At 39.8% G+C, this 144,179-nt stretch overlaps 1 protein-coding gene across 1 annotated transcript; it reads right to left on the bottom strand.

Moving 5' to 3' along the window:
- Positions 1–3,185: 3,185 nt before the first annotated feature.
- On the bottom strand, positions 3,186–61,937 carry LOC136874632 (uncharacterized). Its single transcript, XM_067148259.2, has 6 exons — positions 61,527–61,937; positions 61,116–61,319; positions 45,224–45,313; positions 38,426–38,521; positions 35,441–35,514; positions 3,186–4,155 (listed from the first exon to the last, which is right to left on the bottom strand). Exons 1-6 carry the CDS (start codon positions 61,935–61,937, stop codon positions 3,186–3,188), a joined length of 1,845 nt encoding a protein of 614 aa, XP_067004360.2.
- Positions 61,938–144,179: the final 82,242 nt, after the last annotated feature.

A 144,179-nucleotide genomic window follows, 5' to 3' on the forward strand; every position in this document is an offset into this window, starting at 1 on the left:
CACTCCACAGACTAGAGAGAACACTAGCAACAACATAACTAACACAACTATTTACATGGAAATACATCACAACACCCTAGGTTGGTGAGTGGTTTCATGTAACTTTCAAAATAACATTCAACAAAATAGAAATAATAGAGGGTTTGGGAAATGTGCATCTCACTGAACAGGCATAAGCTAATCTAAGAGCTCCTACCACAACACAACAAGATTTCCTGAGAAAAATTACAAATTATATATGGGAAAGTCGATTGTCAACATTCATCTTCAAAGTAATGTAGTATGTTTGATGCTGACATGGTTTGGGGAAATGCCAACAAGATTTCCACCCTAGCCCGAGGCTAATTTAAATATACTCTCAGTAGTGACAACTGATGTACTTCCGTTAATACTTATTCATGAACACACAAAACCTGCCCTGGGACTTTTATCCTGTAAGGACATACTGATCATCATCACTGACACCTAAGAACAATTTTATAAAACTCACATGTTGCACTATACATTCATCATCATTACTAACCTCAACAAGGTTCACTACATCATCGCTCGCGAATTCACATTATTATCCTCACATCAAGAACTCACTAACATCATCGCAGATACGTATTACTAACCATATATTAAAGACTCACTAACATAATTAATTTTCACTGATACAGTTTACGATGAGCAGACATCGGATTACCATCAAATGCCGATATGTAGTGGTCCAAAACCTGCAAGGAAGTACGTTTGAAGGCTATCTTCGACCAATTATTGAGTTTAATAATGCATGTGCATATACATTGGAACATATTCGAGATTAGTGCGTACATTTCAAATTTCGGACTTATTGTGCATGTTTTCGAATTTTATTTTAAATATTTTAAGCTGTTCTACAAGCATTATTCAAGAAAGTTTAAGTAATTAATGTGTGAAGACTTTCCGCAATGACACAGTTGAAAGGTCACTGATATCTATCAAGACACTTCGAAAACACACCGGGATCAGTCAAGAAGCTAGAAATACGTGGATTGCGTCTTGGGGGACGTGAAGTGTGAACTGAATGGTTTTCCCAAAAATCCTTCGGATCATGACTATCTACCAGAATGTTTATCACCCACATTCGCTCCCGAACTCAAGTACTCGCCTGTCCGATCCGTAGATGCAGAGAGATCATTCTCCACACAGAAGCTAGTTTTAACAAACGCCACAGAATTTAAATAGAAGACTTGCAGAAAACTTCGTGCACAGCAAAGCAAATAATACGGACATCGATATAATCATGCAAATTAGGAAAGTTATCATATGTTAATAATTGTGGCAACAGAAAATAAGGAGCCTACTACATCCATACATCGCACTTATTCCTAATAAATACACGGTGATGTAAATGTGAACATTTTAACATAAAAATGAGAACGACTCCAGCAGCGTTAAACTGACGTCGTAGATAAAATTTCTATCTCTTGAGGGGAATTCCTCAAGGCAGTATTATGGGACCTTTATGTTTTATATATATATATAAATGATATGAGTAAAGGAGTGGAATCGGAGGTAAGGTTTTTGCGGATGATGTTATTCTGTATAGAGTTATAAATAAGTTACAAGATTGTGAGCAACTGCAACGTGACCTCGAAAATGTTGTGAGATGGACAGCAGGCAATGTTATGTTGATAAACGGGGTTAAAAGTCAGGTTGTGAGTTTCGCAAATAGGAAAAGTACTCTCAGTTTTAATTACTGCGTTGATGGGGTGAAAGTACCTTTCGGGGATCATTGTAAGTATCTAGGTGTTAATATAAGGAAAGATCTTCATTGGAGTAATCACATAAATGGGATTGTAAATAAAGGGTACATATCTCTGCACATGGTTATGAGGGTGTTTAGGGGTTGTAGTAAGGATGTAAAGGAGAGTGCATATAAGCCTCTGGTAAGACCCCAACTAGCGTATGGTTCCAGTGTATCCGACCCTCACCGGATTACCTGATTCAAGAACTGGAAAAATCCAAAGACAAGGAGCTCGATTTGTTCTGGGTGATTTCCGACAAAAGAGTAGCGTTACAAAAATGTTGCAAAGTTTGGGTTGGAAGATTTGAGAGAAAGAAGAAGATCTGCTCGATTAAGTGGTATGTTCCGAGCTGTCAGTGGAGAGATGGCGTGGGAGGATATCAGTAGACGAATAAGTTTGAGTGGCGTTTATAAAAGTAGGAAAGATCACAATATGAAGATAAAGTTGGAATTCAAGAGGACAAACTGGGTAAAATATTCATTTATAGGAAGGGGAGTAGGGATTGGTATAACTTACCAAGGAAGACGTTCGATAAATTTCCAATTTCTTTGAAATAAGTTAGGAAAAGGCTAGGAAAACAACACATAGGGAATCTGCCACCTGGGCGACTGCCCTAAATGCAGATCAGTATTGATTGATTGATTTGACTCTCTGATGTCCATACTGTAGCGTAATATATATCACAAGCGAATAATTATGTTCGGTACTTCACAGATGTTATTTCTATTAGGTGAAACGAAATTAAACGCAACTTAAATACACCTAAAACAACTCTAGATGTAAATACAAACACATTTCTAAATACAATATATTTATTTTTTCGGTCCAATTTTGATACAAGCTACTTAAAAGTAAAATGTGCGTCATCATCAGCTCATATAAAGGGAACATCCTTCAAGTGAAATATGTGGCTAAGTTCTTTATCCCTTACTGAAATGATGACTATTTTTGTGTCTCATTTTCTATTTTATTTTGTATATTAGTATTCACCACGGCGGTCGTTAGAAATTTCATGTTATTATTATTTGAACATTTTTCAAATGTTTTAGTCTTAGAAATTAAGACTGTGTATATTTCATACATTCCGCAAGCAGAGGTATGGTTAGTTATTTCTTTATCATTATTATCGACAACATGGTATTTCAATTGAATGGTGTGCCAAGAAACATACAATAGTTAGGCTTATCGCCACTATGGGCACTTTAAAGTTCCACGGTTGGCTATCTTATAACAGTAGTCAGAATTATTTTTCCATAGAGAACGCATGCGATCTAACATGTTCCTACAGCATGCGTTTCAGAATGAAAGTCTTGCTCAGCAATTTGGCTTTTAACCTGTAGGTTTCCGGATAGAGGCCTTAAAAACATAATGCATCTGCACGCCTAAACACCTGTATGCAACCGCAATGTTCAGTTAACTGGGAATCGAGGTGATGGGCTTCGCCGCACATATTGCACGAGTACGACTTGTGCCATTATGTGTCAGAATGTGATTGGTTAGATGAGCTTTCTGGCTAAAGGACTTGCTACATATATTGCAGTTGTATGGCTTAAACCCTGTATGACTCTGCAAATGTTTGGGTAAATATGCCTTTAAGCTAAATGCCTTCCCACATACATTGCAAAAGTAAGGCTTCAATTGCGAATGCGTTGGCATGTGCTTCGCCAGATTGGTTTCATTCCTAAAGGCCTTGCCACAGGTATTACAGCAGAATGGCTTCTCGTCAGTATGTATCCGTAAGTGTCGAGAGAGAATTGTTTTCAGTGAAAAGGACTTTCCACATATATTGCAAAAATGCGGCTTCTCCCCTGTATGAGTGCGTAAGTGTTTGGTTAGATCGCCTTTTCGGTTAGAGGCCTTGCCACACATATTGCATTTAAACGGCATTTCACCTGTGTGTATCAGCATGTGCGAGGTTAGGTGCCCTTTCTGGTTAAAAGACTTGCCACAGGTAGTGCACCAATACGGCCTCTCACCTCTATGTGTCCGCAGGTGTGTGGCTAGACGGTATTTCCGAGTAAAGACCTTAAAACACATATTGCATTTGTACCGCTTCCCACTCATATGAGTCCGCATATGGAAATTCAAATGTGACGAACTTCTAAACATTGTCTGGCATACTGAGCACTGAAATCTCGTTACATCCGTGTGCAATCCCATGTGCACGGTCAGGTTGCTCATCTTTGTGAAGGTTTTCTGGCAAATTCTGCACTCGTGGAGCGCCTGTTCCATGTGGATCAAGACATGTTCAGACAGGCTGTTTTCGCTACTGAAAAGCTTTCCGCAGTAATCGCATATTAAGGGACGATCCTCTTCCGTTCTCTTGAGATGTCGTCCGCCATCCGGAGGTGGATGATCTGCGCAGCTCACTTCTGGGCCCAATCTGTAGTGACAAATTGAAACTATGTGATCAATAGTTCAACAGGCTACTCCACTACAAGTCTCACACAGAGGAAAGGCTACTGAACATTTCGCGGACTGATATCCCATGCAGGGAGCTCGTTACTAATGACCATAACATTCCTGAGTGTCCACCTCATCCCAAGTCAAATTCTGTGTGCAGTCGTGAATTTAAAAAGCAATGCTTCTTACGAGGAGGTGTTGCGTCTTTTTTCTCGAATGCCTAATGTCACAATATAAAGGTCAATAATCTTCTGACAATTTAGTAATGTACGAGCTCATAGACTACCTCAATTAAAGAATGAAAGAGGAGACGTGGTCTAGCCGAAAGGAGAATCTCTTACATCCGGCAAACATTTATCTACTGAAATTAGTAAAACTGCTCTCCTAAATAAGGAACGGCATATTCTTGGTTTGTGGCATGTGTGCAATTAATTTTTGTAACAGCCCATGTTGTCACTTGAGAGAATCTTAGTGTTATAAGTATTAATAAAGCTGAGAACGTTCTTTGCCGACAGTCATTAAGATCTACCAAAACATGGCAAATAGTTTATAAACATTATGTACTGTATCACAAACATACTATAACACTCTCAGCTGGACCAGAAAAAAGTTGACTATCACTATGCAAAAATGTACGAAGAGACAGAATGTGCGGCGGAAATGAGAATAATCATTTATCGTTTCTTTTGAATGTCATGCTGCATGTCAGGGAGGGATATTTATGTACTTATCAATGAACAATGTTTTGGGAATTGTTGTATCTTATTTTGATTAAAATTATTAGTATTAGCGTGAATGTGCGTGTAGAATTTTCTGCATGTCGCGCCGTCGCAGAGAGGCCTTATGGCGACAAAGCAATAGGAAAAGCCTAGGAGTTAGCAGAAACCACCCTTGGCCTTAAATAATGTAGAGCCCCAGCATTAGCATGGTGTGAAAAGGGGAAACAACGAAAAACTATCTTCAAGGCTGTTGACAGTGGGTCTCGAACCCACTAACTCCCGAATGCAAGCTCACAGACGCGCGCCCCTACCCGCAAGGCCAACTCGCCCTGTGTACAGTTTTCTTGCTAGAATTGTAATAGATTTATAAGATATTTATACGGAAGGGAATTTGACGTACGTTACCGGTACCACGAATTTAATAACTGGCGTCAAAAGTGCGAGAGTCCTTGGAAACTCGTGACCGTTAAATGACAGTAGGATATAAGGAATATAATACAAGGAATAATGACTTTGATGAAAGTGAGTTTGAACGATTCAAAAATTGCCGATCTGAAGTACGATCTGGAAGAACGTGATGAGCATATTTTCGAAATCAAGGCCGTGTTATTATCACGACTTCCAGCAGCAACAGAAGCAGAAGGTAAGGATACAGATAAAGGCAACTTCGAAATAGCAGGTGATACTATGAGATCATCCACAAATGTTAGAAGATCGTAGAAGGTTCTAAAAAGATTAGCCAAAAATTTTGGTTAATTTGAGTAAAAGCTAGCGAAATATTTTCGGAAAATAGCTGTAAATTATAGATTGTTAGAATCTAAAATAATTGAAATTGATAAAGGACTAAAACAAATAGATACGGATGTAGAGCGTAAAACAACGAATAGCGAGGACCGATTTGCATCACCAGAAAAGGAGTCCGGCGAAAGAAGACACCTACCGCTGAATACAGAACAAAATAAGGGAATTTTGCAGAGACGGTGCTTGTGAAACCACCACCTTACGTTCGTAAAACTCCATGGAAATCTTATCGAAGGCAATTTTAAGCCGCAGCCCACACCGATGGTTTGACTACAGAAGAAAAAGGCACTGCCTTGGAAGTTGTGCTGCAAGTTGATACACTGGATATATTCCGAGCGATTCCAGGCAGTGACCAATGTAATTTCAATATCTTGGTGGCCAGATTACAAATGAGATTCGATGATAAAACTCAACAAATTTACCATAGTCAACTTACCAGACGCCAGAAACGTAGCGGGAGACTAAAGAATTTGAGGCAGACATCGCGCGTCTTGCTTGTATGACTTATCATTCAGCTACAAACGATTTCATAAAACAGATAAATTTATGTAGAGTCTCTTGTGATGGATATATCCGACCCAGAAATGCAAAGAGCTCTTCGTCTGGCGCACCCGAATAGGTTAGATAATGCGTTGGCTCGTGCATTTTAATCTGAAGCTGCTACAATGATCGCAAATCTACAGCAGCTTCAACGGCTGGATGAAGAGGAGCCTCTAGACGGAAAGGTAGAGATGATTGCTTTGATAACACAGTCCAACGAGGATGGAAGACTTTGAAGGCGGGTGATTCGCTATTGGAGTTATGGTGTGCTTGGATATGTCAGCAGGCGCCACCATAAAGACTCAAAGTATCAGGAAAACTAAAGAGGGCGGTGCAAAGGGGCGAGATAGACGTTTCAGCCCTTCTGCCCCGAGAAAGGTGGTATATTATCATTTCACTCTGCGTCGTTCAGACAGTATTTCTGTCGACGGATCAGTGAATGGTTTTGCTCGTACTTTGCTTCTGGACATCGGGGCTCCACCAACGTTGTCAAGAAAACCTTAAAAGGAGACCTGAGACCTACAACATTTTATTGAAAACCGCAACCGAAGAGCCATTGAACATGTACGGCGAGACATAATTGAACATCGGCCTGCGGAGCAAGTTGATAGAACATCGAGTAAAAGTAGCTGATGTCACAGAAGGTGTTATTCTTGGCATGGATGTAATGACTAAATTTGAGCACACTTTGGATCTGAAACGGGGATGCTTGAAATTCGCAAACGAACAAGACATTCATCGCGGATGAATCAGTACAACCATTCAAAATGTTTTAAGTACAGACGAGGTACTTAATCCCAGAAGCAATTATGTGATCGTGGGTCAGATGGATAACATAGACCGATAAGTGACGGGAATTGTCGAGCCCGTTGCAGAAGAGGAAGTCTGCCCAGGTAGTATTAGAGCGAAGATGTTTTGTAAATGCTAAGGGGCCTACTCCAATCAGAATGATGAACCTAAAGATTTCCCAGTATCACTGAAGAGAGGCACTCAGGTGGCCTGTTGTAATCCGGTATGATCCCTTGTTCGTGGGGAGACCACGAAGGATACCCAGGATGTCCAAAATTAACAGAGAACTCAAGACATACTAAGCTGACGCAGGATCAAAGGGCCAAAGTCGAAGAAATGTTCTTCAAATATCAAGATGTCTTCGCAACCGAGAACTGTCCGTACGGCAGGACGAGTACCATGAAATATAAACACCAGAAATATACAACCGATAGGACAGCACCCACGAAGCTCCCCACTATCGAGAAGGAAGGAGGCGGAGAGAACTGTTTTGACATATATAAGCAGGGTGTTACAGAACCGTCAAGTAGTCCCTGGACGTCACCGGTGGTTTTAGTGAAGAAAAAGGACGGGTCGACCAACCAGACTGTATGTGGACTAGCGACAATAAAAGACATCCATTATCCAGGAGAGACGACTCTCTAGACACACTGTCCGGACCTCAAGTGTCCTCCACACTGGATTAGGAAAGTGGATATTGGCGAGTAGAAATAGAGGCCGAAGATAGAAGACAGTGTTCTCAATTGGAACGGGACTTTGGCACTTCACGGTTATGACTTTTGGACTTCGCAATACACCAGCTACGTTTGAAAGACTGATGGAAACAGTACTCCGAGGTCTGTAGTAGGGAACCTGCCTCGTTTACTTGGATGAGACATAGCAATAGGTAAGACTTTCCATGAACACCTACTGAACCTGGAGGAAGTCTTTAGGCGACTGCAGGAAGCCAACCTGAATATGAATCCAAAGAAAAGGAGAAATGTCCGTTATTTTGGATATGGTGTAGTTGTAGATCCAGAGAAGATACGTGCCTTACAAGAATGGCCTGTCTCCAGAGATACACATGAACTCGGGAGTTTCTTATGGCTATGCTCCTAATACCCATGTTTCGTGCCCAAATATCCCAACATAGCTAAACGGATGAACAGGACGATTGGAAAACAGCTTTCTAAAGTTGTGACTGACAACCAACTTGACTGGGATGAACACTTGCCTTTATTTTAATGGCATATCGGTCTCCGGTCCATGAAACGACGTTCCCTTCAGAAGGGAGATGCGTTTTCCCTCCGATCTGAAGTTCGGCAGTAGACCCGGCGAGCACCAGATGGCTGGGGACGAGTACATGAGGTGTTTGAGAGAAAGAGTGGGGTCAGATTAACGCCCTCGATCGAAGAAGCTCAGAAGCTGCTGGTGGCCTAATAAAACATGCCTACGAAGCGCGGGCTGAAGAAGGTGGATTCGAAGCCAAGGATTTGGTGTGGCTACTTAATACACGAAGGCGGCGATGTCTGCCACCCAAACTCCAATGTTCATGGGACGGACCGTACGAGGTGTTAAAGTCTTTATATACCGTATTCCCAGACCTTCCAAGGGAATGCCAAATGTGGTGCATTTCAATCGGTTAGCACCATACGAAGGAGCAAATTCCTTGACTAACGGGTAATCGAAGACTGGTTGCGAACTGATCCAGGACGTAACAGTCTTGAGGAGGGGCAGTATTACGAGTGAAGGAGTAGTAATAACTCCTTCAGCTGGACTGAGAGACAAGTGATGAGCGCTAAGCGAAAAAGCAAACAGAGACAGAAGTGAGAATAATCTTTCGTTTGTTGTTGAATGTCATGCTGTATGCCAGGGCAAGGAAATTTATGTACTCGTTAATGAAAGACGATTTGGAAATCGTTCTGTTATTTTGATTAAAATTATTACGATTGGCGTGAATGTGTGTACAATTCACTTTATAACCTGGTAATGAGATTTACAAGATATGGTGCCATAGGGATTCCTACAGAAAAGAAATTGACGTACGTTACCGGTACTCATGAATGTAACAATAAGTACTTTACTTGTACACTGTTATCATACCAGTGTATCATTCTATTGTGTCACAATATGGTCATAACTAATCTCACAGCTTTCATGTGCAATCAAACAGAGCCTCCTTAAATATAGTACAATAGGATTATACACATTAGTTCACACTGACTACCATGTATTACGTCAGTCTATGTATTAACTGCTTTCTTTAACAAAGGCCATATGCAACATGGAAATCACTAATCCTGATGAAATTTTGGAGAAGCTTAAAGTTAACAACCAGATGACGGCTCTCTCCCTAACTTTTGACGCTTACACATTATCTTTAGATAATGCTGTCCTAGACGTTACGATGGCGACAAAAATATAACTTAGGTTGTAGTGTTTTATTAAAGTGTTCTGGTATCCTGAAATACTTGAATCCAAATGCTAGCTATCATGTCCATGAATTATTTTCTTAAAAGTGTTAAATTGATACTACAGCTAAAAGGACCATGAAAATCAAAGCTTAAACCACAATTCGGTACAACAGGACATTGAAATGCACCGCAATGTCACACAGAAAATATCGAAATATGCATACCAAGCAAATTACAGCTGCTATGGACAAGAAACTTAGGAGCTACGAGTACACATAAAGACGGGAATCTCCGTGCATATTAGTGGTTGCTGCAAATGAACCCACGGTACGATAAATCGTCTTTGCTCCCTTAATGGCAAAAGTTCTCCCAGAATGCAACCCTTCACAAAATCTTTACTGATCTGCATTAATTATCTGCTCTGGTGTAAACTTATACTCAATAATGAAACGCCTTACTTCCTTAACAAACTCACCAGTCTTCTCTTCTATATCAGAAAATCGAATGGATGAATATTAATTTAAAACAATCACTGTATCCGACCCGCAATACCTCACCTTCCCAGAAACTATATGACTGACCAAGCTCTGCTTCCAAAGCGCAATCCTCAATCGATGATGCTTGTTGTCTAAAGGGGTTCAATATAAGGTCAAAGGTCTCTAATAATGGCATTTTTTGCTAGTGAATTAGAACCAAGGTATTCCTCAAGTTGCGGTACTAATCAAAGTTAACGAAAACTCATGGTGTTCCAAACATTATGGTGCTACTAACAAGTATTGTACGTCGTACAGGTAACGCACACCTATGGTACTTCTCACATAATGGTGACACTCGTCGCAGCACAAACCCGTTGTGCACCTCACATAAGTGTACTAATCACAGGGACTTCTACTATCGCAACGTGTTCCTCACATTGTGGGTACAGATCACAGGTAACTTTTTTGCTAGTTTCTTTACGTCGCACTGACACAGATAGGTCTTATGGCGACGATGGGACAGGGAAGGGCTAGGAGTGGGAAGGAACTGGCCGTGGCCTTAATTAACGTACAGCCCCAGCATTTGCCTGGTGTGAAATCACAGGTACCGCAGACCAACAGTGTCGCTCATATAGTGGTATGAATCACAGGGGCTCATACTATCCCAAGGTGTTCCTCACATAGTGGGTTCCAATCAAAGGCAACGCCCAGCCCAGTGCTGTTTCTGACTTAATGGTACAAATCACAGGCAATGTAAGCCCATGATGTTCCGCATATAGTGGTACTAATCACAGGTACTGGAAACCCACAGTGAACCACTCTCTGCCGTTACTCATCACAAACCTATTGTGTACCTAACATAGTGGTACTACTCACAAGTACAGGCGACTGATGGCTTTCCCTGCATGCTGGTTACAAATCACAAGTAGTTTCATGGTTCTAATTCAGTCATTCCCTGGTTGCCCCTTCCAGTCGCCTCTTACAACAGGCAGGGGATACCATGGGTGTAATGCCCGTCTGTGTCCCCACGCACAAAGGATAGAGAGGGAAATGAAAAATAAGGGATCGTGTGTGCAGAAACAAGGTACCGAGGAGGGTGAGGGAAATGTACTATAGGAGAGTCAGTTGTATGAATGTTGGAGGAGAGAGAACCAACCGCTTCCAGCAAAAATATACATTAAGACAAGGAAGTGCTCTTCATTGTAGTAATGGACAGGCTAGTGACAAAAGTGGCAAGGAAAACTGAGGTGGATCAATATGGAATGAAATTTAATGCCAAACAATAGTGAGATAGTGATCACAGCTAGAAAGAATGGGACACCTGCAAGAAGGTTAATGCTTGAAGGGGAAGAGCTTGGTAAGGCAGAGAGTTTTGAAGTACTTGGCAAGTACCATACAGAAATGTGGAAGAAATTATAAGGAAATAAACAAGCAAGGAAAACTAGCAGGAGCGTACCTCAAAATCATTATGATAAGCCAGCTGGTCCAAATAATGTTGGTTTATTTTTTGAGATGAACAATCCATGCACTAATGATGTCAACCTAAGTAATGAGAGGCTATTTAAACCTTAAGTGTAGGTTCACTAGGGATAATAAAAATTGGAAAAATTTAGTTGGAGGCAAAAATTTGCATAGCAATGTGAAACCAAACTTTTGACCACATATTTGCTATTGCTGAATTGTGTTCCCAGTAAATCATGGGTTAGAGTTCTCTAGATATGTTACTGTGTTGTGAATCCACATGCAAAATTATTAATAATGCAATTAAGTCATCAGGCTTAAGCATAAAGAATGTCCTTTCTTGGTTACTGAGAACAAATTTTTTGGTTGTGCCTGAAGTTACCTATAAATGCTAGGTTCTTCTGGCTTGAAACACTAATTTCTGATCAAATAAAATTTACAATATGGATGAAAACAGAACCTTTAACAACAGACTATACCCGAAGAAGAATGACATGTTTTATTCTTGAATGACTTCATCAGATTAAAAGCAAAACACTCTTTTTAAAATTATGAATATAATAGGAAGTGTAAAACCATTCATGGTAAACTATTGTCCACTCCTTTAATAATTGTTGAATTGTTGTTTTTTATTTTACACATTGCTTTATGTCGCATGAACACATTTATTTATTTATTTATTTATTTATTTATTTATTTATTTATTTATTTATTTATGTCTTTCTGTACATGGTGGGGCTCAGGCTATGAAGCCTGCTATTATGCCAAACCATATAATTGTACACCTCCATAAACATAATATATTGAACATTACAACTACAGTACTTAAAATTAGAAATAAGTTTATTATAATTTAAAATTAACATGAGATGTAATTTAGCTGAAATGTAAAGTATCATAAAAATGTTTTTAACATTTTAAAATGAATTTATAGTATTTTCTGTTACTAAAACTATACCTCAAATATTGTCAACTATAATGTTACTAGTCTTACATTTACATTTTATTCATTTGACTTAATCTAACATTCGAGGGAGCTTCTTAGAGTAAATTATTCTGAATTGAGGTAAAATTTCCAGCACATTCTTCTGAATAACTTCAGGTTGCTTACGTCTCTAATTTCATCTGGGAGAGAATTCCAGGAATGTATGGCCCTGATACAAATGAGTTGTTATACATACTAGTGTGGTGGGTGGGGATGGACAGCAGGGATCATATTGATGACTTGAGGCTGTTTTACCTGAGGGAGGGAGGTAGCTGAAATCTATTCTCAGGTAATATGGTTTACCTGTTCGCAGTATTTTGTGCAGAAGGGAAACACCATGGTACTTACATCTATCACAGAATCTTAACCAGGACAACTGATGGAGGAATGGACTGATGTGGAAATGGAGCGGAACATTTAGAATGAATCAAATGCAGGCATTATGCACCCGCTGAAGTTTAGAACCAAGTGAACAACTTATGTTATTACAGACTATGTGACCACAATCAAATATTGGTAGTTTTAGTCATTGAACAAGCAGTTTCCTGGTTTTGACAGGTAGAAAGTCCCTCAGTTTGTATGGCGAGTATAATGAACTGAATACACGTTGACAAATTTTTGAAGTCTCTGACCAACTTAAATACTTATTAAAAATTATTCCAAGGTTCTTAACGGAGTCTTTTGGTGTTATAGGTGTTTCATTGATCTTAATAACCGGTATATTGATACTTTCTAACTTGGCATGCACATTTTTAGATCCTATTATGATGGCCTGTGATTTTAATGGGTTTACCTTCAGGAGTGGCTACTAGGCCATTTGTTAATGTTAAATAGGCCTTCGTTTAATTTCATGGTTGCTTCTTGTATGTCTTTGGGCCTGGTATGAATATACAAATGGATGTCATCTGTGTATAAGTGATATTTACAGTCTGTCAGTTGTTCCGATAGGTCATTCCTGTATAGGGAGAATAAAAGCGGTAATAACACCGCACCCTGTGCTACCCCCATCTCAGTATTTAGCCATCTAGACATATTGTCTCCCACTGACACACACTGTTTACGTCCACTGAGATAGGAATGTACCCAGCGTTATAAATTATTACAAAATTTCATAATTTCTAATTCGGCTAGTAAAATGTCTTGTCTACGCAGTCAAATGCCTTTGTAAAGTCGAGAAGAATTAGAATTGTTATTTGTCCATTATCCATTGCTAGCTGAATGTCATTAGTTACTTTTACTAATGCTGTGTTGGTACTGCAATTTGATCTAAACCCTGATTGATATCTGTCGAGTAAGTTATGATGTAAGAGATAGTCTGTAATTTGTTTGTGTTCTAGTTTTTCCAGTACTTTTCCTAGTACAGGGAGGATACTGACAGGGCGGTAATCGTCAAGGGGTATAGGGGTAATATTTAAGACAAGGGTCTGATGATGGCATTTTTCCAGTTCTCAGGAAAGATTCCCATCATAAGAGAGGTGTTAATAATGTGCGTTATGGTAGGAAGAATGGTGTTTAGAATTTTTCATCAAAGGGCAGGTTTATTGCGTTGTGTCCAGTAGACCTGATTTTATGTCATTGAGGGCACTCTTTACATCACCTAGAGTCACATCAGGGAAGTAGAATATTTCTCCACCATGCTTTCTCTATGAAGGTATTCTATCAATAGTGGCTCTCTTGGTATTTCCGTTCGTCTGGACATTTCTTGAGCTAAAATAATCATTCAGATCATCCAAAGGTGCATTACAGTTACTATCCTTTGTCTTTGTTTTATTTATACCCATATTGCAGAGAGTTTTTCATACAACAGCAGAGTTACATGCATTTAAAACTTCGTATGAGTGACGTATTTTAGTGTTTCTTACCATCTGCGTTGTTTTATTTTGGAGTTTTTATATTTCTCAAAATTGTCCTGTGCTGGATGTTTCACACAGTAACCATAGACTGTGTCTCTATCTTTCATTTGATCATGAATTTCTTCATTGAGCCAAGGATTAGAGGGTTGCTTTACTCTAGCAGTATGTAAAGGGGCATGTCTGTCATATAATGTTAAGAGAAGTTCATTAAAATGAGATATTTTTTCATCAATGTCCTTTATATACTGAACTGTGTGCCATGGTGTGCTCAGAGCATCCTCAATGAGGGCTTCTTCGCTCAAATTTTTGAAGTCTCTCTATGTGATTTTCTTAGGCTCGTATTTAGGACACTTCAAAGAGTATGCAGTGTAAATCATACCATGGCAGGAAAAGCCTGGCACAGGCATCTGTCCATGTGACAATATACAGTCTTCATTTTTTACAACGATTAGGTCAAGGAGTCTGTGCAAATTTGCAACATGGTGTGTGGGTTGTAAGGGCAGACTTGTAATATTAATGTACTCAAACATGCATGTTAGTTGCCTAGTTTCAGTAGTTTCATTTTTCAGGTCAGTGTTAAAATCTCCCATTAAAAACATATGTTATTATTATTATTATCATACGGCATTTACAAGCATAATCTGTAAAAGTATACAATTAACATAATTAAAACATAGAGGTAATAAAACTAGAATGTTCAGCTTTGACAACCAGTCCACTGCACTTGGTGTCAATTCATGCAGAGTCCGTAAACCGTCCTTAAATGCTGACAGTGGACAGCTCTCGACAACATGAAGCAATGTCTGCTTCTCAGCACCACACTCACACGCAGCACTTTCACAATATCCCCACTTTTTCATCATATATCGGCACCTGCCGTGGTCTGTTCTGAAATGGTTGAGTTTTGACCACTTATGTCGAGGAAGATCGAAACCTAGCACTTTCTTTGTTGGGTCTTTAATCAGAAAGGCGTTGGTGGGTGGACGTTGTTCCCATCGCTGTCTCCATTCTGCTGTTACACTGAATTTTTCATAGGAGTGTAGATCAGTCCAGAGTGGCTTCCTGGATTTTAACCTCATCACAGGTGGATCTCGTAAGGCATTGAACAAAAGTGAGTTCCTGTGTGCAAAGGTCTTCTTGAGCAACTGTACTTTTGCTGCTTTTCTCCTCAGATCTGGAGGAGCAATGTTTGCTAAAACAGGCAGCCACTGAGTAGGAGTGGACCTCACTGTACCAGTAACAACTCTCATGGTTTCATTGAGCTGTACGTCAATCTTGCTTGAATGTACGCTGTTTTCCCACACAGGCGCGCAGTACTCACCAGCCGAATATACAAGAGAAAGTGAAGCAGTGCAAAGAGTGTTTGCATCTGCACCGCAGTTGCTGCCCACTAGTTTATGCAGTAGATTTACTCTTGTACTCAGCTTCTTTGACAGATTCGAGCAATGCTGTTTGAACGACAAAGACCGATCCAGTGTGACACCCAGATATTTTGGGAAGAAGTTGTGGGAGACTTCTGTTCCGTTAAAAAGCACATGTAGCTTCCGATTAGCTTCCATGTTATGCAAGTGGAATGCTGTTACTTCCGTTTTACTAGGATTTGGTTGAAGTCTCCATTTGTGAAAACAGTCGCACATGGTAGCTAGGTCCTCTGTAAGTACATCCTCACAATGTGCCAAATCCGTACTCTCTGCTTGTTGCTGTGTAAAACATATGTTCATACCTGGATATTAAATCCTGTAGGGTTTCCTCTAGATTCGCTGCGTTTCCAAACTTCGATGGGCGATACACTACACCGAGTAAACACTTCATACCATGAATTTTAATTTCTACGAACAAGTACTCCGGTCTGTGAGAGGATTCACTTTGCTATTTAAATATTAGTTTGTATTTCAACTCGTCACATCTGAATATTCCGACTACGCCTGCAGCCTTTCCATCTCTATCGTTCCTAATTAAAGTGTATCCATGCATTTTAACTGGTGCTGAAAGGATAGAGTGAAGCAGCCATTACTCGGAAATCATTATAGCACACAAATTACAGGTGGAAAATATTTCGGAGAATTCTGAGAAATGTGGGACAATGTTGTGTACTGACATGTGCTATTTGTAGGCAAGTAGAGTAGGCTGCAAGAATGTCTTTGAGACGGTAAGCGGTATTCTTCCAGGGGGCTGGCATGACAGGGTAATGACCTGCCTGGGACAGTGGTGAAAGGAGGCTGAAAGTAGAGACATTTGTTTTCTGGTTGTTTAATGCTGTCAACTTGAAAGTTAAATTATGGCAACTGATACTAAGAAGTACCTACTAGACCTACAACTATAAGATTAGCACATAAATCACAACTACAACTATGTGGAAAATTAAGTGAACTAAAATAACTATGGTGGTCCTTATATAGCTGAGAATCTGCTCATGACTAGTGGATACTGTTCAAATCTGAACAATTAGTTATGGCTATTTTATGGTTCCCTTGTTTTACATATATGATCCCATCTCTAGACCATACGTTCTGGATGGTAAATTTTGCAACTGGGTCCTGAAGAAGTCGGAGTCTTGCTGGAGTAAGGTAATCACGGATAGTTTTATTCGAGCCATTAAGTTTCTTTATGTTGGTGAACATAATGTTTCTTTTAGAGTATGATACAAACTTGACAATTATAGGTCGCGGATGCCCGTTCTGGTTTTTCCCAACCCTGTGAGACCTATCAATGTCATCCACAGAAAGACTGACCCCGATTTCCTCCGCAATGTCAAGTACTAAGTTGTCAGTGTTCTCATCCGCAGTTTCCGGTATACCGAACACACTTTGATACTGTTCCAAACAGTCAGTTTTATCCTGCAGTTCAATTTTTAAATCCCTGATTGTTTTGTCCCTCTCCTCCAGAGCCCTCCTACGTTCCTCAATTATACTCGTATTAAAATTAATAGTCTCTTATTGTTCAAAAAGTGACTTTGTTACCTGGGTAAGGTTGGCAAGCATGCAATATGTCTCCTTGCAGCTCAGCGCTTCCTGTACAGCCTGCTTAACTATGGCCTCCATTGGCACTTGCTTCACCTCGCGTGGCATTATTAATTTCTTGAATTTTTGCTTTTTGCTTTCACCAATCACTTCACTCACACTCATTCAGAACCGCTGCACTGGTAGAGATAATGTAATACACTCTGAGCTCCCACACTATGAAAATTCACCTGTTAAATTCACATCTATGCACTGTCTGCCATTAACGACGATGGCGACAACGGGACAGGAAAGGGCTAGAAGTGCGAAGGATGAGGCCCGGGCCTTATTTAAGGTACAGCACCAGCATCTGCCTGGTGTGAAAATGGATAACCATGGTAAACCATCTTCAGGGCTGCCAACAGTGGGGCTTGAACCCACTATCTTCTGAATACTGGGTCTACTGTGTTGGGAGGATAGTTATATTCTACCATGATTTCATTTCCCCTTTGCATATTTTGTTAAAATCTCTTTTGATCACTGGTACAATCACAGAGCTGTGTATCATTGTGTTCAGTTCTGCTAATCTGTATGTGGTCAGGTGATTGGAAACGTCATCTGTTGTGTTTCATATTTCATGTATATCTTCTCGAACAATTTATCTTCAATTCTACTGATTATGATGTAGAAAAAGTTGATCCCCTCATTTCTTTCTGATTCCATTGTGAACTTCATTAACTCTGTATAGAGTTAAGTACAGGGTGTCCCAAAAATCCGTTAACATTTGACCAGGCAATACTTCAGAAAATATTGGAGATGAAGAGGCAATAACTAACACACATGACTCAGGTTTTATGAACACAAGACTTTTGTACTCATCTTAACCGGTGAGATCTTGAAGATATTATTCTATCATCCTGGTCCTTGGAACATTGTCTTCCTTCATATTACCACATTTTCTAGGCCCGCAGAAACTCCATCCTAGTTTAGGCTTGCATTATTACATTGACAGGTATTTCAACACAACAATTCTCCATCTGATCCATCATAGAGTAAACTGCATGATGCCATACTCGACTTGTATGTCTTTCTTTAAGGGACTATAGTTTCTACTTTTAAGATTTACTTTACTTATTGGCATATGATTATCAGATAAATTCGACTGTACTACAGTTAGACATCTTGTCATTCATGACAAGCGATGATCATTCTCATTTTTCCTTATAACCAAACCCAACCCCATGGCACTACAGCCCTTGAAGGGCCTTGGCCTACCAAGCGACCGCTGCTCAGCCCGAAGGCCTGCAGATTACGTGGTGTTGTGTGGTGAGCACGACGAATCCCCTCGGCCATTATTCTTGGTTTCCTAGATCAGGGCCGCTATCTCACCGTCAGATAGCTCCTCAATTCTAATCACGTAGGCTGAGTGTACCTCAAACCAGCCCTCAGGTCCAGGTAAAAATGCTTGACCTGGCCGGGAATCCAACCCGGGGCCTCCGGGTAAGAGGCAAGCACGCTACCCCTACACTACGGGGCCGGCCATTTTTCCTTATACTGTTCTCATATTAAATCATTACTGCAATAATATAGCTGTGTGCATTTTTCTGACTGAGAATAATCTTAGCAACATTACCCCCTTTAATAGTACTTGCAAGAATCAAGGAACATTCTCTTTGACATAACTTATCTCACAAGCGGGAATGCTCAATTAACAATGGAATGCGCTCAATAATTCATATCGTTATTTCTCCAATTCAGTTCGAACCGACAGCTTCCTAGAGAACTCTCAATCATTTGTGGATGTTCACAGCAAACAGATACTGCACAACTAATGCAAGTGAAGGTAAATCGAACATGTATATTTCATAAGATTTTCTAGTCCATGACCTGCATTGTATAAACTGTCATCGAAGTGAAACGTTGTGCATTAGTAATCAATTTACTCTCCCATCCAGTACAGTCCTCTTCACTCAACAATAGCTGACTACTTTAAAATCAAACTTCCGGACACAAATTTATTAAGTACCACTGGGTTCTGAACTTGTCAATTTTCACAAAATGAATATTTACTTTAAGTTATCACTCAGTTAAGTGAGTTACTTTGAATTATTGCTATATCTAACCATAAACTGACAGGTCATATGTTTTTCTCAAGATTTCAACTTACTTCAATGTTATAATGAACTTTAAAAAGTTCTTCATGTTTGTCCGGAATCAGCTGAAAGGTTGAAACATATATATATATATATTCCTTTTGCAGCACTGCACAACTAAAGGTTTTCTCAATGATATATAGGTATAATTATAGAGTATATATGTATATGTGTGCAGGCATGGAGGTTTAGGAACAGAAGAGGTGCCTTATCAATTTATTAATTACATTATTTAGTAGAGGAACTTTGAAATCTGAATGGAATATTGAGAAATCCAAGTTGTGTGGTTCTTAACTAGCATACTGAAAGCACAGCAGATTCTTACCAATGGGGAGTTTTAGTGAATTAGTACATTAAATAATATATGTTAAATTATTTTTTTAACTACACAAGATAAAATGAATTCTGATAAGCAAATCTCCACAGTCTATATGCTCACTACTAGACCAGACCCATGGCTAGTCCTATGACTTCATTGATCTTACCATGAAATATTTTGATTTACGCACTGTTTATCTAAGTTTTTAAAGTTTATTCTATTCTGTACCTATGTTTTATTTAGTTCTGAACCAGTGATTATATAGACAAAGTGAGCTACGTTAATGTCTGAAATTTAACATTATAAACACGTGACTTGAAATGAACAGTCTGATATAAAAGTTTTGTGTCCTTTATATTTATTTACAAGGAAAACATATATGGTTTCCTATAACAGAATTTTATCATGATGTGAATATCAAACTTTCATGGCATCATTGTTGTCTAGTCTACCATTTAAACATTTCTCCAGAATTTTGAACTCTAGGGTCTTAGATTATTTTGCTGTAGATTATCTATTAGTGATCAGTAACACAGTTATGTATGAATTATTGTTTATGTTTGTTATTGGCTTTACATCACACCGACACAGACAGGTCTTATGGTGACGATGTGATAGAAAAGGGCTAGGAGTGGAAAGGAAGTGTCCATGGTCTTAATAAAGGTACAGTGCCAGCATTTGCCTTGTGTGAAAATGGGAAACCACAGAAAACCATCTTCAGAGCTGCTGACAGTGGGATTTGAACCCACTATCTGCTGGACACAAGCTCACAACTGCTCGCCCCTAACCGCAAAGCCAACAAGGATTAGTGAAAAATATATTTCTATTGTACTCATCATATGATGAAATATGAGCATTTCTTTGATACAGAACAATGTCAATAATGAATTGTATTAAATACTCACAAAATAAAAATTGAAAATGGACATGCAGCTTCAAAAGTAAAACAATGGGCTGACTCATTATCTGAAACAAAACTCTTGTTAGTTATCTAAATCTAAGCAAGGAACCACTACTTATTGAGAAAAAATTGTTGCTGAGGTACTTTATGGTGCAAATAAGGATCATTATATAATAGCTATCAAACTGCATAAACTACTCCCAAATACACGGAAAATAATCGACTGAATGTGAGATGGGAGGAGAAGGTCCGTGTAACACAGAGGTGGTAATGGAAGTGAGGTTATTGAACCTGGATACATCTTTCCAAATTGAAGACTAAGGCCCGGTTTCACAGTATACGCTTAAGCCTTGGATTGGGCTTAAGCGGGAGCTTAAACTCTGAACGAGTTTCACAGTGGGGAGTGCAAGTGGTAAGCCGAGCTTATCTGTGACTGGCTTAAGCTGTATGAAACTGAGGTTTAAGCTAAGGATTCAGTTCAGATGGTAGAGCGCTGGCCTTCTTATAGCCCAACTTGGCAGGTTCGAACCTGTCCCAGTCCTGTGCTGAAGGTGCTCAAATTCACAGTTAGTGGGACGTAAAACCAATAACATTAACATTAAATAACTTATATTTCTGAATATATTTCGAGGCTCGTGAAATAATACAGTTTCCGTGTTCCGATATACAGTAAAAGAGACAAAAATGTCGGTGGGTCACTTGCTTTCCTGGCTTACACTGCGTGAACCATCAACGATAGACCCCAAGTGTAAGCGTGCGAATTGTAGAGCATAGAAACCTCTACAAAAAAGCCCGCGATGGTATGTACCTATTTCCAACCGTTTGCCCTCTAGAAGCGATTTTATGCTATACTCAGCGGTAAAAAAATATAACTCCTTAACATTAAATAAATATTTCGATATTATCCTCGAATTCCTCATCGAAATAAATTGTTTGACCTCTTCCAGTATTTTATAAGGATTTCAATAACCTTTTCAGGACATTATTTGCATGAATGGTTCAGAAGTTATGGCCATTTTAGACTGTAATGGTAATACGTGTCAGCAGGACGGGCGAGTGACCTTTTTTAAACTTTATTTTTGTTACTATTATTGGAATCACATTTTCCGTTCATTTTTTTAAATTATCTTGGCTGATAAACGATGTATAACCTACAAGTCAATCAATCATAGGCTACGGATGTAAACAAAGATGAGAACTGAATCATTGCGCATGCGCAAGCATTACCAACTTCGGAGATGTTCAGCTTAGTAAAGCTGCACATGGTCCCCCTACTGTGAAACTCGTAGTGTTTAAGCCAAAGAGTAAGCCTTGCTTAAGCGGCGTGCATGGCTTACTAAAGCTTCGGCTTAAACTCAAACTGTGAAACCGGGCCTAAGAGACAGAAGAATTAGCAGCCACAATCAATAACAAATATAAGAGCTTTAATAATAATAATGCTATATGTTTTACGTCCCACTAATTACTTTTTAAGGTCTTCGGAGACGCCGAGGTGCCGGAATTTAGTCACGCAGGAGATCTTTTACGTGCCAGTAAATCTACTGACATAGGGCTGTCGTATTTGAGCACCTTCAAATACCACCGGACTGAGCCAGGATCGAACCTGCCAAGTTGGGGTTAGAAGGCCAGTGCCTTAACCGTCTGAGCCACTCAGCCCGGCGATATATAAGAGCTTTAGTGAGTTTAGTAACCATAGTACTTCATTCTTGTTTACATAAGTGTCTCTATTGCAATCAGTAGTTAAGCAATCTCCTCAGCTCTAAATCATCACTGAAAAATCAATAAATATAACAGTGAACTGAAGCTACATTGTTTTGAGCTTGAAAAAACTTTACACTGTCAGATGACAAGGAATTGCCATTTCATAAGGAAACTGTCGTAGGCATATGAGAATAATTTCCTATGCCAACAATTAGGTGTTTGGATTGTTTTCTGCAAATATGTATAACCACTTAACAAAGAAAGAGTAGCAGCAGCAGTTGCAAGATTTTGAGAATAAAGTTTATAGAAAAATATTTGGCTCATGGTATAATCCTATCTCTAAAAGCTGGCTGAAAAATCTAAATCTGTGTGTTGTAATAAGCTCCAAAATAGGAATGAAGTTGTGTTGTTGTTTGAGTCATCAGTCCATAGACTGGTTTGATGAAGCTCTCCATGCCAACCTATCCTGTGCTAACCTTTTCATTTCTACGTAACTATTGCATCCTAAATCTGCTCTGATCCGTTTGTCATATTCATACCTCGGTCTACCCCTACCGTTCTTACCACCTACACTTCCTTCTAAAACCAACTGAACAAGTCCTGGGTGTCTTAAGATGTGTCCTATCATTCTATCTCTTCTTCTCGTCAAATTTAGCCAAATCGATCTCCTCTCACCAATTCGATTCAGTATCTCTTCATCCGTGATTCGATCTATCCATCTCACCTTCAGCATTCTTCTGTAACACCACATTTCAAAAGCTTCTATTCTCTTTCTTTCTGAGCTAGTTATCATCCATGTTTCACTTCCATACAATGCCACGCTCCACACGAAAGTCTTCAAAAACATCTTTCTAATTCCAATATCAATGTTTGAAGTGAGCAAATTTCTTTTCTTAAGAAAGCTCTTCATTGCTTGTGCTAGTCTGCATTTTATCTCCTCCTTACTTCTGCCATCGTTAGTTATTTTACTACCCAAGTAACAATATTCATCTACTTCCTTTAAGACTTCATTTCCTAATCTAATATTTCCTTCATCACCTGCCTTCATTCGACTGCACTCCATTACTTTTGTTTTCCACTTATTTATTTTCATCTTGTAGTCCTTACCCAAGACTTCATCCATACCATTCAGCAACTTCTCGAGATCTTCTGCAGTCTCAGATAAAATAACAATATCATCGGCAAATCTCAAGGTTTTGATTTCCTCCCCATGGACTGTGATTCCCTTTCCAAATTTCTCTTTGATTTCCTTTACTGACTGTTCTATGTAAACACTGAAAAGGAGAGGGGACAAACTGCAGCCTTGCCTCACTCCTTTCTGGATTGCTGCTTCTTTTTCAAAGCCCTCGATTTTTATCACTGCAGACTGATTTTTATACAGGTTGTAGATAATTCTTCGTTCTCGGTATCTGATCCCTATCATCTTCAGAATCATAAATAGCTTGTTCCAATCAACATTATCGAATGCCTTTTTTAGATCTACGAATGCCATGTACGTGGGCTTGACCTTCTTGATTCGATCCTCTAAGATCAGACGTAAAGTCAGGATTGCTTCACGTGTTCCTACATTTCTTCTGAAGCCAAATTGATCTTCTCCCAACTCAGCTTCAACTTGTTTTTCCATTCTTCTGTAAATAATACGTGTTAAAGTTTTGCAGGCATGAGATACTAAACTAATGGTGCAGTAGTTTTCACACCTGTCAGCACTGGCTTTCTTGGGAATAGGTATAACAACATTCTGCCGAAAATCGGATGGGACTTCTCCTGTCTCATACATCCTGTACACTAAATGAAATAACCTTACCATGCTGGTTTCTCCTAAGGCAGTCAGTAATTCAGAGGGAATATCATCAATTCCAGGTGCCTTGTTCCTATTTAGGTCACTCACAGCTCTGTCAAACTCTGACCTCAAAATTGGGTCTCCCATTTCATCAGCATCAACAACCTCTTCATGTTCCAGAACCAAATTATCTACATCGTTACCTTGATACAACTGTTGGATATGCTCCTGCCATCTTTCTGCTTTGTCTTCTTTCCCTAGAAGTGGCTTTCCATCTGAGCTCTTAATATTCATGCACCTAGATTTCCTTTCTCCAAAGGTTTCCTTGATTTTCCTGTATGCAGCATCTACCTTTCCCAGGACCATACAGCCTTCGACATCCTTGCACTTCTCCTTCAGCCATTCTTCCTTAGCTATCTTGCACTTTCTATCCACTTCATTCTTTAATCGCCTGTATTCTTTTCTGTCTTCTTCATTTCTAGCATTCTTGTATTTTCGTCGTTCATCAAGCAGGTCTAGTATCTCCTGAGTTATCCACTGATTCTTAGTTGATCTTTTCTTCCTTCCTAACATTTCTTCAGCAGCCCTACTGGCTTCATTTTTCATGACTCTCCACTCTTCCTCTATTGTGTTTCCTTCAGCCTTTTCATTTAGTCCTTGTGCAACATGTTCCTTAAACAATCCCTCACACTCTTTTCTTTCAACTTGTCTAGATCCCATCTTTTTGCATTCTTTCCTTTCTTCAAGTTCTTTAACTTTAAATGGCATTTCATGACCAACAAGTTGTGGTCAGAGTCCACGTCTCCTCCTGGGAAAGTTTTGCAATCCAACACCTGGTTTCTGAATTTCTGCCTAATCATAATGAAGTCTATTTGATACCTTCCAGTGTCTCCAGGTCTCGTCCACGTATACAGCCGTCGTTTGTGGTGTTTGAACCAAATATTGGCAAGGACTAAATTATGATCAGTGCTGAATTCAACCAGCCGACTTCCTCTTTCGTTCCTTTGTCCCAATCCAAATTCTCCTAATGTACTACCTTCTCCTCCTTGGCCTACCACTGCATTCCAGTCTCCCATCACAATTAGATTCTCGTCACCTTTTACATATTGTATTAAATCTTCTATCTCCTCATATATTCTTTTAATTTCTTCATCATCCGCTGAACTAGGAATGAAGTTAAGAGGTGAATAATGACTGTTAATTACCAAGTTAGGAGATCTTAATGGTTGGGTAATTCCACATTTAGAAAACTACACAATTTTTATTCCTTCGTCTATTTAAAAAGGCACATGTCTCTTCTCTCTCATATGAGACATATTCAGCCTTGATACAATTATAATTAAAAACGCATAATATTCCTGATAACAATCTAAACAATGACTTACATAAATCTAGGAATCAAATCATGCATAAAATAAGTGTAAGCGGTTCATTCTGTTAAAATATCTTGTGATGAAAACATTATGCCATGAAGGTGGACTGGTGACTTACAATAAGTAGTTAGGAAAATGGAATCTTGTTTGTTGGACTATTTAATGGTCAAGTTCCTTACATCTTATTTTGAATGATCATAACAAATCATGGCAACATTCAGAATACCAATGCAACCTGCAGGGTAGAGGACAGGTACCAATACATTTTTTGTTGAACCTTCAAGAGATATCGTCTACAATAAAATAATTTAGTTACCACTTAAAATGCAGATGACTGTCAAATAAACTAACTGAAAATTAAATACAAAAACCAAGGAGGAGTTAAGTCAGATAAACAAAATTCAGCCAACATGTTTGCACACCTGAAAGATGAGACTTATTCAGATTTCTGCACTACTCAACGAAAAGGAGTACTAGTAGTGTACACAGTGTTTGGTGTTGAAGTGAGGTAGGTGTGAGTCAAACATGCCTTTAAGGAGACAACAAAGTTAGTATCAGCAGCTTGCTGAAATTTAATAAGGCTGTACAGTAGGGCTATGAGTAATTGGAAGGTTTTCCCCAAAATACTGAATGAATCAGCATGGATGTATCCACAGTGTATTGGTGTTGGTAAAAATGATAGAAAGAATGCGCTCTTTCAAGAAGACCAGGGTCTGGCCACACACAGGCCACTACAGAGAGGGAACACCGCCATATTCACTGCATGGCTGTAGCGGATCGTACTGCATCTGCAGAAGCCAATAGAGCTTCAGAGCAACACAGCAAATTGTAACAAACTGATTACAAGAGGGATAGTTCCGAACCAGATGTCCTGTAGCGTTCATGATAGAAACTCTGAATCACTGCCATCTGCAGAAGCCAATAGAGCTTCAGAGCAACACAGCAAATTGTAACAAACCGATTACATGAGGGATAGTTCCGAACCAGCTGTCCTGTAGCGTTCATGCTAGAAACTCTGAATCAATGCCATCTCCAGAAGCCAATAGAGCTTAAGAGTGACACAACAAACTGTAACGAACTGATTATGTCAGGAATAGCTCAGAACCAGCTGTCCTGTAGCATTCATTCTAGAAAGTCTGAATTACTGCCATCTGCAATTTCAGTGGTGTCAATCTAGAGCTCATTGGAGGGCAGAGTGGAGACTGCTGTGTTTTCAGGTGAGAGAAATTCCTGCCTTGGAACCGGTGATGGCCATAGGTTAGTAAGAAACAAATGAGCGCATGGAGCCAGGCTGCCTGTCGCGTCAACACACTGGACCTACACAAGGAGTTATGGTCTTGGGAGTGACTTCCTGTGACAGCACGAGCACTCTTGTTGTTATCCCAAAATACTGACAGCAGTTGAATATGTTTTAAAATTGGGAGTTTTCCAACAGGACAACAATTGCCCTCCTACTGTTACTGTCACCCAATGTGCTCTAGATAAGGTTCCCTTGACCTTCAAGAGTAAAATACATTTTGCTTACTGAGAACATTTGGGACATTATGGAAAGACAATTTGAGTGTCATCCAATGCCAGCATTAACTGTTTCTGATTTGGCTGACCAAGTTCAACAGGCATTGAACTCCATCCCACAAAATGACTTATGGCACTGGTATGACACAGCATGCATGTTTGTTTCCATGCATACAAAATTGTGGTGAATACAGCAGCCATCAATGTAGCACCATATCACAAGTTCACTCATGAATGCTTAAATCTGTGACATGGAAATATTAATAAAATAAATATGTCACCTAGACAATTTAAGAATCTAAATTGCATTTTTCTAAACTAATTTGGTGTTTGGATTATGTTTTCTGCAAATATGTATAACCACTTAACAAAGAAAGAGCAGCAGCACCTGCAAGATTTTGAGAATAAAGTTTATAGAAAAATATTTGGCTCATGGTATAATCCTATCTCTCAAAGCTGGCTGAAAAATCTAAATCAATAAGATTTACACCCTCTCTCAACAACACACTAATCCAACACATTATGCTGGGCTGGACATGTACTCAGGATGCAGGATAACAGAGCACCAGAGCATATTTGGGACCTACAAGAGATCTCTTAATGGGAAAAGACATTCAGGAAGAAAGAGATCAACAAGGTATGCCGGACCCTCCAAACTGATAACTGGGAAAAGCGGGCTCAAGATCGAAAAGGTTAGAAGAGGATCGTGAGATCAGCACAGGAACTTTACGTCCCTCAGAAGTCTATGAAGTGAGTGAGTGAGTAAATGAGTATGTGTGTGTAACTGCTGGAAAATAAGTAAATGAACAGATACAGTTCAAAACATAATGACAGAATTGAAAAAATGAAATGGGGTATGGATTTTAGTACCGGGATGTGTCCGAGGACTTTGGATCACCAGGTATAGGTCTTTTGATTTGACACATGTAGGGGACCTCCACGTGATGATGAGGATGAAATGATGATGAAGACAAAACATACACCCAGTCCCCCTGCGAGAGGAATTAACCAATTATGGTTAAAATTCCCAACCCTGCCGGGAATCGAACCCAGGACCCCTGTGACCATAGGCCAGCATGCTAACCATTTAGCCGTGAAGCCGGACTGCAGAATTGAAACAACAAGCAAACTGCAGAATCACACAGTCTTCTGAACAAATACATCAAAAATTAAAGTAATAATTGTCATCTCTTTGCAACTCACATATATGACCAAAGTACATTTATTCTGCATCTGTTATACAAAAAAAGCATCACTGTGAGAAACCTTGGCACGACCACAACTTTAACTCAACTGGATATCAGTTATCAAAAATTTACATCAGAACATCTTCACTTTTTTATCCATTCAAAAGAAACAAACATTTTACCACCAGACATGTGACAAAGACTTGTTGAAACATTAATCCTTCCTCTCTTCATATCCTGTGAACTAATCTTTGCTGACACAGCTAAACAACAAATGATGAAACTGCAGTGACTTTTCAACATTTGCTTCACATTCATTTTTTTAACCCGGCAATGATGGACATATACCTCCATGCTATCAAGAACTTCAATGGATAAAACCTGATCAAAAGTTCCAAAGCCTGTTTCTAGTCAACTGAGTCCAGAATGGAAGGAATGAAACCCTTCCTAGCACCAAGAATAGAAACAGTGCAAGCTGCTGAAGGCTGTCACACTCCTTTGTGGCAATGATTAATGAATGGCAGATGAAATGAGTTGCTGGAAAGAAAGACGACAGTGAAATGAGGACATGGAGAAAAACCCGTCTGACCTCCGCTTTGTCCAGCACAAATCTCACCTGTAGTGACTGTGATCTGAACCCCTGAACCCAGCGGTGCGAGGATGGCAGTGCTGCCGCCTGAGACTTGGAGGCCTAAAGTCTGATAACATATAAACATCTGTAAAGCAACTCGCCTTAGTACATTTCCTCCAAATTTCACTTGTCTTCCTCCTTTCATTACTGTAATACGAGTGTTGGCACTGGCCTCGCTATTGCTCTCCACCAATCATCAATATATAACAATCCCTTTACTGTGAGTCGTTCCAGACTTTGGAGTACCTCACAGTCATTGTCAGGGACAGTGGTTGAATACCTCAATTCAAGAGAGTCGTGCCAAGATTACCTGTTGACAGTTACAGAATGATATGTACAGTGCACAGCTGAGAACATCAGTGATGAAGGATTACAAGTGGTTTCCTTTGTACATCAGCACCTACTTGACTGATGTATTGAACCCCTGAACTTACCATTCCATCGTTGGTCGGCCACGGCTGCTACAGTAGAACAAATATAGAACTCTTAAATCATGGGTCGTTGCGGGAATAAATTTGGTCACAATCTTAATCAAACGATGGGGTTCAGAAGAGAGCCTAACTACTTGAAATGAGGAGCAAATATGTGCTTACTAACTTTCATTAAAATAGAAATGACACGACAACATTGTTATTTTAATATAAATCCTAGAGAGAAAAAAATTTAAAAATTATTTATTATTGAATGTTTCAAACGCAGTCACATTGCATAGCGTTGATTGATTTCTCACAATATCGAAGAGTTGCTTCGGAGAAATTAGTACATTAGTGGACAGCGAAACTGAAAAACTGAAAAAGGAAAGACCTGAAAACCGGGCACCTATTACTCCAAACGAGAACTGAGAATTAATCCACACGATCCGTGGAAAATCTGACTTTCAACAAGTAGAACGCCTGATTTCCTCTCAATTAAGGTTATCCACCAGTCGAATACCCTTTACGGATACGGAACACCCGCCAAATGGACCCTTAATCGAACCAAATTGACTATCAGTTGCTTTGGATAGGTTGCGAAATATTATGGGAAAGCATGGTGTTCACTACAAGTTAACAGCATCATTCACAATTGAAATAAAATTCCACCATGTATTTGTCATTCATGACACCCTTAAGTGATAAGGTAATCCCGATGCTAAATGTGCATCGCCCAAACAGCTGTTCGGAAGGAACCAACAACAACATGATCCGCGAGGATCTTACGTTACGTCGTTCTAAAGGAACAAAACTGCGAAATGCAGGAAACACTTATTCATCACGCATTTAAAAGAAATGCCAAACACTGAAGTTAATTAAAAAGTGGTAAATCACTTGAAAAGTATTATTACAAACCGATTTTCAGGTTAGAAATGGTTATGTTACGCTTAATGAAATTACCAGTCCACATTGAAAAAATATTACAACTTTAAGGAATTCTTTCCAAAAAAAAAATGACTACCTTTACAGATCCGTCTACTTATTGTCTGTCCCAACACACTACCTATAAAATGATTACTTAATCGTATTCAACTACGAATAAAATGAAAGTACGACGAAGATTGAAAATAAAATAATATTACTGGCTGACGAATCGAAACCGCATTCGCAACTCAAGTCTCACGCTAATACACTGAGTTCACAATGAAGTATTTATTTATTTTCCACCTAGTCGATACAATGATTGCCTAAGGCAATTTTTATTGGTCAAAAGTGGTACATGTTTCGTATATTATCAACATCTTCAGCCACATAACACTGTTTAGATGAAAAATATATAAAATTGACAAAGTAATGCTTTAGAGGAAGTGTCCTTGAAATAAAATTCCACCATGTATTTGTCATTCATGACACCCTTAAGTGATAAGGTAATCCCGATGCTAAATGTGCATCGCCCAAACAGCTGTTCGGAAGGAACCAACAACAACATGATCCTCTAAAGCATTACTTTGTCAATTTTATATATTTTTCATCTAAACAGTGTTATGTGGCTGAAGATGTTGATAATATACGAAACATGTACCACTTTTGACCAATAAAAATTGCCTTAGGCAATCATTGTATCGACTAGGTGGAAAATAAATAAATACTTCATTGTGAATCTATTGAAGTGCGATACGGACCATGAAGCTGATTTTATGTAATACACTGAGTGTCAATATGCACACTATCAAAACAAAACGGACGTCAGAGCGACAAAACAATTAAGTCCGTAAAATAAAATAACATATCGAAGTCATTAAAACTCAACACGCATGGAGAATTACAGTAAAAATATTTAATCTCCATCAGGTCGATATCCAAATTTTTGGGCAACCCTCATTCACCGATAGCGGCCCCGTTATCTCAAGGAACACCCTTCAACTGCTGGAGCTACGCACTAGTTGGCCTCATTATTGTCGATCTAACCCTCTTCATATTTCATATTTTACTGTAGAGGCTACCTTCGCCCAAGTCACTTTGCAAAAACAAAAGAAACATCTAATCTGAGACTTGAGTATGTACAGCTGACATCCCAGACCTATCGTCGGGCTCACTTAAGATCTGTACATCCTAACACTAATCTCTATGTACATGACACCTTCCAAATTCTATCATCGGGCGTGAACTAGGACATCTCATCATCAGTAACACCAAGGATAACATGTGACGTCCTAAATCTATTGTCGGGCGTCAAAATGGATCGTACTACGTATCCCCTAGCATATCAGGCGAACTAACAATTTCAAACCAACTCTGACATTTCAATACACATGGGACCACGTCTCTTACTATTAAACGAATGCAAGTCGAAAAATGCAGTAAGTCTCCATCTCGTTACAATACGTGAACTCGAAAATAAATATACGTGACGAACAATTCTCCAACTCAAACACAATCTCAGCCTGTGCAATGAAGTTTTTAGGGAAGCAATGATAACTCCCAACACACGTCTACCATTTAGTGGATGTATTTAAAATAATAATCATCACTACCGCATTAGAAACTCTCAAATCGCCTACCGTCAATTCCAAATATTTATATCAATGACATATCCAGTGAAACGAAATTTAATACAACACCAACCATGTATTCGAAATACTCTTTTATCCTTGAGGTCGCATTATCTTAATATTCATACGGGCTTTACGTAACTAGTCACTTGACTTTTATTACCAAGATTTTTAACCTTTTACTAGAGTCGTTTTCACTTGGGATCTTACTAGAAATCTACGATGCCTCACACAGTAGTCGTCTCAAATTTAGGATTGGTAGGAATACTCTACAGCCTGTCACAATACAGTCTGTTTCACAAATACTTCCTCGGCAAACATAGCCTGTCTCAAACTCATTCTCCTCGCCTTATCCCAGCGGTATCACTTAAAATCCAGGCTTCATTTCATCTTCAATATTCCTATCACTCTCATCTCCACATATATAAATTCTTTGCTCTCAACCCATTTTTCTTATATTTCCGAGACCCCTTTCATTTTTCAATCCTCTAGTGAAAACAACAATTATGAAATACACCTCTTTATTTTACTATTACTACGACTTTCGGACCTCGAGAATCCAAGAACACACCGCGACTTTCCGTATCACTGATATACACGATGTCCCAAAATTTTTATACTTCCCATGAATAAATATAACTCTATCAAATTTCACTGAAATATTCTAAGTGCCTGTGATCCTTGTAAAATATACAGGTTAAATGCACTTTTAACATAGACAAATTTCTTTATCCTGCGGTAGACATTATTATTATTATTATTATTATTATTATTATTATCGACAAACATTTCTGAATTCAACTGATATTTGAAATTAAGATGCTCGCTAAGACTATTTTACAATTATATCTTTCCTAAATTTTCTCGCTTTGGACAATATCTCATAGAACATTAACACCAGATTTAAACGTCGCATTTTTACAGTTTCTTGACGTGAAATTTTCAAACTAAAATTTTCACATGCTGACCAAAATTATAACACCTTTTGCCTGATAATTACAAATATCAACCCGACAATCATCTTGAAAAGTATGTTGGGACAGAACAAAAAAATCTAACTACAACATAATACAAATATAGACAGACCTGCACATGGTGTCATTCCCAGTATTCTGGCTACATCGTCGCCAGCTGACCTCGTGCCTTTAGCCGTACATTTTCACAAATAACATCATCATTTCCAACATATCACTCTTACAAACACTGCCTTTCCATACGATATAAAATTACAACACACATCACGCACTTCCCTCGTTATAATGTGTACCACGAACCTCCCGTGTTCTGCAGTCAACTGCTACTGTCTGCTTTCGTCCCAGAGTTGTCTCTCTCTGTCAGCCACAAACACACCAGGTGTTCAACAGATAACGAAATCAAAACTACTCTGACTAGCTTCCCAATTCTCTTACCACTTTCAAGCGCACATAAGGTGATACAGTAAACTTTGCTGTGTACTTTAACAGACGCCTAGACTTTCACAATTTGTCGGCAATAGTTCAGAAATTTTCTGTCACCTTCCCTTTCTAACCGACTGGGTGGACCTCAGCCACGAACATGTACTAAGTCGTTTGTAGATCAATCTGGTATAATTTTCTGCTGACGACGGGCGTAAGCTACCGCCGCTTCAAAAACCAGATCGACACTGAAAAATATGCAATGGGGGTTCCTCTTATAGTCTATAGGAGGGACGCTGCACACACTACTAAGCTTGATTGCATAATCTGCAAATTTCGCGTCCAATAGACCGATTTTTATGAGACTTGTCCCAGACTTCCGGACAGACTTGTAATTATTTTAGATGCTAATCTCATAATTTTACCACACTCACAACAGGTGAAATAAATTATTTCTGCCCGGAGGTTTCGCGCGTTTTCTTCATCCCTTGACCTTGGCAAGTGGAGCTAGTTCACTGATTTGACGCTGACTTGTACTTGGGCCTAACTGCATTTATAATTTACCTTGGGGGATCTGTCCTCACGTAGAGTTTAAGAATAATTTAGATGATTTATTTCTTTATTTACTGTATTGCCAAAATCCCTCGTTACGCAGAATTCCGTGAATTTATAGAATTATCGGGCACTCGAAGTCCACCGAGGTGTCACGGTATTTCACGAGCCTGCCGCGGGTGAGATCCTTCCCACACGACATTGAGCCTCTTAGGAGCGCAACATGGCTGCCCTCAAAAATAAAAGTAGCTTGTTGATTTGAAGTAAATATTGAGAAAATAAAAAAATATTTTTCTCATCGTGGAATTATGGGTTCATAATAGTATGTATAATTATTGTGTGAGTGCAAGATTAATTGATATTCATATTGGTTACTCTGCAGTACACCATTTAAATTCTTTTATGAATGTCAGAGTGTGTGTTTAAGTATGCTGCAACTCTGATACATTTTAAGTTAATACACCTGCAGGAGACAGTTGTAAAATGAGGTCAAGTGTAAGAAAAGAAGCCAATATAAATAAATACATCAAAGAAATATACTGTAATGTGTTGGCAGGGTAAATGAATAAATGAGTGCTGAACCTGGTAGCATCCTATTTCTATGATTTATTAACTAAGCACTACAATTACATATTTACACACAAACACGACTGCTGTGCTTACAACCTACACAAGTATGCGGATACACACTTACACGGTTCGCTCTCTCCCTTAGTTTCTCATGTTCCATCTACAATGAAACACAGAGAGTGTCTTCAATTATTTACACTACACTCACGCAGCAACTCAGTCACACCCGTTAGAGCTGTCACAGTCCACAGCCTACACGTCAGTCTCACAGCTTGGGACAGTATCTGCTGTTCACTCAATCTGTTGAACTCCGTTCGCACTCTGCACATGTCGTCACCCAGTGTTCCCTTCACGCAGTTCCAGAACACCCAAGATTCTTCTCCAGCAGCCGACCTCAAGAGACTCACACACTTGACGTCAGGGAAAGGGGAAAGAGTCCTCGGCTCTAACAGACAGATACCCCAACAGGCTGACACCTCAGCCCAGGCTGCACTCTTTGCTAACTCACACCAGTAAACTCAACCTCAGACTCACTCTCACTAACTCCAGGCAAGGTGTTCCTCTCTTATATACCCGCGCTTGGCCTTTCTAGAAAAGTCCGGATACTAGATGGATCCAGCCATATGACAACAGCATCATAAATCCTTATATATCTTCACTTTATAGGAGCCAGTATATTTTTTATTTATACTAACGTATAGCTACAACGCTGGGACATATCGGGTTGATTACCATAATTTGAAATAATTAATTCCCTTTAAATATATTATAAAATCATACAATGTTTAATTTGTACATTTAGTAGACAATCTATCTCTGTGTGAAATTGTAAGTACAAAAGTCCATATTTCTTTAAAAGTTGAGAATGCTTTGGAGGAAATAATTGCAGATCACATTTCAGATGATAAAAAAAAAAATGATGACAAGTACTGCAGTGACAGTGAAAGAATGAAGACAATTTTCATGGTTGCTCAAAGGTACTAAATGAACCCAATGAAGAAGTACCTGATTTATCTCAGATATATTTCCCAGACTGTATCAGCTAAAACTATATATACATTAAAAATGTTCTTAAAGATCCTGAATATTTCACTTAGTTCTAACCACAAGCTTTTAAGCTTATTCAACCTCAAAGTTAACATTGTAACGAGACAATTAAAGAGATATAAATGGGCAGTACATGAACATAAAAAATACACACAACTGAGTAGGTTAGTGATTAGGTAATTAAGATATTTCATTTTATGCACGTTTAGTGGTGTACTTACTTGTTTTCTTCTTTGATAATTGGAACAGGTTGATGTTGTTCAATGAACATTTCTTCTTTTATATCTGTAGAAGGCTGTAAGTAAGAAATAAGGAGAGAAGGGTAAAACATATCTACCATAAGCAGATAAGAAGATAAATTTGATATTAGTAAAATAATCATTAATTTATCTTCCTATGTAAAAATATGAGAAATGGAAAAGAAGAAATGAAGTGTTAAATCTAGTCATAATTATATGGAGAGGTGGGAAAATGAAAAGGAGCACACAATCATACAGTAGTAGTTGAGCTGGTGGCAGCAGACAAGGTGAAACTTGAACGGACATGACAACCTACATGTCCTGAGATAATTCTCTTTCAATAGCTCCTTCTTTCCAAAAAAGCAAGCTATTTTGTTTATCGTATTCTGTGCTCCATTCCCTGCTGCATTGTTTCTTTTCATGAATTCACCTCTCACTTTTTGTTTCTCTCCATTGTAAAGAGGATTCTAACTATAAAGCAGACATGTAAAGGCCCTCACTGCAACAAAGCTATCCACATTCATGAATTGCCTACCATCATTCCAAGACAGTTTCCCAATCATACACTATGCATATTGCAAAAAATCTTGGAACTCTTTCAGCTGTTGTATGGTATGGACCAACAGGCCTTGGAAAAATGCTAGTTGCCATACAACACCTAAGTGTTACAACACCCAATGAAAACCTTGGGACTATGTGCAGAAAACTAGAATATTATATACAACTAGCTGTTACCCACAGCTTCGCTTGCGAGGATTTGTTAAGTTGATAAAAATTAATTGTTCCTCGATACTGCACTATGACATTATCTGAAAATCCCTAAAGTATAAAAACTAACCAAAAATTTGCATTTCATCTATGCCAGAACCTCTTTGTAAACCATGTTTGCGGTATTGCCTTTTGGTGCTAAGATGATGCTTCTGCTATTTGCTTTATGCTGGACCGCCACTGATATGTCTTATGGTGATGATGGGATAGGAAAGGCCTAGGAATGGGAAGGAAGCGGCTGCGGCCTTAATCAAGTTGTAAAAATGGGAAACCACGGAAAACCATCCTTGGGGCTGCTGCCAGAGGGGTTCGAAACCACTATCTCCCAATTATTGGATACTGGCCACACTTAAGTGACTGAAGCTCTTGAGATCTGTGGGGTGAAGTTGACCAGCCTACTGGCAAAGCTAAATCTGGAACATGCGACATGGAACTCTACATGTGAGAAACTGTCCTCTTTTAAGTCAGAAAGAAAAGGGTTTCTTTATTTCTAAAGGAGATTCCAAATACCGATTTTTACGTCTGTAACATCTTAGTTTCTGAAATATAAGTAACCTCATCAAGAGAATTCAACTCCTACTTCAGTTGATTTTGATCTCCAGCTAAAGTCGATTTTACGAAGACAAAAAAATATGTGTTCCTTTATTTTTAAACAGGATTACAAACACCAATTTTCATGTCTATAACATGTTAAGTTTATGAGATATACTACAGATATACTCATTTTAAGAACCGCATCACTCCTTGCTGAGTGGTCAGTGTTGAGCCCTTTGGTTCACAGGGTTCTGGTTTCGTTTTCGGGCTAGGTCGGGGATTTTAATCTGTGTGATTAATTCATCTGGCTCAAGGATAGTTTTTTTGTGTTTGTCCCAACACTCTCCTCTTCATATTCACTCAACACATCAAATTATCAACCACAGCAGGAACACACAATATCAATTACATCCCTACACAAGTGTTTGGTGTTAGGAAGGGCATCCAGCCGTACAACAATGTCAAATGCACATGTGCGACACAGTTTGCACCCACAAACGTACAGGTGTGGGAAAAGCGGTAGAAGAAGAAGACACTCATCTGCTTTTTTATTATTTCACACCCTTAACTGCATTCTCCAAAAAAATGTGTTCATTTATTTTTAAAAGAGTTTCCAAGTACCAGTTTTACCGTCTGTACCATCTTCAGTTTCTGAGATATATGTATCCTCATATAAATAAATAAATCAACTCCTTCCTCACTTCTTTTTACATCCCCGCCCTCACCCCTTAAGTGGATTTATTTCATTTTTTCAGGTGATTCCAAATACCAGTGTACATGTCTGTAACATGTTAGGTTTTTGTGATATATTGTAGATAATCTCGCTGCTGTCAGAATGCTGGAGATGACATTGCCATGGTTGCGGTTCCTAGAGCAGGGTTAGTATGGTGCCAATATCTCCATAACGGTTGGTTTTAGGGCCTCGAAACATGGTTTTTAGGCCCATAGGGCATACCGAGTTTTGTACTTTGCATCAAGGGGCTTAAAATGAGCTTTGTCTCGTCCTTGTATGATAAATTTGATTTTCCCTAAATTAGCCTATTATTTTATATTTTTATATCTCCCCCCGTCCCCCCATTGACCCCCGCCTCGTTTTGTTTTGAAAATAAAATACTGCCCATGGTACTCACTGGCAATATAGCTTTCTATAGGTGAATTCATTTTTTAAATTGGTTCAGTAGTTTTTGAGTCTACCTGTTACAAACAAATATACAAATTTTTCATCTTTACAATATTAGTATATATACCTAATAAGCCTATGACAAATACTACATTCTAGAACAAATTCTGACTTAGTGCCCCAAAATAAGGAGTCTCTCATTGAAATGGGATCTATAGTTTTCTCATGTTACTACAGTGTGTCAATAACAGTAACAAATGAAAATGTACAGAAACTCTGTGTTCAAAGATACTCACAGAGTCAAAATTAATAGTAGCAATGATACCATCTCCTACACAATAGGTAATGGAGGTCATTGAAACCATCTGCCCCATGATACCTAGTGTGAGATCTTGGAACAACCCAAAGCAAATATGAAAAATTTGGTTATAAAAGGACATTCAAATTTTATGTAATGAAATAAAGGGTCACACAGTGAAAACTGTTTTGCCTTCTTCTTACTACTATCATTATCAGACAATGGCTTATCAAATTATATACATTACCTCAAATTCATTTTCATGTGTTGGCCCTGGCTCTGTTAACTCTAATTTAGTTTCTTCTTTCAGAGGTATCATTTCTGATACAAGTTGAGAATGTTCCTGCAGAAATGAATATATATCAGGCATGCAATTTGCACATATCCGTCACCAACAAAGAAACATTATAATACATTATCTGTGAGTATATCAGTTAATTTCAAAATTTCACTAATAATTAGGGAAAATTTCTACAAATAGGGCATCCTTAAATCCAATGGGTGCAGTTCAGTAGAAGAAAAACATCCTATTAGATTGCAAGGGATGCTTTTCACTGCATAGGAATCATTTCAAATATAAAACACTTTAAAATATCACTATGATATCAGGAAAAGCATACATAAATACTGATAATTATTCTACTCATCCTAATATTTAAACATTCAGACCACCAAACTTTACTTATGTAGTTATGTGAATGTGTGAGTGAATGTCTTGAGTAAACAGTTCCCAAAAGTTTACATAAATTACTGTTATTTTATATGAATTCCACATAGAGTAGTTAATACTGAATTCATTTTGTTCAGTTTAGACTTAGGATGTAGATCTTTTAGTTTTAGTCTATATTAGGTTATATTATTATATACAGTATGTTATGTTTGAATATTAAGTTTGTATTCATTATCAATCCGCATAATGTGGTTAAGTGTAAGAGAGGGCCAAGGGCCGTAACTTTGTTACAAATAAAGATATCAGTAAACACATAAATAAATCCTGAGCTAAAAGACTGGTTGGATCAACTCAAAAAATCTATAACCAACTGCAGCAGAGAGATCAGGTACTACCAAGGATGCATACTACAGAAATTAGGAGTGAGATAGTGCCCCATTACATTCATCTCCTAGCCAGAAAGTGCTATCACACGTTAGCCTGCAATAACCACAGATTTTGTTTTTTACTATTTCTTTTACACAAACAAACATGGACATGCCCCATGGCAATAATGGGTTAGAAAAGAAATGAGCTGAAACTTACAAGAAGGGACTGTAGCCTTAAGAAATGTATGGAAAAGAGAAACAATAGAACACCCACTTCAGGGACGATAACAAAGCTGTTGAAAACCACCATCTCCCAAATGCAACCTGGCAGGTCTATGAATTTGACGAACTTTGGTCTCTGATCGGTTGGTATTGACCAAGTTCATTAAAAATATCATGGGTAGTTCTATAGTCCTGTCAATATTTTTATAAAGGTCTTTTAGATATTCAATACTCAAACATGTTTCTAAAGATATCCACGTTTTTCATCAGAAGCATAACATATACAAATACTTAAAATTCAACATTAATATATACAAGACTGTTGTAGTATTGATTACAATTTTAGTTTAACCTGACAGGTGTGCAACATATACCGCTCAGTTAGCTTACACAATCCCTATGATATCTACACCAAAAAGCCATCATAAATATAAACAATGACCCAAATGTCTCACAATGGTGGTGGTCTCCAGTACTAACAAGAAACAAATGAGCTACAAGCAGCTGCTGCTATCTGCTACCAAACAAGTGACGCCTATCCCCTCACACCAATTCAATAGTCCAGCACGGTCTATGCTCCTCCACCTTTTAATACTGCTGTCTTCAGATATGTGATGCCCTCTATTTCCCCTCCAATTCTCGATTAATCCTTCACACAACGAACATAAAAGACCGCGTTCTTTACAAGATCCTCACATGCCAATACCTGGTCTCTCAAACTTATCCATCTGTCCTTGGGCTTCAAGCCTGAGGAAGAGGTGAACAGCCAAGAAAACCAGCAAATTTTTGATGGATAGTGGTATGATCCAAGGGGAGAGTCCTCTCCCCTAAACTCGGTCTCTGACCTGGTCTACAGGACTCTTCCAAAAGAAACTGAGAGGTTATGTTAGGGGTGATGGGTTACATTAGGTTATGATGTGATGACTTCAGTGAAGTCAGAGAGGTAATTGATTTTTCTTACATTGCACCAATAAAAAATGTTGACACAGAAAAATTCAAGTCGCCCATCATAGTCCACAATTGCCCTAGCACACACTATTGATATCAAGGCAACATCTGGACATGAAATCTCTACTGCTTTGCTGATTATTACTATATTCATATATGGTTATTTGAGACCATGTTAAGCAACAATCACACATTTTGGAAGCCCTCCTTGCAGCCCAAAATCTTTGCATTCTTTCTCTAGCACCCTCTTTCCTCTATCCACTGCTTATTCAGTTCTCATTCTTTAATGGAAGCCTCTGAAGCTGTCAAACACTGATCTATACTTTGTTCAGTACAGGATTACTTCCTCATCTAAAGCAGACTGTTCAAGATCGTTTCTTTACCTGCCTGAACCATTTGTACGAAATTTTAGGTCTGCTACCAAATGTTTTAAAAATATGTTTCATCAGCCTATTCTCATCCATATTAAATATATGTTCATAAAATCTGAGTATTCCGTTCCTCGCTGACTCAATCAATGCACAATGCCCACAACAATGCAACCTACAGTCGGCACTTAAACAGAACAGTAAGGCTGTTGGGAGAATCAGTTAAGCAGCATATTCTGAGAGATTTGGCAACATGCTCATCTTTCTTGAAAACATTACACACAAATTTTTCTTTTTCTTCTACAACTGAAATGCCCATTTTACTCATTTATGAGTGTCTTAGTGTGTTTGAACTTGCAGAATATGTCAGCATCCTTGTCATGTACACTGACTGAGCAAATGTCATGGGATAGCGGAGCACTGATGCGCAGGTGTGTCTGCGTACCACATGCCCCCTGTGCCAGCGGCAGTTGTATAGGACACCTTGTGAGCATTGGCTGTGCATGTGACAGGTGTAACATGGAACATCGTCGTGAGCTGACACCGTTCGAACGGGGTATAGCGGTCTGTACCCGACGGATGGGAAGTGCGATTTCGGAAATGGTGCGGGAATTTGACTTCACACGATCAACCGTGTCCAGGGTGTATCGTGAATGGTTGAATGCAGATGTCACCATCCAGGACAGATGAACGACCGGCTGTCCAGCCACCCTCAAAGACCATGACCGGCGACATCTGACAAGGATTGTCAATAGTGACAGATGGGCAACCATGCAACAAATCACCGCTCAATTCAACACAGGCCGTGCTAGACACGTCTCCCAGTGGACAATCAGTAGGAACATGGGCTCCATGGGGTATGGGAGCGAGCGCCGCACACGGGTGGCACTGTTAACCCAACGTCATCGGGCACAATGACGCACATTTGTCGCCAGTCACCAGGGATGGACACTGGAACAATGGCATAACGTGATAAGCTCAGGCGAATCACTATTTCAACTGCACCATGCCGATGGCAGGCACCGTGTATGGCGCAGACCACATGAAGCGATGGATTCCGCCTGCCCCGAAGGTGTGGTCTAAGGTGCTGGTGTCTGTGTTGTGGTCTGGGGTGCATTTTTCTGATATGGAATGGGCCCCTTAGCTGTTCTGGAAGAGACTTTGAATGGTACGCAGTATGTTGAGCTGCTCGGAGAACATCTCCACCCATTTTTGGCCTTCCAGCGCCCAGACGGTTCTGCAGTATTTCAAGATGATAACGCACCACCACATTGTTCCCACGTTGCCCGGGAATGGTTCTAAGAACATACAGCAGAGGTCCAACGACTGTCATGGCCACTCAGGAGCCCCGATATGAACCCTATTGAGCATATCTGGGATTACCTGGAATGCAGCCTCTGTGCCATGGATCCTGCACCCACAAACAGACCAGCACTGGTGGCTGCTCTGCAAATTATTTGCTGTCAGCTGCATCCAGAGGACTACTAGGGACTTGTCGACTCACTTCCACGGTGTCTCACTGCAGTTCGCACTATCCCATGACATTTGCAAAGTCAGTGTAGTTTGTTCTCAATGGGAGGTAAGACAGCAAATTTAAACTTCTACAATACTTAGTAATTAGTGACAGTTATATAGTTCCATTAGTTTCGGAATTATTATAAATTTTTGTATCTAAAAATGGGGAGGAGTGAAAACCGTCCCTACTGTTGAAGTTTTATTTTGACAAAGTTTCCACTATAACACAGAGGTACAGAAACAAGGTGCTGTTCATGGTTTGAAAGTTAGATGATATTTCTCGCTATAAATGTTCCAAATTTATCTAATTTTTTCATTTGTGTACCAATTATTAAATTCTATCTATCCCACGTCGGGCTCATTTGCTCATTATCTCACTCATGCCAATGGTACTGGAGATGGGAATGGCATGTGGCTGTAAAACTCAGATCATCAGGAAATGGTCAAGAAGTGGAAGAACTGGATCAATAGGAATTTCACTGTGCTCTGGCAATTGTGTCCATCCTCCCTTGCAAAATAAATCACATCATCACAAGCATGGATGAATATGGGGACATAGGAAAGGAAGGCTGGGCATAAGACAAAAATTTATCATCGCAAACTTCCTTCAAACATTTTCAAAGGAATCATGAAATACTACCTTCATTCATAAACTAACATTCCTTTCCATCCGATCCTAGTTACCTAACAGAGATTACTGCAGAGAACGGATAAAAATCTAGGATGGAGATACGAGGCCGAAGACTGCTGGAGGAACAACTGAAATTTAGCAGAAAACAACAATAATTGAACGGTGTTATTCAATGGAGTAATTTTTTAAAAAATAAGACTTTGATGCTACTAAGTGAATTGTACAATGAACTATCTGTATGAAGGGTTTTGGTGTCTTTCACTTAGTAATGGTAGTAGAGAAAATGCAACCCAAAGTAAATTATGTGGTGGAAACCACATTTCATCTTTCCCCAAAAGTAACCAAAGAAAAAACTGGAGACATCTTGCAATTTGATGGAGACTAATATCAGGGAAGAAAATGGTAAAATAGGGCAAAATGTGACATAGAGTAAGAGCAATAAAACGAACATGGCTGCTTCCTTTTGGGAAGTGCTTTACATCACTCCAAGCAAATTGTAAGGCAAACAGAACCAAAATAAATGAAAATATTAATTTGCAACACCAGCAGAAAGTTCAAATGGCAAAACACAGAGACCCATACCAAGAGATGCTGCTTAAACAAGACAGCGGGCAAAATAAATATGTGAAAAATTGCAGAAAGAGAGTCTCCTGTTAATTCAACTTGGACTTGACAAACGCAGTTCCACAGATATCAACTCGTGCTACACCCATAGCACCAAGAATGCTTTAACACCTTCTCCTCATGAGAAACCACTTACCTTTATATTCAAACAAAACTCCCTTGTGGCGACATAAGTGGACATAAACATTGCACTATGTTATTCAAACTGAGAAATAATTCCATTCCAAATCACATATAGACAGTGTTACCAATATCAGAACAATACATCCTCAAACATTCAGGATCAAAGCCCGTAATAAGCAATACAGTCACACAAATATGCATTTGAATAAGAACCTTAGTTAGACACAGGAACATCTAGCCACATGAGATCGCATGCTGTACATTAGAAAAAGAAAAACTAACATCACAGTACAATATGAATTACGATTCTAACAGAGATATAACATGTCCACCAGGCACTACTGAAATAAAATATCCATACACTACATCGGACGTTAGAAAACACGCAAGATGTACTGGGAAAGGAGCACGACATTATGTCCAACTTACAAGATTCCATTTACTGCTGAAGATAATAAATAATAAATGGGTAAATATTAATATGTATGCCCAGATTTTTCTCAGCAGAAATAGCCTCAAACCTAAAACAAATTTGGTTAACAATACTTGAATTTGAAACTCATTAATGTATCAAAGACTTTTGGTGAAATTAATGGATACTAGTAAGAATGATCCTACTGCTGTCTAGTGTGACCAAGTTTAGTAAATTCCAGATATTAAGAAATCACAATCAGGTAGGAAAGAGTAATTAATTTGATTAAAGTTAATTAGAGCTAAATGGTAATTGCTCAACATCAAGCTTGAGGACTTTATGATCTACCTGAACAGAGTTATATTCAGTTCATGTCAAGTTATATTCAGCATGTCAAGGATCTAATGAGATCTATCATCCTTAGGTACCAGAAATCCATCTGAAGGGTAATAATGATCCAAATGGTGAGGTGAGAAAGAAGATAATCATGAGATTAATGCAGTGGAGGATGTAGGATTATATGTACATCATCACTGATGACATATCTAACTTATCCTTATTCTCTTCAGTCAGAGTACTCTCCTGCCATTGTTCTAACCCATAAGTACCACCAATCACTTTTGATGTTTTCATGTGTAGTTACTTCCTGTTTATGATTAACATATTCCGAGTTCTTCCAGCTTACCTCCCATACCACAAATTTGGGCTGAAACAGAGTGTTGTAAAGAGTCCTTTCTTGCAGAATACCAATGCTCGCTGCAAAATCTTTGCTACATCCACATTAAATTTCACATATTACCATCCTGGCACTTAAAATGATCCAACTAAATCCACCAGATAGCCAAGAATCCTTACTATATTTTCATTTACCGTAATCCCCCACTGCCGTTTAATGATCCATGTATACCATGAATAACCAGTAACAAGAGTGAGCCTGTAATATTCTATGGCTAACAACCAATGACTTTTCCTTCGTACTCTGATGTATGCCTATACTAAATCTACAAAAGATAAGCATAACTGTCTACTCCTCTCATAGTATTTTACAGTTACTTGGTTGATCTGACCGCCCCTCTGTGCTCTGAAGAACTGCATTTGTTTTCATCCAATTGACTCCATTTTACACTCTCAATTATTCAATATTACTTATTATAATCAACTTACTAAGTGTGGGGGCTCTTCTTCTGTATCCAACAATGATGTAGGCTCACATTTGACAAACACAGGTTCCTCCATACTTTTTGACAGAATGCCCTGCAAAATACAAGCAGTACAGCTCTTGAAATAATTCCTATACACAGAAAATCACTGAATTAAACACTGGAAATTGTAATAATGCCCCCTGATACACATTCATATCACTAAGAGTGATTTAGATTTTAGGGGATGTAAATCGGGGGTAGGTGAGCTTTTTCCCTTAACTCCGGTCAGAAGAGTTTTAAAGAAGAGGAATTCAGTAAAACTAGTAACTAGCTCAAGCAGAGAGATTAAAATCCAACATGGCGTCGTTCACACGACATCACAATATGCTACACAATGTTCCCAATTTCGGAGCTATTCTTTCACGGGCTATGGATAAGAACATGACAGAATATGAGACATGTCTGGCTAGTGATAAGCCCATTAGGCCCCAGATTAGAGTCGCAAAATGGCCACACTCTTCTACCATCCACTGGAACAGTATTGGCTAGTGACAAGACCAATTTATAGTAATGTCACTGAAACAGCCATTACATTCAGCACACACCATGGCATTTCACTTTCAGACTCTGAGGTTTCATTATTCTTGGTCTGGATTTTAGGGCAGACATTTCCTGAATACCATCTGTTTTCCAGCTGAAAATTCCCACATAATATGTACAAGAATTGGAGCTGCAGCTATCCAGGTAATAATGCCCTCTCTCGTAACTAAAACAATAATCTGTCAAAAATAATGAGTAATTAGGTCACACATGGACAGGAAATCTTAATACCGTACCAGAAATTAACGGCTAACAATTTGTATCTCTACCGGACAAATATGAGGCAACAAGAGACAGCATTCCTCATCAAGTCATACACTGATATTTCGCCATACCACGATAAGTGCATTTCCAGTCCAAAAGATGTATTTTTGTGTGATCTCAACGTAAAAGTATGTAACATTAGACCCTTAAAATAGCTGTATCACACTGGAGTTCAGCACTGGTGTCATGTGCAGATTCATGGGTTTTAACTGGAAACTGAAGGAGAATTCACCACGATATCTTCAACTGTCGCGGTTTTGCGCGGACATAATTTGGAACCTTCAGAAAACTTCAAACCCCTATATCTCAATAACACGATTTAGGAAAAGGCTAGGAAAGCAACAGATAGGGAATCTGCCACCGGCGACTGCCCTAAATGCAGATCAGTATTCATTCATTCATTCATTCAGCAGATACCGTAGCCTTGCACTCGCATAGCAATGTGTTAATAACAGAAACGAAAGCTGAAATCATACGATTAAGAACGTGACTCTGCTGGCCGACAGGAGCTGTACCAGTCACCAGCGAGTTCTCAACAGAATGACGGCCAGTTCGAGACGGAACTTTCACCTTCCTACAGAACTTCAGTTTAACATTATCGTAAAGAAACATGCTGAAGAAGTAGGAAGGTGTGGCAGTAACACTTCCAGAGCAAATTACATGCTTATCTCCCTTTATAAATCTAAATTAGTGGCAAGCACTATTACTGGTTGGGAAAGACATTGCACAATCACCACCAGTTGTAATCGTTATCAGTGCCGAAAGTAACACATTATATCTGCAACGTATTTTAACTTACCTCCCGTCAGACGAAAACAAAATTTCAGCTTGATTATTAGAAGAAGTCCTCTCTATATCCTGAAATGGTAGAAGACTTAGTGAAACCACTAAAAAAGTTTTCAATATTACTGTTTAGACGTGTTATGCTGATATTTAACGCCAAAAGGTGAACAATATACCCACTGACATCGGTCTCTTGCATCAGAATCCATTGGCCATGATGACGGGTGGATTGGAATGAGACTGGCAAATTTACGGTGTAATAATTAAGTTATTACCTAACTGAAATTAGCATAAAGATATTAGAGTCGCCTCTCTACGCTAAACATATCGAATGAATAGGGCCTACTGTACCGGTAACTAATTTAAGCGACATTATATGAGACGAGCCAGTTTATGTTGAAATCATTAATATGGTAACTGTAAGAGCAGAGGCTTATTTTGTGTGATAATAATAATCTCTTGTGTCTGTTTCAAGCAAAGTGCAGTCCTTGTAAGGCAGACCGTCCGATGAGGGTGGGCAGCACAAACACCCGGTCCCCCGGATCATTTGAATTAACCAGTGAATGTTAAAATCCCCGATCCGGCTGAGAATCGAACCCGGGACCCTCTGATCCGAAGCCTGTTCGCTGACCATTCACCCAACGAGTCGGATTTTCTGTGATGACAAGGATATACCGTACCAAGACCAACCAAAGAGAATGAGTAAGAGATGACTCTCAACGTTATTTTTCACTTCTGTACGCAACGGCTGCGCAAAGATCGCCAGCAATTGCACAATAGCGCCTCTAGTGAGCACAGGGTTGAACTAAAATTACCGGGCGGGCGATTTAAATCGTTTAGCGCACGGAGGGTCCCCAGGTTCTGGCCCCCCCCCCCCTCTTAAATATTATATTAAATATATTTTTGTTCTTTTTTTCCTCATATTTTTTCTTTCATTTCCTTTTCTTTCTTTCCTTCTTTGTTACCTTTTTCTGAAATACTGCATTCTGAACAACAATACACCTGGAGGTTGGCCTGTGCTTTATTATTATTATTATTATTGTACCGGGCGGTACACCTCTACACCGTTTATTTAAAAGTTGCGCCAGTTGAAACTCCTCTTCTGGAGGAAGGTTGAACTTTATCTATTCTATTAATTCTTTACTTTCTCAGAAGATGTCACCACGTGGAAAATTTTGAGTTTTTGAACTGTGTCACTTTTGATGTGTTTTTGTTTCGCTTGAAGTAAGAAGTGTGAACTTTCTCTTCTAGAGGACACTACTGAAGATCAACAATAGTGCGACCTAGTGCGGAGTCAAAGAACTATTTTGTTGGAGAAATTTTTATTTCAAGAGTTTGTTCTTTGTTAAATTTCTTTCTGTCATTGTTTAAGTTGGCTGTATACCCCTCTTTTTCCCCTTAGTTTGGATCTAGCCAATCCCGAATTTCTTTAATTAATTTTCCACCAATAATGTGTTTCTTTTTCCTCTATGTAGGGGTTTCTTTTCCCGAACCAATAAAGATTTTGTGGGAGGGTGTTTTCTTTCCCCTAACGCCTAGAATCTTCCGCGAGAGGATATAAACTGCTGATTTTGGGGTCTCCGGGCCACTTCTGTTCCATCTTTCAGTGTATTAAGTACATAGCAGGAGGCGGGAAGCGCCTCTTTCTTCTTCAGCCGTTCAACACCAGGTAATGGCCTATTAATAACTTCTTTTCTTGCTAGGTCGGCAGTTTAACTCTCGCGGCGGGTTCGAAGCGTTTTCCATCATGTAACCTTTTCCTAAAATGTAACTACTCTTTTCTTCTATTCTCTTGTAAAGCTATATTATGGGATAGAGAGTGCTATCCCTCTCGAGTTCCCACTCACATCGTCTTGAGGTGAACTTATTTTTCTCAACCAATTCTCCCGTAATGTAATGTAAATTGCCATTAAGTCACCTCTGTAGTATGGGATTAGCCCTTGTATTAACGGCCTAGTGCCAAGTAGGTCTTAAGCAAAGTGTATTAGGAGTGCAAGTTCGCCTCCTCTCTAGTTGTATTTTAGAGGTCATGTATTAATCTTTTCTCACCTAATAGACCTCAGTAGGTTGGGTATTTTACCCCTGTGTATATGTCCTTTGAGGACAACTTGAAAGTTGAGTTTGGTGTGGCCTGGGAGAGGCTTAACTTTAAGAGCGAGTGGCTCTTTTCTAAAACTGAGAGTTGTATGCCTTGAGGAGGCTTTGCTGTGTAATTTGGAGCAAGGGCTCCAGGGTTTGATTGGGGTCTTCTGCCCCTTTGTTGAAATTGGTATATCGTAAAGTTGAGCTAGTTGCTCAAGAATTGTGTTTTCAGGGCTCGAAGCCCAAATTCTTTAATCCCTGTAATTGTACATTTCAAGTTGTATTTCGGCTACTAAGTACCTGTTCTATTTGTTGTTACCTAATTTTGAAAAGAAAATATAACCTTGTTAAATTTTAAAATTTAATTTCTCTTTAGTAGCTTGAGACCTATTCACCACCCAGCACCTTCTTTCATGCTTAACTACCACAAAAACACGGTATCAAGTGGTAGCAGAGCGTGGTTGAATGGGTCTCAATTTAGCCCCTTTTGACGGCTAAACATTGCTTTGATTCGAACTCTAACAATTTTCTCAGTTGCTGGAATTTTTTGAGTTTTTCAAAATTGTTCTGTCATCATGCCCGGCCCTCGCGATGTTCTCCTCCTTAACTACTTGCGCAAAGAGGAGTTGATATATGAGTTAACTATCAGAAACGTTCAATCTGGAGGCACGGTTGCAATAGACACTAACAAGCTTAGAGAGTCCCTTGATTTGCCCATTTCCATCCCCAATTTGGGAGAGAAAGAAATTGATGACTCTCTTTCCACGATTGTCGAGAATATTACTGGGCTAGCATCGGTAGTCAGCTTTTTTGATGAAAACGACCCATCTCCTAATCAAATTAAGCGTGTGCAAGGCAGGCTGTATCACTTTGCAAATAGAGTTAATGATCTGTTGTCTCTAAAGGTGAATGACGTTCAGAGGAAGCAAGCTAATACGCTCCTTGAAACTATTTCTGAATTGTCTAATAAGGTCACTCAATTGCTAACCGGCGAAGCTCCTCCCAAAACTGATCAACCCGCCGCGGTGAATGTAGGTAACGAGGAAGAGCCTCCTCAGGGAGAAGTCAATAGGATAACCGTTGCTGCTCAAACTATCTCTGCCCCATCGAACAACGAATCTGAACGCCGTGCGTCATTGAGTAACATCCGCTCTGAATTAACTCCTTTGCCATTGAAACCTTTAACGACTATGTCACCTGGGTTCAGCAGCTTGCCTCATCCATTGGCAATGTTGCTTAGAGGTATCTCTAAGTTTTCCGTCAACACCACCAGTGACGTAATTTCATTTTTAAGATTTCTAGTGGAATTTCAGGATCATGCCCTTGTGTTTTCTCTTTCCCCATGTCAAATTTTGCAAATTATCTATCCTTATGCTATTGGTGTTCTATCTGACAAAATAGTTAGAGCCATCGCTGAGCAATCTTCTATTGAGGATTTCCATGCCCATTTGCTAGCTAACTTCATCCCGGCTAGGGCCAGGTCCTCCCTTATTCAGAAATACTATTATCGGGTACAGCGCTTGGATGAAAACCTGGCAGACTTCATCCAAGATATTAAGTTTTATACTAGGGTGTTTGCTCTCCACTTCCCTGAGGATCAGATAGTGCAAGCTATTGTCGAAGGGATTTCACCACCCTACAGGTCATATTTGTGTTTCGCGGCGTGCCCGCAAACCTTCTCTGAACTGGAAGCATTAGCCGTCTCTGCGGAAGGAGTTAGGTATGCCGATTTCTTGCGTGTGGCGAAAGAACCCCCGCCTTCCTTTAGTAACACTCGGCCTCCACCTCGCCGACCAGTCAATCCCCGTAAATGTTATGCTTGTGGGTCGCCCGATCATCTGCGGAATAAGTGTCCTCTGATCAAGTCAAGTGGGACAAGGAATGGAGCAGAGTCATCACAAGGCTGTTTTAAGTGTGGGGCCTTCTCACATATCGCCAAGAATTGCCCAAACTCAAATAGCACCCCCTCCTGCTCAACTTCTGGTGCAAATTCCAGCTATGCCAATAATAAAAAGTGACTAGTGGCGTCGGCTGAGCCGACTAATCCACATTCCCGAGACTCAGCCCCTAGTAAACAGGTTGTAAATGCAGAGAACGACCAGCCTTCAAATTCATCTTTTGAATGCCCTAAAGAGTGTCTTAGGATTGCGGCGGATACCCCCGCACCTGTTCCTTTTCTTAAGATTGAGTTAAATAACGAGCCTATAACAGCTCTCTTAGATTCAGGCAGTGTTTGTTCCATTATTTCGGCTGATTGGTATTCTAAATTGAAATCTGTTTGTAAACTCCCTGACTATGTCTCTTCTCCTGTTCAATACGTTTCGGCTAATTCATCTCCATTAGAAATTCTAGGTTCCTTACTGGTCAAAATTCGTGTTTTTAAGTTTACATGGAAAGTTAAATTGTTTGTGGCCAAGCAATTGTCTTGCCCCATTATATTGGGAGCTGACTTTATTTCTCACACTGGTCTTGTGCTCGATCTCCAGAGTAGGTCGTGCACATTCAAATTTGCGTCCAATTGTAGAATTCCCTTGTTAAAGTGTAATTCTGTATCATGTTCATCTATTTCGCCTACCCAGGATGAGATGTTGTTAGACCTTAGACATCTACCTGAGGAGCAGGCTGATAGTATTCGCAAACTGTGTCAGTCGTTTCCCGAGGTGTTCTCTGATACTCTTGGTGTTACTGACCTTATTGAATACAAAATTGAGGTTACGGATTCGATTCCTGTCCGTTTTCCACCGTATAGGCTATCTCCACCTAAAATGAAGGCTCTGAAAGAAATCATCGATCAGATGTTGAAGGATGGTATTATTAGGCCCTCTAAGTCAGCGTATTCTTCGCCTATTTTTCTAGTCCCGAAACCCCAAGGAGGCTTCAGGCCTGTCATTGATTACAGGGCTCTCAATCGGAAGGTGGTGTTGCAATCTGTGCCCCTTCCCGACCTTCATTCTTGCTTTTCATGGTTTCGTAAGGCCAAGTTCTTCACTATCTTGGACTTGAATCAGGCCTATAATCAAATTCCCCTTGCCGAAGAGTCTAAACACCTTACAGCGTTTGCCACGGACTGGAATTTATATGAATACAACCGCGTGCCTTTCGGGCTCCCCACGGGAGCAGCTGTACTCACTAGGCTACTAGATAGGGTCTTCTCCGACATCAAATTTGAGTACTTATATCACTACTTGGATGATGTCGTCGTATTTTCAGAGACTTTTGAAGAGCATCTAGATCATCTGCGAGAAGTTCTCGATCGCCTTCGTAAGGCTGGGTTAACTGTTAAGTTGTCCAAGGTTGCCTTCGCTAAGCCCTCTATGTCCTTCCTTGGGCATATTGTGTCACCTGATGGTGTAGCTGTCGATCATTCTAGAACACAGGCCATCCGTGATTTTAAACCTCCTAAGGACATCAAAGGTATCGCTAGATTCATTGGTATGGTGAATTTCTTCAGGAAGTTTATTCCTAACTTCGCTAATAGAGCGGCGCCCTTAAACCTTCTTCGTAGGAAAGGCATTAAATTCGAGTGGGGACCTTCTCAACAAGCCGCTTTCGAAGATCTTAAATTAGCTCTTTGTAACGCCCCTGTTCTTGCTATGCCTGATTTCTCGAAGAAATTCATCGTCCAAACCGACGCGTCGTCGTCAGCGGTAGCTGCAGCCCTTCTTCAAGAGACTGAACTAGGGAGGCGCCCCATCGCCTATGCATCTAGGACTTTGTCGGTTCAAGAAGCCAAGTATTCCATCTATGAGCTCGAAGGGTTGGCAGTCTTATTCGCCTTAGAAAAGTTCCGTCTCTATCTGGAACATGTCAAATTCGACCTGGAGACAGATAATCAAGCCTTAAGCTGGGTCTTAGGTAGGCCGCGTCGTACTGGTCGTATAGCCCGTTGGGCCATCCGTATTTCTGCTTTCCAATTTGATGTACGACATATCAGAGGTACCGAAAATGTTGTTGCTGATGGACTCAGCCGTATGTTTCATAACGACGTCGAAACCCATGAACCGGTCGACAGTTCATCACCTTCCGAGTCCACACTATTTGATGTTAATGCCATTTTAACTGATGCCCCCATGCTCTTTAGGGATATCGAGAAATACCAACGTGAAGATCCGACGCTGGCTCCGATAATGGAAACCCTTTCTTCTGGGGAGCATGTCGTCCCTTATGTTCTGAGGAATGGTGTTTTATGTTGCCCTTCGAGGCATGATAAGTTGATGAAAGTTGTTGTTCCAGCGGTTCTTGTACCTATGATCTTCAAATACTATCATGAGACCCCATTGGGGGGGCATCTTGGAATCTTTAAAACCCGTGAAAAGATTCGTGAAATGTTCATATGGAAAGGTATGGACGGTGAAATCCGTGAACTTGTAAAAGCTTGTAAATCTTGTTTGCTCAGTAAACCCACCATGTCCACTAAAGTAGGCCTTTTGTCTTCTCATCAAGCGTCGCGCCCCATGGAACGCCTGTATATTGATTATGTAGGACCCTTCCCCCAGTCAAAGGGCAATGCCAACAAGTTCATCTTTGTGTGTGTAGATGGTTTTACAAGATTTTCCTGGTTATTTCCGACTAAGCTGGCTACCGCTCAGTCAACCATTACTTGCTTAAATTCTATTTTTGCTTCTTTTGGTCCGTGTCAATATATTGTATCTGATAATGCTAAGGCTTTTACATCTAATTTATTTCGTAAATTCTGTTTTGACTTATCAATATCTCATGTAACTACTTCTGCTTATTACCCTCAACCTTCTCTGGCTGAACGGGTTAACCGTAATCTCAGGTCCGCACTCATTGCCTATCATCATGAAGATCCTTCCAGGTGGGACACGTCCCTGCATTGGATAGCTTTTGCTTTGAATTCGGCGGTTCATGAATCTCACAAGTTTACTCCAGCTTCCTTGATGTTCAAGTTTGTTCCCAACTCGCCGCTCTCTAACCTCTGGTCTTTGAATGACATTCTACCCGAGACAATAGATCAGGATAACATTAAAGATCTTTGGAAGAAGGCTAAAGCCAATCTTAAAGTGTCTCATGAAAAGGTTAGGGAAAGGTATGATCGTGGACGGAGACCCACCACTTTGAAGGTAGGTGACCAGGTTATGGTCAAAAATTTTGTTCCCGCGGGCAAGCTTGCCCCCAGATTTCATGGGCCTTGTATCATTCTCGATTTTCTTACGCCGGTTACCTTATTGCTAAGTAATCCAGCCACCGAGAGGATATTTAGAGTTCACCTGTCCCAGGTGAAACCGGTGTAATTTCTGTGTTAACTTGCTTCATATTATTTTGAAAGGATATGAAGGTTATATTTTTTTTTGAGTTTCACTTTTAAGGCTTTCTGCCCCTTCTGTAATATTTTGGTTTTAGATGTAAGCCTTGTGTAAAACCTGCCCCGACCCGTTAAACTGCCATCCTGTTCTTGCCACGGCCATTACCACGCTCCCGTCTCCTGCTCCACCTTACACTGTGGCTTCATAATAGTAAATGCCATGGATATCTACACGCCGCTGGCCCCTCAACCTCTCCACAAGCCTGTACCCTCAAAGAAGATGATAGTCCAACACAATTCTGCCGCCTAGCTTTAATGTTTCAGCGCCCCCGCAGCCGCGCAGCGCCGTGCAGCGACTGGGGAGGGGGATGGGCCCCCTCCTCTCCAGCGAGGACGACATGTGCACGGCGAGCCGGAGCTCTCCCCCCGGCCAAGGCTGATGTGCGGCGCACGTCCTGCTACATGCCCGCAGCCTGTATCTGTTCACCGCGGGCGCGGCGTACTTCAACACCTCTGCTCCCCTCATAGTGCGGGCGAGCGGTATCTCAGGGTACTTGAGGGGTCCGAGCGGCCTCCGTTGGACGCAAGCTGCAACGGCCGGTCTGGCCATCCGACTCAATCTACATCAACTACATGGACAGTCACCATAAGCAATAATTACATTTGGGAATTTAACAACAATATTTGGTGGACATTGCAAATTTTTCCTTCACTTTTAAGTATTAAAAGCTTATCTTCAGAAATTCAACTTCTATAAACATAAAGACCTTATTTCACCTGCAACAACAAAATTTTGGAACCGACTTAAGAAATTTCTCAAATACTTCTGCAAGTTATCTTAATCTCAACATCAAAACTTGGAACTTATTTCAAACAAAAGTTTATGTTCTTCTGTGTTACCCCTTGGAGGATCTTTTGGGGGGGGAGGTCTGTACCGGGCGGTACACCTCTACACCGTTTATTTAAAAGTTGCGCCAGTTGAAACTCCTCTTCTGGAGGAAGGTTGAACTTTATCTATTCTATTAATTCTTTACTTTCTCAGAAGATGTCACCACGTGGAAAATTTTGAGTTTTTGAACTGTGTCACTTTTGATGTGTTTTTGTTTCGCTTGAAGTAAGAAGTGTGAACTTTCTCTTCTAGAGGACACTACTGAAGATCAACAATAGTGCGACCTAGTGCGGAGTCAAAGAACTATTTTGTTGGAGAAATTTTTATTTCAAGAGTTTGTTCTTTGTTAAATTTCTTTCTGTCATTGTTTAAGTTGGCTGTATACCCCTCTTTTTCCCCTTAGTTTGGATCTAGCCAATCCCGAATTTCTTTAATTAATTTTCCACCAATAATGTGTTTCTTTTTCCTCTATGTAGGGGTTTCTTTTCCCGAACCAATAAAGATTTTGTGGGAGGGTGTTTTCTTTCCCCTAACGCCTAGAATCTTCCGCGAGAGGATATAAACTGCTGATTTTGGGGTCTCCGAGCCACTTCTGTTCCATCTTTCAGTGTATTAAGTACATAGCAGGAGGCGGGAAGCGCCTCTTTCTTCTTCAGCCGTTCAACACCAGGTAATGGCCTATTAATAACTTCTTTTCTTGCTAGGTCGGCAGTTTAACTCTCGCGGCGGGTTCGAAGCGTTTTCCATCATGTAACCTTTTCCTAAAATGTAACTACTCTTTTCTTCTATTCTCTTGTAAAGCTATATTATGGGATAGAGAGTGCTATCCCTCTCGAGTTCCCACTCACATCGTCTTGAGGTGAACTTATTTTTCTCAACCAATTCTCCCGTAATGTAATGTAAATTGCCATTAAGTCACCTCTGTAGTATGGGATTAGCCCTTGTATTAACGGCCTAGTGCCAAGTAGGTCTTAAGCAAAGTGTATTAGGAGTGCAAGTTCGCCTCCTCTCTAGTTGTATTTTAGAGGTCATGTATTAATCTTTTCTCACCTAATAGACCTCAGTAGGTTGGGTATTTTACCCCTGTGTATATGTCCTTTGAGGACAACTTGAAAGTTGAGTTTGGTGTGGCCTGGGAGAGGCTTAACTTTAAGAGCGAGTGGCTCTTTTCTAAAACTGAGAGTTGTATGCCTTGAGGAGGCTTTGCTGTGTAATTTGGAGCAAGGGCTCCAGGGTTTGATTGGGGTCTTCTGCCCCTTTGTTGAAATTGGTATATCGTAAAGTTGAGCTAGTTGCTCAAGAATTGTGTTTTCAGGGCTCGAAGCCCAAATTCTTTAATCCCTGTAATTGTACATTTCAAGTTGTATTTCGGCTACTAAGTACCTGTTCTATTTGTTGTTACCTAATTTTGAAAAGAAAATATAACCTTGTTAAATTTTAAAATTTAATTTCTCTTTAGTAGCTTGAGACCTATTCACCACCCAGCACCTTCTTTCATGCTTAACTACCACAAAAACACGGTATCAATTATTATTATTATTATTATTATTATTATTATTATTATTATTATTATTATTATTATTATTATTTTGCTGGAGAAAAGAAACTTACCAGCTTGTGCTGCTTATTATAATTATTTGATTTATGGAGTTATATTTTACTTTTACTAATTCACAAAGCCATGAAAGATGGGAGTGACTGGCCTTGCATGTGCTGCTTTTGTTTGTTTCTGCTGAGGAAAATGGAAGCTAACTCACAAAGGGAGGAAGGAAGTGACCAGAAGGTGAGTGGGATTGGCAATCCTTATCTCAGATTAAGACCTATGACAGAAATAGACACTAACATCCCCTCGTACATCAGTCCTCTTTAACACTACTTAAGCCAACCGTAACAGTCAATAGTATCAAGATATGCCATATATGCAGGAAATAAAATATAAATACAATGTAAGAAAGAAAACCATACACAGGAACCAAAATGATTAAAGGAAACTCATATGATAAGGAGGGAGTTTGTAGGATTCAATGATAAATTGAAATGAAACATGATCTTTTGGTTTATGGAGCTATATTCTACCTACTATCCACAGTGTTACAGGTATAAAATTGTGTAGAAATTTGCACAAAAGTTTTAGTGATCATAGTATATCATAATCTCATGACATTACATTCAGCAGTGTTAATCATCAATTAATATTCATCAGCCAGAAAACTATACAATACAATAAAAATACAAAATCATTCATTTAGGAAAGAAAGACTGGAAATGACAAGTTACAACATAATACTTTTCTCTCTTATTGCAGTCTAACGTTGCACTGACATTGCAAAAGTTTTCAGCAACACCATTTGTATTTTCCCAAGGAACTTACTATATGATACATCTTTCAGTCTGTCAAAAGAGGCACCTAGGGCCACACACTGAGAAATATTGAGATTTGTACTTCTTTTGCATCTACTAGAGGATGGCAAATCTCTGGCAGAGTAGTGTTTGAAGAAACCAAGACATGATAGCACATACTCTGTTCCTACATACTGCACCAAAACACAACATATCATTCAATCAGTCATCTGCATTTAGATGACAACCAATGTCAAGCTACACAATTGTATGCATCCCGTGTATTCGTTGATCTGCACTATTTACAATACTTAAAAATGTTCTATTTTATGTGACAGTAGGATATATCTAAATTTTTCTGCTACATGGAAAAAGATGGAATCATGAATATGTTTGTGGGTTTAAAAGACAAGAGAGCGCTTACAGATTCTGTGATTGTTCCCTCTTCCAACATGCAGGAGGTACAAATAATGCTTCCTTTCAGTCCATCCGCAGGAGAGGAGTTACAATAAATGGACAGAAATATGTAGCATCAGGATCTACGTACAATAATATGGCAGCTGATCCAGCACAAAACATTACCTTGCCAAGTCACAACATAGCTCCACCTATTAAGAGTTATCTCCAAGGAATTGTATGCTAATTTAGTACAGTATTATGAAAAATATGCTGCTACTTCCACAACATTATGGTGTGCAAGGGCCTTTGTTGTGATCTAGATGAAATGCCTGTTGAAGACAGTGGAAACTCACTTCAGACAGTGCCATTTGTACCTACTGTATACCGAAGGCAGAAATCTATGTTGGTGGTTGCAGAGTAGGCTGATCTGTGGTCTGACAGCATGCACTCCACCCGGCCAACCAAGTGGGGAGCCTGGCACAAGTAAGCGGAAACAATGCCAAAATTCAATTAAGGGCTGCATGGTTGCCCACCCCCTACCCACAGGGGGACAATTATGATAAGGCTAATTTCTTTACGTTGCACTGACACAGATAGTGACGATGGGACAGGAAAGGCCTAGGAATGGGAAGGAAGCAGCTGTGGCCTTAATTAAGGTACAGCCCCAGCATTTGCCTGGTGTGAAAATTGGAAACCACAGAAAACCATTTTCAGGATTGCCGACAGTGGGGTTCGAACCTACTATCTCCTGGATGCGAGCTCACAGCTGTGCGCTCCTAACCGCACGGCCAACTTGCCCAGTACTATGATAAGGAAAGTTTGTAGAACTGATACCATCACATCAAGTGAATGGGTTACCAACATCACAAAATACGCAAATATTAATTTAGTTACTTGGACATTGCGTACATACCAGTACATACTTTTGTATAGGAGGATGTGCATACAAACTGCAAATAAGAGAGGAGAGAGCATAATATATTTCCTGTGTTCTGATGAGAAATGTTCTCCAAAATACAAGATTTTCAGTGAAACCGCCTTTGGTAGAAATGGATGCTTAACCAAAACTATGACTTCTTTACACAAATCATTCACACAATATCACACGACACTTCCACTTCAGTATTTGAATATTATCATACAAATGATGATCTCATATAAAGGAACAGACTATGAGTTCAGTAAACCACATGTTTGAAAGGTTCATTGCTCTTGAAAATAACTCCACATTACAGTTTTTCACTTCCCATTTAGCAGATATCTTTCATGATGTACTTAATCTCCCTATAATAATATATTAATATTAATATTAATATTAATATTATATTAATATTAAATAGTAATACTAATATTAATGATAATAATACATGTCCCATGAAGTTTAAATAAAGTGTTTGATTATATAACAACTGTAGGGCGGGAATTTATAAAAGTCATTATGAATGCAATTAAGACAAATGGGGGTCTGAAACATGCAGATGTATGGCATATTTTGAATTATAACACTGAACATGAACTTAACATTTTTCCACCTTTATGAACAATTATAATGATGTTCTGGGCTTCATAATGATCTCATTTTTTTGCCTATGAGGCTCATACACCGATTCATGGCAACGATGGAATGGGCCTCAGAAGGATGCAACTGTGGCCTTAATTACGGTATGGCCTTAGTATCTGCCTGCCTATTGCAAAGAAGGGAAACCATCTTCAAGATAGCTGACAGTGGGGTTCGAACCCACCACTGCCCAAGCGCAATTTCATAGATACATGACCACACTGCACAGCCTACTTGTTGGGTATTTTGTAATACAAAATTAAATATGTTGCTAAACAATCATTAGCATTCATAAACTGAAATTGCTTAATTTGAATGTAAAATTAACATTAATAACATTAGCACCAGTGTTCTCCCCAGAAATGTTTGTCAGGCGGGTGGCAAGAATGAGTTGCCAGGCGGGGAATACTACGTAAAACTTCAATATGAATATAAATTTCAATTCGTTCCCCTCAGGGCGTTAACAATAATATCAGACAGGTAAATATTAACTGCACAATTGAACTATTTGAATGTTATTATCATGAACAAGTTATAACAGAGTACGTTGAACTTCTAGTGTTCTATTGCTCCTTCCAAATCATGTAACACTGGACTTAGGCCTCCCACTTGGTTGCTGTGGACATGTGGACTGCCATACAGGTTTGTGATGTCATATGGAATAGCGGGCTCGCATGTGATTCCACGCTAATCCAGACCCCTGCTCGCAACTACATAGTGGTCAAGCTAAACATTTGATCTCCGATGTAATTGATGCAATTATGGTAATGATTTATCATTTAAATTGGCAGATTTACAGTATTTACAGAATTTGGAGCACCCAATGACTCAAATGTGTATCGTACCTATTAATAATATTATGTAATTAGCATATATCTAGGTTTAGTCAAGCGGTCTCTAAAACCGGCACGGTGGTGCACCCATTTTACAATGCTTAGTAAAGCATTAGAAAGGTCCTAGGGAGAACACTGAGCAAATAAATACCAATTAGTGAAACAACAATTACAGTCCACAGGCTGAAGAGAATAAGGAATTACCTCAATAGTTCTTCATAATAACAACTCTTTACAATGAACGACATCCACTCAGGAAGGGAAGATTTCTTTCTAAGGGTTATATATCACTGTCAGCACAGACCGATGACTCATTAAAAGTTCAATCCATTTCACTAATGAATTTCATGTTTCAACACAATAATGAGACTGAGTTCCATAAGGGCAGAATGGAAATACGAGTATTATCATAAATCATAATCAGTACTAGCAATTTAATGAAAATGAAGGTGGTTTCTTCAAATACCCAGCAAAAGAAAAAACTGTAAATCAACTTTCTGTGTTGTAACTTCTTAACTTTATTTACCACTTAGCAATTGAGGATTTCATGGCCAGCGTTACAAATCATGTCAATGTTTTCCAAGCTTGTAGGCTGTGGTCCTGAAGCATGTGTTGGTCCCGACGTTTCACTGAAGACTGCGCTTGGTATTATCAACACAGTCTTCAGTGAAACGTCAAGACCAACACATTCGCCTGGACCACAGCCTACGAGCCCAGAAAACAATGACATGATCTATTTACCACAGATTTCAATAACAAAGAGTTGTTAGAAAGATTTCTACTATAGGTAACTTAACATTCCCTCCTTTTGAGATAAGGTATATTACATCTTCTTGCAAGATGGACTGAATCTCTGTGGAAGAGTTGACCCACCATCGCTTACAGAAGTGGTAAACCCACCACACTGGTGCAATGTTCAACACATCCCACCTCGTTCCATTCATATTTCAAGAAGATGTACGCTTTCACCTTCTGCAGAAGACACGTTTCATGTGCCATTTCCTCAAGCTTCAGCAACACCATTTCTGATGCAACAGAAACATGGGTGGTGAAGGTGGGAGAAGGCAGCACCAGCTTTGGATCTTCCGGAGCATTTTCCTTCAGCTGGATGAAACAATGTTCAGGAAGATGGGAAGAAGAGCTCAACGTAGATTTACTGGCTGTGCACGGATATTTACGGAGAATTTTCCATGCAAGATAGCCAGCAACATAAGCAGCTGATTCTCGCCCGCTGTTAAGAATCAGCCCCTGGCTTGAAACTTGTGACGGTCCAGCACAGTGTTTGTACGCTCAGTCAAATACAGAGTCTACCTCAGCGGAAAAACACTGTATGTCCTGCAGTGAATAGCCCATTGCTGAAGACTGCGTTCCAGCCCCAGACAGAAACAGGGAAAGATCACACAGGAGATCATCACCATCATCCATGCAGTTCCCCTTCTCTCCACACCTGGAACTGAGAAGATTGTTGACGATGCTGGCCTTTAATGCTGGTACAAATTGCCAGCAGGTAGGGTTGGTGTTCTGACACCCATGCTGGAGAATGATGCCAAAAAGATTTTCAAGGGGATCCTGGTTCAGATTCCGAATGCAAAGTTTCTGAACACCTTCCTCCCATGAAAGCTTTCTCCACAGCATTTGAATAGCACGAATATCATTCACCCAACCTTGCCTAACTTTGTTAGTTGAAGTTCCAAAGTCCCATCTTGATATCTTTTTAATCATTCCCCCCCAAAATTTCCAATGTGCCGAATTCTTAGCAAGGCAGCATCACAACATTTTGCCATCTTCGGGGAATTCTGTGTTGCCATTAAAGCTGTCAAAGAGCTGGCCCATGACACCACAAAACTCCCCGAGATATTTGGCATCTTCTTCAAGAACAGTGTGATGTTCACCATCCTTTCCACTGTTTCTGACTTGGCCAGCCAACAATGCAATAGCAGCTGCCACTGCACGACTGAATACTTGGGCTGCCAATTTCACTCGCATTGCCCTATAACCTTTTGGCTCAATGTGGTCTTTTGTGAGCCTGTGACAAAGGCGGAACGTCCTCTGCGAGTCATATTCAAACAAAGTGACTAGATGTTTCCATTCCGCTTTCTTCCCAGGCTCATAAAACACTCCATGGCGAAACAGGTTATTTCTAGTTGTCTTCAAAAGGTGGGGTGGATCAAAGATTGTAACAATCTCCTTCCTTCCCACCTTGAAGAACGGACCGGGACGGTCAGTGCGAGTCTCACTGCACAGCTCATGTATTGCCTTGCTGTTTGTGGGACCCTGGTCGCTCACAGTTGCCACAATTTCCAAGCCAGCTTTCTGCAAAGCAAGGATGACATCCTTTATCAAAACTTTGAGTTTCTTAGTGGGTACAGTGCCTCTGCAGAAAAAGTAAGCAACAGGTTGCTTCCATTTTCTGAGGAGACCTCTCACCATGAACACCAAGGCATGATCAGCTAATTTGTTGGTACGGCCTAGGTGTCCATAGTCTTCGTACCCATCAATTTGATCCAACGTCGCATTGTAATGAAGTCCAGCGGACAAAGAAACTTCATCAAACATGAAGGAACAAACTTTCTGATCACTACTCATAGTTCTGACTCGAGATGCCAACTGTTTGAAGAAAGCCTTGCCAATGCCTGTAGGAAAAGGAAAGGAATAAAGCATTCTGGTAAGGGTTCGACGGGAAGGCATATGGATCAACTTCTGCAAAAGACGATAACAAGCAGGACTTCGCTTAAACAAGCCAAGTGCAACTGCCTTCACCTTGAAGCTCCAGCGCCTACCTCGACCTAACTTGGAAACATTCTTCACCAAGTCAGCAAGTAATGCTGCAAAGTCACGATGCTTCGAGAAAATGTTCTCCAGGGAAGTCACCAAAGATCCCACCTGATCTTTGTTATTTCCCTTCGAACTATTCCTCAGCATCTTGCACTTTGTGCGTAACTGTTGCAGCATTTTTTTCTGAATGATAATTTTCTTGCACAGTGTACGCTTCCTAGGAGATATCTCCCTGTAATGACGTGCATTTATGAGAGATAGAGCTCCTCTCTGTTTGGGAGGTGTACACGGTGCTAGAGGATTCCAAGTTACTTCGCAAGTAGGTGTTGTAGGTCCAGGTAAGGGCTCTGCTGCTGAAGATATCTGCATCTGAAATGCAGGAATCTCAACTGCCTGTGGAGTGCTACTGGGACTAACAATATCAGAAGAAGAAGGAAAACATGAAGAAGCAACAACAGTGGTTGTAGAGGTAGTGGTAGTAGAAAACGTAGTAGTAGTAGTAGTAGTAGAAAAAGTAGTAGTAGTAGTAGTAGTAGTAGTAATAGTAGCAGGAACAGCAGCATTACCAGTAGTAATAGTAGTAGTAGTGGTAGTAGCAGCACCAATGATATTATACATGGTACAAGCAGTAGCAGCAGGCGTGGAGATGGTGGTGGCAGCAACAGCACCGGTGATAGTAGTAGTAGTAGTAGTAGTAGTAGTAGTAGTAGTAGTAGTAGTAGTAGTAGTAGTAGCAGAGGCAGTAGGAGTGCAGGTGGTGGGAGCAGCAGTCATAGCAGCTGAAGGCCTTGGCCGAGGACCAGACTCATGTTCAGGCACACCTTCATGCACAAGAAAAAACAATAAGAATGGTACCATTTTTTCCTCCTCTACTACAATGAATGCAGGGTATTGATTTTCAAATCTCATAATGTCATTCATTCATAAACATGTATTATGGTTCTTATGGTCCCTCTATGGTTCTTACAGTAGGCCAAACAGCAATAAAATTACATTGAGCATATGATATTGTCCATCTAAATATTAAGCACTTGAATACATTAACAGTAACTATATTGAGAGATGTCATACAACTGTTTTTGCTCCATTCATGTTCAGTTGAACTTAAGGAAGAAAACCTAATTGTACTTGCACATTTTATATTCACTGAGTCCAGAAAAGATCCCCTACATGCTGAGAGGATGTTGGAAATAAATTCAAAATGGTACATTCAAATGTTAGAAATTCCCCATCCCCTCCCCCCATGGGGCTGGTTCACCTCTGCTTAGCCAACCCAGTCACTCCAAGCACCCCCAGGGTCACCTGTGCAGACACCAAGTCAACGTAGATCACTGACCAGAACACCCGACCTCAAACCATCCTCTAAATGAAGAGTGGACACTGCAGTTCAGCACATAATGAAAGCCATCAAAATTGTGAAAAATAAAGAGCCTGTAGTTCTGGAAGGTGACCTAAGTTGTAGAGTTAATAAACCATATCAAAAGACAATGATTATACTATAATTAATAAATGATGAAGGATACAAAGTAATCAACAACTCAATGGAAAAGATATATATAGCCCTAAACACTACAGTACCACTGACTTAGTTTTTGTGAACGGCGCCATTGTATGAATTCTAGTGCAACAGATTATGTACACAGATCCAGGAAACATGATGGTAACAAGCAGGTAAATACTAAACAATGTCTTGTCACAAAATAAAGTAGGAATTCATGATGGCAAAACAACTTCAGATACTATTAAACAGTGGGGTGGAGTATTACAGGGTGATCTATCAGTCCGCTTCTATTCAATATCGCCACAGCAGACGTTACAGAAATAATTCTTAACGCAAACAAATTGTACTTATACGCTGATGACCTAGATATAGGTTCTAACAACAAAGATTATCTTCAAGCAACTATGGTCAGCCTTGAAAAATATTCTGAAGACAACAAACTTAAAATTAAGCTGGACAAAATGGTACAAATGGTTTTCGGATAAAGAGGCAGTTAGGATAGTGAGCTCATTTAAATACCTCGCCTTCACAATACAGGCAACGTAAAGCCATTGATGGATTATAACAAGGAATAACATTTGCACATGTGTGCACTATTTTGTTAATAATAAATGTTAGGTATTTCAGCTACACTCTGCCTCAAAGAAATGTACACATTTCAACTTACAGGTAAGGCAAGCTCAGGTATGACAGGCATTATAGAAAATTTCATTGTGAGAAGCGAGGTTCCCCCTCATCTGGCACTGATGAATTTATGATCATTACCTCTGGAGAGCAATTTGAAATGAATCACAGGAAAATGTGATAGGTCACAGTACCGGTACTGTGAACAATAATAACAACAACTACTTACTTCTTTCCGGGACAGCATCTTTATACAGCATCTTCGATAGGAGTCCTGGATAGCTGGAGTGACAAAAGTGCCTCGAACACAGAGTGCGGTTCCTCAGCTGCTTCGGGGGAAGCTGCCGCAACCGTTCGACCCCCACAACGTCCAACCACTTTCTGTAAAAATTAGGTCTAGCAACAGGGAAATGATGAAATAAGATTCCCTGTTGCCGGCCTTCTTCGCTATCTGTGTACATTCCATAGATCTGACACTTTTCGTGCATGGTCTGGGACATGAAAAGAAATAGAAGAAAATAATTAAGGACACTGTAATCAGCTTATATTTTTACTGCTAATATCAATACTATCAAAACGATAGTGGCTTATCAGACATAATATTACATTACATCAACTGAATTTTAAGGTGTCTGTTTCAAGTAGGCTTATGTAACTATCATATCAACCACCATGCAAAAAGGTAATAAAAAGGTGGCAGTCAAAAATAATAAAAATACATTTTTGGGAACAAAAGCAACTATCAATCATCAACTTATTAACTTATTTAAGGATGCTTACCTCAAATATCTTGTACTTTTTCTTCAAACACGCAAACGAAGATAATAGATATACGCATCCAAATCAAAGTGAAGCAAAATGTCACAAACGTCAAAAACGTGGTCGTCCCACGTGGTCGAAGGTGTCAAACTCAAATCGACCAACAGCAATCGGAAGATGTTTCTACCAATAGGAGCTGCCGTATTCGTCACGTGAGTGACGTGTTGTACAACAGCGCGCTCACAAGAGTGGAGGGCGAAAGTATTCAGTCTGAGCCGGGCCCTCGGAAGGGTAGGAGCTATGCCGCTGTCAAACCCGTGAGACCAACTACAACCTGTCAGACCAAAGAGAATAACTTGTGTCTAGGGAATGTCGAGTTGCAGCCAACATCGGCTTTGCTCGGGACAGCTCGAGAAATCTCGGCGCCAAGTGTGGAGCAGGAGGAGAAGTGGAAGAAGAAGAAGAAGCTTTATTTAGCTGTCGAAGTGCAGCCGATGCAGTTTTCGTGAAACCAGCACTGTGTCTCGTGAGCGCAGCGCGTGGAGCCGCTCCCACGTTTTAAAGTATGAATTTCCTTCATTCTTAAGCAATAGTACAAATAAAATCTGTCTCTCCAGACGCCGTGCATGTTTGTATAACTTTAAAGCCTAGAGTTTTAACTACGGTACTTAACTATATTTTTAAAGCTTTTTCAAGTCCCTGAAAAATAATCAGGCGGCAAGGTTAAACAACGAACGTTACGTGTTTAAAAATGATAGAAATAATGAAACTAAATAATGATTTTTGCCTCTTTCTATTACGATAGTTGAATGTTAATACTGACAGTAATAATAAAACTCAATAAGGATTTCAGTTTGTTCGAATCCTTGACGTTGTGGCCGTCGTTTAGAAGGTCCCGGATTTGATTCCCATCCGGATCGGAGAATTTAATCCTGTCTAATTACTTCTGGCTCAGACACTGGGTGTTAGTGCTTGTTCCACCACATTTCTCTTAATGTTCAGACAACACACTGAGCTTCCGTGTATCATAATTTCATTAAGTTACATTCAGTAGTGTTAATCATGAATGAATATTCATCAGCCAGAAAACAATACAACACAACACAAAATCATTCATTTATGAAGGAAAGACTGGAACTGTCAAGCTACAACATAATAAATACTTTCCTCTCTTTTTGCAGTCTAACGTTGCACTGACACGTCGAAAGCTTATGGCAACACCATTTGTATTATCGCAAGAAACTTACTATATAATACATCTTTTAGTCTGTCAAATGAGGCATGTAGGGCCACACACTGAGGAATATTGAGATTTGTACTTCTTTTGTATCTGCTAGAGGATGGCAAGTCTCTGGCAGAGTAGTGTTTGAAGAGACCACATACTCTGTTCCTACATGCTGCACCAAAACACAACATATCATTCAATCAGTCATCTGCATTTAGATAATAAATAATGCCAAGATACAAAATTGTATGCATTCCTTGTGTTTACAGTACTTAAAAATGTTATATTTCATGTAACAGAAAGATATATCTAAATTTATCTGCTACACGGAAAAGGATAGAATCATGAATATGTTTATGGCCTTAAAGGACAAGGAAGCGATTACAGGTTCTGTGATTGATCCCCTCTTACAACATGCAGGAAGTACAAATAATGCTTCCTTTCAGTCCATCCGCAGGGGAGGAGTTCCAATAAATTGAAAGAAATATGTAACATCAGGATATACGGTACGTACAATAATATGGCAGCTGATCCAGCATAAAACAATCCCATGCCACAAGATAGCTCAACCCATTAAGATCTGCGTCCAAGGAATTAGTTGCTAATTTATGTACAGTATTATGAACAATATGCTGCTACCTTCCGAAATTACCATGTGCAAGGGGCTTTGCTGTGACCTAGTCAAAATGCCAGTCAAAGGTAGTGGAAACTCACTTCAAATACGGTGCCATTTGTACTGCACCCATGGAATTGAGCTTAATTGCATGATATTAATAAATTGTAATCAATATCATAGGTGGAATATTTCCACACAGTGGAAACTCTGTTTCTCACAATACTACAGGAAGCAAGACCACACACAATAGAAGCTTAAGCTGCTGAAGCCTCTCTAAGTCACGTTTTGTTGCCCCCCAATAAAGTAATTACCTCCGAACAATACAGCGAGAGGACGCGTAGCTACCTAGGAATTGAGGTCATCCCGATGTACTTTTCCGCTGTTTGTAAGACAGAAAACACCTACCAGACACCCCTCAAAATTCAAATGGGAACAGTCCAACGTCCCCCGCTTAAACCCTCTTAACCAATCAGAAACCTGTATTTGAAATATTTCGAATAGAGCGCTCTTGAATATTCAGTCGTTTGACAGAAGCTGACAGTAATTAATAACTTTTCGACGGCAGTAACACTCCAATTTGTGTATGGTAAAGAGTGAGTGAGGTATGTCGTGTTAATATTGAATTAAGTGAAAGAGTGTCTGTGAACGAGAGTGAAGAAATATTCGCGCCATTACCGTCTTACATGAAGTAGTACGACAGAAGAAATATTCCCACCGAAGCCATCTAAATTATTTGAATTTGTATGATAAATTCAGTGATCACAGTGTATTAATTGAACCACCGGAGTTTATTTATAAATTAGGACAATAATGAAATTACAGATAGGGATACATGAATTAAAAGTCGCTCCCGAAATCAGTTAGTATTACTCCGCAGACACACCAAAGGAGGCACAAGCCGTCAGACAAGAAGATCACTCGTTCGTCAACAGTTGTGAAGTTTAGACGTGTAATCTGAATTCTCTGACTTGAACAATGTAAGATATCTGCTAACAGTTAAACTCCTGAGGAACTTATAGGTTTACTAAAAGACATTACAGTACACTTTACTACATTATTACATCGAGAACCTTATACTAAAATTTGGTGAAAATAAGCTATTCACACTTGATATTTGCGATCCAGAACACTTAGTAACATTTTAACATTACATGGGTGACCGAATGAACTTCCTTCAATGAACGACAGGCTGTCCTGGAAGTACTATTTTGATTCATTCATAAATACCAGGTAAAGGGAGAGACTATGGATGAGTAATTCCACTACAAACAGGTCATTAACACCACTACAAGGGCAAGATACTCGTAAGGGGATTTAAGCAGCTCGGAGATATCAGTCCAGGTGCGGGGAAGTACTTTCACTGAGGAGAAGCGAGCCCAGCGCGCACATAATTAGCTCGTAGAAAGCTCTAAGTCCGCGTGTGCCGTGAGAAGAGAAATAGTGTATAATAATTGTCTTCATTTTGTGTATATATCTTTAAGTGTCATTGCGTTAGAATTAAGGCAGCAAGAATATTAAATGCGTGTGCATAGTGTAACAAATACCATGCATGGATACATCGATTTTGTAAAGATGTATAGTATCTATACGATCATGTTCTAATTCCAACTCGACGGGCGCCCGATGATGGCGAAGCTTCATTGCAACATGTGAGTAAATTCCAATCAGATATATGACTCTAACATGGAATGTACTACTTAATTAGTTAGTTACGTGAGCAACCAATTAGATGTTTAAGTATTGTATTTTCATCCCAGGGTGTAGTACAGAGGAGATTTAATAACGATGATTTATTCACGCATGATGTGTTCAATTTCATTTATTTTCTTCTTCTTCTTATTGTTATTATTATTATTATAATTATTATTATTATTATTATTATTATTATTTTCTTTCATTGTTGTTATCAATTTCGATTGATTTGTTTAAATGAATAGGCCTACATTTAAACGATATCAGGGATCATTATTATTTTTTTGTAAGATTGCACATTATGACGGTTCGATTCGCTTAGTCACATGACAGAATTTTAATGGAGTGTAAATTTATTTTATTCATGGTTATTTTGAAATAATTTATATTAGTTTCATATACAGTTCGCCTGAATAACGATTATATGGACAGGTGAAAATCAATTTTATTTGTCAACTGATCATAATGGATTTTGGTGAAATAATTTAATATTGTTGTGATATGATAGAGGCATTAAATTGGGAGATAATCATTGAATATTTCGATAATGGGGAATTTGTACCCCAGTAAGAAAGGATGTTATGTCATTATGCTCACACGACAATATTATGTGATGATTGAATATGCACTACAGGCAATTATCTCAAAATATGAGAAGTTATTGATATATTATCAGCCGGGGAGCTGAGAATAAATGAATGAGCCGTTGGGGCTAAATAAATGATGAATTCAAGCTGTGAAAGCTAGTATCGCGATGTTGAAATTATGTGCCGGCCGTGAGGAGCCGAGGATTGAAAGTGAGCCGAAGGACCAGTCTCCCAATGAAATTGAAATGCATTAGAGATGGCGATTATTACGACGAATAGAGGAGGAGGCGACATGACATACCATCTTATACTAAATAATTATGTGTAAGCATAGTAGATTGATCCGATGTAAATGACGCATCAGAGTAGCAAAATCCCACTTAACATGCCAAGATCGTATTACAATGAGTATTCTGGTAACTTTTTTGATGTGAGTCAGAGTGTTATCACATTTTCCTTAAATTTTATCGCCACCTGATTTTGAATTAATTTATTCTGATTTCTTCCTCGATATATATTAATGAATAAAATTAGGGAGCCATGAAAAATTAATATGGTCATGGTAGAACGATATCCTTAATCAGAGATTTGGAATTGCTGGACTCTGAGTAGGATAATATATTATATCTATAATGATGCAATCTAAATAATATTATGTTTAGTTTATATACGGCTAATTGCGTGAATGAATAATTGTTATATAAATAGTGTAAATATGACAACAATTCGTGCGTTAGAGAGCATTCAACCCTGACGGGTATATTTTAATCATGTTATGAGTAGAATTAGGTAATTCCTCTGTGACTACGATGTAATCTAGCTATTTTCCGTAGTTCTAAGCCTATTTGTGTGCTAATTAATGTATTCATTTAACTGTAAATAGAACAGTAGCTCACGTACAATAAGTACATGAAGTGGTAGATTTGAATTATACGCTCACATAACAACGCACAACCAAAATTTGTAGAAATTACTGAACGATTAATTTGGTTACTAAATTTTATTTCAACAGTAAATAATACGATGATATTGATGTTTAATAGTCATGAGAATGTTATGAAAGAAATACTTTTGAGAAATGAAAGTTTACGTATTTTGAGTGTTATTTAAAAGTAAAACTTGGTTTAATTGAAGTTCAGTAATATCCAGAGTCAACAATTATATTTGCAGACTTATTGAGTCGAATTACATCACGTTACACAGTGATTTATGTTAAAGATTGCATCGATCCTCAATATTTAAATGAGGGGATTTAAATGTCAAATAATTTATAGAGAATGTGGAGATTATGCTCCCAAAAAAAAAAGAAAATGATGGAATGTTCTAAATGTTATGAAAGGTTGGTTTAAATTGATAATAACATTGTAAGTTCTTTGTTTGCTATAGTGTGATTTTCTAATTCAGACACACACAACTTAATTGGTTTTATAATAAAACAGGTGATTGTACTGGAGATCATTGTGGTATAAATAATTAATTCAACCAATTTGAGTACTTGACGATGAAATATGATCAGACAATTATACTAAGATTTATAATGGATAAATTTATCATAAGTATTTTACTAGTTATTTAATTAATCAATTAATCTTTTTGTATGTTAATTACAATTAATTGTGGTTATCTACGATGGCGAACTTGCAGATATATAAATTTGGACATTCAACCGTTGGTCAAAACCTGATCCAGGATTATTGATTTTACGCATTTGGTAATAAAATTTATTTTATTTAAATTCAGTCTGTCATGACAGTTATTTAGTGAGTAGTCATATAGCAACCTATAGCTAGGCACCCTCCAGACGACCAAGGACTGAGCACACCTGAGACAGAATCTCAAAAATGCGGTGAGTATTCTTTTTACAGCAGCCGAGGCAAGATAGAAGAAGATGTTCCGCAACTCTACCGACTAAAGGGTGCAGTACCTACTGTATATTGTACCAGGAACCGCCAGCGGTCTGGAACGTAATTTATTTCAGCGCGAGGTACTGCGAAGTAAACAAAGTCACAGCTGGAACTTTTGGTGAGAGAGCGAGTAACTACGTCACGAGCTCCACGCAAGGAAGTGACATTGCTGTGACGCGCCGATCACGTGTACAGCGCGTGATTGCATGGAAAGGAATAGAACTTATTTTTACGATATCTTGATCCGGATAAGCTATCAAATAATGGAATATGTCATTTGGCAGCCCATCATTTGAAAGCAAACATAACAAAGTTTCAAGTGAATCGTCCCACGGATTTACGAGTATGTCCACCTCAAAGGAGATCAACCCTGCCTCGGCAGAATGATATAAAAGGACAGGGATTCGCCAAGTAAAAGTCAGTTTATAACTAGCAGCTGAAGGAACAACACAATGTTGCACGCGAGTGACTGCGCCGAGGTTCGAACATAGCCGCCACGAGTGAAAGAACTCTGCCGTAATTGTCGTCAAAAGATTTGTATTCACAGTGCTACTTTTGGACTCACAAATATTTCGAAAATTAAAATACGAACTTAGTTTTCACGAACTACTAGGACTATTTCGAGAATGTGTGACAATAACTTAAACTGTGGAATAATGCCTTTGAACTTCAACTCAGTTGAAAGCGATTGTGCAGAACTTGTACTCACGCCAGATTTATTTTTAACTTGAAACACTTGTAATTTAAAAGCGTGTGCATATTAACGCAATGGTCCAGTAAAATACTTAAATACTTAGTCTGTTAAAACCAATAACGCAATAAAAGTGCTTAAAGATTGGTATTTAATTAAAGTGTGATTAACTCTAAACAGCATCAAAACATTCGTCGCGGGTGAGCAAGACAGTGCCGCATTAGAGGATCTCTTCTTTGTAACACTCCAACTATTTGAACGTACAAACATTCATGAGTTTAAAACACTTCTACTGTTGTAAATAGAACTTTCCTTCTTGTGTCATACCAATGATTATATTGGAACTGTATTCTTCCTCTGAACAGTTCTTCCGATAAATGAGCTTTCATAATTTTGCTGCCAGTGTTACGAACAGTGAACAAGTGCGCATTACAAAGTACCGTGCATACTTTTATGAAGTGCAAATACGAGTTATTTTGAATAGGACACTACTAAGCAATCATAGTCAGTTGAACTTTCACGTGTTCGCTAACACTACACAGTGACGCGTGAAATCGTGACAGGTGCTTATTTCTCATAATCATGATATGCCTGCCGCTACACGAGCTGAATCTCGAATCGACGTGGGACGTGTCAACAAGGGAATGGAACTGCGGTACCAACATGGAATATGGAGTGTGGTGCTATGGTGATGACTTCACGACATCGGCTGCCTATGGTAACAACTTGTTCTTCGCTGACCAGCAGCTGTCTACATTCCAGTCCTGAGTTCCAGTGAAACAGGTGATATGAAGTGCATTTTAAACCAATTTAAAAACAAGTGCATAAAATTCCACAAAACTAACTTTCTTCTTGCCAAGTGGAATAGTAATTTCAGTGACTTCGTTTAGCAGCTTTACGAACAATTATTATAACGCTCATTGGAAACTAGACTTTTACTAAATTCTACTTTGCGTTATTTTCGACGTGTTAAATTTTCATACATATAAAAACTTTAGGGAGAACTTCACAAACTTTGAATGTGAAAGAGTATTTATTTTAAAGTGAAGGAATATTTCTTATTATTTAAAAGACTGTACGAAACAAGTGATATTTATTATTTAAAAAGACTGTAGGGAAAACAATTCAGTATTTGGAATTTGGAATTTGATCTTCTGGCGAAAGACATTCATTTCAATTAATTTATGGTGACTTGCGGGTATCATGTTTTTAAATCAGGCAAACATTGCATTACGAACATTTCGTACAATAACTTGCTTTAATGTTTAAATGATTTGCCAATGAAACAAATATTTCGTGAACAGGAGCAGGAATAATACAGGAGGAAACATTGCCCATAAATACATGGTGGTAAATAAATTGAGTTTTAAGCCCAACTATTATTTTGCTCTGCGTACGTCTCTCTGTTCCTGCTCCATAAGAGCCGTCCACCCCTACGTGAAGATTCTCATCCCCAGATCCCTGATCGTTTCCCGGTACAGAGAGAGTATTAAATGGTCGCCCATCTTAAGGGGCCTCGAAAGGAGATATACCACGCTAGCAACAAATGCGTAGCGACACCTCATTCCTAATAATAAATGAAGGCCAACTTAGGAATTTCGAAAGGAGCTGTGCTAGATATTATTGCACACAGGATATTGAATAAAGTTATATTTAAGCTTTAAAAGATACCCAAGATAACTGCATATTTTGAAAGACGATATTAGAAATAACATCCGAACATGTTTAGACAACGCTAGGAGACGTAGGCATTGTCAAACTGCGCACAGTCGACTTCAATTTTGATCTTCAGAATACATCATTAATTTTCAAGTCCATTATAAACATTTGCTACCATGGAAAACATAGTAGCCGCAATTGAAGCGCTTCGCACTCAAACCAAGGAATCCAATGATCAATTGAATACAAAGTAGATCAATCTAATGCTAGGGTTGATCTGGCTAACAAACAACCAAGTCAACGACTAGGTCAACAAATAAAAACCACTCATAATAAAATGCAAGAATTAGCTAATAATCTTAATTCAAGGTTCGATGAAGCACAAGCTTCTTTAGAGAAAAGATTTGCAGAGGCAGATAAATCCTTTAATACCCGATTTGCTGAATCAACTGCTAATCTCGAACAAATATTTCGTGAGGCAAATACTAATTTAGAAGAGGCTGAAGGATTCCAGTGACAAATTCGAATCCAAATTAGGAGAAATAAAAACCCTATTCGTAGAGAATCTTGAAACACTGAAGGAAGAAATTAAAGGTCAAGTTATTCAGTCCTTTGGTCAAGATCTCAAAAATGTCCAATCCCTTTCAGAGGAGTTAAAAGCACTTCGAGCCGAATTCCAAGAGTCTCATGGACACATTTCGCAGGCTCAAATAAAAATGGCACAAATCCAGGACAGCCTTAGGGACTCATTCAAATCGGACGTAAGCAAACTCAACTCTGAAGTAGGACTTACGAAATCCACACAAGCCGAAATGGACAAGCGTTTCACGAGTCAAATGCATAGCACCCACACACAACTCACCGCCTTCTGTAAGGATGTTCAAGCTTTGAAAACTGATTTGCAGCCTGAAATTAAAGCTCTTGATAACTCATTTGAGATAAAAGTAGACACCCTTGCTGAGGAAGTCTCCTCGATTAAGTTAAGAGAAAACTCATCATTTATCTCCAGTCCAGGTACATCTAGAGAGTCAATTAACACCACGACACTCATTAAAATCCAAGACGACAAATCAACTAAATTTTCGGGTAGAGATGAGTATACCGCTAGGGAATTTCTTCAAAATGTTGAGGATATCTTTCAAGAAAATCGCATAGGACAAGATGAGCAATTACGCTCAGTATCTAAATTGCTGAAAGGCAGGGCATTATCTTGATTCATAGCCTTTAAGAACAATTTCAAGACCTATGATGATTTTAAAAAGGCCTTATTAAATCGTTTCTGGGACACAGAGACACAGCATCTCGTGAAAATGCAGTTGTATTCGCGGAAATACAATTCATCGGTGAATACATATAGATACTCAGATTTTTGTTTGATGCAATTGAAGAAGATGCAATATCTGGATCCTCCACTACAGGTCCCAGAACGTTTTCAAATAATGACACTTCAATTTCCATACCATGCACAGGAAATATTAGCGGCAGCAGACATCCAATCTCTTGAACATTTGGATGCTATATTAAGGCTACCAGATACGGCTAATACGCAGTCAACTCCAAAGTGTACAAAACTAAAAGGAGTATCCAGTAATTCAGCCAAGGTGCAGACCACAGATCAAGAAACAACACCGAGGGAAAACGTTGTAAATAATTCACGTACTCCTCCCAGATTCAGGAAATTCCTAAGACAACCGGACCAACGACAGCCTACGTACAGAACGAGACCACCGTGGAGAAAACCGGAGATAACTTCCGAAGAAGCCAGAAGTGCTCGGAGGGAAGATCTTGAAAATAGATGGAAAGAAACCAGAGAATACATTCGAGACAGGAACAGAACTAATGAGGACTTAGGAGCCACACCATTAGAACACCGAAAGCATGTGAGGATTCAAGAAAAAATTGACAAAGACCTCAGATCGACTGGCGCTATTAAAAAAAACCCAGACCAACTAAATTGGAGATTGCCTGAAAACGAAGAAGGGGACGATCATCAAGTTATTTGTTTTACAAAAGTACAGTGCTGGCACATGGATGATTCTGAATTATTATTTGAGGACGAACATCAGAATAGGCCCATAATTAAGAGATCATTACCTGTCATATCCACGAGTCGGAAACCTAAATATGATGACTTTGTTCGACTCTGGTCCGCAAGCTTCGCTTATTTCGGACAAACTTATAGATTGTTTGGGGAAAGACACTCTTATTGGTGCCTGTAGCTCAACTAAAGGTTTGAGGTGTGGACCCTGATCGCAACATTAAGTGTACACGACAAGCATTCATAGAATTTTATGTAAGTGGAAGACTTTTGGAACATATTTTTCTAGTCATTTCAGGTCTCAATTTCAATGTTATATTGGGATCTGACTTCATGATCAAGTACAAGGGAACTATAAATTACGAATCGAATCTTGTCAGTTTAAGCAACGCTGAGACTGTAGAATTGCAGCTGGTGGATCATTATGATGCGGAAATTCGTGAAGATGGAGCCCCTGCTGAAGAACCCGGTAGCGACATGGATAGGCCTGCTGAATGCGAGGATGCGCTAGCCGCGGTAAAGCTACTGAAAAGGGGAAATCCTGGAACGGACGAGGAAATGTCCGTATTTGATGAATGTTCCGTTGTCGGCGATTCTTTGTTAGGATCCTTAACCAGTGCGATTGAAGAGCCAGAAATAAAAGCAAAGCTTGAATCGACTAGACAAGAAGTTTTAAAATTATACCCCAATGTCTTCGACGAAAAACCAGGGGGAAATTCAAGGTTTTGAGTATCACCTCAACAATAATGATAGTTCTCCTTATAAACGGAAAGCATATCCAGTTCCTGAGACATATCGAGACGAGGCAAGGGCACTGATTAGTCAGATGAAGAATGATTGCATAATTTCGCCATGTGTCACCCCATATATCAGCCCATCGGCGATCGTCGGAAAGTCTAATGGTCCCATAGGGCTGTGCTTGGACGCTCGTGCTTTCAATGAAAGACTCGTATTAGAGTATGACTGTCCTCCTCTTCTGAAGGATATCATACGGCGCTTCAATGGCAAAACTACAGTTGTTTAGAATGTTAAGGCATGCCGCCAACATCAGGGAACGTCGCCAGCGCAATCGAAGATTCAGGCAACCCCTTCAACAGGGAGACTTAGTATTAATTCGCAAACCTGCTATTTATAATTCTGAGCACAGAATATATGCGAAGTTCTGCCCTTTGTTTATAGGCCCATACAAAGTAGAGACTGTTCTTAGAAATGGAGCATACCAGGTCACGAAACTGGATGGAACCCTAGAAGGAATTTATAATGCCTCTAACCTCAAGAAATATGTTCCACAAGAAGAGTAAGCAATTAAGATAAGAAAATCCTTCGAATTTTCTTTTTCCAAGGAGAGAGGAACATGTACCAGGAACCGCCAGCGGTCTGGAATGTAATTTATTTCAGCGCGAGGTACTGCGAAGTAAATTAAGTCACAGCTGGAAATTTTGGTGAGAGAGCGAGTAACTACGTCACGAGCTCCACGCAAGGAAGTGACATTGCTGTGACGCGCCGATCACGTGTACAGCGCGTGATTGCATGGAAAGGAATGGAACTTATTTTTACGATATCTTGATCCGGATAAGCTATCAAATAATGGAATATGTCATTTGGCAGCCCATCATTTGAAAGCAAACATAACAAAGTTTCAAGTGAATCGTCCCAAGGATTTACGAGTATGTCCACCTCAAAGGAGATCAACCCTGCCTCGGCAGAATGATATAAAAGGACAGGGATTCGCCAAGTAAAAGTCAGTTTATAACTAGCAGCTGAAGGAACAACACAATGCTGCACGCGAGTGACTCCACCGATGTTCGAACATAGCCGCCACGAGTGAAAGAACTCTGCCGTAATTGTCGTCAAAAGACTTGTATTCAAAGTGCTACTTTCGGACTTACAAATTTTTCGAAAATTAAAATACGAACTTAGTTTTCACGGACTACTGGGACTATTTCGAGAATGTGTGACAATAACAAGAGCATAACATATTTCCTATGTCCTGATGAGGAATTGTTTCCAAAATACAAAATTTTCAGTGAAAATACATTTGTTACAAATGGATGCTTAAACCAAAACTAACTTCTTTATAACATTCATTCAGAAAATATCACATGACACTTCCACTTCAGTATTTGATCATTATCACACAATTCTTCAGAAATTATGAGCTAATATAAAGGAACAGACTATGAAGACAGTAAACCACACGTTTGAAACTTTCATTGTTCTGAAAAATAACGCCACAGGTTTTCACTTCCCATTCAGCAGATATGCTTAATGCTTCTTATAATATTTGTACCGGGAGGTACACCCCAAAGCAGCGCATTTGAATCTTGCGCCTAAAAGAACTCCTCTACTGGAGAAACCGTGAACTTGAAACTAGACCTACTTAGAACTTTACTCTGAAGATGTCACCGCTAAAATTTGACGTAATTTTGTTATTGTAAAGTTTCCAGTATTGTATGAATTTCTACTTGCTTTGTTTACCCTTCCTCAGGAAGTTTGGGCATTCTTCCATAGATGTCGCTGCTAAAAAGCTATGATCATGCACCCTGGTGCGAAGTGAAAGAACCTTTCATTTGAAGAAGTTTTGTATTCATAAGCTTTTTACTAACTGATGTTCCTTATTTTTGGGTTGGCAATATTTATCTTTTCTTTCCCCCAGTTTTGAATTTAGCCAATGAAGAATTTCTGTAATTAATTTTTTCAGCCTATCACAGGCTTCTTCCTCGATTTTGAGTGTAACTTCTAAATTCACCAATAAATTGAGAGGGTGTGGCTGATTTATACATGAAAGGTCTCGAATTTTCCATGAGGGTTTATAAACTGCAGATTTTCACGTCTCTTGGCCAATTGATCGTCATCTAACTTAGTGTGTGTGTCAAGCAGGAGGCGGGAGGCGCCTCTTTCATCAGGCAGCAGTACACCGACAAGGTAATGGCCAAATAACATCTTTATTTCTTGCTAGCTCTGTAGTTTAACCCGAGGGAGAGGTCCGAAACTTTAACTATGTAACCTACTTTTCCGAAAATGTAACCTCTGCCGGCTTATGTAATTACTTCATGAAATCTTTAACTGTGAATCGGGGATAGAGAGCGATGTACCCTCTCGAGCTCCCCTTTCATATGGGTTCGAGGTGATTACGTTTTGTAACTAGTTTTCTTCCTTTCCGTTAAGTCTTAATTTATTCTTATACGACTCACCTCCGTAGTTTGGGAATAGCCCCTGTTTCATCGGCCTAGTGCCCTTTAGGTTTTAAGAATTCGTATCTAGGAGTGCATGCATTCGCCTCCTGTCATTTTTGTTCGGGCCATTTATCTAACAGCTACTTCTTTTTACACGAAGGCCCTATAGGTTGGGTACGAGATACCCCTGTTTCAATTTGTAAGCTGGGCCATGGAAAGTCAAAAGATGTAAGATATTTTTGGTGTTTCCTTGAGTAGGTTTGGAAACTGAAAGCCTGTTAGCTCTTTTTCAAAGTAAGATTACTGAATGCCTTTTGAAGGCTGGATATTGTATGTTGGGAGCAAGCGCTCCATTTATTGAGGGATTTCTGCCCTTGTGTAAATATGTGTCTTTTGTAAATTTGAGCTAGGAGCTCAGGAACTGTAAAGTGAGGGCTTGAGGCCCAAGATCTGTTTATACCACCAATCTTGTCTCTCCTAGACTTGTTCATTGCTACTGGTACTTGTTACATTGTCATTTGTTGATTTTTAATTTCTAAAGAAATGTAACCTTTCTTGAAGTTTTAAATCAATTCGTGACATTGTAGTTAGACCCATTCACCCCGGCACCTTCCTTCACCTCTGCGTTCCACGGGTAACCCCGTAACAAGTGGTAGCAGAGCGTGGTTGAATGGGTCTCAATTAAGCCCATTTTGAGGCTAAACATAGTATCTGTTCCGAACTCAAAGTATTTTCTCAGTCCCTGGAATTTTTCTCTCCCTTTTCCAAATTTATAAATTTATGTCATCATGTACGGCCCTCCGGAAGTCCTCCATCCCGGCTACTTGCACAAGGAGGAATTGATTTACGAATTAGCTATTAGAAATGTTCAATCTGGAGGCACGGTTGCGGCAGATACCATCAAGCTTAAGGAATCCTTTGAATTACCTATTAGTCTCCCTACTTTGGGAGAGAAGGACATTGATGAGGCTCTGTCCACTATCACGGACAACACCACCGAGCTAGCTTCTGTAGTAAGTTTTTTGAAGTACGTAATCCATCTCCTAATCAACTTAAAAGAGTACAAGCTAGATTATTTCACGTTTACAATAGAGTAAGGGACCTATTGTCTCTTAAACTAAAAGAGGACCATGTTAAGGGGGCTAAAAACCTTGTTGAACATCTCTCTGAAATGTCAAATAAAGTTCTTCTATTGTTAACAGGGGCAGCTACCCAGAAACCGACAAAGCCACTGCGGTAAACATCGTAAATAAGGAAGACTCGTCCAAGAATGTAGAAAGCCGGAAATCCGTAGCTACTCAACAAACGTCTGCCTCATTGGAAACCGAGTCGGATCGTCGTACATCCATTCCACCATTCTTTTTAAATAATGCTGTCTCTGAGGCTTCTTCACCTCCTAGGCCGTTACCTACTATGTCACCTGGGTTTAGTAGTTTGCCTCACTGTTTGGCTATGTTGCTTAGGGGAAATGCTAAGTTTTCCATTAATTCTACTAATGACGTAATTCCATTTTTAAGATTCTTAGTTGAGTTTCAAGATTACGCCCTAGTTTCTTCTCTCTCTCTCCTTCTCAAATGTGTCAGATTATTTACCCTTACTCCATTGGTGTCCTCTCGGACAAGATAGTCAGAGCAATAGCTGAACAATCGTCTATAGAAGACTTCCACGCCCATCTGCTAGCTAATTTCATTCCGGATCGAGCCATGAGTTCCCTACTTCAAAGGAATTATTAGAGTACAGCGACTGGATGAAAATCTCGCCGACTTCATCCAGGACATTAAGTTTTATATAAGGGTATTTGCTCTTCACTTCCCAGATGATCAATATGTGCAGACGATTGTTGAAGGGATTTCCCCGCCCTACAGGTCATATTTGTGTTTCGCGTCGCGTCCTCAATCTTTTGCTCAGTTAGAAGCTATGGCGGTCACAGCCGAAGGAGTTAAGTATGTCGACACCTCACGAGTCGCTAAGGAGCCCCCTCCGTCTTCGAGTAATTTTCGGCCTCAACCTCGCCGAACCTTCAGCACCCGCAAATGTTATGCTTGTGGATCGGCAGATCATCTGCGTAACAAGTGCCCAGCAATAAAATCGAGTGGGACAAAGAATGGAGCAGGTTCATCACATAGAAATAAAATTCAGGAAACTCAATCGTCAAAAGTTACCAGTGTTTCGCCCAGTGTTTCTAGCTATCTCAATCGGAAGCCATATTTTGGTCATGCTAGCCCGGGAGGGCAATATAGCAAGTGGGCATGCAATTCTCCCCTAGCACTTAGGCACTGCATTGTGCTTATCACATGTATGGCTTGCAGTGGTGTCGCTACCGGCCAGTGTCTTGGAGCAGGTGCGCTATCCAACTGATGAGCCCATGCCGCACTCTGGCCGAAACACTGGTAACTTTTGACGACTGAGTTTCCTGAATTTTATCTCTAGCTATCTCAATCGGAAGCCATATTTCGGTCATCACAAAGATGTTTCAAGTATGGCTCCTTCAATCACCTCGCCAAGAATTGCACTAATGCCAATAGCACCCACCTCCTGTTCAACTTCTGGTGCAACCTCCACCAACTCGAATAATCGAAAGTGACTAGCGGCATCGGCTGAGTCGGCAAATTCATCTTCCGAAGGCTCAGCCCCGGTTAAAACCACCGAAAGCTCACAACAGTATAGAAGTTCTTCGAACCCCGCATTTGAATGCCCTAAGGAATGCCTTACGATTGCGGCAGAGACGCCCGCACTGGTACCTTTTCTGAAAGTGGAATTGAATAGTGAGCCCTTTACCGCTCGGTTAGACTCTGGGAGTGTTTGTTCCATTATTTCGGCTGAATGGTACTCAAAATTAAAGTCTGTCTGTGAATTTCCTGATTATTGTTCGTCTTCGGTAAAATGCGTTTCGGCTAACTACTCTCCCTTAGAAATTTTAGGGTTTATCTTGGCCAAAATTCGTATTTCTATATTCACTTGGAAAGTTGAATTGTTTGTGGCTAAGCACTTGTCTTGCCCCACAATATTAGGAGCAGACTTCATGTCTTCTACTGGTCTAGTGCTCGATATTCAGAGCAAGTCGTGCACTTTCAAATTTGCTAGTAACTGTAAAATTCCTTTGCTTAAGTGTAGTTCTGCATCATGTTTATCTGTTTCGCCTACCCAGGATGAGATGTTATTAGACCTTAGACATCTACCTGATGAGCAGTCTGATAGTATTCGTCAATTGTGTCAGTCGTTTCCTGATGTCTTTTCTGATAATCTTGGTGTTACTTACCTTATTGAATACAAGATTGAGGTTACGGATTAGATCCCCGTTAGGTTTTCACCTTATAGGCTATCTCCTCCTAAAATGAAGGCGCTCAAAGAGATCATCGACCCGATGTTAAAGGATGGCATTATTCGGCCCTCTAAATCGGCGTATTCATCGCCTATTTTCCTGCTTCCGAAACCCCAAGGTGGCTTCAGGCCTGTGATTGACCATAGGGCTTTAAATCGCAAGGTGGTGTTACAATCTGTGCCTCTTCCCGAGCTACACTCTTGTTTTTCATGGTTTTTCAAAGCTAAGTTCTTCACCATTTTAGACCTTAATCAGGCGTATATTCTGATCCCTCTAGCCGAGGAATCAAAATATCTAACATCTTTTGCCACGGATTGGAACTTGTATGAGTACAACCGCGTGCCTTTCGGGCTCCCCACGGGGGCTGCCGTGCTCACGAGACTGCTAGATATGGTCTTCTCCGACATCAAATTCGAATACTTGTACCATTATCTTGATGATGTCGTCGTATTCTCTGAGACCTTTGAGGAACACCTAGATCATCAAAAAGAGGCCCTGTTTCACCTTCGTAAGGCAGGGTTAACGGTGAAGTTATCTAAGGTAGCTTTTTCCAAACCTTCCATGTCATTCCTAGGGCATATTGTGTCGCCCGATGGTGTTTCGATCGATCATTCTAGAACACAGGCCATCCGGGATTTCAAACCTCCTAAGGACACCAAAGGTATTGCCAGGTTCAACGGCATGGTGAATTTCTTCAGGAAATTTATTCCCAACTTCGCTAACAGAGCGGCGCCCTTGAATTTACTACGTACGAAAGGCGTCAAATTCGAGTGGGGGACGTCTCAACAAGCCGCTTTTGAAGACCTTGAATTAGCTCTTTGCAACGCCCCTGTCCTTGCTATGCCTGATTTCTAGAAGAAATTCATCGTTCAAACCGACGCCTCGTCGTCGACGGTGGCTGCTGTGCTTCTTCAAGAAACTGAACTCGGAAGGCGACCCATCGCCTATGCGTCTAGGACACTCTCGGCTCAAGAAGCCAAGTATTCATTCTATGAACTTGAGGGTTTGGCAGTCTTATTTGCATTAGAGCAGTTCCGCCTCTATCTGGAACATATTAAGTTCGACGTAGAAACTGATAACCAAGCCTTAAGTTGGGTCTTAGCTAGGCCGCGTCGTACGGTCGTATAGCCCGATGGGCCATCAGGATTTCTGCCTTCCAGTTTGACGTTAGGCATATAAGAGGATCTGAAAATGCTGGGGCGGATGGACTACGCCGCATGTTTGCTAATGATGTGGAGACCTCCGAATTGGCAGACAGTTCGTCTCTTCCCAAGCCCATACCTTCTGGTGCCAATGCCGTTCTAATTGATGCCCCCATGTTGTTTAGGGATATTGAAAAATATCAACGTGAAGATCCTGTGCTGGCCCCTATTATGGAAACCCTTTCTTCTGGGGAACATGTGTTCCCTTATGTATTAAGAAATGGGGTTCTGTGTTGCCCGGCAGATGGACAACTCCTGCCGAAGTTGCTAGTGGTGTTGAAAGAAAAAATGGAAAATTTAGACCTAATATAGAAAGAAACTATTTAACGCACCAAATGTGTACACTTTGCCTTCAAAGTCCGGAAAACTGACCAAAGAACTTGTACAGAAATGGTTAGGGGATATTTATTATGAGCTAACAGAAAATTTCGTACAAATAAATGACAACCTTTGCACAACCAAATGGATCAGCCAAACGATTGGAGTGGTTCAGGGCGAACCACTGAGTCCATTACTATTCAATGTCCTAACGCATGATGTGACAGCCAAGATCAAGAGATGCACTAAGAGTGTAAACGCATACATATATGCCGATGACATGGCATTGGCCTCAGAGAATAGAGATGAATTGCAGACTGCGATGGATCTCATCACAGAATGGGCAGATGAGAATTAAATGGCGCTAAATATAAACAAAACTGAGTTAGTAGTATTCAGAAAAGGTGGTAAATTAGCAAAACAGGACTTTATACATTGCAAAGGACAGAGGCTCAGGAATTGGACTAGACAAAAGAGTGACTGAATGGGTTGCTATATTTCTAGAAAATAGATCTCAGAGAATTAGAGTAGGTGAAGCTTTATCTGACCCTGTAATAATTAAGAGGGGAATTCCTCAAGGCAGTATTATCGGACCTTTATATTTTCTTATATATATAAATGATATGAGTAAAGGAGTGGAATCGGAGGTAAGGCTTTTTGCTGATGATGTTATTCTCTATAGAGTGATAAATAAGTTACAAGATTGTGAGCAACTGCAACGTGACCTCGAAAATATTGTGAGATGGTCAGCAGGCAATGGTATGTTGATAAACGGGGTTAAAAGTCAGGTTGTGAGATTCACAAATAGGAAAAATCCTCTGTTTTAATTACTGCGTTGATGGGGTGATAGTTCCTTTTGGGGATCATTGTAAGTATCTAGGTGTTAATATAAGGAAAGATCTTCATTGGAGTAATCACATAAATGGGATTGTAAATAAAGGGTACAGATCTCTGAACATGGTTATGAGGGTGTTTAGGGGTTGTAGTAAGGATGTAAAGGAGAGGGCTAATAAGTCTCTGGTAAGACCCCAACTAGAGTATGGTTCCAGTGTATGGAACCCTCACCAGGATTACTTGATTCAAGAACTGGAAAAAATCCAGAGAAAAGCAGCTCGATTTGTTCTGGGTGATTTCCGATAAAAGAGTAGCGTTACAAAAATGTTGCAATGTTTGGGTTGGGAAGAACTGAGGGAAAGAAGGAGAGCTGCTCGACTAAGTGGTATGTTCCGAGCTGTCAGTGGAGAGATGGCGTGGAATGATATTAGTAGACGAATAAGTTTGAATGGCGTTTATAAAAGTAGGAAAGATCACAATATGAAGATAAAGTTGGAATTCAAGAGGACAAACTGGGGCAAATTTTCATTTATAGGAAGGGGAGTTAGGGTCTGGAATAACTTACCAAGGGAGATGTTCAATAAATTTCCAATTTCTTTGAAATCATTTAGGAAAGGGCTAGGAAAGCAACAGATACGGAATCTGCCACCTGGGCGACTGCCCTAAATGCAGATCAGTACTGATTGATTGATTGATTGATTGATTGATTGATTGATTGATTGATTGATTGATTGATTGATTGATTGATTGATTGATTGATTGATTGATTGATTGATTGATTGATTGATAGCAACGCCTACAAATACGTCAGAATCACAATTCAACTAACTGGAACGTCTTTCTCGATACACCTGAGAGAAAGAATAGCCGCAGCAATTGGGAACATCAACGACATCAAACAACTACCACGCCTGTCCCTGGATACAGCCATGCGACATTTCGTAATCAAGGTTATGCCTGTAGCCACATATCGTCTGGAGTTAATATGGGAGTTCCTCTCGAAGAAACAACTGCAAGAATTGGAAAGTCTGAAAGCGAGGTTCCTCAAGCGAGTTCTAAGCGTCTCGAAATACACTCCATCTCGACTAGTCTATGTGTTGGCGAGGGGAACGTTTTTAGTGGAGGATCTAAGACTTCACCTACTGCTACCATCCACAACAAGTTATCGGAAACTCTTACAAGAACTGAAAGAAAAAAAGAGAAGATATTGGTATGGATTTCTACCGGACAGACGCCATGGTCAACCGTGAATGGACGCGCACAGGGTATGACTTACAGCATAAAGTTACGAGGTTTGCCATACATGGGTTTCATCATAAATTATGCCAGACCTTGAATTATCATGAAACAGGCCCGGATTGCGTGTGTAGACTATGTGACCAACACTGTGAGAAGTGTCATGCTTTACAGTGCAAGCGTAGGCAACAAACGATCACCCAGCTAGCTAATGAATAGTGGAAATGACAATTAAAAGTGCAAACAAACTTGGTGACAGTAGGTGGAAATATATTTTATTTTATTTTATTTTATTTTATTTATTTCTTATATGGCCATTAGCTGCAATAAAATTCTTATTATTATTATGAGCTAGTACCAGAGTACAGTGTTTTAGTTCTCGATTCCTGGACCGGACAGAAACAAGAAGATATTTTAAATGGTAACATTGGGAGTAAGAAAATCATTAATGTTCAACAATTCCGAAAGGTGGTGGTGGTGGTGATTTTTGTTTTAAGAGGAAGTACAACGAGGTAATCATCCTCTAATTCCGAAAGGAGCCACTGGACTTATCCAGCCGTTAGATGTTTTGGGCTTCCGCATTTGTACGATTTAATTTTGTTAAACTCGTTAGACATCAAGGTACATTTCAGGAACAACCTTTTAAAAGTGCAATCTTTGACGCACAACCAGTTTTCCTCTCCGCGTTTTCGTAGCATGTGGCAGTACATTTGGTACAAAAGTGGCTATGTTAACAAGAACCTGTACAATTTGTTAATCCAGTCGAATATTGTTTCAAAGAAGAGCCATCCTATAATCAATGTAATACTTGTGAAAGCGACAGCGCTGTAAGATGTGCATGGTGCACACAGTATCTGTGCCTTGTACACTTTTTGTAAACAATCACTATTGCACTAATTACGAGTAACAAGAACTCGGGCGTGAATTCTTCAAACCTTATTGGCATCGTTGTTCAAACATTGTCCATTGCACAGTTGTTTCATGTGCTGTTTTCATATTACGTTTTGCACATGTAATCGGGAAGTTAAGGGGAACGCGCTAACTATAAGCTACCTGGCTGCTGGCGCAGCTCGACACAGCGCGGTTGGATCACGTCTGCTGCTTCGCTCCTCCCTACCTCTCCGCCACTCCGATACTCCCGCGGCACTTCTAATTTTACGACTATTTATTTGTTCTATTTTGGCGTTTAAACTTGCGCTGGGCACATGCAATTTTCACGTTAGCTTTCTACTGCCTCCCACGAATATTCCTACCAAATTTTAACCGAATCCGAGTGAAACACATGTATGTGCTCCCTCGTAAGACTAATTTAGTAGACTGCAGTGTAGTGAAATATTACCTTCGTTGCTTTTTATGCATCCCTTTATTATTATTATTATTATTATTATTATTATTATTATTATTATTATTATTATTATTATTATTATTATTAATATTACCGTGCTTTGGTGGGTCGCGGAAAGAGGTGAAAGAAGGTGCTGGGTTTGAATGGGTCTAACTGCGATATCAGAAATTGAATTAAAACGTTGAAAGGTTATATTTATTTTCGAAAACAACTTAACAATCTTTTTCGCTGAGTGAACATAACGACATGACAGGTACAAATAGCAATCTTGAAACAAGACTTGGAAAATCCAAGGTTAGTGAATTTTTACAGATTTGTGGCTTCAATCCCTTAGTTTACAAAATCTGACATACCGGATCCAGTTTACAAAACTTGCGAAATCTCAATGTTTAGACAAGGACGGAAATATCCCAATTTAGGAGCATTTGCTCCAAAGGTTACAATATTTAGCCTTCCAGAGGCGCACCACACTATAACAAAACTTAGAAAACAGCTTACATGCTCTCAATTTCTTACAGCCTACTTAAGACAACATTACACAAAATTTCAATATCTCTGGCCTCTCTGGGCGCAATTTGAAGTTGACAAAAGTGATTATACAGGGGTATGGTACCCAACGTACTGGCGGGGGCCTTCGTGGAAAAAGAATGGTAGGGTAAATTAATGGTTCGAACACAAAATGAATGGAGGCGTATACTTGCACTCCTAAATGAATAAAATCCTAACGGGGCTCTTGGCCTAGTGATACAGAGCTACTCCCGAGCTACTGAGGTGACTAGAATGAAAGTTACTTTAGGGCATTACAGAAAAGAAGAAAAACAGTTACAAAATCGTAGTCACCTCTAACCAAGTTGAAGGGGAACTCGAGAGGATAATGCTCTCTCTATCTCCTATTTACAGTTAAAAATTTCATGAAATATTACATTAGCTGAAGGAAAATTTATATTTTAGAAAATGTTGGTTGCATTGTTAGAAATTCGGACCTTCCACTCGGATAAATTTGCGGAGACAGCAAAAAAGATAGAATTTACATGGCCATTACCTGGCTGTTGTTCTGCCTGCCGAAGAATAAGGCATCCCGCCTCCTGCCTTAACACACACACACACTCAGAAAGACGACGATCAATGCTTAGCTTATATACCCGAAGGGAAGGTTCGAGAGGATTCTGGACTGGTCCGGACACACCCTCTCAATTTGTTGGCAGACACAAAAGTTACACCCAATGAACCAAAAATAAGCCTGTGATATTCTGAAAAATAATTACAGAAAATTCCAATTGGCTAACTTCAAAACTGGCGGGATGAGAAATAAGTGTTGCAAACGTGGAAATATATCAGAAAAAGAAATGAAAGTTAATTTACTAAAGGAAACCCATGAACACAAAATTTATTTCAATAACAACTTTCTTTACCTTGCACCAGAGTGCATGGCCGTAGTTTTTGTTAGTGACATCTGTGGAAAAATGTCCAAACTTCTTGATGTACAGCAAAACCAAAAGAAATCCAATCATTTTGCGAAACTTCACAATAACACAATTACTGAATACTTCAGTAGTGACATCTTCTGATTAAAGTTCCAACTTTATGTAGTAGCAATTGCACGTTTATGTCGATAGAGGAGTTCATCAAGGTCCTTCTTTTGAGTGTGCGGGGTTGAGATGTACCTCCCGGTACAATTATTATTATTATTATTATTATTATTATTATTATTATTATTATTATTATTATTATTATTATTATTATTATTATTATTATTTTCACCAAGTTGTTGCATATGTTCTGTATAGTGCTTGATAATGTTCTGTTTCCACAGACTTATTATGAGTGATGATTTCTTGGTATCTGTTTATCTTTTGCCCTTGAGAGTCTATTTTTGTTGCCATATGCCACTGGTGGTTTATGAATCACTGATGTTTGATAATCAAGTTTTCCCCCTCCATTGTGGTCTTCTTGTGCTTGGGCATTGGTTTGATGTAGGTCCTTTTCGGCCAAACGTACACCAAGCACAGTAAATACAGTATTTTACTGTTTTTTGTGAAATTCACGCAGCCTTTGTAGTGGATGTCAGATGCATTGGCATTTTAAACTTGGCTTCACTTCATAATGGATAACTTTTTCTTTTTTTGCTTAACGTCGCACCGACACAGACATGTCTTATGAAGACGGTGGGATAGGAATGGTCTAGGAAGCGGAAGGAAGCGACCGTGGCCTTAATTAAGGTACAGCCCCGGCATTTGCCTGGTGTGAAAATGGGAAACCACGGAAAACCATCTTCAGTGCTGCCGACAGTGGGGCTCGAACCCATTATCTCCCGATTACTGCATACTGGCCGCACTTACGCGAATGCAGCTATCGAGCTCGGTGGATGACTTTCAAGGTTACCTTTCAGCTAATAATCCCAGAATGATATGGTAATGGGAAAAAATGGTATGTGCCTTATATTATGATAAATAATTGCATTAAACAATTATAGTGGCACCATACTCATGGTTCAGGTGGTCCTGCTTGGTTGAATGGCTCGTTCCCCTGTACTTGCAGAATTCTTATGCTTTGATCTTTCTGCCGTTCTTTTCCATCTCTCTGCATAGCTTTTGGTTCCAGATTTTGCGTCTCTTTCTGCAGGTTGCGTTTGGTTACACTGTAACATGTCTGCATGGCAAATATAATAATATATATTCTTGAATGCCCTACTGGCACCCTATTGTATGAACCTGCGTGTAGTGTGGAATGTTGTGTGTGAGGAAAGGAAGATTAAGGACGTCACAAACACCCAATCCCCAGGCCAGGGATGTTAATCATTACAATTAAAAAATCGGAATCGAACCCGGGGCCGGGTGACAGGCGGACGCGCTGCCCCCTACACCGCGGGGACAGACATATTTATATAATACTTATAAAAATATGATATGAATGAGGTTATATCCTATTGTAGATCCCTATCATTTTAAGGATTTCTCTCATAAATATTTATGTCCACGGTTTTTATTCTAATTTGCGCCACAACAGCCAAGCAGGGTGACGTCATGTCCCTATTTCGAGACCTATTCGTGTGCCAGTGAGACGATTTTGAACCCTACATTCAAATGATCGTGATGTTGGCCTCGTGTCACAACACTATGATGTGGCGGTTTTCGCAGTCTATGATTTTTAATGCTTTAAGCTCTCGGCTAACGGTCATTAATTCTCCCCCATTGGTTTTGAAATGCGCATTTTCTACACTTTTCGTCATTCAGAGCCACAACAGGAAACAAGGCGGTCGTTCGTTCTATTAGCTTCACCCAGGCAGCGCTGTTGTTCCAGCTCGTTGTTTCAAACACATCTTGAATGTATACGAGACGAGCTCATCTCATGGTCTTCACTCAGCGATGGAGTACTGTTTTCATTTAAAACGCTATCTGAGGAGGTACTTGGATTTCTTGGCGCGTTTCAAACCTTTCAATGTAATAATAAGGCGAAGTACCTTTCCGAGTACTATGGTTAAATTTCTCTGGATCTGGGAAATACTCATGAATGTATTTGAAATCATCGCTTGGAAGGCTATTTACAAGCGTATCAAGGGAAATATTAATACATTTGTATGAGTATCAAAAGCGAATACTAACATCTTCTACATGTTACGAAAATTAATTTCAGCGCTCTTGATTTTGTTCAGTTACACAATAGTGCATTCAAGGAGTGCAAACTCCCATACAATTATGTGTGAGTCATAGCCAGGAAAGTTATAAAAAGCAAGGAAAGAATTCGCGTACCTCAAATATATATTTACATGTCTGATAAACACGTCCACGATACTGACCCGATAATAGACCATGATCTCTAACTTACATCCCTGTAAATGCAATAGCTTGATTACAGCTGTTACATTCATCTGCTTCTTCATGCAGAATCATATCGTCTAGTGTCACTTAACAGTACAGTTTGGTCCGTGGAACATATTACAAATGACAGGGAAGGATCGAAAGCACATACAACTGTGTATGTCACAGAAAAGTTGTATGCTTCTGAATTTAGTCAGTATACGATTGTGACAAATCTTGTTGACATCGTAAAATATTAAAAATCTGCCGAAACATTAAACGTAACAGGGTCCTGCCGATAATTCTCAAATTTACATTACTGCTTCACTGCCTTCAGGATGAATATGTTTTATAGCGGGATAAGTGATACAACCAAATATGTGCGTAACTAACACACTTTCTGATGAAAAGTATGGTAAGCATTGCACCCCTCATACTATGAGAACCTGTAATTTCCACGATGAATACTATATGTTATTGGGTAAGACCAGCCCCATCGCATGCCTACGGCAGATCTGGGCACGATGAGCACTGAGGAATGAATAGCCGTAAAAACACAATACATACACAGGCAGAAAGATAACCAGAAATGAAAACAATAAAAATAAATGGAAGCTCAAATCAGCCAGAGGTAACGAGATGATAAATACTTACCTATGATGTTCACGTGGATCGGGTCGAAAATGACTAGAGAAGAAGTCATGAACTGCACTCGAGGCTATGAAATTAAAAGGGTAAAATTTAAAAAGCTACACCTCCTACTCCAACAAGAATACAGCAGATTAAAAATTGTTTATAAAATAATAATTAAATCAAATAATACATGGCCACACGAAAGTAAAAGAGAAAAAATACAAAAAGCACGGAAAAAAGGACAGATAGAAACAATACATGGGCTCGACACACAATTCACTATCCGCATAGCATCGCACCTCCTCATAACTTGAATCAGCTAAAAGGTTCATTCACACATAGAATTTAATTGGAAAATAATAAGAGAAATTGTTACCTGGAAACAGAGTGCAATGAATGTGTGACGCATAGCTCAGCCCAAAAAATAAATTATTACTTATATCAATAGGAAGAGTCCCGATGCACGGCCATTCAATGGGATACCACTCTACAATGGTTTCCGACGAGAACCAACGGAAGGGAGATCAAATATATGGCCGAACAAAACATCAAGGGGGAAAGAAGGCGCGCACAGGCATAGCGCCCGGGATCAGAGATAAACAAAGCGTAACTAAGGGAATACATACACACACCAAAGAAAATGCCAGGGGCCCGAAAGCAAAAATAATAATAAACGGCACAACAAGGCAATATGATCTGCGTCCTACATACCTCACATTCGAACACTCGCACACACGGTTACAGGGCTCTACGAAACAAGCAACGCACAAAACATAACAATGGTCGGTAGGGCACAATTGTAGAAGTAAGGTTCATACTGTAGATAACGTCTCAAGCGGATATTCAAGGCCAAAGCCACACAAAATCTGAGGCCCAAATCACATCATCAATACGTCTCCCATATACAATTCAAAAGCCTAAACAGCGTACAAGTCCTTCCGATACACAATAACATAATGGGGACATCGGTGAGTAATTCGTACATGAATAATAACAAAGAGACTTCCACACATGCACCTTAGAATAAAATAAATTCGACGTAAAACATATCTAAGGTACATAAGATATCATTCACGCAATACAGACACTCATTTATGGTAAGGCGCAAGTCATTATATCGAATTGTGGCACAAAGGGGAACATAGCTGATATGAATGATATTGTATGTGCGGCAACAGAAAGATCGAAACGTGTCACCAAGAACATGAATACCTACGGAGGGCAAGAACAACGCCACGGAGCAATATTAACTGACATGATCCACGAGGCCAACTACAAATAACAGGATGAAAAATGAAAAGAAAAGGAAGTTACATTACCTCAATCAGGCCATACATATATGTGCAAAGGCACGTTGGAAACATAATGCATATAACGAACATTGTGTCGCCCGCCATAACCCTTCACAGAAACGAAGACTTTTGAACAAGAGCCATGGAGAAAAACTAGATAGACAAGATTGGGAACAAACGTCGTAAAGCCACAGAACGACAAAAGCGACACCTGTGATACCTTTGGGCTAAGCTTGCGTGTACAATAAATTTCAAAGAGTCGGCCATGATACCGAGTACGCTAGTTGTTCCTCCGTAAACCGAAACAGAAGTCGACAGAATATCGCACAATCTTCACACACCTCCCGTTAAAATGAGAGCTTACCAGATGATCAGTGAAGAAGGTTTAATTTTGTACCACAAATAAGGAATAAGTAAACTAAACATGCGCACGCATATTAAATATAAGAACCTAACTTAACACAGATATACAATAAGTATCTTATCGCACTATATCACAATACAGTCAATTATGAAAGAGCTGTTATGAGTATGTGAGTGTCCATATGAAATAAATCTGCACTTCCTCCTCTTTGATAAATGGTTTATACACTATATCACAATCAAAATTATTCAGTTCCCTTTTACCAGATACACATCCAGGCTCACATTTGATAACAACTGGCAACCCCGCCTCAACATTATCAAAAGGAATTCATTCAGGGGAACTAAAGTCGCATCACTCTCCTCATTATAGGTTTCAAACTTCACTTCCTCTAGTTTATGGTCGGTAATGGTATATTATTTTCAGACCTGGAAAACAGGAACTATTAGTCCTACCAAACAATAATATACATATGTAAAAGTCGTGGAATAATGAGTTAGATTCAGAAAGTAATACTAAAGAAACAGGCCGAAGAAAGCCTTTATTTGACTCGCTGGAAATATGGCTTTAACAGGGATACATGAGCCTTGGATAATACACGAGTAGCGACATCCTCCAATCTGACAGTTACAGGTCCCAGGAGGTCAATAAATTTCTTCGGCTCAGACCATTTTTGACATAGTTTCCCGCTGACGTGATCGACTGCAGAACTGAGAGGAAACTTCTTAGACAAAGCCAGGTCTCCAATCTGGTAAGGAGCAGACTTCCTTCCTTTATTATATATCTGGGCCAATTTGTTCTTGGCTTTAATCAAGTGTTCAGAGGCTATATTCTACATTCATGCGACGGGAAGGTACCGAGAGATATTCAATGTTCTATTATAACATAAGTGGATCATTCGGAACTCTCTGTAGGAACAGTTCGTCTGGCGTAAAGCGGCTAGATTCATTGATAGCAATGCTCAAACTTAGAATAAAATAGCAGATACGAATCCCAAAGGGAGTGATTATTATGATGAAAGGCAGTTAAACACAACTTCAGTTTACGGTGGAATAGTTCGACCAGAGACGGTTGAGTATGGTGAGGGCTAAGAATGTGCTTCATCCCCCATATGAAACATGTATTCTGAAAACCAGAACAAGTAAAGAAAGAGGCGGTGTCTGACACCAAAGTCTTGGGAGGGCCAAAAATTGCGAAAATGTGCTTACATAACCTACGGATAGTTAATTTTCTGGACCGGAAATAGCCAAATGAATGTCAAGAAACCATCGACAGACAGTATACCAATATTCCCGTCCCGGGATGTACTTAATAGCCCAAGGAAAATATTTATCGATTATTTATCGGAGTGGAAACCAACTTGACTATTTCGAACAAGTTTACATTTTAGACAAGTGTCACTACTTCTAACACATTCAAAGATATCCTTGCATGTTTTACCAATAATAATTTCGTGCAATTCTGTGAAAGGTTTTAAATTGGCCAGAGTGTGCACCTACGCATGAATCATGGTAATAATTGAAAATCATAGGACTCAAATCACGGGGAATAAACACATTTGAAGTCTTGTTTCGGGGACACTTACGACGAAAGAGACTTCCCTTTATCTCGAAGGACAGCCGGCTGGGGCCATTATTAGAAATTCCGTATAATATCTAACACATACATCATCCTTTTTTCTGAAATTCAATCGATAAAGTAAAGCTCCAGGGGTAATTTTGAAAGGTATTGACCTAAAATTTACTATCAGGACTACATTCATTGCTATCGTCCGGTACTTCCACACCATCAAACATGCTCATTAGCCAGTAAGCCACAACGTTGTCCTTTCCTCTCACATGAACTACGGTAAATTTATAGGCAGACAAGCGAAGAATCCATCAAACCGTTCTCCCTAACTTTTTGACATTAGCGCTCATCCATGATAACGCCTAATTACCTGATTATCAGTATGGACCCATAAATTTACGATGTTTAAGATAGGAATGGAACTTTCCTACGCCGAGAACAACAGGTAAACACGCCTTCTTGTGTGTGGAATACCTAAGTTCCGCCCCGTGAACCATCTTGCTGAAATACGCGATAGGGGCTAACGTACGGTACCATTCTCTAACTTCTGATTCAGAACGGCAGAAGCAGCAATGTCACTGGCATCACATTGTAAAATCGGAAATATGTAGGACAGGAGTTTGGCAAATGGCATACTTAAGTTTACAGAGAGCCTGTTCATGTGCATCACTCCAATAGAAAGGAGTGTTCTTCCTCTTCAATAATTTCAAAAGGCCGAAATGTCGGGATGAATCTACTGTAAAACCCAACCATTCCGAGGAATCTACTGACAGCACGAACATTCTTACGTCTGGGAAACTTACGAATACACTTCACCCTATCAGGATTCACAGAGATACCTCAATCGGAGATGACATGTCCCAAGAAATTGATTCGCCTAAAACACAAGGATATCTTCTCAGGATTGACAGTAAAACCACGTTTCCTCAGTCTCGTAGGAACTTCACGGAGGTGAAAAATATGTTCCTCGAATGTACTACAGAACAGAACCACGTCATCGAGGTATGACAATAGACAGGAACTCTTAAATCGCCGAAAATTGCATCAAGTATACGACTGAGCGCTTGACCACCAATGGAAACACCCATGGACACACTATTGAATTGATACAGACCGAAAGGAGTTGCAAAAGCAGTGAATTCACGGCAACTAGGATCAAGAGGGATATTGAGCTTCTCCAAAAAGTCAGCAAGGCTGAGTCTATTGTAGAAAGAGGGAAACTGTCGAAAATTACGTTCCGGTTCAATACTCTGTGATCCACAAGCAGGCATGCTTGGCCGTCTTTCCCAGGGACCAACAAGGCAGGACTGCTCTAATACCACTTCGACGGACTTACCATACCCTTCTCAAATAAATCATCGATACACTTCCCCATAGCTGCAAGGTTAAGAGGAGAACTGAAGGAAGGAAGTCGAACAGATGTGTCATCTTTCAGTTCAATGCGATACGAAAATTCTTTAGCGCATCCAAGTTTTGCAGAGAGGACAACAGGGAATTCTTCTAAGAGACTGGTCAGTATGGAATCCTGACTTTCAGACAGATCACTTTGATCATTATGTGGGCTACAGTTTGATACGGTACATAGGGGTCTGTTTCCAAAAGGTTTTTCGAAGGGAAAACTTTCAATAGATCTAAAGCGAAAAGCAAAGGAGCGAGTGAACATGAAATCTGTGCCTAAGGTGAGAGGAATAGCTAAATCTGGGGCAATGTTGAAATTACAATCCCAAGAGAGGTTGTGAATTTTCACGTGAGTTCAGATACGCACCACAGGAAATACACCACTTTCGGGACAATCGCTATTGCGAAGATATTTCAGATCCATCCCTTTCATAAAACAATGGTTGGCGGAGGAACTGCAAGATGATGTGGCCCAGTGTGAAGATGAAGTCTTACGATTAAAGTAGTTATTAGGCGACAACGGAGGGCAATTAGGCTGTTGTAAAGGTAGTTTCCCTGATTGGTATTACACCGCGGACATATATTGCGATATTAAACCACACTGACTACATTTCTTAGAAACATGGCCATCCATTCCACAATTCTAATATGCGATTGAATTTGACACCTTACGCCGATTCACATCCTGACTTGAAAGGGCATGGGTGGTACGGTCAGAGGGTTGAGGGGATACATAATGGTCAATGGAGTTATTAGGATGTCGAAAAAGGGTAGGTGACCCAGTGAAGGAGTACGGCAAGCAGTATCAGTAAAAACAATCGGCCGGGGTAGGAGGAGGTTGATAAAAATGATTTAGATGCATATTTGACTCAAATACACGACCCAGATTAATTATCTCATCAGCGCAGTTTACTTAAGACCTCTTAATGAATAATTTATATCGAGGAGCTACATTTCGTTAGAATGAGTCGAAGATCTCGTGGTCATGGGCATTAACATTGAGACGATTGAACAGGGTTAAAATACCTGTAGCATACTCATCAACTTTTCCTGGCCTTGCGTTCTTCTGAGTATTACTTGTTTGAGGATGAAGTCCATGTCAGACAATCAAAATCGAATCCTAAGTTCATTACCAAAATCATCCCATCATCGAATCCTGCCTTTGCATAATCTGAGCATTTTACTGGCAGAATCTTCTAATATTCCAGTAATGACGGGGAATAAACAGGTCTAATGACACAGAGGTACACCATGCCATATTTTCTACTCTTTCTAAGAACTCGATGACCGAATGCCCTTTTCCTTCGCCAGATAATTTCAAACTTCATTTACGAATAATGTCCAGAGAAGGACTAACGTGAGGCAACCCACCCTTTACTGAATGAGAAATGTGGTCCATCATGTTAAAATTCGTATCAGAGAGAAATTCATTACGACCATTTCTAAATCATACTCAGCATCGCTGAGACTAGCGCTAGACAGAATGGATGCGTTATCATTCGCAACTTCACTACTCAATATTGGGAGGGTTATGGGGCATCATTTCATTGTCACCACAAGCATACTTATCTGTTTCATCAGCGATGGTGTACAGATCATATGAGCAGCGTAATACAGGGGCGGGATATATCAAGGCACACACAAAATAATCCAGAAATAAAGAACACACAGTTCTGTTCAAGATAAAAATAATTACATATTGTGCCCGTTCGTAACGTCGCATATAGTATATCATGATACCCAGGAGATGAAATATGCCGTTTTCCGCGTCATTCTGCGGTAAAAACTGTCCAAGTTAGGATTTATCCACCTGCTCCGGGATGCGATAGGCAGTATGCCGGCTCGCGCGACCTAACTCTAGTTGTCGGTAATTAGCAGCGAGGCATCGCAGGAGCGCTGGTACTTGAAGTTTTCTCACTCCAACCACGAGCAAGTTGGAAAGAAAAGCGTCATGTGACAGAGAATCTAGGTCACTAGCAGAGCTCATGCAGTACATCCAACGTGAGAACTAACATTATACCGTATTTCCCTCATTCATTCACCACTGCTAACTCATCGAGTTCAAAAGTTTTTCCCCTGATAATTATTATAAATCGCGAAATACTCAACGGAGAGTCACGTGCAAACATTCATTTGAATCAGGGAATTTTACACATAATTATGAGACCGAGAAGTGCTCTACATAATTGAAAGAACGGTAACTACGTCGTAACAAGGGCGGGTCTAAATGGTTACCAGATGTTGGGTCCCAACCGTGGCAACGAGCTCGAGGATTCGTCATCATTCACCGACAGAGCAAGAGGAGGCTTTTAAGATTGCTTGAGAATGCACGAAGCTATTTTAATAATATTCACTCAGTGGAACTGGGAATAGAGGAGCTACAGTTTGATATCCTATTCGTCACTCTACGTAGCGTATTACCGAAGCTCATCTTGAGAAGGGATTGTGTTCTACTCCCAATCCCAACACCAGGGCATCTCGCCTATAGAGTAAAGAGCCGAGTTCATTTTCAGTTCAACGTCAGTTCGTTACCATTTCGTCGTGATTTGTGTTTGAGTCCTTTATGAAGAAATCATTCTGTAATGTGAGCAGTGTAATGCAGTGATTTATTAAAGTATGTGAATGTATGTGGAAATAACCACAATCCGAGTAAGCTGTCTGCGCGTACAGTGTGCCGCTAACAAACATAGTGGGAACGGTACGAAACCGTGATGATCGCTGTCCGTGTGCCGAAGAGGTTGTGCATCGAGCCTCATATATATCTAAACTAAGACGGCTCAATTAACATAAATAAGCTCGTATTTAACTAAGTGTGTGGAGCGAGTGTACTCGATATGAATGTGAAATATGAGGAGGGTGAATGAACGGCTCATTGTCGGCATGATTAAAGGCAGTGCCACATTAGATCGAACCCTAACGCAGTAGAGAGCACGACTTACGTATGACTAATGCACCGAACCCAATACGAAAAAAAAAAAATATATAACCGACGGGAGATTCGAGGACGTGGACTCCAATCAGGAGAGGCAGATAACAGCCTCGAACTGAAGACGTTGATTAATAATAATAATAATTCATGACAAGGAAAAACAACTAACTAACAGCAATAAAAAATCAAATGAAATTAAACGAGGGTTTATTAAGATAAAACGTAAATGCAAAAAGGAAGCCACCCAAAAAAATTACAAAATAATTGAAACATTATTACATACATGATTTTGTCCTTCAGGTCAGTAGAAGCTAGCACCGTAACCTTTTGAGCACAACATACCATAAACATGTGGATAAACAATACCTTGAGACGTGCTCACGGCTTAATTGATATTTTCACAACATCTTTAAACACCTACAACAGGAAGGATCCTCACGGACTTATTTTGGTCATTTCTTTCCGCGAAGCAATTCACATTATATTTTCCAAACATTACTCAAACCTCCATCATTATTACAGCATCAACAATGACCATCACAAGGATAAGACATCACGCAGCCTCTCGGAGTAGAGCGAACAATAGTTACATGAAGGCAATGAAGGTATCGAGATGGCCAGGGGTGCAGCATCTCTGTACCAAAGAACACACAAAAGGGCAAAGAAAATAAAGCGGGTGTGCGCATCACCCGAATTGAAATGAAACAAAATGGCGGCCATAAGAACGAGCAAAACGGTCATAAAATAGACCATGATAAAAATAATAAACACAGCACTCGAAGTGAAAACCAAGTGTACGAGGAATAAATGAAAAGGAACATAAATTAACTGACCGATACGACATCCATTTAGCCCCTCGCTCGCTCTCACACATACACACATTCAGGCATTGTCGATATCGGGCAACAATAGGGTCAATAACCTCCTTTCAAAACAGATCGTAAACACATGTAGTATGACTCACCTGGCCATAAGTAAGTTCCCGCACACGACGTAGAAACGTGCACACTGCAAAAATATGTATATATAAGCAGGACGATATGGACCCACGGCCCACGTACAAGCCCACCAACACAGGCACTGGGTACGACGTATCTCCGTGTCGACACCCAGAGTCTAGTAACATTTGGTGGCAATAAAGAAGTATAATGTCGTGCACATGATGACAATTCTCGTAGAGACCCAGTTATCTCGTCACCACCACCACAATAATGCCCGCAAACACACACCCATTCATATCGCGGGGCAAAGACGTATATCAGTCAGTCGCGATTACGAGGCACTTAAAACGGCCACAAGGTAAACATAAAATAAAAGTGAAAACACAGGCTCACATTACCTGAGGTTGAAGCTGATCAATAAAAAATCAGAACATGAATACAGGCAGACTTTAAACCTGATAAAGCCCATCGATAACTCAAAAATGCTCATCATCCCATAGCCCCGTTTTAAAATGTGTCTTCCTTTGGTGAACAGCCAAGAGACACATTTTAAAATGAGACTCAAACCTATTAACTAGAGTGTGTACACATCTAAATCTAAAGAATCTTACATCCTAACTACAACTAAATGAAACACACAAGACAGGTACAGTTACGAGCTATGTACACAACAAGGTATCATGAAATCGAGTTCATTTCTAGGTTCACTACTTTCTTGATTAACAATAATAGGCTGAATTAATCAGTCTCTCTCTTCCCTTTTTTCATCCCTTCTTTTTACGCAATTTATTTAATGTCTCCAGCAGCGACGGTCGGAATAGCTGAGCAAAAGTCAGATTGGGAGTCCTTTCCTCTCTGCGGAATCTGCATTCATTTCGTCTCATCTCCAATTCACGACATCCTATTATTCTTTTTCCTTTCCAGTCTCTCTTTTTCATCAATATTATCCCTGAAAGAAAAGGAATTTTAGAAGATTGCCAATTTTGCTACAAGCAAAAAGAACATGTACAAGTATTAAACATAATATGGCAAATTAATGAAGTATTATTGGCTCCGTGGATGATAAACTTTCAACAAAGACACGTGAGCCTTACTAAATTTGTTACTTTGCAGATCCTGTAGTTCAACGGTGACAGGTCCCAAGAATCTGACTATCTTTTTGGGGCCTGACCATTTATGACACAGTTTGGCGGTGACCTGGTTAGCTGCAGAACTGACAGGAAACGTTTTCACCACCACCAAGTCTCCAATTTGCAGGGCGACCTCTCTTCTGCCCCGGTTGAACCGTTCAGCCACCCGGTCTCGTGCACGGATCAAGTGGGCGACTGCTTCTTTCCATTTCTGTTCAATCTCTACGTTCCTTGACAGTTTGCTCAGGTATTCAATATTCCATTTCAACTCCAATGGGTCAGCCAGATTTCTACCAATGAATAATTCTGCCGGGCTGCGGCGATGGGACTCGTGGACTGCACTGTTGAAAGCTAGAACATCCCAGGTCCATTGATCAGCGCTATGGTAAGCACTCAGACAGGCCTTGAGATTGCGATGAAATCTTTCGACGTGTGAGGGTTTGGGATAGTGGGGGCTCAGAAAAACCTGCTTCACTCCCCATACGAAACACAGATGGCGAAATTTATTTCCACTGAAGGTAGACGCATTGTCAGTTACTAACATTTTCGGGGGCCATAAAGTCCGAAAATATGGCGAGATAGAAGGCGAATGGCGCTGCTGGAGTTAATTTTTCTAACCGGAAACAACCAGACGAATTTAGAGAAGGCGTCAACTACCGACAGAATTCCGATGTTGCCATTTTTGGACTTCATAAGAGGACCAAAAAATCTACAAACAACTTTTCTCCGGGGTAGGATGCAATGTCAGCGGAATGAAGACCAGTTTGACAGGATTGCGTAGGTTTGCACCCTTGACATATGTCGCAACTTTTCACATACTCCAGTATATTCTTTTTCAGGTTGGGCCAAAAGAAATCCCGAGAGATACGATTCAGGGTTTTGAATTGACCCAGATGAGCACCTAGGAAAGAGTCATGGTAGTAGTGTAACATCATGGATCGTAATGCCAGAGGAACGAAAACCTTATCTTTGCCATTTTTACGGCTGCGGTGGACTAACAGCCCTCGTTTGACACCAAGTGATTTGTCTCGAAGAGACCCATCGGCGACACCCTTCATCAGCTCCTGACATTCAATATAATTTTTTTGAAGTTCGGAGATGTCTGTGAAAGACCAGGGAAAACTTTGCAAAAATGTTGACGCTTTCAACAAACTCGGATGGATAACAATCGTCTTCGGGTTCGACCGCACTCTCCGGCACTCCGTCGAACATGCGCGACAGACAGTCGGCCACTACATTTTCTTTTCCTCGAACGTGAACAATGGTGAATTTATAAGCTGACAAACGGAGTATCCATCTAGCCGTTCTACCGAGTCGTTTGACATTAGCGCCCATCCATGATAGCGCTTGGTTGTCGGTATGGACAAAGAAATGGGGGTGTTCCAAATAAGACCGGAATTTTTCAACTCCCAAAACTACGGCTAGGCATTCTTTTTCATATATAGAGTACCGCAATTCAGCTCCGTGCAACAACTTGCTGAAGAATGCAATGGGGACCAGCTTCCCATCCTCATCGGATTGATTTAATACGGCGGAAACTGCAAGTTCACTAGAGTCGCACTGTAGAACGAAATCACTGTAGAAATTTGGACTGTGAAGAACAGGGGCTTGACAGAGGGCATCTTTCAACTGACTGAAGGCATTGGCTTGAGGTTTGTCCCAGACGAAGCGACTATTTTTCCTTTTGAGAAGGTTTAAGGGGGCCGAAATTTGGGAGAAATCCTTAATGAAACGACTGTAGAAGCCAACCATACCCAATAATCTTCTAACGCCACATACATTCTTTGGGCGAGGAAATTCTCTAATACATTTGACTCTGTCAGGGTTCACAGCAATGCCGGACTCGGAGATGACATGGCCAAGGAAATTCAGGCGCTTAGAGCAAAGAGACACCTTTCTGGGATTGATGGTAAAATCGTGCTTGCGCAAACGGGTGAGTACCTCGCGCAGGTGAGCTAGGTGTTCGTCGAAGCTCGAGGAATATATGAGAAGATCGTCCAGAAAATTGAATACAAAAGAAATTTTAGGTCTCCGCAGATCGAGTCCATCACCCAACTAAGCGCTTGGCCACCAATTGAGATACCCATCGGCACTTTATTGAATTCGAAAAGCCCAAAAGGAGTGGCGAAGGCGGTGCAAGGACGACTTTTGGGGTCTAAGGGGATTTGATAGTACGCTGAATTGAAATCAAAAACAGTGATGAACCTTGCGCCATGAAAATGTTGAAATGCGCTTTCGATGGTAGGCAACGGGAAACTGTCAAAGACGATGTTCTTATTGACTTTTCGATAGTCGATCACGCACCTAAATCGACCGTCCTTTTTGGGGACAAGGAAAGCGGGGCTACTATAGGGCGATTTTGAGGGATTGATTGACCTTCCTTTCTAAAAACTCGTTTAGCATTTCGCGCATAGCGCACAATTTAGGGGGTGAACAGCTAAACGGAGGGGACCTAACAGGGGTGTCGTTTTTGAGTTCGATTGAATAGGAAAAATTCTTGGCACAACCCAGATCGGCAGTCAGCACATCGGAAAATTCTTCTAACAGACCGTTCAACATCAAGGTTTGATTCTCATTCAATTCACATGAGGCGTTGGGCAGCGGAGATTCCACGATGGCGCATGCAGTGCCACGCTGGAAGGGGGTTTCAAAGGGATAACTCACATCAGATTTGAACCGAAAGGCAAAGGTACGACTGATGAAATCAATGGACAAACCAGTTGCCAACATGAAATCGGATCCTAAAATGACCGGGACAGACAAGTCGGGAACAATATTGAACGTCCAGTCCCATGACAAACCACGAATTTTGATATGACACTCGACACGACCCACGGCACACAGCTGACGCCCATCAGCGGACATGAACTGTCCCAGGTCCTCACAGGCAGGCAGATACGTCAAATTGATGGAAGATACAAGGGATTGGCGGCTGATGAACGAAACACTCGACCCGGTATCCAACAAGGCATAAACTATTCGCGATCCTATCAAAATCTTGGCCCGGGGTGTAGACGAGGGGAGACCCCAGATTCGTTTACTCACATCAATATCAGGCGCCAACGGCGGGCCATCACGCCAGCGCGCCTTCAGTTTCCCTGCTCAGGATTGCATCGCGGACACACGCGCCGAGTAACACCAGTAAGACCACAATTAAAACATTTGAGAGGACTCTTAGACCGGCAGTACTTTGAAATATGTCCCAGTTTACCACAATTCCAGCATTTTCTAGCAGTGGCGTTGCTTATGGTAGTCGGATAGAGGGTTGAATGGCGTTGACATAGCGCCGAGGTGGGGATGCAAGGTCGGACTTACGATCGGGACTGCCACAAGGCCGAGATGGAGAGGGGGTGGCACCAAAGGAAACCGACTTGATGGGTACACGACAGGGAACATCGGGAAAAGAGCAATCGGAAGGAGTAGGAGGTGGACGATACAGCTTGTTCTGACTGACTGTCGATTCGAACTCACGGCGTAAATTTATAATGTCTTCGACACAGTCTACTTGGGACCTCTTTATATATAATTTATAGTCAGGGGCCAGATTTCGATAAAATTGGTCCAAGATCTCATATTCCGGTGCCTTAACGCTTAAACGATTGAATAGGGTTAGAATGCCTGTGGCGTAATCGTCGATACCTTCTCCCATTCCCTGAGTCCTTCCAAACATTTCCTGTTTCAAACAATAATCCATGTCTGATAAACCAAATCGCTGCTTAATGCGGACGGCGAAATCATCCCACGACCGAATATTGGCTTTCGTCAATCTAAACCATCTCAACGCCGGCCCTTCTAACATTCCTGGGATGACGGGTACGGATAGATCGAGGGGGAGCGAGCTGCACTCAGCAATGTCTTCCACCCGCTCCAAGAATTCAATCACGCTAGAACTATTGCCTTCCCCCGAAAAATTTAATTTCCATTTACGGACTACATCAAATACAGGATTAATATTAGCATTAGCGTTCGGATAACAAGCAGGTCTGGAAATAGGAGAAACGGGCTCCTCACGGTTCAGGTCAAGGGCACGATTACGACACTCCATAACATTTCCACGGTCAGGGCACCTAGCACTATCATTATCGGACGCAACTGAAGCATTAAGCTCATCAGTATCCTCCCCTTTATCTCTCACAGCGTCGGGCATTTCCGTAGTCAAAACGTCGGTATGTTTACTCATCTCAATCGTTTTCTGACTCTCCATTATCAACACAATGCTATTCAACTCAAACAAACACAACGCATACACGCCGATTGGCACAACAATGCAGATAAATAGAAAATATGACTCAAAATGATCAGAATAATAGTGGCTTCAGAAGATAAATTAAGAGAAATTGAGGCTTCACATAAAAATAAGCATAAATCACCATCTCCAGTTCCATCTCGTCCGAGTCTATTACAGAGGAGACGTCCTGATCGAGCACGCATCTGCTACCATTTGCACCGAAGCCAATACGAAAAAAAAAACACATATATAACCGACGGGAGATTCAAGGACGTGGACTCCGATCAGGAGAGGCAGATAGCCTCGAACTGAAGACGTTGATTAATAATAATAATAATAATAATAATTCATGACAAGGAAAAACAACTAACTACCAGCAATAAAAAATCAAATGAAATTAAACGAGGGTTTATTAAGATAAAACGTAAATGCAAAAAGGAAAGCCACCCAAAAAAATAACAAAATAATTGAAACATTATTACATACATGGATAAACAATACCTTGAGACGTGCTCACGGCTTAATTGATATTTTCACATCTTTAAACACCTACAACAGGAAGGATCCTCACAGACTTATTTTGGTCATTTCTTTCCGCGAAGCAGTTCACATTATATTTTCCAAACATTACTCAAACCTCCATCATTATTACAGCATCAACAATGACCATCACAAGGATAAAAGATCACGCAGCCTCTCGGAGTAGAGCGAACAATAGTTACATGAAGGCAATGAAGGTATCGAGATGGCTAGGAGTGCAGCATCTCTGTACCAAAGAGCGCGCAAAAGGCAAAGAAAATAAAGCGGGTGTGCGCATCACCCGAATTAAAATGAAACAAAAATGGCGGCCATAAGAACGAGCAAAACGGTCATAAAATAGATCAAGACAAAAATAATAAACACAGCACTCGAAGTGAAAACCAAGTGTACGAGGAATAAATGAAAAGGAACATAAATTAACTGACCGATACGACATCCATTTAGCCCCTCGCTCGCTCTCACACATACACACATTCAGGCATTGTCGATATCGGGCAACAATAGGGTCAATGACCTCTTTTCAAAACAGATCGTAAACACATGTAGTATGACTCACCTGGCCATAAGTAAGTTCCCGCACACGACGTAGAAACGTGCACACTGCAAAAATATGTATATATAAGCAGGACGATATGGACCCACGGCCCACGTACAAGCCCACCAACACAGGCACTGGGTACGACGTATCTCCGTGTCGACACCCAGAGTCTAGTAACATTTGGTGGCAATAAAGAAATACAATGTCGTGCACATAATGACAATTCTCGTAGAGACCCAGTTATCTCGTCACCACCACCACAATAATGCCCGCAAACACACACCCATTCATATCGCGGGGCAAAGACGTATATCAGTCAGTCGCGATTGCGAGGCACTTAAAACGGCCACAAGGTAAACATAAAATAAAAGTGAATACACAGGCTCACATTACCTGAGGTTGAAGCTGATCAATAAAAAAATCAGAATATGAATACAGGCAGAGTTTAAACTTGATAAAACCCATCGATAATTCAAAAATGCTACTCCGAGAAGAGGCGACTGCATCTTTCTTTCTTTTTGGTCATAACAACAACAAAGACATCAAGTCAAGGAGATAAAAGTCAAAGACTTGCGGAAGGAAGGACCATCCGTTTACAAATCAGGGCCGCTGCCCTCTGCGGTACAGTTTGGGAAATAGTTAATAGCCAGTTTAGTGAAGTCAAACGAGAGCTAATGCAAGCTCTTAGCAATCACAGATAAACCTACATGTTATGAACATGCTAAACGAGCCTGTTTCACAAAGTACAATAGAGTATGCGAGAATTATTGTTGTGTAACACGAGAGTGCTAAAACATTAATGGCCTAACCAGTGACGTTTCTAAGTGAACCAATGGAGCTTCAGGACCTAGAATAGCTGTCAATAAGAATGATAGGTAGATGAGAAGGGAATAATGTCGGGCTTCAGGGACACAACCGACATTAGGTTGGGGTGCTTAAGTCATTGAGCAGAACGAACTATATGTTAAATCTGTGATGGGTAATATAAACTAACGCATTCACATGAGATAACTTTCCATCATTTACATAAGGAGTCTACAATAACGTCGGAGTGAACGAGATATCTAGCTGCCTGCCGGAATTTCGCATGGTGTAGCAGAGATCGTCTGGAACTTCACACGAGATCAAGCCGTCATGTTCGTGACTTGCCAGTTAGTCACCAAAGGACTTCAAATCGCTGAAGGCGTCATGAAGACCGAATATACACATGGGTATACCCTCCTTTAAAGCTGTGTTCGTGGTTACCTGAAGGATGAGTATATTTCCAACTATTTCTAGCTTTGAAAGTCGTCTCCTACTGTAAATATAGAGTAAATTTGCATGTAGATGTATCGTAGATCACCAATATGCTGTTTCAAAGGGATAATAATAGTTTCTTTTTATTTTGGGTCTTTTATGGAATACCTTCATCATGGTTTGGAACAACCCTATTTTACTTCCGTTTTTATAAGGGTTTTTGTAATGCATGATGTAATTCTAAGGACCCCAGTTTAATTGAGTGTGAAGCGCTGTCGAGTAAAGGGGGCTTAAATATTCTGTAAAAATGACTCCAGTTATCATCTTCTCTAAAGCAAATATGAGTCATCAAATATCTCTCAGTAATCGACCTTCTTTTTGCACTTCACACCTGGTAGGGAGTCCTCCTAACTAGTAATTAAGGCCGCTGAAACAACGCATGGAGACATGACACTGGGGGTATATATCGTTTAATTATTATCTCGTGAGTGCGTGAAGTAATTTGGACACACGCGCGAAGTGGATACCGTGCTACGAAGATGGTGTTTACGGCCGGATTTAGAGCCAATGTTTAATGTGCTGACATTGTGGCCAGGAAAGAAAGAAAGAAGTGAGATTATTTGCCGCGAAGCAAGAGTATGAAAGGACCCAGTGGCCCGCTATTTGGAAGTGAGTCGTGGGCGACTCACAACTGGGTGATTTACGAGCCCGTCAAAAGGGACGAAGTAAAGTGTTTGCTCAATTGAAAGGGAACAGAATACAAGTAGCTAGTTCATTCCTCTCGGCACAGCGATTACGTGCGTCAATTTAAATATTACCAACGTCGCATAGATTCCAATGTGCATTAAAGGAAGTATCCCTCCAATTTCTTTCCTTAATTATTTACAGCGTGCAGGGAATTCCAGGTTAAATATACCCTGTATCAGAAGATCCTGAGTTAATTCCAGGAGACTGTGAAGGCTTATACTCACTGTCACCAGCAGCAGAAGACTTGTGCCATCTGTGACCCATCGTGTGTGTTTGAAGTGTATTTGCTCCTGCCCATCTCTTACAGGAAGTGCTATGATACTCTGTTTATAATGTATGGGTCGCTTTATGATTGTCCACAGCATTGTGTAAATAATGTCGTGGTATGTGTATTGATAAAAATCCTAATGAAACGAGCATGTGCATTATATTGCATATTCAGCAATGATTAATTTAGGGAAGTGTTGTGATACGACTTTCAAAGATTTGGGAATTTATACGTAAGTAACATGCGTCTACTTCAGTTCAAACGATCATAGGATATCGTAACTTGATATAATTTGAATATATTGATTCTCGACAGGTAAACAGAATTATAGCAGGGTATGCCCATACTAATTAAATGTGTGCGCAAATTGATAAGTGTAAGTGTACAGTGCAAATAATTCGAGAGGAAATGCCTCTCTAAGTCTGAAATAGTGTAAATATTTCGAGAGGGAACGCCTCTTACGTTTGAAATAATTGAACGTAGAGTGAGGTGTAGAGAGAGACTACCGAACATTTAAACGTCAAGATCACCTTAAATACCATATGTAAAGTGTTTGTATGGCATATCCATGTGAATAAGATGTGTTTCACTAGTATAGTAAAGTTGTTATATAAGATATCGTTTCTCTTCTCATTAGTAGTAATCTAGTGTTCCTCTCATAATTAATATTCCCCTACTATAGAGATTATCGCCCCATCGGACGGTTTAGTCAGACCCAAAAATGCTACACCGACTCAGCTAGTGACTCATTCTAGTAGGGGAGGGTGAGACTTCGATAACCGGGCCGAGGTCGAAGCTCACCGGAGGTGCTCCATTCTAATATATTTATGAACCACGGTAACTTGTTTATGTACTGAAGCCTTGGATAGATACAATCTATGCGAAGAAAGATGTTGACAGCAGGATATGGAACACTTATAATGGCGTACAATAACAACATGGGGTAAAATCATGGGGTTTAAGCGAGTTCAGCTATTCTTCACTAAAAATTATGATTTTGATGAACCATTTTGACCAGTCCGTACTCGGCTAATCATTTGCACCCCTAACACTATGAGAACCTGTAACTCCCACGACGAATACTATATGTTATTCTTCACGCTTGCCCACGGCAGATCTGGGCACGAAGAGCAGCGTGGAATAAATGGACGGAACAATATACATACACAGGTAGAAATATAACCAAAAATGAAAACAATGAAAAACCAGTGGAAGCTCAAATCAACCAGAGGTAACGGGGCGATACATAAATGCTTACCTACGATATTCACGTGGATCGGATCGAAAATGACTAGAGACGAAGTCATGAACTGCACTCGAGGCTATGAAATTATAAGGTAAAGTTTAAAAAGCTACACCTCCTACTCCAACAGTAATACCGCAGACTGAAAAGGGTTTATAATATAATAATGAAATCAAATAATATATAGCTGCAGGAAAATAAAAGAGATAAAATAAAAAACACAGAAAAAGGCCCAGATGGAAACAATACATGGGCTAGATACACAATTCACTATCCGCATTGCATCGCGCCTCCTTATAACCTGAAAGAGCTAACAGGTTCATTCACACATAGATTATTATTAACTGGGAAATAATAAGATAAATTATTACCTGGAGACAGAATGCAATGAATGTGTGAGGCATAGCTCAGCTCAAAAATAAATTATTTCTTATCTCCATATCAACAGGATGAGTCCCGATACACGGCCATTCGATGGGATGCCACTCTACAATGGTTTCCAACGAACACAAAAGGAAGAAAGAACAAACATTCGGCCGAACAAAACATCAAGGGGAAAAGAAGGCGCGCGCAGGCATAGCGCCCGGGATCACAAATAATCAAAGCGTAAGTAAGGGAATATATACACACACCAAAGAAAATGCCAGGGGCCCAAAAAGCAAAAATAATAATGAACGACACAACTAAGCAATATGATCTGAGTCCCACATGCCAGACATTCGAACACTCGCACAAATGGTTACAGGACTCCAAGAAACAAGCAACGCACAAAACATAACAATGGTCGGTAGGACCCAAATGTAGAAGTAAGGTTTACAGATAACGTCTCAAGCGGATATCCAAGGCCAAACCCACACAAAATCGGAGGCCCAATTCACATCATCAATACGTCCCTCATATTCAATTCAATTCAAAAGCCGAAACAGCGTACAGGCCCTTCCGATACACAACAACATAGTGGAGACATCGGAGAGAAATTTGGTACATCAATAATAATAACACAGAGACTTCCACACATGCACCTTAAAATAAAATCGACGTAAAACATATCTAAGGCACATAAGATCTCATTCACGCAATACAGACGGGACCAACTACGAAATAAAGGATGAAAAATCAAAATAAATTTTAGTTACATTACCTTAATCAGGTGATACACATATGTGCAAAACATCTGAGACAAAATGTATATTCTTAAAGCGTTTGAAGACTGCTTGTGCGAACATTGTGTCACCCGCCATAACCCTTCACAAAGAATGAGGACTTTTGAAGAAGAGCCATGGAGAAAACTACATAGACAAGATCGGGAACAAATGTCTTAATGTCACAGAACGAGAAAAGCAACATCTGTGATCTCCTTGGGCTAAGTTTGCTTGTACAATAAATTTCAAAGTGTCAACCTTGATAAGGAAGTCAGTAAGTATTCAAGTACGTTGCCGTAAAGCGAACCAGGTACAGACAGATATGGCGCTGCATTTGTCACATATAAACTTCTTTTCTGTGTGAGATAGGAGTTGGAACTTAATAGACGAAAAGTGTTTGTTATGAGGCAGTAGTTCCTTGTGTTCGCATTATAAATACACAAGAGTTGAATATGATTTAATTTTGATGAGGAAGTTGCGTTAAGTGGTCCTACGTACTCTCTCCCTTTACACCGAACATTTGAAACGAAAAATCTGGGTGTTTTTCTCAAATGTAACATCTGTAAAATTTTGTATGTCATAACTGATTGTGTAGTTATGTAAGGATTATGAGTCACTTTTCTAGCGTCATTGCAGTACACCTTATAAATAAACTGTCATCATTATTGGAATCTACTATCTGTTAAGTTCAAGCAGAACTGTTATCAGACTCAGCTAAAGTCGTAAGTGCATCCGACAAATACAACCATATAGCCAACAGCGCGCACATACTTCGTAAAATCTTCACATCCGCTGATGGCAGCGCGCGCATATACCTTAGCGGGTGAACGAGGTAAGTTCTCAAACCAGCAGCAATTCATGACTACTGTATAAAATGAATAACTAAGGGTTACGACAAGTAAATAGGAGAGTCGTTGGACGTTTATCAAAGTAGTAGCAGTTCTAATCCCGATCAGTGTAGGTCGATTTAAAAACTGACATCGCATTCCTACGGTTCGTACTCCACTTAAAATCGGATATCTCGTAGCTATATTCACAATAAAACAGTCTCGTGAATCAACAAGCTTGTTTTGGATGTCTATCTAGTGTCATCTATTACCCTTAAAATAATCTGTAATTAATCGAATATTATAAAAAAAAGGTCTAAGAGCCAAAATTGAAAATTTCAGGTTTTTCAATTAAAAACGTTCTATGTAACATCGAAATACATTTGTCAAGAGCTTGTAGCTAGAAAGTTGGAGGAAGTAGTTTCTAACACCCTAAAGATGGACATTATTTGTATAAACAGCAGAATGTGTGATAAGACAAGTGCCTAAGTTCCACTTGTCCATGCTAGATACAGCTGCTTTCACTGTGATCAGATAACTTGATTATTACTGGAGTGCAAAAGAATATTTGTGCCGAAACACCCAGCATGTTGTAAATATGGTGTGAACTGATCTAAAGGGTTATTGTAAAGCTGCATATAAATGAGTGAATACTGAAATATTTCTCAAGCTTCCTGGATTAAAATCATGAATCAAAATCGTTGAGTTGTTTGTCACGGTGTCAGTTAGTGATGTTACTAACTCAATCATCTGCCACATTACAAAAACTAGAAGACGACGGCAAGATCAAACAGATAAGGAGAAGTAGAAACTGGGGTGCATCAGAAGTGATAAGAAAAGGGACCTGAGAGAAGAAGATCTCTAACTTGCCGGAAAAACACACGCAGTTTAATTAACCAGTCTCAGGGTGATGTTTTGCAGTTTTGTGTGTACTAAAATTGTAGCTTTGTCAACATTACAAATATAATATTTCTGATAGCGAAAGGGGAGACATTGATTTGTAACAAGATCATGATACACAGATTCATTACTAGTTTTTAGTATTCATTCATCCGTTTTGTACTGAAGTATTTCATTTTTTCAAATATACCTACTTAGTATGTCTCAATGTAACTGCATTTTTGTAAAAAAATTTATGCTAATTTGCTTCGAAATGTTACCGTGTAATAAAATTTGTTTTTCAGCTTTCCTCCGATTGCACATTTTGGCACATAGATCCTTTTCAAAACTATAGTATTCAATCATGTATACTTTATCATAAAGCAGCGAATTATTTATATGATAAATTAATTAAACTAGAGCAACACAGATATCACCTTGCATTTCGGAGATTGTAGGATCAAATTAACTATCAGGTAATCTTATGTAGTTCCTCATTTTTACATTAAGCAAATTAGAGGTTGTACTGTAATTATGGTGACAGATGCCTTTCTGTTCAATATTTAGTAACTCGTAAAACATATTTTTAATTTCCTACCTAACCTGATGGATAAGTGTTCGGCCTTTTTTGCGTTTATCTTAATGCGCGTAAATATAGCTTCCTGTCCGCGGCTTCTTCCTTTTCTTCCACTTCATCCACATCCACATTAGGATTGCAGGTACGATCTGTACCGTAATGTAAATTTGATAACGTTCTTCGTCAGATGCCCTTCCAACGCCCAATGTCCACGTGCTCACTGCATGTCAAGAGAGCATGACCTTAATGTCACATGCGTAGCCCCGCTTTCTTTTCTATTCGGGAGATAGTAGGTTCGAACCCCACTGTCGGCAGCCCTGAAAATGGTTTCCCGTGGTTTCCCATTTACACACCAGGCAAATACTTGGGCTGTACCTTAATTAAGGCCACGGCCGCTTCCTTCCCACTCCTAGCCCTTTCCTGTCCCATCGTCGCCGTAAAACCTATCTGTGTCGGTGCGACGTAAAACAACAAAAAAAGCTTTCTTTTCTCACTAGTTAGACATACCAGTCCTAATAAATTAATGTCTTAAGTGTGACAAGGGTAAACCGTACTGCAAGTTCTAGAGTACAAATCTATAAGGTGTGAATTTAAAATTTAAAAATGTGTGTTCCAGGCACTAAACAAGACAGCGTTATGCAGTCGCTCGGCCACTCCAAGGGGAGCCGGATAAGGTTAAGTTAATATGTCAAAATGTCGTTCCAACCTTATTCATTTCAGCTCCTCTAAGGGGAGCCCGTGAAGATCTGGTAGCTTGTTTGTCAAGGAGGAGCGATTTGCAAATATTGTGAGATCCAAAAGCTGTGCACTGCAGTGTCAGTCTCTGGCTGTTTTTATCGGCAGAGCCAAAGTAACAAGTGGCCACTGCATGTACGCATGATAATTTGACACTCGATTACCTAAGTGCGATTATTAGCGTGTGAAGATAATTGTGAGGGTATATTTTGTGTTCTCTTTCAGATTCTTAGGATTACGTCAAGAAAGAAAAACAAAATTATCAAAATCCAAAATATGATGAAAACTTATGTACAGGGAACCAATAAATTCATATACCGGGCGAGTTGGCCGTGCGCGTACAGGCACGCGGCTGTGAGCTTGCATCCGGGAGATAGTAGGTTCGAATCCCACTATCTGCAGCCCTGAAGATGGTTTTCCGTGGTTTCCCATTTTCACACTAGGCAAATGCTGGGGCTGTACCTTAATTAAGGCCACGGCCGCTTCCTTCCCACTCCTAGCCCTTTCCTGTCCCATCGTCGCCGTAAGACCTATCTGTGTCGGTGCGACGTAAAACAACTAGCAAAAAAATTCATAATGAAAAACTAAACAGAGAGAGGACGCCGATGAGCTGAAAATGGGAGCTAGAACGAGTTAAAGAAGTTCTGTGTGTTCCAATAATTTTTACCCTAGTTCTCTGTATTTTGCCTTGCTAGCATTTTATGTGTAGTGCTTATTTTGGCTTGTTTTATTTCAGTGGTATTTTACCACTGTCGCCACTGCTTGTTTGTGTGCTGAGAAGCCCCTTGGCGAAATTTACGATATTTGCTTATGTTACGAATGTCACTGTCTCGTAATAGAAATTTTGTCATAATTTTCTTCCGGATGGGGGAGTTAATTACTCAAGGGATTCGTTCAGATGCAGTCAGGATCATGTTTACGGTAGAAGAGTTAAATTTAGGGAATGCTTATTATGTTGATTTCGAGTATTCATGTCCACACAGGTAGAATAAATTGTACACCGGAATTGTTAAGTTTTGGTTGACCTGTTATTTGTTGATGTCCATAACAATTATTTATTTAGTGTATGGCTACGTCACTAAAATAGTTAATATTTACAATCATTACTTGATAACAAGTAATGGAACGCGTAATATTTAAAATCCGCGAGGTATACTTTTGTGAAAGATCATTCTGTGATAATTTTTCCAGAAGGTGATAGCACGGGGGTTCGGCCTAATGACTTTTGAGCACGATATTGAATTGAGTGTCATATGCGTCTGGAGGATCATATTTTTTCAAGTGAAGTGAGAAACTTCGTAACGGTCCGTAACTGTCGGTGGGAGAGATGTTGTATTTGTCCTTGTAGTTATGGAACCATGCGACTCAATTTCTGAGATATGTTTCTGGTAGATATTCCAGAGGTAATGCAGTAGATATTGTCGGGATTTGCTTGTAAGGAGGTCGAGGAGAAATCGTCATGGCAGAATGTTTTGAAATGTGGTAAGATTGTTGGTTTGGATATTGAATAGGATCATATGTCCAGAAGTATCGTTCGTTCTTGTAATAACTCCATGAATACCAGGGAAACGCATATCATATTTCAAAGATCTCAGCAGACTCGAGTTCATTCATGATGGCCGATAAAGTGTTCGATAATACGTAGATTTTTGTTGTACTAAAAGACCGTCCTTGGCGAGATTTGTTTGCTGACTTGTAAGCCAGGGAAATAAGTTTCTCAGCCAGTAGAGAACCCTCTCGGCACATCTCAAAATTTATTCAGAGGGAGAACCTTCCGCGTGCGGAAGGAGCAAAGGACATTTCATGAGTTAACTCATCAATCCCAGATATTTTACATCCGCTCATTCTAAACCCTGGACGACCATTTTTCTGCTGCCGGACTCCAGAATCGTGATCAGTAACACTCATTGCGTGGCCATCTTGATACGAGAATAACGCGAAATGCGGATGACAGAGAAGAATCTTACTACAAGGATGAATCCAAAGTGCAGGAGAAAAAAATTTGAAACGTTTCAATAAACATTTGAAAGGAATAAATAACTGCCGAATCATGTCACGATATGGTAACGAAAATCGAAGAAATTGATGTTAAATCCTGAACACACTTGTGCTCCTCCTTTCTGCATGTCACTTGCGTTAGACCAGTAGTCCTGATCTACGTGACCCCTCAGCTCTTCTGCTACGTGTCTGTCAACATGATCTGAATGGAAACCGAACATTGAACTCCAGTCCCCTACATAGTCGTGAAGATCACGTAGTTCTCGAAGGGGGCTTCTGTTAGTGAGGACTTGTATGTCCACATATGCAGTATAATCTTATTTAAATTGCTCCATTCTTGCTTACTTGATGGCAGAGAAATGTCCACTGGCGTTTTCTTAATGAAACCAAGAATCTGGCGCTTAAAATCTCATATCCAAACATTGCAATTGGTGGAGTGTCGAAGAGAAATCCTGAGTACTGAACATAAATTCGTCATGTCATAAGGACATTTATCAGTCCTAGGTCTTCAGCATGATATGTTGACTCTTTTGTCACAGTGGTGTTTTAATGGCTCTTTGTCTCTTGCTGACACGTCTATTAGCTATCAAGGTCAGGTCACTTACTTAAGTAAGGAGCTTATCAAATATCACTATGTTTATTCAATCAGAAACTGTGATACCTAATGGCGGGTGTATTTATAGGTATGAACATAAACAGTGGTACGAGGTCAGCAACCTTAATATAATGCTGCGGCTGGGCGATGTCAGAATGTTATTAATATTCACCACAACAGAATTCATAAAGGAATATTTTTCAGAGAACAACCCTGAGATTAACCAAACAACAGCCTTAAAACCAGTCTGCTAGGCACCCGTAAAAACTGTGGGGTAATCTTCGAATTTCTGGAATGATTAAATATAAGGAAATTATTTCCGGACGTTCTTTTCAATTAAGACTCTCCACTAATTGACAATCAGCATAGGACAAGTTACTTGGACCTTTAATTGAATCTGAATAACCTCGAATTCACATCACTGACCTGACATTTACTATAATTAAAGTTTAACGTTAAGTAAACGTGTCTGCTGACCAAAGGGAAACCTCACTGAAGTAAATTCAACGTGCTGCTATCGAATGTGACCCTCACACAGCAAAAGTGCCAATGAATTACTATTTTAATACTACCCTACACTGCATTTACAACACTAAATGTTCACAGAAACTAATGTTATTGAAGTAAAATGAATGAAATTAACTCACAAAACAAGACAGCAACTATAACTTCCAGGTTAACGTCAAGTTGAATAGTTGGTTTAATTGAACACACGAAAGTGGATAGTAATGAAATGAGAAAATACTGAATAAATATTTAGACCTACACATGATGAGTAAAGAAATACAATGGCGGATTAACTAGGTGATTTACAGAGTATTGGCTAACTGCCTACGACATCTCTGTCGTCGTGTACATTTTGTTAGGTGGAAGTCAGTTACTGGAACAAATCCATAAAAAAAAGAAAACAAATCCTGTGCTACTTTAATTGAACTATGCTATTACTGTCTTATTGCGTTAAATAAAGACCTAACATAAAGTATTGAAGTAATTTGACATGTAAGTTACCCTCAAACTTGAGTGAGCCAGGAGTTCAACTACATTTGCTTAAATCGTCCTTCTAAAATGTAATCACAAAATATTACAACTACTTCATGTAAAACATGACCTTCAATCATGGGAACCCCGTTGAATAATGGTAGAGCACTAGTACATCGTGTGTTAGCCACTCCCTGTGTCAAACTTGGTTCCTCATCTCTCATCTGGGAGTAATGGACTAGCTACATTTTCTCACTGTTCCAATCACGGCCGTGCAATATAAGGAATGCCTTTCATGCACATCAACCACCATCCTACTTTTTCCAGTCCAAGACACACCATCGACAATCCTTAACGCCTAGATACAATACGAACAAATGTCCTAAATATCTGAAGATATCACCCTAACTGTATCTGAAATGAAAACCTACAACCTGTTTTCCGGTCTTTGACCAGGTCAGGGATGTAATGAATGGACCATATACGATGGGGTCACCACTCCCTAGGTGATTATATGAATGGCTTATAAATGCTATGAAATGATAATGGAGAGTGTTGGTGGAATGAAAGATGACAGGGAAAACCGGAGTACCTGGAGAAAATCCTGTCACTTTATGCTTTATGCAGCACAAAACTCACATGGAGTGACCGGGTTTTGAACCACGGTATCCAGCGGTGAGAGATGACGCGCTGCCGTCTGAGACACGCACAAACAATTACTAAATGCTCAAAGCTCATACGAACTAACACTGTGTGATGTAAATATTTAAACTGGAATATTAAATCAAATGTTGGGAAATGTTATCAAGAATCCACTATGTAATTTGCCTATGAACAGTCGTGCCCCCTCTCGCCAGAGTGCAGGTACAGCACGGTGGCGTTTAAAAAATTGCCTAATACATACACCAATGAAGCTTCTCGCCAGTATGAGTAAATACTGGCTTTGCTGACTACCAATGCGCTGGATTTCTTACAGCATCAATCAGCAACCGATTACACTCTGGACTGTATTGGTCCGCGTGTGTTTCGACATCGTGCATGTCAGGGTGAAGGACTCGCAGCAGACTCCACATCAGTATGCCTCCACTTCTGTATAGATCCGCAGGTGAAACGACTATGCGCATTTCCGAGTGTAGGACCTGCCACAACCATTGCTGCAAATACGATTTATTCTGTCTGCAACCGGAATTGGCTTTTTAAATGATCTATCAGGCTGGAGGCCTTGCCTCAGATATTGGAGAGGAGGGCCTTCTCGTCTATATGTGTACATCACTGTATGGATAAATATGATTTCCGGCTAAAGGACTTAGTAATTGCATCAATACGGCTTCACAACAGTATGCAAACGCATGTAGAAGGTAATCGCCAAGAACTTCCAACCATCCTCTGGCGCACTGAGCATTCCCATCTCTTCTCTCCCGTATGATTTAGCACGTGCTTCGACAGACTGAATTTGTAGCCAAAGGCTTTGTCACAGATAATGCAACGGTGCTGTTTCCTGAATGTAGCCTACTTAATATGTATGTTAGACTGGCATCCTGACTAAATAATTGTCACTGACATGCAATGGAGGGTCATTTTACGTGTGTGCTCCGACCGGGTGGATTTGTGTGTAATACTCTTGCAACAGACGTTGCATCGATGGCGCTTCTTATCTGTCTGCAATCGCAATTGTTGGATTAGACAGCCTTTCTCACTAAAGACTTTGCGACAGGCGTTGAGAAATGAGGCTTCTCACCTATATGTGTCCGCATGAGCTTTCTGAGACAACGTTCCTGCCAAAGGAACATGACGCAGATATTGCACTAAAGGAGCATATCACCTGTATGGATCCGCGAATGTCGAGTTAGGCTAGCTATCTCACTAAAGCCCTTGCGGCAGACGTTGCAGGAGAAAGGCTTTTTAAAGACATGCGTCCGTAAATGTTGAGTTAGATTGCCTCGATCTCTAAAGCACTTGCCGCAGGTTCTGCAACAGTATGGTTTCTCCCCTGTATGTGTCCGCATGTGTCGCATTAAATCACCCTTTTGAATAAAAGCTTTACCACAGACGGTGCAGGAATGCGGCCGTTCGCCTGTATGCGTCCGCATATGTTTAGTTAAATTAGCTGATTGTCTACAAGTCTTGCCACATATATTGCATTGGTACGGCTGCTCACCTGTATGCGTGCGTTCATGGTTGGTTAACACCCACGATGTACTGAACATTTTTTCACATACTGAGCAACGATATTTCTTGTCACCTTTGTGCCACTCAATGTGCACCGCAAGCGTACTCCTATTTGAAAAGCATTTCTGGCAAATTTCGCAAACGTGGTTCGCCTTGTCCATGTGGATAATGACGTGCTCAGAGAGGCTTTTTCCGGTACTGAACAACATTCCGCAGTGATCGCATTTGAAGGGATGATCCTCTTCGTGTCCCTTCAGATATTGTCTGCCATCCTGAGGTGGATGATCCGCATAGCTCACATCTGGGCTCGATCTACAGTGACAAATTAAAATCATGTGACCAACAGTTCAACAATGAAGTTAACTCAGAGGAATTGCTACTGAACATTTCATCACTGATATCCCATGCAGAGAGCTCGTTACTAATGGACATCACATTCCAGAGAATTAACATCTGAGGTCAAATTCAGAGTATAGTCTCATATTTCAAAAGTTCTAACATCATACGAGGAGGTGTTAAATCTTTTCTCTCGAATGCCTAACGTCACGGTACCACGCGCAATAATATTATGATAATTTCAGAATGTAGGGTCTCATAGACGACCTCGTTAAAGGGGACCCGCGATGCCTTATCCAACAATGCTAAAGTATCAATGTTTGATGTAACTTTTTTTAAACATGAAAGGCGTATGCAAATTTGATGTGTTTAAAACTACACTAGACACTTTGACTAGACAATGAAATGTATATCATTGAAATTGTGCCTTCGGTTTAATAAATATAACTTTTAAAGTGTAGAAATGTGCATTTTGCAGAACACACCATTCATGAAGGTTTATTTATTTATTTATTAATTCGTATCAGAAACATATACAATATAATGGTACTTAATGACGTACATACCAAATACCCTCTGCGCAGAATTTTTCCAAATCACGGGCATTACGTGTCACAGCCATCAAATCCTCCATTGACTACTTAAGAGACGCTTACTACAGTTCATGAAATGGATTGTGGTTTGGTCATCACCACATTCACATAGGCTGGATATGCCACGAAAGCCCCACTTTACCACACTGATTCTTGATCCACCAACTCTAGTACGAATCCTCTTGAACCATTTCCAAATACACCCATGTACCTCATGTCCTGGAGGAAGATGTTCAATTGGTAGCATCCAACCAGCAAGTTGAGGATTTCTGGTTTTCCTTGTGGACTGAACACATTTATGTAAGATCTTCGGTTGTATTCAGGAAGCTCCTCTTAGAACTCAGTCCTCAGTGGGCAGGTTCGTATCCGTACAACGGGTGTGCACATGAGGAAACTGCTGTAGTTCTCTCATCCGTGGATGCAACTTCTCTTCTAATATCTGGTTAGGCGATTTCAGCCAAACAGTAGATTCTATCTCGTTGTGTTGGTTTCAAACAGCCAAGTGATAAGTCGACATTTTCATTTAGAGAAATGTCAACTTGTTTGGCATGCCCAGATCTGTACCAAATAGGGCAAGCATACTCTGCAGCGGAGTAACACAGAGCCACGGCTGTAGTTCTAATCGCCATTGGATGTGTACCCAAATTCGTTCCAGACAACTTGCAGAGGATGTTGTTCATAGCTGACACTTTCTGTTTAATGTTCATGCAGCGTTGTTTGTAGGTGAAGGCACGATCCAATGTTACACCTATATACTGAGGTGTTGGGCAGTGATATAGTTGAGTATCTTCCCATATACCTGCAATTTCCTTGACGTCTGCCGGTTCTTTAAATGGAAAGCACACACCAGAATTTTAGATGCGTTATGCTTCAATTGGTTTCCTCTGTAGTAATAGGATAGTTTAGAAAGAGCCTCTGACAAATTTTCTTCTACAATTTCAAACCAGTTTGCTAGAGTAGCAATAGCTCGATCATACGCACATATCTAGCTTCTGGTGCCAACTGGAGAGGTTGGTCATTCTTATAGATATTGAAGAGCATAGGGGCGAAAACGCTCCCGTGTGGCAAACCATTATTTTGTTTCCTCCAGCGACTACTCTGATCTCGAAATTCGACCAATAACCTACGATTTTGGAGAAGATTGCTAATGACATGAGTAACCTTTTAATCCTTTGCCATGTTGTTTAGCTTGCACAATAGCATACGGTGATTAACTGTATCGTATGCGAGAGATAAGTCAATAAAAGCCACCCCTGTGATTTTATGATTTTCGTATCCATCCTCGATATACTGTGTCAGATGGAGGACCTGTGAACTACAACATTTTCCCATTCGGAATCCTGTTTGCTCTGGGATTAAAAGTGGTTAAATGATCACTTTAAGTCTTTCAAGGATCATCCGTTCTAGGACCTTGTACAGATGACACAACAGTGACTTAGGTCTGTAATTTCTCGGATCGTTTTGGTCTTTCTCGGTTTGAGAATCGCGATTACTCTGGCTTTCCTCCACACACGTAGTAACTTGCAGGTGTTTATACACTTGTTGTACAGTTCTAGTAACCACTGTTTAGCAATAGGTCCAAATTGCTTAATTTGATCAATACACATTTCATCTAGGCCAGCAGCCTTACCATTCTTACACTGATTCATTGCACTATTCAGCTCAGATAAAGTAAATGGTTTAGCGAGTGTATCAGTTCCGTGCTCATAATCCCTGTCAATTCCTTTATTCTGAAGTGGACATGGATTAGATGGTCGTCCATTTTGTCGAAGTTGATGTGCAATTTCGCTTGGTAGGCCAAGGCCCTTCAAGGGCTGCAATGCCATGGGGTGTGGTTTGGTTTGGTTTGACGTGAGGTTTGGTATGCTGTGACATTGGAATGTGTTGAAGTTTTATTGGGATCACTACTAAGTCGTCTAAGTAATGGCCAAGCTTCTTTGACTACTCCTACCCATGTCAATCCCTTCCATCTACCATAACTACTGTGCCTGTTTACTTCAGAAATAGAAGAAATTAATTGTTGTCCCGTTGTGATGGTGTCATTGCTGAAAGGATTTTCTTCGAATAGTTTATGATATTCTGTCAGGAGGGGAGAGGTTCCCTGAGTTAGACATGTATGTAGTTTGTTCTACATCCTCTAGCGACATGTAGCTCTTGAACACTTCCGGATGATATTATTGAACTGTTGATATACTTCTGGAATTGGACTGAGTGGTTCGATCTTCTCGTCCAGTAAGTTGGTGAGTCTTTCCCCGGTGCTTTCTTAAAATTATATCTCCTTTCAAAGTAGTCCTCGTGAGGTCCAATGGCAGCTACCAGTTGAAACATTATTGGGCGATGCTGTGTATTCGGAATAGGAGCACATACAGATTTAACGCAGTGATGTGCTATCTTCTCGCTCACAAATATTAAGTCTGGATTATAGCCCCGCTTCTATCTACCACTGTTAAAAGAAGAAGGGAGCTTGCTATCATGGATGAGAGACAGATGGTGTTTCTCAGTCCATTCTAAAACATTCTCACCACTCATATTGTCTTGTTCATAGCCCAAAATACTGCTATGGCTGTTGAAGTCGCGAATGAAGAAAGATGCCTTTCAGTCAATGAGATTGTTAGGCGGCGTGAATGAGAATGAAGTAACATATAGTTTTCCAAACTGAAGTCAACGTTGGTCATTACAATGACGTCAGTACGAATGTCACAATCAAAAGCAATGCTGTTATATGAAATATTCGATAAAATGAACAACAGTACATATTCTCACATTTAACGATATGTACTACGGTGTCGATCTAACAATTCTAAGTTCCAGAGTTAGAATGACCAGGTCGCAGACAGCCACGAAGACTCCTGTGTAATAATTTCGTTTAAGTGTGCACACTGCTCATTCCAATCACTGCCTCAGAATAGGGATCGAAAAAAATGGAATACTATGATGATCCAGTGTGTTACGTACCGGTAGTATCAGAAAATGTATGAACCAGAAGAATGGTATGCTAAAGAAGGTAGAGATCTAACTCCCCAACTACTTCCAGCTAATATTCAGGCAGACTGTTATACTCGATACGCAGCAGTAATCCATCTACCGAAGATAAATGGCGGCAGAACACACAAAGTACATCACAACAAACTATGGTCCATGTAATGTTATTAGTGATCAATTTTATGATTTTTCTATGCTGCAGCCCTTCAAATTCACTTTTCTTCCGATTCTGTGATATCAGAGCACCTAATCTAAAGTGAGTCATCCTTTCTTTCATGATTCCCTCTTGTGTTATTATTCAAGCGATCGTTCCTTTATGACTTTTTTCTCATTCTTCACAATTTAATCACCATCACCACCAATATTATTATAGTCGGTACGGTAACACTGAATAATACATAAATAATCGGAAATTGTAGTCCCTATAACTTTTGTTACGTAGTACTTATTACCAATAAGATAGGTTACTAAAAATAAATGTTTGGCACTTCCCCTAAACTACCATTTCGAACAGGTGAATAATATTATTTATACAGTAGACTGTAGTTCCTTACTCCCTGACTCTATATAAAGTTCTAGTCACCCATTTTCTCTTACCTCGGCGCTGATATGGACTTAGCAACAAAAATCCAAATAAATGAATATCTATGTATTCATAGCCAGTACGGTACAAATGTATAAGACATAAATGATAGGAAATTTAATAACATATAACTTATGTTATGTAGTATTTACCGATATGGCCAATAATAACATTAATATTTAATAATTAGATTCAAGGCCTTCCCGTAAACTATCATTTCACTCAGCGTGAATAAAATTATGGCCTAGATTGTAGCGACTAATTTCCCGACGTTATATACTAATTTTTATTAAATTCTCTTCAGCCCTTTTCTCACGATGAGCGTACATACGTACATACATACAGACAGACAGACAGACAGACAGACAGACATTACGGAAAATTAAAACGTGCATTTCCCCTTCTTACTGTGGTGACGACCGGTAGAGAAATATCATTATTTTTAAATTCCGAGCAAGGTACAGACAAAACTCCTATTTTATTTACATTGAGATAAATTAAAATTACTCAGAAATGTCTCCAAATGGCTCCTAGAATCTCTAGAAAAGTCACTAGACGTTATCATTGAAATTCTGTCATTAAATTACTAAGAAAGACTCCATACCTAGCGACTAGTCTCTAGAATCGACTAGACTGTTGTGAACGAACACGAACATAGCACGCGACAACGAGATATTAACAATCAATATACGGGCCGCGATATACGAGTTTCAAAAACACCGCATATTCGCGCACATTTGTCGCATTAATAAACATACATATTTCATTTGAAAGCGGCCAATGAGCGAAAGACTTTCAGCCACTGGCGTCAAAAAGCTGACATTGCGCGATTTGAAAATAAATGTTCGAAGTTCAGAAAAAGTAAGCTAAAATCAGGAAAAATAATAGAATAATCGGGAGACGGGAAAATCTGTCGAAAATCAGGAATCTCCCACCTAAATCCGGAAAGTTGGCAGGTATGGGTCACGTTTGGATAATTCCTGGAAATTTCGGTTAGCATTTTGTCGTCCTTCCTTGTCGCGTCATAGCATGGTATCAACAGTTAGACTCCCGACACCCAATCCCAGGTTAATCAAAACCTTACATCTTGTTACAATCCACCACTGAATGTTGCTACTGCATCAAATACTCAGAAGTGTAGGGTATAAATGCCCATAAGCACTGTCTTGCGGATCCGACTCCAGATAACATTGTGTACACTCTCATTTGGATTTTGTGTCCAGCCGTGCAGACAATTCTTTAGTAGAACAGGGTGTGCCAAGTCCCTTTAGTATTTCCATCACAGCAAGAGGTAGACTGTGTGGATGGCAATACTTTTTCCAGTTATCAAGCTACTGTTCCACTTGCACCAGCCTTCAGGACCTACCGGACAAAATCCATGGCTGGGTTCGAGGACAGTGTGTGAAAACACAGAGCCCACAATCCTCTTTTGATAGCTTCCAAACTTTCCAATTTTTGTCTAATTGCTAGGCCATAGCAGTTTTGACGGTTGTCTATAGCTTAGCCGGTCAGTCTGTTTTTCCCACTGATTGGCTTGCCATCTGACAACTTTTGTCCCCTCACATTTGCCTTGAGTCGCCTCAGTCGTGATCCTGTTCTTTTCTGCACATGGCCCATCTTATTTATATTTACGGAATCCCCATACGGTCACATCATTACAAGCCTTGCTATCGCCATCACCTAAATAATTTATAAATCAAACATTACGCCACTGGATTGAACTCCTTCTGTCTTCATCGTCCAAACTGACTCCTCACAGTTGGCAACACAATCTTCTTTATGCGCATCTTTCATTCTCACTGGATATCTTCAGAATGTGGATATTATGTATACATCTACCACTGTTCCAGTGTCAATACTAGTGTCTGTTAATACTCCATCATGAGGGGTATGTCCTCTCCTTTGCCACATACCATCGAAGGCTACAATGAGGTTTCGAGGATTATCGCGGTCATCTGCCACTACTGATTCCTCAACTGCATCTTTCATAGATTGTATAACATCTTCTACAGCTGAACCTATCACATAACTATAATCTAGAAATTTCGCAGGTGGAGATGGTAAATTTAAAACACCACATAGCATATTTTCCTTTCCCAACGTAGCGAAGGCCAAGTATTCACACTGCACAAGTTTCTTTGTTCAGCTCTCACATTCACATTTACAGCTGGCGAATTATAAAATTTCACTGAATATTTCCAATATTTACAAACCATTTCCAGGTGCACTGCAATGCCTATTTCATTATGCACCATAATTTCTAGACCATTGCTACTGCACAGTATACACTACACTTGTTCGCTTAGAACAAAAGAAAGAATTGATAAATCAATTATTTAATTGGTTTCATTAACCTTGTTAGGCTGTTGTACACTCCTGTGAAAAACTTTTAGCACCGGGTATGTTAGTGAGGTTAGAAAACTCTGGATCCTCAACTTGTGATTGAAACGCACCTTCACTTCCACTATTAGTTATTTTAGCCTTCCTCTGCTAACACACATGCTTCTTAAAAACTCTTTTCTCAACTCTATGAATACTAAGCTTCAGAAATAATGTTAGAACAATATATAGACACCACACTGAAATAATAGAGATAACTCCGTCTGCCATGATGGCTAACAGGTGACAACTTTTCATGTATGAGTTATTTTAAAAATTAAAAGTAAATAATTCAAATATCATACAGAAATTATGTATATGTCATTTTAACACAGAGATTCCAAAGTTAACATTATATTTAAGTGATTAATATGATTTTTTACCCAATACCTCTATTATGGGTCCCCTTAAGCAATGTACGAGGAGGTAGTTGTACAGCTGAAAGAAGAAGAAACTCTTATGTCCGGCAAACATATATCTATTGAAATCCGCAGAAGTCTACTTTCCTACATAAAAGACAGCATATGCTTTGGAGTTCTGATCTTGTTCCACCACCATCTACATTGTAGCAAGTGCGTAATTAATTTTTGTAAAAGCCCTTGTTGTCGTTTGAGAGAAGCCCAGTGTTGAAGGTACTAAAAAAGATCTGATTATTGTTTGCCACCAGTCAGCAAGATCTGCTCAACCATGACAAATCTATATATATATATATATATATATATATACAAAAGAATATGTCCTGACTGACTGACTGATTCTCATTGCCGAGCCAAAACCACTGGGCATAAGGAAATTAAATTTTGAGGATACATTTATATTACAATGTAGATGCTTGCTAAGGGAGAATTTTTGCATGTTCCATCACTAAAGGGGTGAAAAGGGGGGGGTGAATATTTAAAATGAGTGTATCTATATCTCAAAACTTTAAAAGCTCACACATGTAAAAGTTGGTATTTAGAATCTCCTTTAAAAATAAAGAAATATGTATTATTTATTTTCGGAAAATCTCAATAGGAGGGGTGAAAAAGGGTGAAAAATGGGATGATTACCTTTAGTGAGGATACTTATATCTCAGAAACAGAAGATATTACAGACCTGAAAATTGGTATTTGGGATGTCGCTTAAAAATAAAGGAACACGTAAATTTTGTTTTGGAAAATCCAATTAATGGGGGCTAAACAGGAGTGACAAATTGGGGTGAATTTTTAGAAAGAATATATATATATCTACAGTACATCTCTGAAATGTAAAATGTTACAGACGTAAAAATTGGTATTTGGAATCTCCTGTATAAGCGAAGAAATACAGGTGATTAGTTTTCAGAGATTCTACTTAGGGGAACTAAAAAGTGGTGAAATTTTAAATGAGCATATCTACAGCATATCTCAAAAACTTAACATGTTACAGAAGTGAAAAAAGGTACTTTTATCTCTATTAAAAATAAACACGTACTTTTTGTTTTCAGAGAAAATGGAGTTGAATTGTTTTAATTAGGATCCTGATATCTCAAAAACCGAAAGATTTTGCAGACGTGAAAATTGGTATTTGGAATCTACTTTAAAAGTAAAGGAACACTAATTCTCGGAAAATCCAATGAAGGCAGGGGGTTAAAGAATTGAAAAATTAATTGAATTAATTTCATGAGGATACTTACACCTAATAAAAATTAAATTTGTTACAGACGTGAAAATAGGTATTTGGATCTCCTTTAAAAACAAACAAAAACAAGTTTTGGGGGAAATCATCTTGCGGGCGGGGGTGAAAAGGAGTTGAATTCCTTTTATGAGGACGCATATCTCAAAAACTGAAGATGTTAGATATCAAAAAGTGAAGATGTTAGAGTCGTGTTAATTGGTATTAAGAAGATCCTTTACTATTAAAGAAACAAGTATTTTTTGCCGGAAAATTCACTTAAGGGGGAGTGTGACAGGAAGAGAAAAATGTCAATTCTTTTTATGGAATATTTATACCTCAAAACATAAGGTAGCAGACGTGAACATTGGTATTTTGGAATCTCCTTTAACCGTAAAGAAACATGTCGTCTTTTTGTTTGGGGGGGGGGGGTAAATAAACTTAACAGTGGTGGGGTGAATAATGAGTTGTGACCAATTGATTTTACTATTCTGATTCTGATCATAAACCGATTATTTTTAATATTTCCTGGGTCCGTTTTCAAGAGCCATCTTTTTCTTTGGAGAACTTAAAGTTGGATTACCGTAGATTATCCCGGCATATAGATGAAAAAATATACAGATTTGAAATAAACTATAGGAATGATATTGACCGTGCAGTTGTTCGTCGCTATAGTAATAATGCACGGAAGTAAATCATTCTTATCGCCAGAAATTCCGCGCACTTGCCTATGTGCGACAATGGTGCTGGTCACATTGCCAGCAATGACAATGGCAGCAGATGTAATTTACCGCCAAGTAGCGGTATTGCATCTTGCTGCCTGGTTCTAGAACATATAATAAATAATAATAATAATAATAATAATAATAATAATAATAATAATAATAATAATAATAATAACCTAAACAGAACTGATATCACACACCCTAATAATAATAATAATAATAATAGCCGGCCCCGTGGTGTAGGAGTAGCGTGCCTGTCTCTTACTCGGAGGCCCCGGGTTCGATTCCCGGCCAGGTCAGGGATTTGTACCTCTACCTGAGGGCTGGTTCGAGGTCCACTCAGCCTACGTGATTAGAACTGAGGAGCTATCTGACGGCGGGATAGCGGCCCCGGTCTAGAAAGCCAAGAATAACGGCCAAACATGTATTAATTTGTTATAATTCAATACATTAACAGCTCTATTTGGCCTGATATATATTTTTTTCTTTGTTTGTATGTGAATATTAAATACTGGACATACCTGAACTTTAGGAAGATGTGATTTCTCATCCTTCAACATGCTGAACACATTAGGACTAACTGTTTTTCAACACACCTGTAGCTGAATTAGCCCTCTTCAGAAACTCAGAACTAAATTTTTGCTCAAAGCAATTAACTTGCTGAACTAATTTGAAGGTTAAAAGTTTCTCTGAAGTTTGTTCAGACAGCAAGGACCTGAACTGTGCTATAGCAAGCACCACCATCAGCTGAATTCCTGCCAATGCCCAATGAATATCAATCCTTCATTTTACCAGGTCTTTCTTCAAGCTGAAAGGTACAGAACTGGGAGTGCAGAATATCAATTTTTTCATCTGAATATTTTGTATGACTAGTCAGAATGTGCAGGAACTTGTTAATGAAAAATCTACGGCTAGAAAATGATGCCTTACTTACAGCAGAAATAATTGCAACTTGTGCATTAATTAAATCATCATTGAATGGAAATTTGTGTACATGTAGTCACATGAAGAGAAACACTTTTTATGCACTTTTCCTCAGACTTCAAACTGTTCACCAAAACAAAAGCAGAGCTGCCTATCATCTGATCACAATCACCCTTCTGATGATTTGGAATATGATAATCTACATCAAGGAGAGAGGAGGAGCTTTTGAGAACGTGTAGTTTCACCAACCTTGCCATCACATTCTTCAATAGTTCCTCCAAAACTGACTTCAGTAAGTGGATGTGTGGCATACTTGACTGAGGAGCTACATTTGGATTCTCAAGGATATCCATAAATCTTGAGAGAAAAAGGCAAAAAGATTTATGTAAATTTGATGAAAGGAACATGAACAGTCGTTATTCATGTGACAGAGCATGGCTCTTAGTATCATCAGTAGTTTCATTTTTTCAGGTGAAACCTTTTAACTGAGGAGTGTGGCGAAATGTTATGACAATGCTTCCAGACAAACAAGACACATCTGCACTTAGACTGTGCTCAGGAATTTTATAAGTCTTCAAACTTCCCAACTGAGAATCTTACTCACTATTTCACTCCTGAACAAAGTAACCAAGGGGTCCCACAGTAGCTAAATCCTATCTAAGAACAACTTCCTAGTGGTAACCATCGAGTACGCACATCCTTCAGAATTTTCCTGATCTCTGTGTTGTGTGAAGTCCAAAATTCTCTGAACTTTCCTTCCCTCTTTGCACTCCCTCCTAGATAATAAAAAAATCAATACTTTCATCTATATTTACAGGCAAGCATGCTGCACCCTTCTCTGCAGCAGGATTAATTAGGTGACAAGAGCAGCTTACAATGATTGTGCCACTATTTTCCTTCTTCAAATATCCTGCCACACCATTCTTTACTCCTACTGTTACTGGAGCATTATCACCACCAAGAGCAAGGCGGTTTTGTAATGATATGCAGAATTCCTGAAAAGTTGAGAGCAAAAGATTGGCAATGTTAGCTCCAGTAGCATCTCCTTCTAAATTAGGCACTGAGAATAGAAAACTCGGAATTTCACTGAGATCAGGCCTAAAAAAACTGTTATAACAATAGGATATATTTTCAAGCTGCTCATATTGCTACCATCAGTAGCAACGGAAAATGCATTCACCAGCAAATGTGATGAAAACTGTTGCCCTTTCTTCTACGCACATTTCTGAAAGGATAGAAAGTGTTTTCATTCTAGCACAGCCATATTGTTTAGGAAACATTTTGCGAAGCAAAGGCCACGCGTGGTCACCATACTTTACAGGCAGGTTATGTTCTACTATTAATGACGTAAACAAAGCCTCGGCATTCGTCACAGGATATACATCTTGGTTTCTACTTCACAAGCTCAGTAAGAGTTCCTTTCTACACACTGGATGCTCTACGTATGTTTCCTCATTCTCACATCTTTCAGTATATCACAATTTCCATCATGGGCAACTGAAATATCCCACTTACATATAGTAGAGAATGTGAATGTTAGTACCTTCCTGGATTCAATGAAGCATGGAAACTATTCACTACAACCGCCTTTAAACATTGCATCATATTTCTTTTTTTTAACATTTTGACCAAAACAAATATTAAAACATACAACCAAGAAGCACGACTTCATGACGTAACACGAGCACTTATGCAGCTCCTACCCCAGGTAGACGTCTATGGCGTGCTACTTCTCAGGTTAGGTTACTCCCTTGTGACTTCCAATTCCTATTATTAAGCTATTTGCATATTTGACTGTATTATAGACCAAAGAGGAGCCCATGCCTGGCCACTGTCCCACGTACTGCCATGCAGGTATGATTATTAGAACTACCATCGACCAGCCATAGTCACCTGTATATCGATAGAACGAGGAAACATGCAGGAGTTTAAAATGCATGAAAATTACTGAAACTGCTCTGAAAATCGGGGGATTGGTCCCAGCGATCAGAAGATCAGGATGAACGATGAAAATTCAGGAGTCTCCCGCTTAAATTGGGAGAGTTGGCACATTTGAGCATGTTATACCATACCGAGTAGGCCTGTACCAGTACAGAGTCACCGCTACAGTGTTAGCAGCCACTTGACAACATGGCGTAATGATGAGACAGAAGAGCGAATGTGCTCAGTTGCAATAGTTTGAAATATTTAAATAATTTCCAATGTATTCTAAGATAAAACAAGATGAACTTTTACAATCTACAAACATTGCTTCCTATGCGTGCTACTGGTGGTACAGAAGACTTAATAATTTGGAGAAAATCATTGTAGACGACATTTCAAATGATGAAAGTTAATCCAAACTGTACAGTGACAGTGAAAGAATGAAGGTAATTATATGGTTGGTAACAGGCAACCAACTTTGGAATTGTACTGAACAAATTCAGATAAATTTGCACAGATATCGTCAATAAAATGATATCCAGAAATAGGTATAATGTATTCTTAAAGTTGCAGGACATTTAGTTTAATTTTAACGTCTAGCTTTCTAAGAAATTAAGAATTTAACTATGACCCTGTAACTACTGGATTAGATTTGCAAAATGGCCATTTACAGAGATCAAACAACACCCGTGAGCATGGCACTGAATAGGTAACATAATAATAATATGATACTTCAGCTATTTCGTGCATGCATCTTAATTTGATTTCATCTACTGCCAGCTCATCAATTCCAATATTCCATTTTACATTAGGCCTACTAGAAGCCAGAGTAACCTGAAATACTCCTGGGTATCTAGTGCTGAGTTTTAATGTCAACTTCATAAAACATGAAGTTTTCATCCATCCCATGACACTGACGACCTCAGCTAGGTTAGAAGTCCTGATCCCGAGATCTGGAGGCTGACACTCACTACAGAGGGAGCATATTGTGTACGATTACGAGCGTACAATCTAATTGTGGTACTTACTTGTTTTCTTCTTTAAAACACGGGATGAGTTGACCAATTGTAGCTTCTTCTATCTTTATTTCTGACTTAACATCTGCAGCAGGCTATAAATAAGGAAAGTAATATAAGAAATACAAAGTAAGGAGGTTGCACTAAATCAAAATATACCACTCACATTTACACACACAAAAAAGAGACAGCCGAACGTGCGCACTAGACAACAACACAGCAAGGAGCAGAGCCTACCTCACGGCCGACTTGATGCATCATTCTAGCTAAGAGAGCACTGTATATATATGTAGCTGGCCGTGATTTCACAACACTCATGGGAAACAAAAGGAAGCTACGACCAAATAACCACCAAATATGTTCAGTTGCCAACTTACAAACACTGAAACGAGGAGGTTGACCAGTAATGCTCTAAGGGATTGAACATTTTCTTACTTCTGTCATTTTTAGTAAAATTTTTTTATTGTGATAATGTTGCTTTTCCGTAATAATTTCCCTTTGACCGTAATGCTGTAATCGTGAAGTGAAAACCGTAATCATTACGGACAATCCGTGATAGCTGGCACCTCTAGTCGTCATATTATCCACGGAGGTACCCCACTGGTTGTCTGACAAGGCAGGGAACCGAAGGTACATCAAACAATCTATGAATGCTATCCAAGCATATTCGAACCGGCTGCACTGCTCAGGGATAAGCAGCGTACAGACGACGGTTTCCATTTTGGAATATGTAAGGATAGCTTGGGTGGAGTGGTATTTGTTGTAAATTTGCAGCATAGGACAGAAGCATTTGCTGGTGCATCAGGTGTAAAGGCGGCACACACGATTCAGTGAGCAGGCTAGCAATGGGGCTTGTACGAAAAGCTGTGGTGGATGCCATTCAGTTTCGTAACAACACTTTGCCTTGCTGATCCATATTCTACACTGCCATGCTCTAAGCTGGATGAAATAAATGACCTATAAAATCGTAGGAGCACTGTTTGGTCAGCCCCCCTAATTAGTACTGCTAAGAAACTGCATAATACTCAACTTCTCAGTGGATTGCACTTTTAAATGCCGCACATGTGGTTCCCACGATAATTTTCTATCGAAATGCAGCCCAAGAAATTGGTAAGGGTCCACTACGGGAAGAGTGACATTTCCTAACTAAGGCTCAGGTTGCGAGTGAAGTGTGTGCTTCCAGCAAAAGTGTACAACAGACGTCTTTGCGGAGGAAAGCCAAAAGCCATGTTCTTAAGTCCACTGTTCCACTCTCCTAATAGCTTGCTGTAACTGTCGCTCTGCAACTGCCATATTGTGTGAGCTATAATGCAGAGTAAAATCACCCACATATTGCAATGGTATTACTACTGAACCAGCAGCAGCAACAATACCGTTTGTGGCAATCGTGAACACAATGACACTAAGAACTGATCCCTGTGGTACTCCATTTTCCTGAACATGATATTGCGAATATGCCTCCCTACTCAGACAAGGAATAGACGGAGTAATAATAATCATGTTATTTGCTTTACGTCACACTAACTAGTTTTACGGTCTTCGGAGACACTGTGGTGCCGGAATTTAGTCCCACAGGAGTTCTTTTACGTGCCAGTAAATCAACAGACACGAGGCTGTCGTATTTGAGCACCTTCAAATACCACTGGACTGAGCCAGGATCGAACCTGCCAAGTTGGGGTTAGAAGGCCAGCGCCTTAACCGTCTGAGCCACTCAGCCTAGCAATAGACGGAGTGACAAAAAATTTGCAATAAATACCGGCAAGTTACCTCTGAATCGCATTGATGCAGGACTGAAAGGGTACCATATTGCCATGTGGTGTCATAGGCCTTTTCTAAGTCAAAGAAAACAGCCATCAAATATCGTTTGTGGAGGAATGCATCCTGGATAGAACTCTCCGGCATACCAAGTGGTCAGTGGTCGAGCGAGCAGCTCAAAAACAACATTGATACAAAGACAAAAGTCCTTGTTTCACCAGACATCACACAAGTCAGCGATCTACCATGCTCTCAAATAGCTTACAAAAACATTACGACAAATAGGTCCGTAACTTCCTGTGTACTTAGGATTTTTGTCAGGCTTGAGGACAGAAATGACTATGCCCTCTCGCCACTGGGATGGAAACTCACCTTCTATCCAGATTCAGTTAAACACACAAAGGAGATATAACAGACTATCCTCACTAAGGTGTTTCAACATCTGGTTATGGACAATGTCTTGTCCAGGAGATGTGTCCTTGTAAAGCATGAAGGCACTCTGGAGTTCCCACTCCATGAAGGGTACGTTATAGTCCTCTGAAGCTAGGGTGGCAAAATTAAGGTGATGACATTCTGCCTCCCGCTTCAGAGTGAGGAAGTCATGATGATAATTCCCAGAGCCAGACACATCCGCAAAATGACTGGCAAGATGGTTAGCAATCGAGAGCGGTTCAGTGAGGATACTGCCTGCAATGGAAATTCCCGGTACAGAAGATGATCCTTGGATAGCCAAAATACGTCGAAGGTTAGTCGACAATTGAGATGACGGAGTATGTGACGTCATAAAAGGCAGATATCTCTCCCATGAAGCTTTCTTACTCTGTCGAATAAGAACTCCAGTCTTGGCATGGAGTTTCTAAATGTTACCAAATTGGCTACGGTAGGCTGCCTACGATAGCGTGTATGAGCGCAATGGCATTCTTTGATAGCTGCTGCAAATTCTTTGTTCCACCAAGGAAAGAGTTTTCGGCAAAGTGTCCCTGAAAACGACGGAATGGACTCCTCAGCAGCAGCAAGAATAACTTGTGTTATGTAATTGATATTGCCGTCTATGCTCTGCCTCGTCTCTTCGTTAAAGACAGCTAGTGATGTGACCTTTGGCCAATCAGCATGTTTAGGAATTTCTGTTTCAACAAAGTAGGAATAATGGGTAAATGGTCACCGTCATAGAGACCACCATGTGAATTTCACCAGAACAAGGGAACCAGCATTCGGCTGCGAGAGAATGTGCTGTAACGTATACTGAAATGAGTTGGTTTACCTGTATTCAAAATACATATATCCAGCTCTATTACTAATGTTTCCAACTCCCCTCCCCTGGCGTAAGGTGTTTCAGAACCCCATATAGGGCATCGGGCATTAATCTCCAAATGGGAGGAATGGAGGTGGAAGGTTATCTATAAGATCATTTACATGATTTACATTAAGAGGCCGGCCTGGTGTAAAATAAACATTACACACTGTTGCTATTACAGGCTGCAGTACGCAAACTGCTACAGCCTCCAGTGGGGTTCTTAGAGGAACCTCTTTGCTATAGGTATCAGAACAGACAAGAATGTCAACGCCACCAGAAGACCGGTTAGTATAATGTCGTTCTGTCGAGAATAGTCTGAAATTTCTCAAGACCGTATAATGACATAGTCTGAGATTAGTTTCCTGAATGCAGACTATACTCACTAATTCGCTAGCGCACCTCAGGAAGATGCCCAAAATAACAGTAAAAATTCCACTGTAGCAGTGACATAGTGTGGACTAAGAGAGGATGAGTGTTAAGTTATACTTAAAACCTAAGCACTAACATCAACATCTACATCTGTACATGTAGAGGAAAGCTTGATGTCTATCCCATCATCCATGGACAAGGGGACCAATGCTGAGAACTTCACACTTCTTTTGCGAGCAGGCTTAGGAGCAGACATACCTGCTGGTGCTTATTCATACCCTCGAGATGGAGGGCATGATTTTCCGTTTGCAGCAGAAGTGCGGGAGCGCCTGACAAGGGTGCTCCACTTCTTCACTTTTTTTCTTGTTTAGACGGGTTGAGAAATATTTTACCGGCCCTGTTCGACAATGCCACCTCCACCAGTGTGTGGGAACGGCTTTCGCCGACCTCTTGCTGGCGGGAGAACTGGCTTCCCCACTCGCCCTGCTGCGCCAGCTTAGGAGTCCCAGCCGGTACACACTTCTTGGTGGTCGAAGGTGGGGTGGTCCCCCCCTTCCAGCTTTGCTCACAGGAGGAACAGCCGCCTTGGGAGCAGCAATCGTAACAGGTTTAGAAGATGTAAATGATGAACCTGGAAGACTCTGTGCTCTCTTCATGTAGTCTAGCATCATGGCGCGTGCATTCATAGAATTGAACTTACGGCGCGCTTCCTGGTAGGAAAGACCACCCAGGGTCTTGGTCACATGGATCTTCTTCTCACCGAGGTAAACCGGACAGTTCCAGTTTCGGGGTGAATGAAGACCAGGGCACTTAGTGCACCTGTAAGGAGTTGCGCCACATGTACCACGTACAGACTGATTCGAGCAACGAGATACCATATGCCGGAACCTCTGGCATTGATAGCAGTGCAGGGGAGGTGGGATGTGATGCCCACATCGCAGCGATAGGTTGTTACCTTGAATTTTACTGGTAACACTGACAATTCGAAGGAGACAATGAACGCACCCATAGCAACGTCCTCGCCGTTGACTGTGCATGTAATACGCTGGACGTGTGTCATGATATGGTGCTTCATATACTCCAACTCATCGTCAGTGTTCACAATCAGATCGCAGTGGAAGATCACTCCACAACCCAGAGTCAAGGTGTTGTCCTCTTCCACTTTGATGGGATTATCACCAAAGTGGTCGCACTTGAGCAACCGATCAGTTTGCATGGCAGTGCGCGTTTTTAGCAACAAACCAACATTGCACATTTTTTCAGATATTCCAGTTTGCTGTAGACACCTTCTATGTGCCTAATAAACTAAATAGGCCTTATGATCATGAAGTCACTCCCATCAGTTCTGATAGCAACCAGAAACCTAGGGAAGCTGGATCACATTCCTACACGCAGCACTTCTTCCCAGGGGGTTGAACCCCTCAAGGAATCAAAAGTTAAAGACTTTGACAGGAAACCACCTTGAGCAGGCTGAAGAAATTTAGAAGCCATGTCCGAAATCATCCTTCCCGAATGACACCCACTCCGATCAGGGGACTCCATAGCCAAACCTAGGAGCCAAGGCAATACCCACCTGGTCGTAGCAGGCATTGCGTGGGGTCCGATGTTGGACAATGCCTAATATGGAATGACTGAGGTAATCAGCCCTAGATTCCCGTCCTCCTATCACCTGCAATAGCATGTACCCCATAGTGTGTACAGAGTAATAAATGTATTCAAAATTTTTTTTAAAATTAATAACATGTCCTGGCATTTGTCTGTGCGGGGACCTGTGTTGTCAGGTGGATACTACTGCACAGTTACATAATAAATTAAGAAAAATATTACTGCTGGACTGCACTAAAACCTGAAGATTAAAAGGACTCATAATTGGCCCTAAGGAAAAAGACATCACGGGCCAAAAATATCTCAAAAAATAATATCCCCGCCAGTATGTGACCAAACAATGCAGCATAACCTTGGTTTTACATAACCTACATTTAGCATAAACCCGCACTTAAAAAAAAGAAATTTCCAGCCCCTAAAATTATTCCACAAGAGCATTAAATTTTATATTCGAAGTAACATAATTCACAATGGGACAAAAACTGCATTAAGCACTAAGGAAATGTTAAAATTCGCAAATATTGATTTCTATTCATTTTGGTTATGGGAAATTAAAAAACCTATGAAAAAAGACGGCATAAGGGTAAAGTGAGATATCAGACTCTGATACACATGCTACTGCGGCCGCTGTAATACAGTAAAAGAGAACACCCATTTTAATGCCAGTGTTACTATGCCTTTTGAAAACTTCTATATTAATCTGGGTAATGTTCTTCCGTTACAATAAGAACCCTTTTACTGATTCATCTGTCATTACAGGCAAATTTGGCCGTGTTGGCTTTTATCTGTTATCAACATTAATATACTATACACTCTTCTCCAGTGTTTATATTGAATGTGATCAATCATCTTCCATACAGATTCCTCGCTACGCACGAGCGAGTCGATCCTGAGCGAGCCAGAGCTCTCCTCAGAACTCTGACTGGTGCAAATAAACATAGGAAAAACCTGAGAAGAACATGTTATTGCAATGAGTGCAATGACAGAAGTAGTTAATTCCTTATACAAAAAGGTTAAAATAAACGACTGCTTAATTTTAAAACTGTGCACTGAAATAAAATAAGAATGTGATATTTCTCCCTCTCAAGATAAAGCTATGTTCATAACTAATTTCATAGGTTAGGTTATGCAATTTAGCACCTTATTAAATTACAGAAAGGCTGTTCCCATGTAAATTCATGGTGAAAAGGTTATCATTATTGTACAGGGAGCTTGAAGTATGATTTCATAATATGTGCATGGTAAACCTAGGTTAGGTGATGCCGTCTGAAGTAAGAGAATGGAAATGTTTGCCTCTGGAGTGATGCTATTACAATTTTTAAGAATAAAACTGAATATGCTTGTTGAAACTCTTGGAATTAGAAAATATGTGCTAATGAGTAAGTCGCTGCTTGGAAAACATCCACGAAAATGTTTATGTTTCATACCTATTTTAATGTGCTTTTGTACAAGATTGGTATCTCTCCAGACCTTTGTAGAAAATAACACATAATGTTATAAGAATGACCTTCAACCGAAGTGGTTTTGCATTCACCAACAAAAATCTGTCAAAGGGAAGAGTTAACCATGGGCTCACCATTATCACGAATAATAACGAACATATTCCTTAATAACATAGAAAACAATTTCTTATCGAACCAAGAGACATAGATGGAGGCCATGTTTTAAGAGCCATGCAACTATACCAACCAGCAAAATGAATGGATCACTTGAATTTTCTAACTAAAAAGCATGATAAAATGTGAAATATTTGTTTTATTATTTACATTGATCATTTCAATGAAAAAAATATGTAAGCCGGTTATTGTTACCCTTATTTACTTAGATAATTTTTTCATGAAAATAATCACTGCAAGTAATGAAAAATGCTTTATTTATTTGAAAATTCAGGTGATCCATAAATTTACTGGTCACTGTAAAAGAAGCTACAGAGCTGGTTACAAATAGAGGTTTAGGGAAGCACCTAGTTAATTCACAGAGGCTTGCAGACTGAATGCTAAATGGCGCAACAATGTACGATGAAGATGCATATATGAGATTATGATCCACCAACTTGCAAACATATTTCCTTATGTTCCTTCAGCAATTATTCAGTTGGGTTCAGCAAATAGTACATGTCTGCTATCTGATGATAGAGCAAAGAAACAAATTCATTAGGGATCCCTAAGCAGTTATTTATTTGATAAATTGATTTATACCAGGTTAGTTGGCCGTGCAGTTAGGGGCAAGCAGCTGTTAGCTTGCATCCGGGAGACAGGGGGTTCAAATCCCACCGTCGGCAGCCCTGAAGATGGTTTTCCGTGGTTTCCCATTTCCACCCCAGGCAAATGCTGGGGCTGTACCTTAATTAAGGCCATGGCTGCTTCCTTCCAATTCCTAGGCCTTTCTTGTCCCGCCGTCACCACAAGACTGATCTGTGTCAGTGCGACGTAAAGCAAATAGCAAAAAAAATGTATTTATTTATTTATTTATTTATTCATTTATTTATTTATTTTCAAAACACAATCTGAGCCAAAGATATTTATAGTGCAATACAGGTCTCTTGCTTAGTTAGCAGGGGCAGTTTAACACAAGAGTAATGTTCAGCACAAACCATACAAAGTTGTAACTACAGTACATTATATAGGGTATATATCTTCTTAAATAATATGTGATAGTATAACTTATGTTAATACAAGCAAAGATCTCTGGAAAAGATGTGTTTTCTACTGAAACCTCAATCTACGATAAACCGCCATTTAGGGTACAAAATATTAGGTTCCTGTAAAAACGTTAGAGGTTAGAGGTTCTATGGGCGACTCAAATCAAACACAAATACATGAAGGTAGGGCATACTAAGTTATTAAAAGATGCAGCATAATCAACAATGTTAAGGATCAAAACTGGAGTGACCAAAGTCAAAACCGGCTAAAGCCACACATGATAAAGGAAAACAAACATCCTCTTATAGGATGATCATAGCCAGATGGTAACCATTGCAAAAGAAGTACAGGACACAGACTATCAAAATGAAACAGGGAAATAGCAAATAAACTTAGAGATTCTCTGTGACTCCATGAAGAACTCCCTTGAACTTTTGATAGATATCACAGTAATGCAAGAAGGCTCCCACAAAATCCTTTGTCATCATTTTTCATGTCAGTAGCCTGAACAAGAAATAATACAAGGAAAGACATGAATTTAAATTCAAAGAGGCAAAAGAAAATAGGTACGAGTTGGAACTCCCGCGCCATCATGGGTCACCAACGATATACCCGTTCGTTAACAGAATTTCCAAAATAATATATTGAAAACAGAGTCCACAACTCCAAGCATACAGTGAAGTCAGTCAAAAATAACATACATCAAAATGCACGAGCATTTCAATCTCTAGAACCTACAGCCAGCTACTTTATATTAACACTGAAGGTAATAAATATTAAGTAACCAAACATTAAACTATCCCTGGGAACAGTGGTTATACAATGTCAAAAACTACCCACCAATTCCAACAACAATAAATGACATCCAGGATCCCATCAGCACTCATCTGAAGAGCACCGACATGCTACAAAGTGTAGGAGCCCTAGAAATTATCATCTAGAGGTGTCGTGCAATGAAAGAGGAATACTACAAAACACCTAAAAAACTGCCTTGCAAATTTAGAGAAGTTATGTTTCTTGTTATGTAATGAACATTATTTCTTATGAAATACTTCATAGACTGAAATTTTTAAAGTTTGATTAATCATTTAGAATAATCCTGTATATTAACAAACTGAAAGAATACTACATTTTAAGATATCACTTCCAATATTAGCACTATTTTTTATATAGAGTTGTTAAACAAGCACAAAATTCTAATCAGCGTAAGGTAATCTGGAATGATATTTACAAATGATGTACTTGCTGTTCCTTCCAGCCAGACCGGTTCCTCCTTGATCTGTACTTTCTGGTCCATTGCACACAGCAACTGTAGTATTTAAATGAACTGGAATGGTTAGATACTTCCACAAACTTTCTGCTGAAACAAGGAACAGAAAATGCATAACATTAATATTCTTATCATTGTTAGGGTAATTAGGTTATAGACTAACCCAATAAACAAGCAGGCCTGTAGCTTTCCGACATTATCTATTTCTTCGTCACACATTACTTCTGGTCTTGAATAGAATCCAAATCACGACAACATGGCTTCTAATTCTAACATCAAATAGGAACCTTGGTGAGAAATAAGTGATAATGCCACTACATTATCAGAGGTCTGTTAACTGGTTTAATACAGATCTCCATGTCACCATATCATATGCTTACCCACTCACATCTCCATAATATTATATCCTCCGTCTATTCTAACCTGCACCATGCCCTTACCAAAACCCTAACCAATTACTTACTTTTGAAATCATCTAAATCAGTTCTGGGTTTCTCAACATTCATCCTATCGATCTCTTCTTCAGGTCAACTTTTGAAAAAATCTTTCTCCTCTTATCAACCGTGTGCACTATCTCTGTGTCTGCAAATTGCGCTCTCCATCTGACTTTTGAAACATTATAGTAACATCACATTTCTTACATTTCTAAGCTATTTTTTTCTTTCTGTGTCACATAATATCTATGACTAATTCCATACAGTGAACCCTCCAAACTGATGTGTTCAAAAATATCTTTATAATATGAGTATCTGTACGTGAGGTGAACAATGGTCTCCTATTATTATAGTAAAACACTTCAATAATGGGTATTGGCCTTAAGTGTTACTCTTGAACAGTGTCCTAAGATGGAGTGTTTATCTGAATACAAGGGAGTTCTTAATATTATCCACTCGAGTTCTTGGACACAACTTGAAAAATGAAGCTAGAAAGATGTGTTACGAAGGATGTATACCACTGAAATAACAAAACACAGCCAATGGACATATGAGTATTTTTTTCACAAGTTGTTTTATGTAACACCAACACAGATGGGTTTTATGGCAAAGATGGGATTGGGAAGGGCTAGGAAAGGGAAGGAAGAAGGAGTAACTTCACTATGGTAGCATGATGGTAAAGCAATAGTTGGAAATGGGTGAACAAGCGGTTGTATGAAGAGGTTCACAGAGACATCCCTTTCCATACAAATGGATGGATTTGATCTACATTTACAGCGGGACTATGTGTAAAAGGAAAAGGTGATGTCTGCCCAGCTACTCCAGAAATAGACATTACATAGGCTTTTGTGCTTATGCCGTGTCAAGAAAGTTAGGTAAAATTCTTTAAGTTTTGCAGAGAACTGTGCTCTGCATCATCAGAGGAAAATCTCTACTGTCCATGAGAAAGGCTTCCTAAACAGATGATTCTCTGTGAAATGTAAAGAATTTCACCTTACTCCAGAAATGTTATGAATTTCCAAGAGGTTGGAACAACTGGGAGAAATGAAGAATTGAGATGCTCTGCATCAACATGAGGGACGAGAACCTGTATTCTACTATGAGAGGTGCTTTAATAACTTCTAGGAATAATTTGAATTGAAGCAGAGTTCTGAAACATACAGTAACAGAGCATTTTATCTTGACCTACTGTTATCTCTTCTACCACAATAACTTTCTGACATTTACCTTCTAGCTGCAATATCT

The sequence above is a fragment of the Anabrus simplex genome, chromosome 5, assembly GCF_040414725.1.
Source record: "Anabrus simplex isolate iqAnaSimp1 chromosome 5, ASM4041472v1, whole genome shotgun sequence".
Lineage (NCBI taxonomy): Eukaryota > Metazoa > Arthropoda > Insecta > Orthoptera > Tettigoniidae > Anabrus > Anabrus simplex.

Bases quoted from the DNA above. Each gene is read 5' to 3' on its own strand.
- LOC136874632 (XM_067148259.2), bottom strand. From the start codon at position 61,937: ATGATTAAAAAGATATCAAGATGGGACTTTGGAACTTCAACTAACAAA. The intron at 38,522-45,223 runs GTAAGTTGATTA...TCATTTCTGCAG, and splicing joins AAGAAGAGCCCCCACACTTA to GAACATTCTCAACTTGTATC. The intron at 4,156-35,440 runs GTAAGTACACCA...TTGTCACTACAG, and splicing joins ATTATCAAAGAAGAAAACAA to ATTGGGCCCAGAAGTGAGCT.